Source organism: Trifolium pratense, linkage group LG1 (genome assembly GCF_020283565.1).
Source record: "Trifolium pratense cultivar HEN17-A07 linkage group LG1, ARS_RC_1.1, whole genome shotgun sequence".
NCBI lineage: Eukaryota > Viridiplantae > Streptophyta > Magnoliopsida > Fabales > Fabaceae > Trifolium > Trifolium pratense.
The window spans coordinates 35733484-35859685 of NC_060059.1; the positions used below are offsets into that span (position 1 = coordinate 35733484).

Here is a 126202-nt window from a genome sequence, read left to right on the forward strand (position 1 = left end):
TTTGATGTTGTTTTTGATATCGAAAAAATAATTTTCTAAAAATTTAGAACTGAAGATTTTATTGGCTGAGTTGTGTACTAGGTCGCTCTCTTTAAGACGTTTCGCGGTACTGCTCAAATTGTGCAAAACAGACAATCTAACTGCGTCGTCCCCAGGATAAAACAGCTCTGTTCAACACAGAACCGATCAAGTACTGCACTGTAATGATCGGAGAAGGAACACCTTCTTAAATGGTTCTACAAAATCACTCGAAAATTGATACAACTATATCAATCTCACTGATACAACAATATCAGTGCTGGTACAACAATACCAGTTCACAAAACCAATGAAACACAAAAGAAAGAATAATTTATTTTGATGAAAAAATTATGTGGAAGAGAAGAGAATTTTGTATATAGAACAAGGCTTCAAAAGAGAGTGATGTTTTGATTTTTTTATGAATTCTTGTTATTTGTGTATGTTGCTGAAACAAGAAGAATGAAATATATATATATATATATATATATATATATATATATATATATATATATATATATATATATATATATATATATATATATATATATATATATAGTGTTGCCTTATAAAGAAAGAATAATTCGTATATAGAAGAAAGCTTCAGCCAAATGAAGAGGAAATTGTAACGTTGGGGACCAATACTAATGCACTATAATGTGCACTATTATGTGTGGATTAATGCAATAATGGAAGAATCCGTTTTCAAACGGAATGAAATCAAGCTGGCTGCTATAATGAGTCAGCACTAAGTGGTTCCTTGGACCAGCTTAATAATTAACTAAAAAATTAGTTAATTTTGTGAATAAGAAATGTTAGCCACACTGTAAAAAAAAAAAAAATGTTAGCCACATTGGGATATATACACGCTATTAAAGAGAGTGTTCTAAGCAATGTGAGATTTTTTCCCACTTTTTTTTAATTCACACTACTTAGTTCCAAGTCCTACAAGACCAAAGTGTTCATCCCATTTTATTTCCAATCACAATGGATCAACTTTCACACATAAATGAACACTACTATGTTCATTTTCCAACATTTGAAATATGTTTATAAATAATGTCCTCCATTAGTTGATACTTGATATGTGCAATGAAATGACAATCCTAAACATGTTTATAGTGTGTGATAATCAACGTTATGTAGTATGTTTATGTAGTACGTTGCATCTATTTAGAAAGGAAAAAAAATTAAATTGAAATCGTTAGAATTTTACTCGGAGTATATTATATTAAATTGTATATTAAAAAGTTCTGCTTTACCAACAATATTAGCTATTTGTTGTCAAGAAAAATATTAGGCCTTGTTGCAACTAAACTCTAAAATGAAGTGATTAGTTTTTAAATTTAGACCGAAATGTATTTATATTTAATATTCAACAATCCTTCAAAAAGAAACAATATTCAAAAATATGATTATTTCAATATATGCAAGGAAGAACCCACCATGTCGTATGGGTCATGATCTACCCTTGTTATTAGAGTTGTTAAATAGATTGGTCCGGTCAAATTTGGTCAGGCGAGTCAGACTATATATATGGGCTAGTATGGCCCAGCCCAATTAGTATCGTGCTACACATTTATGAGTCTGGCCAGATCGTATGGGCTAATGGGCCTGCCCCACCCATTTTATTTCATTTTATTTTTTTTCCAATTTATTAGATTTTTTTTATATGACTTTGATGTATTAGTTTCTCATAATTATCAATTGGGTCATGTTAACTTGTGCTCTAAGGACACATGTTAAGCTATCTAAAAATAGAAATATAACATTTAATGATTCAAATAATTTAATGTTTTGAGAATTGAATACACCACAGGTTCAATAAATGTTTTCCACATTTATCTTCTTAACATGTGCCCTATGTGCCCTTAGGGCACATGTTAACATTCTCCTTATCAATTTTATTGAGATATAATTGTATGCAAGTGTACCAAGTTTTTCCTTTTTGTTTTTTCGTGTTGTCGTCGTTTAAGTGTGACGTTGTGTTGGTCGTTGGCTTGTGTGACGTTATTTAATTTCCCGTTGTTGCGGTGTTCGCTTATTAATTTTTACATCAGCACTAATAAATATCAATTAAACTCAAGTTCGATTCTTATAAAAGAAATTAAATCAAATTAATAAATTATAAACTTAATTTTTAAATTTTTTTAGGTAAATATGACCATTTTTATTATGCTTACACATTTAACTATATTTTTTATAATAACTTTTCAATTAGATGATAATTATTATGTTTTTAATTTATTAATATTATTTTTACAAAAATGACATAACTTTATCAATAATTGACCGGCCCGAAGCCCAATGGACTAGCCCGGTCCAGCCTAATTTTCATTTGGGCTACATGGACTTGGGCCTAAAAAACCCGATTTCATTTAGATATTTTCTCTTTAGGCCCCCATGGTTCTTTTTCACCCTCTGGATTTTACTTTTTTGCCCTTCAATAAAAACTTCGGTTTCTACGAACCGAATTTTTTTTGCCTTGAAAAAAAAATTCGATTTCTGTTAACCGAAATTTTTCTGAATTTGAACTAGAAAAAACCTCGGTTTTTGCGAACCGAAGTTTTTATTAAGGGCAAAATTGAAATATTTGGGGATATAAAAAATACACGGGGGGCCCGAAGAGAAAACATCTTTCATTGATGTTAGATTTGTTGAGACCCAATCCGTCCAAACCCGTGGACTAATAAGCTGGCCCATTAACCCAACTCATTTTTGACAGCTATGCTGCTATGCTTGTTATAAAAAATATTTCTTAGTAATAAGTAAATGATATGACAAAAAGCAAGAGATATGCCTTCATTATGTTTTGTTTTTCTTTTTTAAATAAGTGTTGTTATAATAGTCATAGTCATGTAATAAAATTACAAAACAAACTTAAATTATTTGTTATTTTTGGTCTTAATTTAAATATGATTCAGGTAACCAAATAATTAAGTTTAAGTGGTTAATGAATATTTTCACTAATCTTTTATGAAAATCTGAGTTCTATTTGTTGAAGGAATAATTATAGTTCAAACTTTACTTATAAAAAAAAGTCTTCAATTAGTCAATGATTTTACAAAATACTTTCTCCCATATCCATTATATATTAAAATTTATTTAATACGTGACTATTATATATGATCTATAATATATTATATAATATAAATCATATATATTTATTATTCAATCAACTTAGAGATGATGGTTTGTTAAAAAAAAAAAATTAGAGATGATTTTTTCTCAGTTTGTGAATGCCATTCAAAATCTGGACGTGACACGTATATCGTAGCAATCGAATCAAATTACTGTTTTGACTTTGTACTATTCTTTTCTCTATATGCAATGCTCGAAAAGATATCACGAATCTTTCTTGTTTGTACGTTGTAGTTATCATTTTCAATATCATATATATTATAATGAATTTTAATTTATTGTTATTTATTCTTTGAAGATATTTTACGTTGAACTTTATGATTGAGTACTTGGCAATTTATTTGGAACAATTATTTATGTAAATATCATAAATGATGATATTTATTTTGGTACAGTACATAGTATTCTGTCTCCAAAAATGATGAAGTATCGTGTTCGATAAGTATTCGATATCGATACTCATTCGATACTTTTCGATACACGTATCGGAGAAGTATTGACAATTAATATTAATTTTTTTAAAAAAATATAACCGATACGTGTCAGATACTTTTTCGATACGCGTATCGGAAAAATATCGGACAATTAGTGTTCTTTGATGATGAAAATGTAGGAGAGGAGACTGATACAATTCATATTTCCTCTTAAGTATTGAATGCTAGAGTATGCTGTTCTTTATCGTATCGGGAATTTTAAAAAAAAAATTTATATCGACGTATCGATATCGTACCATATCGATATTGTATCGTGTATCCGAATTTCATAGCTGTCTGGTGAAGGAGTACTTATTAATGACAACAAGTTGTAGCTTTGTAGAGTGGTAGTAGTCAGAGAGCTACACGTAACTATCCTGGGGCCATCTTCTTCAGTTTTCTGCTTCCCGCTCAAAGTTTCCATCAAAAGGACATACGTAACTGGCAATCGCTGTTTGCTTTTGCTTCTCTCATAGACAGGTGGCTCTAAATTACGTGTTGTCTGTACTTTGTGAAATAGTAGTATTATATTTTATTTTTTCCTTTTCCCTTCTTACTATAGTACTAGTAGTATTGTAATATATAACATAACATCTACTTATTAGATATATTAAAAATTCAGGTAAATTTTAATATGACCACTTCATTAAGTGGTCTATGGTGGATCAGTCACAAATAACATTATAACGAATACGAATTTTATAAAATCCACCGTTAGATTGAAAATTTAGATCATATAGATCATCCATAGAAAAATTTAGAAAAATTGAAAATCATTTGATATGTTATTGAGACACATCAAGATTAACGGTTTATTAAATAACGTAAATCTTGATGGGTCTCAATAACATATCAAATGATTTTCAAAAAATTTTAAAAAATTTATGGATGATCTATACGATATAAACTTTCAATCCAACAGTAAATTTCGTAAAATTCATATTCGGTAGATTACTTGTCCACGGTGAACCACTTATGAAGGTGGTCCACCATAACATTAACCTAAAAATTTAATGTATCTAACTTATATTATAGGTCAGATATATTAGATTCCTAATGTATCTGACAAATAGATCTTCTATTTCATTTAGGAACCAGTGGCGGCTCGCACACATGTGCGAGGCGTGCGACGGCATCGGGCCTCAAAATTTTGAGGGCCTCAGCTCAAAATTTCGAGGTCCTATAATATTACTTATATATTATTTATACCTATAAAATATCAAATGTATATTAATAGATACTTTTTTGGCCCTAAACTAATAGTTATATATTATTAATGTTCATATAATATCATACGAGTATCAATAGATTAGTTAGCTATACTCGTAAATATAGTTTTAGTCCATTTTTATCTTTGCATAAAATTTAACCTTAGATTAGGAGATTCTTTTTTAACGTTATATACAAAGATAATTATTTTGTATTTCTTATCTCATTTGATTTAATGCAATTGGTTTAATATTGATAATCTATATGTTTACAAAAATAAAAATGACTTTTTTATATTATACGTGATTTAAATCGACAATTTTTTTAAAAAAAAAAAAAATTATATTAAGGGGCCACTTTTATATTTTGCACAGAGCCTCCTAAAACCCGGAGACGCCCCTGTTAGGAACGGAGAGAATATTATATATTTATTCATCGAATAATTATTCATCAAATGAATGTCATGATTTAATGACAATGTCTTTGTTCTTTCTTAGCATTCTTTTCGTCGGAGTCCATCAATAACATTTTTTGTGTTAGTAATTGGAGACATTGTAACATTATTAAATTATCATTGTCATACTTTAATTCTTTGTCAATAATTTTTAAAATTGGATTAAAATCATCTGACGCGCTGAAACTTGATGTACAAAACTTCGTTGAAGTTTTTATGAAAGTTAAGGTTCTTTCAACAAGAAATAATAATAGGGAAAAAGGGGTCATGTCATTCGAAACTCAGTTGTACCCTTAAAAATTAAGGAAAATTTTGAATTTACCATTGAAAATGAGAACCATTGAGGATGCAATCTATTTTTCTAATATTTTTAGTGGGCCAGCTCGCAAGTTTAACGAGCCAGAACAGGTTGGCCCATGAAAAATATTGGCCCGATGGGCCGGGATTATAGAAAGATACAATCATTTTTTTGTAGAAAATTGCTTTTTTTCCCCATTGTTTCCTCCAAGACCCCCCAAAGTGACCATTTTGACCCTATAAATGCGTTTGGACTCTAGAATCCAAAATTTGTTTGTTATGGTCCATATAATCCGAAATCAGTTTAAACAAGCAATTGGCTGGTTATGCCTGCCTTGTATGTTTTACCCAGGAAAATCTGGGTTTGGACTGTACAATCCGAACGTCCTTATTTTTAACGGTTTTGGAGTATGAAAGTCGAAACTTGTTTGATATGGACCATACAATCCGAAACCAGTTTAAACAAGCCATTGACTGGCTATGCCTGACTTGTACATCGTTGATGATTTGCCCAGGAAAACTTGATTTTGGACTGTACAATCCGAAATGCTTTGATTTTTAAAATTTTGCATCAATTCGGATTCTACCAACCGGAAACGCTCATATTCGGTGTGTAGGATCCGAATTGAGTCTATATAGCCTATATTTCAGAAGTTGCACTTTCATAACCACTTGGACACTCAATTGGGAGCTTTGGAGCTAGGGCGATTTTTTTGGCGTATCAAAGACTTGAAAGCAACATTTTTTCACTCAAAGAGGGGCGCAATACTCAATTGGAGTCATACAAGAGGTAATAAGCACTTTAAACCGTTAATTTTTTCAATTTTCATGGTTTTATGATCGCAGTCGCGTTTGACTCATACAATCCGAACCTATTTCGGATCCCACATGCCAAACTGGACAACTTTTTAAAATTTTGAAATTTATTGTGATAGGTAGGGTTTGTGATGGCCGAACCTCCGTTTGAAATGAAACCGAACATCGATGAACCCGACATTGCACAACCTAATGTAGTTGAACCCGCAAAAGAGCAAATTCCGAACATGCATAATGTTGGCCTGTAAAACTGTAAAAAATTTCTGCAGAAAACTTGATTTTGGACTGTACACTCCAAACCTGTAATTTTAGTGACCATTTCGGTTCGCAGGATCCAAACCTGTGATTTTCGTGACTATTTCGGTTCGCAGGATCCAAAACTGTGATTTTCGTGACCATTTCGGTTCGCAGAATCCGAACATAATTGGTTTTGGATTGTAGACTCCAAACCAACGTATAAGCACAATTTTCGCCCCCCCCAAAACGTGTTCCCATCTATAATTGGCTTGTTTCGGATCCCACGAACCACACATAATATATTTCGGATCCTAGGATCCATAGCTTCCTAAAACCCCCAAATTCAAGGTTATTTTGGGATTTTTGGGGGGTTTAAGAGAAACATGGGGGGCGAAAAAAGCAATTTTCTTTTTTGTGTTTTTTTAGGCCCGGTCTATGTTAAAATATAGGGCTAATGGGTCGGCCCAGTAACTTGACTCATTTTGGCAACTCTAAGAGTAACTAAGACTTTGTTCTCAAAGCTAAGTTCATAAGATTGGCCTACATCGACTGTTCATCTAACAGATCTCAACAAACACAAGCAGAGAAAACTCGTAACGTTCGTCACTAGAGTTAATATCTTTTAATTTCAATAAATGCATTAAGAACACGACTTGATCAAGGATGTTCTTTTTGATATTTTTATGCATGCTGGAGTTTCTGTGAAGTAAGACGCGTCAATGAACTTCTTGATTGACCCACAAGAAGGGAGATTTACACTTTGCTCAACGGATGTTCTGGTGTATGGATGAGTAGGAATGAGACATATTTTATGTGGACTTAATTGACTGAAGTTTCCCCACTCTTGAGACTGATGATTTGAGATTTTACTCTAGGATAGACAACTCTTAAAGCTGCTTTAACAAAAATGACCAAACATGAGAAATCGTGCTCTGACAATCAACATGTTTTTATACCATTTGCATTTGACAATTTTAGTTTTCTAACAGCAAAGATTGTAAATCTTCCGAAAAGAATTCAAAAAATCATGCATAACAACGTTGTGTTCTCCTAAGTCCGTGTATGTAGTTTTTCAGAGAACTGGTTTTGTCATATAGAAAAGTTTAGCGGTGTAGCCCGTAGTCCGTCAATTCATATGCAATTATCTTGAGTATATATAATATGACCTTTTATCTCCTTGGAATTCAAACTGAATGATTGATAAAAAGACAATAATTAGTGATTGCATAAATTGCTCTATATATAGAGCCGAAAGGAATTAACAAACAAACTATTAACAAACTACTAACTAATTAACAAACTCTAACTAATTATTATACTCCAGTATGTATACCCTGAAAGAGGATAAGCTTCTGAAGTAATCAAAAGCATAGTAATAACAATGACAGAAGAATTACATATAAGATGATTAAGATGATGAGAGATAGTTAAAAAATTAATTTTTATTCAATGACAGGTTGCTTACATAACTTGAGAGTATGAGATGTAATTTTTAAAATTTTTATCCAATGAAAATTAATTTTTATTCAATGACAGGTTGCTTACATATATAGCTTGATAGTTAAAATGATTTCACATCTATGAAAATCAACATTGGCCATTTTAAAATTTTCATTGGTGCCATATGCGTCTATCATATGCATAATTTAGTTCCACACAAAAATGATTGTAATTTTTAACAAGATCAATAAAAGTACTTATCAAATATATATGAAATTAACATTCATAATCTTTAATACAATATACATATCTAACCTAGTCCATATTAACATGAATCATCACTCTCTATGAAGGTGCCTTCCAATTAAACTCGCATTCATTATAGCAGGATCAGCAGAAGCAAATGGATTTGGTGGCATACTTAACTTCTCTCCATCTCCTTCCAACATATGAACTACAACTTGCATAGAAGGACGATCGACCGGGTGCCATTGAATACACCAAAGTCCTGCAATCGCAAGTTTCTTCGCTATTTTCGCATATTTCTCAACCTCAATATGTTCGCTCAAATCATCCCCTTGTTCTATCAAATTATAAATCCATTCCGGAAAATACCCTAAACCACTTCTCTTTTCGACAACATCAGCATTTTGCCTTCCCCCAACCATCTCAAGCAACAACATTCCAAAACTATACACATCAGACTTATACGACACATTACCAAAGTTTCTAGAAAAGACTTCCGGTGCTATATAACCAATAGTCCCCCTAGCCGCAGTCATGGAAACCGCACTCTGATCTTTAGAACAAAGTTTAGCTAGACCAAAATCAGATATCTTGGGAGTGAAGTTATTGTCAAGTAAGATATTGTGCGGTTTTATATCGAAGTGAAGTATCCTTTGGTCACATCCTTGGTGAAGATACTCAATCCCTTTGGCTATTCCAAGCGCAATTTCTTGTAACTTCTCCCAACTCAAAAAATGGTTTTTAAAATCCGTTGTGGAAATGAATTTCTGCAACGAACCATTTGGTAAATACTCGTAAACCAGAGCTCGTGTGTGTCCATCGGCACAAAAGCCTACTAAGTGAACAACATTGACGTGGTGAATTTGACTCATTGTTCCTACTTCATTGATGAACTCAGGTCCGTTTCCTGTGGATGTTTTGAGAAGCTTGACTGCGACATATATGTCGCCAGATAGTTTACCTTTGTACACCGTTCCGTATGCTCCTTGTCCAAGTTCATTCTTGAAATTGTTTGTGATCCTTTTTATGTCAGAATAGGAATACCTTGTTGGTTTTAATGCTCTATAATCTTCTAAGAACTTCTCTATTCTTGCTTCATTCTCTTCTTTTTGAGTTCGATATCGAACATGATATAATATAGTGACTAGTAGTAAAATTCCAAGACATGATAGTATTGGTACTGCTCAAAACAGAGGAAAGAATTAATCCTTAAACCTACTAGATATGTTAATTAAGTTTTAATTTTGTTTAATATAAAAGTATTCAATTTTGGTTGCAATATCAAGATTTTTTTTATGTTTTTGGGAGTGTGGTTGAAATCACAAACACATTTGGTTGCATAAGAAACTACAAACAATTGAACAACTACAAAAAAGTTATAACTTGGGAGTAAGTGTTACCTAGAATCTGCTCTTTTTTCTTTCCACCTGTAAAAATGAAGGAAAAGTTGTATTAATAAATTTTAGACTACAATATCTTAATTGATCTATATAGATGCTCATATTTATAGATTAAAAGACTAATTTTTTTTATTTTATTTTAAAAAGTCTAGCGACAAAACTCATATACAATAAGTAATGGATATTTGGGATTCAGACATATCCCCCAACACATCAAATATCTCTGCAGTTTTTTACCATCCGAGTTGTATTTAATTATAGGAGAAGGCTAAAACAATTGTACCCTAGAATACCATTACATGTAACTATGTAAGTAATAATCAAAATCTATTGTGTATCTAAAATCACTTATACCAATTCAAATATGCACTTATTTAATATTTTTCTAAAGAAAAATATAAATTAGAAATAAGAAATTTATAAAAGAAAATACCGTTAGATTCGTTGACAATGTTGTAACAATCATGTTCTATTTTACTTCCATTGCTACAACTTGTATCCCATCCTAAAACAAGATCAACTCCATTGCTAAATACAACATCTTTTGGAACAAAAGACATATCATACAACTTGGTACAATATGTCAAAGTAACATCCTTAATTCTAAGTGTAGAATTCAATGCATAAACTTGGTATCCATGAGAAGAAAGACATTTAATGGAAGAATAATGAGATTGTAAAGCAGTGTTCATGGATGAACAATTGAAGAGGGTATAATTGGAATTTGAATAATCAAAAAAATGAAAAGGAGTAGAAGTTATATTTAGATTTGAAAGGAGTTTTGGAAGACATCCATTTGGGTTGGTCACATGAATCTTTTGTGACTTGTAATCAATTTTGTTGACAACAAAGTTTATTGAATTTGGCAATTCTAGTATGGTTTGGTGATTCTTATTGCATGAAATATCAAACCCAATTTTTCCACAATTTTGTGATTGAATATTTTGAAGTCTAAAAGGGTATTGAATAGTTGGACTTGGAGCATCTTTGTGATTACATCTTGTTTTCAAGCATTCACTATTAGCTGAAGCAAGGGTAGTGTAGTAATTTACACTCAAAAAGAAGCAAAAGAATGGAAAAACTAGTGTAGAGTAATATTTACACCACATTTTGAACTATAGTTAAGTTTTAGCTATGAATTCATTATGTAGACTAAACTTGTATATGAGATTCAATGGGGGTAGAATAGGATCTAATTGTTCTGTTTTTTATTTTATTTTATTTTACTGCAATGATAATAATATTATTAGTGAATTGTTTTTTCCTTTAAAAAACGATTGTTTTTTATTGTCAACCATCTGTTTAGGGTCTAATGTCAACCATTCTGTGCTAACAACATATGTCATAGAATGAAAACAACACTTCAATATTCATATAATATCATATAGGAAACGAAAGTCAAGGTGGTGAGGGAATTGCAAATATAAAATCATTCTCAACCAAATAAGAATTTATGTTTAGCTATGCACATTAGTTGAAAGTATCTTGTGAGGGATGGATCAAATTACATTGGTTGGAAGTGTTCTCGTGAGAGATGAATCAAACTTGTGACGGAACATATAAAAGTTCGATTAATCTTTTAGGGTGTGGCGGTTTCCTTCGGGATAGCAATGATACTTGTTTGAATAGCTATGTCTGCAAGATTGGTTCTTGCGACGCACTCCATGCTGAGATGTGGAGTATGTATATTGGGATGAATTTAGCTCGGAGACAGGGAATTACTCATCTTCAAATTGAAAGTGACTTGAAGGTTTTAAAAAACATGGTAATAAATATACATGGCGTGAATAAATGAGAATCTCAGATTCGAATAATAATTTTCACAAAACATCATCACAAATTCTTATGCAATAGATGAGTTTAAATAACTCAATCCAAACAAACTACGAAAATTGTAATTTACAGAAAATTAATAATCTGAAACATCATCATTTTTTTTTTAGTAACGTCATATTTGTAATGTCAACTTATTACTATTAAATGAATGATAAGAATCTCACTTCGATGTGTAGCTGACATTCAGATAAATCTTTCAAAATCTTTAAAAAAATAAAAATAAAAAAATTAACCATTGAATTTCAAATACAATACACTAATCCCACAAACACAATATAATCAAAGTCAACACTATTTGTTACACTTAAAAAAGTACAAAATCAAAAATAACAAGCCCCCAAGCATGGTTGCATACGTATGAATTTGATGTATAAGTTATGAAATTTTGAAATTAAGAAGCTTTAGCACCAATCAAAAATCAAAATTAAGATTCAAAGAATCCTTAGTGAAGCATATTCGCATACTAATGGCATCAATTTTTGTCAATGATGTTAAACAACACAACACCAATAGGATCCTCTTCTCATGTCTCAACTTTATGTTTATATCACATCTTCTCATAACTTATGGACATAATGAAAATTGCAATGTAAGTGTCATACTCACCAAAATCAAATTTACTAGTTGTTTTTTTCACTAATAGGAAAATATATTCAACATATATCAAAATATTAAGTATAGCTTAGTTTCAAACTTTTCTAAAGGGTTTCAAAATAAGGTCTGCGACCGCAATCTGGACCGCAGCATCAATGTTTTTGATGTTTCCGCAACCACAATTTGGACTACAACATCAATGTTTTTGATGTTTCCATGACCGTGATTGAGGTCATATCAACTGCACTTGACGAAAATTCTTCGTAGTATCAGGGATCACGACTCAAACTGCGACTAAAAAACCAAAAATTCCTTGGTTCCTCAATAAGTCCAAACTTGATCTTTTGATATCTCTCTCTTTCTCTCCCTCAATTATGTCTTGGAAAATGCTTGTTAATCTAATTCTAATTGCAATTATGATCCTCCTAAACCCTCTTCTTTGCCTAACCGAAACAAATCATCAATGCTCCCATTCATCTTGTGGCAATATAGAAAACATAACCTACCCTTTTCGTCTAAAAGGCGATCCCGAAAACTGTGGAGATCCAAATTATGAACTTTCATGTGAGAACAATCAAACAATACTAAATCTATACAATGGAAAATACATTGTAGAATCCATCAACTACAATAATTCCACAATAAGAGTAACAGATTCAGGTCTCAACAAAGAAAATTGCTCTTCAACACCTCTCTACACTTTAACAAATGAAAATTTCACAACTGAAAAACCATATAGCTTGTTAAATGATAATAACTTAGAAACCATAGCATTTATAAACTGTGCAGCTTCAATTAATTCTCCTCTTTACATTGATACTTCATCTTGTATCAAAGGATTAATCAACTCTTCCAATTATGCTGTGTTTGGTGAGTTGAAGTTATCTGAATTGGAAGATTCATGCAGCATACTAGTGATGGTTATGATGATGAATTCAAATTTGAACAAAGGTGACAATAAATTTTCATATATGAATATTCATCAGCAACTTGTTTATGGATTAGAGCTTTCTTGGCATGAGATATTCTGCAAAGAGTGTCAAGGTAGAGGGTACTGTAAGTTGAACAATAACAATGAAGTCATTGGTTGTTCAAGAACTAGACCTTGTAGTGATGACTATACATCCTCTTTTAAATGTAAGTAAAAATCTCTCTTTCCTTTGTAAAGTTTTCTCCTTTAACAACCTGATGAAATATATTTTGGACCGGTTCAGGTGCTTTAAGAGCGGTTACCGATACAATCCATGACTTGGTTGAAGGTGATGTTTCTATTCCTTGCTTGCTATTTTAAACAATAAGTTAACGCATACATCATCATAGACAAATTAGACATGAATCCAGAGAAATCATTGCTTTTTCTGGTATTAACCCTTAGGGCCCGTTTGGTGCATAAGATATGATAGTGACAAGATAGGATATAAAACAGAATAAGGACATGATAAGATATAAGCAGGATAACAATTATCATGTGTTTGGTGCACACTGCACATAGGATAACAAACATTACATGATTAAATCTCATTTCTGTTTTACAGGTCCTAACAAACTTGGAGCTATCATTGGTATGTAAAGTTGCAATTTTTTTGGAGCTTCTAATTATATGGGGATAACTCTTTTGACATTAATGTTTAGATAGATCTTCTTAACATAGTTGTTTTTGCTTTTTCAAATCAGGACTAATTCTTCTAATAAGAATCATAGGAGGAGTACTGTTTATTCCTATGTATATGATATATAAATGGAGAAGGAGGCATTTATCTGCATATGATTCAGTTGAAGAGTTTCTTAAAACTCACAACAATCTCATGCCAATAAGATACTCTTACTCAGACATTAAAAAAATGACAAAAGGATTCAAGGATAAACTTGGTGAAGGTGGTTATGGTTCTGTTTACAAAGGACAACTTCGCAACGGTGATCTCGTAGCAATCAAGATGCTAGGTGGAAAATCAAGAGCAAATGGACAAGAATTCATCAATGAAGTTGCTACAATTGGAACAATCCATCATGTTAATGTTGTTCGCCTTATTGGATTTTGTGTTGAGAAAACAAAAAGAGCACTTGTTTATGAGTTCATGCCTAATGGTTCACTAGACAAACATATTTTCTCTAGAGAAAGAATGAATATTCCTTTGAGTTGTGAAAAAATGTTTGATATAGCTCTTGGTGTAGCGCGCGGTATTGAATATCTACATAGAGGATGTGACATGAGGATTTTGCATTTTGACATTAAGCCTCATAATATTCTTCTTGATGTGAATTTCAGTCCAAAGGTTTCGGATTTTGGACTAGCAAAGTTATATCCAATTGATAATAGCATTGTGTCGCTTACTGCTGCAAGAGGAACGATGGGATACATGGCGCCGGAATTGTTCTATAAGAACATTGGAGGAGTATCTTACAAAGCTGATGTTTATAGTTTTGGAATGTTGTTAATGGAAATGGCAAGTAGGAGAAGGAACATGAATGAGGGTGAAGATCATAAGAGTCAAGCTTATTTCCCTTCTTGGGTTTATGATCAATTTAGCGAAGGGAAAGAGATAGAAATGGGGAATGGTACGGAGGAGGAAGAGAAGATATTGAAGAAGATGATAATAGTTGCATTGTGGTGTATACAGATGAAACCAAGTGATCGTCCTTCGATGAACAAAGTGGTTGAGTTACTTGAAGGAGATGTTGAGTCATTGGAAATGCCTCCTAAGCCATTTCAAACTCCAAAAGGAATGCCTGTACAAGGCATTGGACAATTCAGAAATCTACCTTGGTTACTACCTGGAGATTCTACAAATTCACTTACCATCGTTGTAAATCGACATTAAGCTATTTACAGCATGTTTGGAACTGAAGGAGAGGTGATTTAAGGCTTAGCTTCCAACCAAACATGCAGTGACACTGTAGTTTATTTTTTCAAACACATGTTTAGTAGTGCTAAATTTTTTATTTGTATGCCTTGTATTGACAGATGATTACAGAGGCATTATTTTAGGATGAAATGGGTTGTAATTAGTGTGCTAGTTGACTGATATCAATACCACATAATTGCTGCTGCATGTTCTCCATTAGAGAGACCAACCGGACAACTTTGAATATCTCGTAGTTCTCTCATGTGGTTCAAGTTTCCAATCATGTGGTTAGAACAACCTGCATCAATTATCGATGTATTTGATCATACTCACCTGTCATCTTGTCATTATAGTTTGTTTTCTGAGAATTTAGTAATCCTACCAGCGTTTGCAATTGTTCTGCAGTAATCCCAGCCTAGCCTGAACCATCTCCTTGAGAAACCCCAGTTTCTGAACTTGTCCCCCCTGTGTGTAATGCATTTGCACGCACAATTCCTCCTCTTCCTCGTCCGGTTCCCCATCGCTGTATTGACTTGCCTAGTTGCCCCGTCCACCATATTTCCATTCAGTTTTTGGTCTATGCTCAGAAAAGGGTGAGAATGATTGTTGAGTATACCCCATTTGTATGAACTGTTCTCACCCTTTCTTCTTGAATCATTGTTGAGTATACCCTTGGGCAATGGATCTGTTGCGAGGAGATTGGATTCAACAGTTCCGTAAATTGTGTCATCCAATCCCATGAGGAACTGATGAACTCTTCCTCTCGTCGTTTTTGTAATCCGCATGTCTTTAGGGAGACACAAGCACCTGAAAGCGCAACAGTTGAAAAGTGTGGAGCACAGGCTTGATGCGTGTGATCCACTTTTCTGATAACAACTACATTTTATTTTCTTGTGTAGCAAGTAATACTCTTTATAAGCCTTTTAAGACTCCTAGTTCAAACATTAGCAGAAGGACAAGAAAAATGAGGCGTTATAGCCTTATAGGCTCCACCTTTACCTTTCATGTCACAACCGACAACAACCGTGTTATCTAAACCACCCTCGTTTCTGAGCTGAAACAATCCTAATTCTTTTCTTGTGGTTTCCATTAAAAACAACAAATCAGGATTCTTAAGATAGATCAACTTCTTAAGAGCTCTAACTAGAAAAATGAGAGCTACATGACAGATATACATATTGGAAATATTATCAGGTTCCATATTCCTTTGGGAAATATATGTTTTGTTTGCATATTGCACATGCAATAATTACATTTTATTAACTAAAGTGACTAATTCATATTTCATATTTTACAAATAAAGCCAAATGTACACTGATATATATATTAGGCCATAAGACAAAAAAAAAAAATGCAAATATAATGCATATAATTCTTGCAATTATCAAGCTGAATAGTACTTCAATAAAGGATTAGTTGCAATTTCCTCCACATAACTGGTAGAGCCAACATCTGATATAGTTTCCTTTGAGTTGTTATCAAGATTCTCTTGAATTGTTTCACCTGGATATAGTAAAGGTTTTGGAGGCATTTCAATATTTTCAATATCTCCTTCGAGCATCTCGACTACTTTTTTCATTGAAGGACGATCAACGGGTTTCAACTGTATACACCAAAGTGCAACTAGGAACATTTTCTTCAAAACATCATTAATTTCTTCCATGATAACATCTTCCATTTCCCTCTCTCTATTTTTATACAATTGATCATAAATCCATAAGGGAAAGTAAAGTTGACTTGAATGTTCAGCACGTGGATTCAAATTTCTTCTCCTACTTGTCATTTCAATCAAAAGCATTCCAAAGCTATACACATCAGCCTTGTATGATATTCCTCCGATATTTTGGTAGAACAATTCAGGAGCCATGTACCCAATTGTTCCTCTAGCTACCGTCAAAGTGACGATGCTATTGTCAATAGGATAAAGCTTTGCAAGACCAAAGTCCGAAACTTTGGGGATGAAATTTTTGTCAAGAAGGATGTTATGAGGCTTAATATCAAAATGTAAAATTTGCATATCACAACCCTGATGAAGATAAGAAATTCCACGAGCCACTCCAAGAGATATCTCATATATTTGGTTGTAAGTTAAAAATACAACACCCTCTTTGTTGAAAATATATTTATCAAGAGAGCCATTAGGCATGTATTCATAAACAAGAGCACGTTTTGATCCTTCGACACAAAACCCGACAAGTCTTACCACATTTGAGTGGTATATTCTTCCTATGGTTGCAACTTCACTTATGAATTCTTGCCCATTAGCATTTGATTTTATCTTCAACATCTTTATGGCTACAAATGGTCCACTAATTAGATTTCCTCTATACACATCTCCATAACCTCCTTCACCCAATTTTACCGTAAAATTTTTAGCCATCTGCTTTATCTCTTTGTATGAATACCTTATTGGCATAAGAGTATTACCTTGCAAAAAATCTTCGATATTTTCATATATTGATGCATGTCTTCTTCGATACGTACTAATCAACAGCATAGTGAACAATATGATGCCCAACATAATTCTAATTGTAATATATGGCAGCAAATACGTTCCTGTAAACATTCCAACTTCCACAATCCTCAATCCTCAATCACGTGCGCCATGCCCACCAGCCGACGAAGTCCTACAATTCATATCAAAGAGTTGGCCATGATAAACATCTATTCCTAGTGGAAAAACATTAGGCCTCCAATAAGTTATATCCCCGTTTAAATAAGGAGAATGCTAAATAGTAAATAGTGTCCCCGAAATAATCTTTAAGTATCTTACGACAATACATGTCACTCCCTTAAATTTTTTTAACCCAAAGAGATAAACACAACACACACAAGTCTAGAGCTTTCCTTATTTCTCCTCTCTGTTCCTAGTCTCGTCTCCCTCACCTCTCATATATCCATTCTATCTTTCTTCATTTTCTTACAACCTTTCCCCCAAATTCTATCATATGTTCTGCTTGTTATGAACTCAAGCTTGGAAATAATATTGAGTGAGAAGTGAAAATACCCATTCATGGAGAGTTTGCTATTTGGTGTTCCTTGAGGTAAAAATCTATGATTTATGAAATTTAGAGATGATATTTAGCTAGACTGAGTATTGAAAAGTCGTATAGATAGTGTAAATCTTAAATTTCATGGACCCTTTTAAACCCTAAGTCTAACAAATTGGGGGTTTTGTCCAATTCTTGTATTTATCATTATTGTGGTCTCAAATAAGTTTCTTTAAGTGCTGAAATTCTTGTATGATATTCAGATTCGGTGGAAGTTGCTCCGGTGGCCGTTCCGGAAGGCGTTGCTAGGAACGGAGTTGTCTCTTCATAGTTGTGAGTAGATAATTTACCTTGTAACTAGTTTTCTAAGTTATTTTTATGGGAGAAACAACTTTTTAAGAAGAAAAGCTCATTTCAATAGTAATTTCACAAATGCATTTATTTTAAAGATTTGGTTTTAGTTTTGCAAAAATAGCAAAAGTCAGTGACTTTAAGCAAGTTGTTATAATACTATAAATTGATTTCTAGTACGGAAATTATTTTAAAGTTTATTTGGAAGCTTTATATGGGATACAAAGTTTGCCGTTCGCTGCAACGAAGAGAGAATGCAGCCTATGAACGAAATGTTCATAGTATATTTTAAGTGTGTATCTGTTCGCCACAACAAAGAGATAATGTGGTATATATATATTCGTTCGCCACAACGAAGAGATAATGTGATATATATTTCCGTTCGCCACAACGAAGAGATAATGTGGTATATCCGTTCTGTTTATGAGCGAGAAAGAAAAATATAATTTGAACTTTAAAATATTTTTAAGTTGCATTATGAGCTATTAGAAAGGAATTTTCATTATGTTATAAAAACTGGTTTTGTGCAACGTGAATTATTTCCTTTTTAAAATATTCGTGCGGTTATTGTTTCTCCTTCTTGTTCACTTGGTATCTTATGCTATCACTGAGTCTATGTGACTCATCCTTATTTCCTTTATTTTTTTTCAGATCCGCAAATGGCAGGATAGACCGTTATTGATATTTGTAGATTCCAGCAAGTACCCTCTTTTTTGTAGGCCCCTATCTTTAATGGAGGCTGGTATTTTGTGACTTCAGTATGATGCAGCTATATTTTGAGTAGAACTTGTTTAGAGATCTTTAAGTGTATGTAGTACTACAATTTTGTAACGTTGCTATATGTATATCCACTATCATGGTGGATATGTGAAATTTAGTATAATTAAGGACCTGCTGTTGGAAAAATGTTTTGATGTAAATAGATAATGTAGGGATAAAATGGATATTTTGGGATGGAAAATGCTAAACAGTGCTCCCGGGGCACTAGTTAAGGATATAAATATAGAAGTTTTATCTCGTAAATTGTGCATTCAATGTTTAAATGATGTGAAAAGTTGTTCTTTCTCATCATTAACTTTATCATTTGTTTCCTTTTTTAGTATGCTTAACTAGTGCCCCAGGGACACGCATGACCCTTTTGGGATTGTAAGAAAAACAAAGGAGACTTTGCCAAATTTTTGGTAGATTCTAGAGATGTGAATATAGGTGTATTTTATATTAGGCTTGTCAGACTTACTTATTTTCTGTAGCGATGGTTAGTCTGCGCGCCGGTCAGGGTCATGACAAAAACTATTCAATGAAGGCGGGCTACAATTTTCCGTCTTACATCTAACCTCCATGATGATGTGCGGGATGTTATGAAAAAATTGCGGGCACATTTAAATATAATTATCTTCTCATGGCAAACTAATGTTCAAGCATTTGCCTACGAGAATTAATTTACATCATAGAGGCGTGCTTGTTACAAACTCTGATTTTCACTGCGTATGGTGTCCGGATAAGCAAGAAATGGAGGTCCATTTATTCACTACTTGTCAAGTCGCGGTTGCTATTTGGCTAGAAGTTCATGGTTGGTGATCTAACCTGATGATCAGAAAAGGTTGATGGCTGGTCCGTTGAGCAAATCGTCCACCGGAGGGGGGTTTGTACCTGCAGGCACTCCGATCAAGAGAATGAGAGAGATACAAGAGAGAAGAGAGAGAAAGAAAAGTGTAGAATGGTTTAGAATACCTGGCTCTCCTGTCTAGGAGAGCTTATATAGTTGCCCCCAGCGCTGGGCCAAAGGTTGGTCTATTGGGCTGGAATAACCGGCCCAATAGACTCAACTGCCAAGATAGTCCCTGTATCGTAGGGGAGACGGTTATTCGCCTCTATCTTGGTTGAAGCCGTTTCGCTATTCGCGGGTAATGGATAGGCTCCTTGACGAAGGCGTGGTTGAACGGATCAACACGCGTGGATAGATGAGCACGTGTTTAACGTGCTGCTTATCCGTTATGTCGGGAGGACACGTCATTGGCTGACGTGTCGGGGAAACCTCCCCTTATTGGGCTGTGCCCCAAATGTCGGGCAGGAAGTGATTGAACCAGCTTTTGGCCAGTCCAGAACAGTTGGCTAGACATTTTTAGTTTTTTACGGTACTGTCGGGTGAGCTTTGCTGCTCTTAATTTTGACTCTTTCGCCTCTCTGTTAAAGTGCAAAGAAAGGAGTGGTTTGTACGTGATTTGGCAGGCAACAATATGGTTATTATGGAAAGCAAGGAATACACAAATTTTTGAAGGAAAACTAATGGCTGTATGTGATATTGTTGAGGCAATCAAACATACTACCAATGGAAGGGCAAATTATTCAGAAAAGAAAAAAAACGATGAATTTCTGTAAAAAAACAACGATGAATGGATGATATATGAAATCCATACCTTGATAAATGCCAAAGATATAATCTGCAGTAGAATAAGAAGAAAAAAAATTCAGTGTTTTTCTTTGGTTACAAAATTATACAGTGTAGTTTAGAAATCCATAAACCGTTAATTTTGATGGGTCTCAATAACATATCAAATAATTTTTAATTTCTTAAAAAAAATGAATGATCTATATGGTATAAACGTTAAATACAACAATAAATTTTGTAAAATTCGTATTCATTATAATAGTATTCACGATTTGTACACCGTAAAAGACTTGATATGCAATATCTATTACTAATATATTAAAGTCGATTATTACCAAAGTTATTAATTTATCCTTATTATTTTTAACCATGTTGCAAGTTTTATATACTCATTGTAATTTCACTAAAAAAAATTAAAGAAAATATAGAAAGATGATATGCTTAAATATAGGAACAAAACAGATTATAGATAAGAACAAAAATAGAACAATCTATAAATAAAAATAGGAAAAAAATAATAAAAGAATTATAAAAAGTTTAATCAATAAAAAAATTATAGAAAGAATAAGAAAAAATAAGAAGAAACCGCATAAAAATAGAAAAAAAACAAAAAAAAAATACTCTATAAAAAAAAACATAAACAATATTTTTCATTAAAAAAACAAACAATTTTTTATTTTATAAACGAAAGATAAACAATATGAATTTAATTTATATACACTGTCAGTGTAAAATTATTTTACATTTGCATTGAATAATATACCACCACATCATGTATTGTTTTTAAAAACATATAATGTGTCACATTCATTAAATGATGTGTCAACACATCATTGGATAAATAAGTTTACACTGACAGTGCACAACCATTAAACTCAAACAATATTACTACAAAGTTTAATGAATTATCCTAAATATTCATAATAAAATTTCTAATTTTTTATTAAAAATATACACGGCACCATTATTTATCACTTAAACGTAAAAATTGAATAAATAAATTTACAAGAAATAATTAACACAATAATTTCACTTTCCGTCAAAAATAATTTCACTTATATTTTAACAATATTATATAACAACTATTTAATTTTAAATAAATTTTTTACATTAATAAAAGTCAAATAGACTGACAAACTCATATATCGAATAAAAGTCAATAGACCCGTGCGAATGCACGGGTCTTTAAACTAGTGTTTATTATAGTTGTAAAAATAAGAAAATATTATTCCCTCTGTTTTTTTTGGAATTGTAACCTCAAATTAGCGAATTTTATTTTTGCATATTTTCTTCCTATTATATCTTAATTTTAATCCACCAATGAATTCTTATTTTATACCCTCCACAAATCTGTTTTTTAAAAAAAACTTTAGTTTTCTAAATATATAACATTAATTAGTTTTATTGAGAGTAATTAACAAATGATATAATTAACAAATTGAACCCTTAAAATATCAAAACAACAGTTAAATAGAAACATTAAATTCACGGTCAAAAGACTATTAAAAAGAAACGGAGAGAGGAAATCAAATAAGAGATTCTTACACTCCAGAAGGTAGAGCATGGTGGAAAATATCTCTGACCAATATCCTGAAAATTGCAATAAAGAAGAAATTATTTTGTCTATTTTAAATTAAAATAAGATAAAAATATTTTTTTTTTACATGAATTGACGCTGAAAAATGTGGATAAAGTGGATGCATGCGAGTCTCCAATGTTTTTTTTTTAAAAAATTTCTTTTGGCACCTTTCTGTTTTATCATACACCCTGCTAATTTATCAAAATATTTATATTCGTTATTTAAGTAGTAGATATAATCTATTTTTTATGTAGTGGATGAGAAAACAAATTTCGCTATTTAAGTAGTAGATGATAGCCGATAGCTGTATATATAAACAATGACCTTCGATCACAAATATTTTCTTCTTTACCAACTTTTTTCAAACTCTTCAAAAAAACAAAAAAAAACTTTATTTCCACGAAAATCGTGTTTCCAAAACACAACCATAGCATCAAGGAACTCTAAAAACATCTCACTGAGCTAAATACAAAGGTAATGTGTATCTAAAACTTGCCACATTCAATTTCGTTTGAATCACGTCAAGCTCATTATACATTGGTCAGGTTCGCAACTTAAGTAGCGGATCACTTTGTTACTGAATCTGAACTAGAACTGAATGTGTGTTTTTTTTAATTGTTTTAGTTATGGATAAACCAAACACTTCTAAGATTGATGTGAAGCCGTCTAAGATTAGGATAATAAGGGAATCGAACAAAAAACACGAAGGTTGTGGAGCCCGTGATTGATTTTTGCATACAATTCACGACGGATAGAAAGTTTACTACATGACAATAGATGCAACAATGGCTTTGTGGTGAAGCGGAGAAGTTAGGGTTTATTGCAGTGGTTGCGAAGCCCGACAATGGAGGTAACAATAGAAAAGCTTATGTTGTGATTAGTTGTCAAAGAGGTGGCGATCATAGGGCCTACGTTACAAGAAATGAGAAGCCACGACAACATCAAAACGTAATTGCCATTTAGGCTTATGAGTTATTTGTTGAGTATGAAGATTCAAGAAACACAAGAAAGAGAGTTTGAATTGGGTTTCTAAATAATTTTAATTTTTTTCGAAACTCCCAAAATAATGTAAACAAAGACTCTTGATAACAAGACTCTAAGAAAAACAATCAAGACTCTTAAACAACAAAGAAATATAACAAGGCAAGGGAGAGCGAATGACACGTTTTATGGATTTATATATTAATTTTTGAAATTTAGATATATAATCTATTTTTCATCCACTATACATCATTTTATATGGATTTATATATTATTAAAGTGATTACTTATTTCATTAGTAAAAGGGAGTAACATATTAAATTAATTAATTTTAAATTAATAGTAGTTAATTGGTTGTTAAATTAGCCGTAGTTAGTCGTTGCTATAGTGGTCGTTGAACTGTCGTTTGTCGTGTTGCTATGGTGGCCGTTGAGCTTGATAACACCGAAAAATGCACTATTTATTTAATAAAATTAGCTTAGTATTTTACTATTTCTTTGCATTTTTCGTAGTATTATTACTATTATTTTTATGTATTTCAGGAATGTCCGGAAGCTACCAAATAATTTATAAATTGCAAAATAAATGCTAATAAAGAATTGGATCGGATCAGGAAGCAAAAAGGGGGGTGAATACCAAAACAAACAAGTGCCAATTGGGTCACAAAGCCCCAAAGTAGCAAGCCCAATTGATCTCAGGCCCAGTGGCCACGCCACACACAAAGAAAAAATGCACAAGAAAATTGCATGTGGCACTAGCCACATGGTGTGGCACCCGCCACCCCTTCCTTTCTAATAGGGCACATGCAAAATATAAGTCCAGTGAACAATATCTTTTTCAGCCTATAAATAGAGGTTCGATCATTCATTATTTCATTAGAAAAAGACAATTTTTTAGAGAACAGATAGCAGTTATTATTAGTTTAAGCATTTTATTTTGTAAAAGCTTTCGATTTCCAGCAAAGTTCCAGTGTACTTCGAGATTTCGAATTTTAATTCCAGTTTAATTTATTTTTCAGGTTCTTATCTTTTGTTTTATTTATTTATTTATCTGCTTTAGTTTGTTCACTTTTGTTTAATTCCAGTTACTGTTTACTTTTGTTATTCATATTCCAATAATTATTTTCCAGTATCGTTGCATTTATTTATGTTGATGGTTGTTTATTTAATTATGATGTACTTATTTATAATCACGTCTAGCTAATTTCGTAAGACTGAGATGTGAAATAGGAAGCAGATTTGGATTCAGTAGTTAATTTGTATACTCAATTTTAAACTAGTTTTCTGTATCAGTTTTTATACTTAGATTAAATTAATAATTTTGCACGAGAGTGAAAATTAACTAAGCTATAAATCAATAGCGTGACAGTGAGATTTATACCAGATAGTAAAAACTGAACATTAACTAAGGTATAAATTAACTAAGGTATAAATTATATTGATTTTCAAAAAGTATTTTATAAACAATGAGTGAGCGACAGTAAATAATTAGTTTTATATAGTACAATACAAGTCAACAGCGCGACAGTGTGAGACTTGTGTTCTTAAATCAATGTAGTTTTGTGAAAACTGAATCTTTTATTAATGCAAATTAATTATTGAATTCATTGAAGCAACTAAAATTCACATCCCGGTTATTAAGTCATATTATCTTAAATACAGTCTAATTAATTATTTAAACCCCCTTTTTAATTAATATCTAGCCTTAACCTTACAACACATTAAAAAACATAAGCGAAACATTGAAAAATAGTCTCTGTGTGATCGATAATCTTTTATAACTACACGATATACCTGTGCACTTGCAGTAAAATATCGCGATCAGAGCCGCCGTTTGTCGTGTTGCCATTGTTGTTTCTTTTAAGCCATTGGGTATAATATTTTTTAATTAATGATGTTGAGATAAAAATGAAGTCGTGATAAATGATGCCGAGATAAAAATGATGCCGTGATTAAAATGATGCCGAGAAATTACGTTGGGAAATTACATTGAGAAATGATGTTGGGAATTATGTTGAGATAACATTTTTAATGACGTTAGGAAGCCATGAATTTGAATGTTGAGTCTTGTGTTTTTAACGAGTTATTTGCTAATTGACGTGCTTGTGTATTTAGTCGGTGTCCTCATATATGCTAAATTGTGTTTTGGTTCCGGAGTGTCTTAACTCCTTTATGTGTTTATGTTTCATTATTCCCTATTCTTGTTGTGTTAATACACCGTTGTCATGTGTGAATATATTCTCACCCCTTTGTTGTTTGTGTTGTGTGGCTTGGTCCTGCGATTGTGAAATCGCAGTATCTACAGGTTGTCGAGTTTTCGAGTTCGAGAAGTCCGCTCTGATAGTTATGCTACTTTATAAAGATAAAAATTTAGTCATACTTATTAAGGAAAAAAAGTAATTTTTTTAGTTATTTGATTGTTAAAAATTCAGGCTGTTTTGGGAACGATGGTGATGAGACGAGTTCTTGGTCTTTATGGGGGAAACATTACATATAACGAACCACTAGCACTCCAACGCTCAAGTTAGTATTTGAAAGAGATAAAATGGAGTGAGTAATTGGAGGCGGAGCTAGGGATTGATGTATGAATGCTTATATATAGGAGAATATTAGGGTTTTTGTGAGAGAATTTCCAAAATATACTTCAAAGGATGTAATGATTAGTTTGAAATAATGTGTCTATTGATTTAGTCTTGGAACCTTTTGAGAACAAGAGTGAATCATAACATTGTTTCATATAACGTTGCATGATATCTTTCAAGGATTGTTTCCCTTCATCAAACGATATGAGTTTCTTTATAAATATAGAGATACTCACGAGGCAGAAAAAGACATCCAAACACATCCAATCATGTTCACATGAGTCTAAACTCTGTCTAAAATATTTCTAAGTCATTTCTACAATTCTCTAGTGCACAAGAGTCATCGCGGTTAGTGCTATCATCTTGTGTCTCGGAGTCAACGTGTTGAGAGAAGTTGCAAAGGAAACCAACGCTGCGGCTATGTGGGCTAAGTTTGATTCATTGTATATGACCAAGTCGGAGGCACATAAGCAGTTTCTGAAATAAAAACTCTTCTTTTACCGAATGGTGTAGGCGAAATCCATGAAGGAACAACTGGCAGAATTTAATAAGATTATTGATGAGTTAACCAACATTGAGGTGAACCTAGAAGATGAAGATAAAGCCCTACATCTACTGGTTACGTTACCTAAGTCATTTCAAGAGGGATTGTCCGGAGTTGAAGGACAATAATTCTGCTCATGTTATTGAAGGCTCATCAGAGTATGAAGGTTATGAGCATGGAGAGGCACTAGTGGTGTAAAGTAGGGAACCAAAGGAGAGTGAGACTTAGAATTCTGGTGATGCTCATGACGGTGGAGAGTTAGGGGATTTCAGGTTGGTTGTTTCAGAAGAGTTGGGAGGTCTTGCGTGTTACAAGTTGAAGATCATGGTGGGTATACTTTGGTGAAAACTCAGTTTGGGGTGGAGTCTTCCAATAGTGGTAGACAGTCAACATTAACTCTTGGCTATATAACGGAGATATGGAGGAGAGTGGTATTGTTGAACCAAAGTGAGATGGCCATGGAGACATTGTGGGATATGTTTCAATTGTAGCTGAAGAAGTGCAAGACCTTGAGAGGATCTTCAGGGAGGCAATTGAAAACAACGGTAATCAAACTAGGGAACTTGTGGGACTGTTGGAGGTAGTTAGATGCAAGGGGAGTTTGATGTTGCAGCTTGTGGAACCGCCTAAAATTTCAGGGTTGGTTCGGAGCCAGGAAATACTTAGAGAGGATGGAAGGCATTATGGGGGTCGAACGGTGGTGAAGCTTGTTGGGCTATCTAAAATGCCGATAATAGTGGAGAATAAGCGTTTCTTCAGGAGGACGGACTTAGCTACTCTAGGGGCTGAAGAGGGTGCGGTGAATCTTGTGGGTGCTACCAAACATCCTATGGTAGTGGGAGGCAAGATCTTCATGAATGCGGAAGGCATTCAAGGCATTCCGAGGGATGAAGGGGAGGTACAACTTGTGGGAAGCACGTGGAGGATGATGCTGTAACAGCCCCCGGGCCCCATCTTGGCGATCCCGGTGCTTTACCTCACGACCTTCTCCACCCCCTCTCTAGTGGAGTTTTTGCCTTTCGTGGGAATCGAACCATGTACACTGGGGTTCAAGTACATGATCAATCCATTCCCACTACCAATTACCCTTGGGTTCAAGTACATGTTCAATCCATTCCCACTACCAATTGGGCTACGTAGCCCAATTGGTAGTGGGAATGGATTGAACACGTATTTGAACCCCAGGGTACGTGGTTCGATTCCCACGGAAGGCAAAAATTCTACTAGTGAGGGGGGTAGAGAAGATCGTGAGGTGGCAGCTCCGGGATCGCCATGATGGGGCCCGGGGGCTGTTACAAAAAAAGGCGCCTTTTTTTGTAACAGCCCAGGCCCCACCACCTTAGGTGGTCCCGGCACTGCCACCTCATGATCTTCTCTACCCCTCTCACTAGTAGAGTTTTTGCCTTCCGTGGGAATCGAACCACGTACCCTGGGGTTCAAATACGTGTTCAATTGGTAGTGGAGAAGATCGTGAGGTGGCAGTGCCGGGACCACCTAAGGTGGCGGGACCTGGGCTGTTACAGATGCCTAGGTTAAGGTCCAAGTGAGACTTGGACTTGGCCAGTGATCTTGAATAAAGGTTCAAGATGGAGAGAGCAGCAGGGTGGTTAATGTGATCACCATCGATTTAAAGGCAAAGTGGAGAATTGTTGAGTATGCCTTGAAATCTTGATCACACAAAGTCAGAAAACAGGTTCAGGACCTGTGGCCTGCGCTAGGCACAAATGTTTTGCAAAATTGGGGAGTTCGTTCTGGCTGCTGCGCTAGGCGTAGGTTCGCTGCCAGCAGGATAATTTTTGCTGATTTTGTGGAAATATTAGTTTCTTTTTACTCAGATTTGATTTATTTTAAATAATATTTGTTTAAATAAAAGGGCATATATTTTTCTATAAATAGGGATTACTTTATTCATAGAAAAATAAGAGTGAAAGGAACAATAAGGATTTGCCAACAACAAAGGCTAGGGTTTTAGAGAGAGAACAAAGGGGGTTTTTCTTTTGGTATAATTCTAGGACAAAGGGTTATTGTTTGTTCTTCACCTTGAGTAAACTAGGTCAAATTGAGTCTCTTGGTCACAGGAAGAGATTCGGGTTTTGGGTAGAATTATGATTAATTCTTGTAACCCAATTGAGAATTTCTTATAAGATGACTTTTTGATTATAGTGGAACGGAGGGGCTGTTCTCTCTTCCAGACTAGGTTATTTTGACCGAACTGGATAAAAAAATATTTGTGTCTCTTCTTTTTTATTTGTTTACTTGCTTTTGGATTATTTATTATCATCATCATCTCTATCTACTTCATATATTGGTTGCTTGATTCAATTGCTCCACATATCAAGTTTCGTATTGGTGTGATTTATTAACGAATTCATAACATTCATCTTATTCAAGAATTTGCAGCAAACCCCCAACAAAAGTTCTCAAAGTTTTACAGTATAGTGAAGTCCCCATGTGTAGAGGATTAGCCACATATAACACATGGATTGTCCTTTGCATGGGAGCACGTTGGACGTTATGGGCGTTTGACCTCTATCCGTTCTCGTAGTTTAAGCTCCGTGGTTGTTGCGCCACGTGATTGCTCTTATCTCATTTTGATGGGCCTTCACGTGTGTTGGGCTTTCAGCTGATTCAGAACATACTATACGTAAGCAAGTAATCTCTTCTCTACATCTGAAGAGAATTCAAGGCATTACGATACCGGTTGAGGAAGAACCACACAAGCCACCAAACCTTTGTGTTTTAGGATTATTGCCAAAAGACTTATCTCCATGGATCCAGGAGTACTACACACCATGGTTAGTTCATATTCGTCTATTCAGGTCATTCTTTGAAAAATCAACCTGTGGTAAATCATATTTTATATTCATGCTCGTATGCTTATTAGGTTTCCGCACTAAAGTGAGTTGATATGTTTAATCTTTATTGTTGAGTATGATAATATTAAATTAATTCCACATAATATTCAAAATAATCTTTCTCATTTAAAATCTGTAACAACGGACTACCAGTCTTACCGATGGTGTAGTCACACTGAATCTCACCGGCAGGCTCCATGAGATGGCATTGATCCAGAAGATCACCACAAGAACAATAGGCTTGCAGCCACGAAATTTCAAATCCATAGTCTAGGGCCTTGTGAATATCAATATACGAAACATTACCTATAAAAAGTGTTATTTAGAAACAACATATAAACTAAAAATTAAAAATACATCTAAAATATTGATTTGATCTAGATTGTTTCATTTTTAGAAGAAAGTTTTTTTTATGGTTTTTTATTTATTATGAATTTTAAACTTTAGGGATTTGGTGAAGATACAAAGAATACGGGTAATATTTTCACAAGGGCATTTAGATTCATCCACAGTTAAATTAAATGAGATTTTTTTTTTCTTTGGAAGGAAAATGAGTTACTGTTAGGAATATTGGGTCTGTTTGTTTGAGAAATTTTTAAAGAAAATCTATCTAATCATTTTAAGAGTGTTTGTTATAGTTTTCTAAGAAAATTATTTTGTAAAAAAAATATTTTTAACTTTAAAACGATAAGTTATTCCTGATAGCTTTTCTAGAATCAATTTTTTTTTGGTGTAAATCGGGTATCTCTGCACGCAACCGCAGAGACTAATCCCTCGAGCCTTGTGAGACCAAAATTGGTGGCAAACCCTCCCTAAGAGTTTTAACACTGCTGCATGCCCAAGCCAGTGATTGAACCTGTACCGGGCCATGGACCAGGGGTGATTTGGTAAGGCCCAATACGAAAAAGCCCAATCAATTATGGTCCATAAGGTTGACACCAAAATATCTCATGTTTCTCACCATGATGATGACACGTAAAGATCACCACCACTGAAGGTGTGAAAACACAAGAAGGGGGGGGTTGAATTGTGTTTTAGCTAAGTTAAACTTTTTCAAGTTCTAAACTCAACTACGTTCGCAGCGGATAAATAACACAAATAATAACAAGAGAGAGAGAGAAAAACACACAAGCAGTTTATACTGGTTCCTCTCACAAAACGAGAGTAGTCCAGTCCCCTTGCACTTCCAAGGGAGTTCACTATAATCACACAAGATTACACCTGCTCAAGCACACAAGCAAGAGACTTCACAACTATGCTCAAGCACACAAGCTTAAGACTTCACACTTAAACACACAAGTTTAAGTTACACACTTAAGCACACAAGCTTAAGTTTCCTCAAGTAATGGTAAAGTATATAAAAAATATACAAATGCTCTTAGATGAACCTAAGTAGAGCAAATACAAATATTACAGAGTATTTGGCTAAAGTGCAAAAACACTTGAGAAAGGTTCAGAGCTTGTATATCACAGAGTTCAGAGTTTGTTCAGCGCACGTTCAATTCTTGATAATTGTATGTTATTAGTTGCAGCTGATCCTTCTAGTATATATACCACTAGAAAAGAGTCGTTGCAAAAGGAGCCGTTGGAGTTGATAACCTTTTGTCTTCAAGCAGTCTGTCTTGATGCAGTTTGGTTGTATCCAAAACTAAGAAAGAGTTTCAGTTACTTTGACTACTGCAGAGTGGACTTTCCTTATTCAGCTAACAAAACTGAAGACCCACGTTCTCAGGTTAGGACAGACAAAACAGAGGTAGCTGAGCTGATCAGACTTGAAAGGTCCTTTTCTCCATTGGTAAAAGAGTTGACTAGCAAAGGGAATCTTCACAGCTTTCAAAGAGATCTTCAGAGTTTGATCAGACTTTACTGAAGTCTTCATCCTCTGAACGTAGTAACCTCTGAAGTCAAACATCTTCTGAGCGCTTGTGAACTTCTGAGTTCACATCCTCTGAACTTCACTCAGAGCTTATATGATGCTTATATCTGCGCACTTAAAATAAATTTTTAGTCCTTCCAATTGTTTATTAATATTTTGTTATCATCAAAACCTTTACAGATTTAGGGGCAAACATTTTTTAAATCAATTTTGTTCCAACAATCTCCCCCTTTTTGATGATGACAAACATAAGTATTAATTGACAATTGTTGTTAAATTAACTTATCATGTTTCTCTTAGGTTTATGAGGTTTGCAAGCTCCCCCTAAGATTGATACTCCATAAAGTCTGAACTTTATGTTTTATCCATGATATTTTAATTTAGTATAAGATTAAGATGTTTTGAAATAAAACAAATTCCATATCTTTCTTCAGAGTGAGAGGTTTGCAAGCTCTCCCCCTAAGTCTCATAAGGCTAGGTTAAAATTGCACTCTTAACTTATCCTTACTTATGAAATTTATTTCAGTTTCAACTAACTTAGTCTCCTCCTTGAAATACGTAAAACAACTTAAAAGTAACAACTTTTAATATAACAGATAAAAGCGAGATAAAAGGCGTGGTTTCAGTTTTGGAACATATCAATTAATGCGTAACTACTCCCCCTTTTGTCATTATCAAAAAGTAAAACAAGGTTATATAACCAAGACAGTCAAAGAGAAAGGAGAGTGGTTGTTACAAAGGTGAATTAATTTCAACAGCGAAAACCAACACGCTCAAGGGTTTATAAAACGTGAACGAGTTAACATGCCTTCTTCACATAAAAACAAGAGTAAACAAGTGAAGCAAGAGAAAGTAGGAATAATGAAAAGATTTAGTTTACGCATCGCAGAGTTTAAGAGAAGGAAAAACGAAGAGAAACGCGAAGATGAAGAGAAGGATAAAAAAGACAACAAGAAACCACACGATGCTGAGATAATAATCATCTCATCAGACTCTGAAGCTGAAGAGAATGAAGATGATGCTGATTATGTTGAGTTCTTGGCTAGCTATGTTCCAGAAGAGGAACAAGAAGAAGAAGAACAAGAGCAAAACCCAGATCCCATTGAAATTTCATCAGAGGATGCTGAGGAGAAATCAGAGATTTCTTCTGAGTTTTATCCATCTGATTAGGATTAGGTTGTCTTTTTCTTTTTCTTGTTACCAATGTACTCTACATTATCAGATCATTAATAAAAATTTTCGTTTTTAAAAGCATCTTGTGTTCTTGTGTTCTTATTTATCAAGAAAATATAGATATCAAGTGGACTTAAAATAAGTAATCAATCAAAACATAAACAAAATCTTGAAATAGATAAACCAGAAAAAGTGTTCAGAAGGTAAACAAGGAAATAAACATGACAAAATAAGTAAGCAAAACATAAAAATATGAAGAAAATGTGCATAGAATCCTAGGGTTTCTTAAGAAAGGCTAAGAGTTGGTCAAATTTATCATTCAAGGATCCCACATTGGAAACTAAACCATCCACCTTGGTTTCCAATGTCTCATGAGCAGCTCTTTGACGTTCTAGACCTTCTTGCTGTTCCCTCAGGGCCTCTTGAAAAATCTGCAACTGATTAGCCATCACAGGGGCTTGATCTTCAATCACAGGTGCTTGTTCTTCTACCAAAGGCGCCTTGCCTTTATCAGAGGGTTCACCTTCCTCTGGATAGTCTGTCATCAGCACATCCTCTTGATTCTGAGAAGCAAGCACATCTTCTTGGTGTACCTCATTTGCCAACTGGGCAACTCTTGCAGCAGCTTCTTCTAACCTTTCAGATTCAGATCTCTGAGCTTCAAGACTCTGAAAAAGCTTGGAGTCTATCCAGATGACTCCAGACTCTGAACTCTTGAAAGCATTCAGACGGTGTTCAACTGCAGCAATTTCTTCCAGCTTAGCAAGTTCAAATCCAGCATGAGTAAACATGGTTAACCTTTTCAATTCAGCCCTAGCCAGACTTGTCTTTAAGAAGTCTATCAGATCCAAATCCCTTTTACCAATAACAGCCTTAACCTTTGCAGCAGCAACATCCAAAGCATTGCAAATCCTTGCCTTAATGCTTGATACTTCCAAGTCCACATCAGAAGGACAAACTAAGAACCTGTCCTTTATTGTAGATAATCTAAGCAAGTCTTCATGAAATTGAGTGGATAGATTTCTAAAAGTGTTGGATGATGATGGTGAAGGATTGGGAATGGTAGAGAGAGTAGGTATTTCAGGAGTAGGGTTGTCAATAATCACAACTTCTACCTCTGAAGGCTTGGGAGCACAAGTGTGAATACGCTCAGGAGAAGCATGTTCAGCACTTGGGTTAGGATGGGGTTCAGGGGTTGGTTCAGATGATGAGATGTCAGAAGTGGATTCAGGGTGAATATGTTCAGGGGATGGTTCAGGAGATTTATGTTCAGGAGTTGGTTTAGGAGGTGGAGAGGATTGTTTTGTGGAAGAGGTTGGTTTAGTGACAGGAATATCTGGTTGAGGTTCAGATTGTGGAATGTCAGGTTGAGGTTCAGGTTGAGGTGATGTAGATTTTGGAGGTGAGCTAGATTTGTGTTGAGTTTCATGAGAAAAAGGGTGATTATTAAGAGGGTCAGGGCTCAAATGTTTTTCCAATTCAGATAGGGAGTTATCAGAGGTTGAAATATCAGAGGTTGGTAAGATGGTTTTGAGAGGTTTGGTGTAACCTAATCCAATCTCATTTTCATTAAAGACATACGTAGAAGATTTACCTTTATCTTTAGGAGTAGGAGCAGGTCTTTTCCTCAAACTAGCAGCAATAGTCTCCTTATCAGAGTCAGTCTCATCTTCTGATGTAGATCCTTCAGATGAACTGTCATCCTCAACAACAATAGGCTTTTTAGAAGCTCCTTCAGCAGCCTTGTTTGTAGTTTCTTCATGCTTCCTCTTAGTTCTTTGCTCAGCCATAGATTGCTCAACTTTAACTTTCTTCTGAGCCAGAAGATCTGGCTTTGGTAGATCATCTTGAGCTTCAGCCTTTCTTTTTGGTTTCCTCTTAGGATTATACTGACTTACAGGAGCAGGAGGAACCATACTTCTATCAACAACAAATCCTTCTTGTCTGAGCACCTCCAAATAGTCCTGAATAATGTGCTCAGCATCAGCTTCAGATATAAGTGGATATCCATCCACATACAGACGATCCTCAAGCCTAACAGTGAACTCTTGTGGGGGAGCAACAGGCTTAGATGCAATCAAACGCATCTTGGACAGAAAGTTAGCATTCAGAATTTCTGGATAGAACCTCTTCTCAACCAATTCAGGGTGGAATTTCCTCAAGTTCTGAACAACATGACCTTGATGCAGAAGGTCAGACAACAGCCTAGGATAAACTATAGTAGTTTTCCTCTGAGATTTACTTGCAAAGATGGCTTCACAAATCCTTTCAAAGAAGTAATCTCCAAGATTTACCTTCTTGTCTGTCAGAAGGAAGTACAGCAGATGACGATGCGTCCAGGAGATTGTATCAGTCCCACCAACCCTTGGACTGATAGCTGCTATGATGATCTTGAAAAGAACTCGACATTCATCAGTCAAACCCTTTACTTTCCCTTTTAAGGAGAAGTCTGTGCATAGGAGATGCAGAAGATCATCTCTGAATCTTGTATCCTTTTCAAACACATCTAACTCTATCCCAGAGTTAGGTAGACCAAGAAGAGCATTGAAATGAATAGGCAAGATTGCCATGTTCATCCCACAGATATTTGACCTAATCTGTACACCTGTATACTCCAGCAAACCCATTTCCTTCCTAGTTTTACCCTTCAGACTAGGATTCCTTTCTATTGCTGCAAGCTCTTCCTTCTTAGCTTCATGCTTATCAAATACTTTTGCTTTCATCCAGAATTTCTTCAACAAATCAGGGTAGATAGGACCGTTAAGCATGTCGAAGTACTTATCCCAACCTTGAGTGATAAAGTACGGCTTAACGTCGAAACCATTAGCTTTCAAACCGTCGAAATCAACTATCTTTTCTGACAGAAATGTGAGTTCAGACTCTGGGAATTCCATCTCGTTCCCAACAATCTGAAGATTCTTGAAAATGAACGGTGGAATCCTTTTTGATGAAGAAGATGAAGTACCAGCCATTGTTGGAGATTAGGGTAAGGTTTGGAAGACTAACGAGAGAGAAAGAAAGTTTGTTGGAGGTTTAGAGAGAATATGAAAGTGTAGGTTGTGAAAGTGAATAGTGTGCAAGTGTATTGTGTAAGTTTTATTTAAATGCACACAGTTAACACGAAAATAGCAAATTTGGGAAGTTACGCTAATTGACAAAAAGTTGAATACCAAAAATCATCATTAACCACCCACTACCTGACACACGTAGACCACGTGCAGAAATTTACTCGGTAACTGCTATTTTAATGGACAACTGTTCAGCAGTGAATACTAAACGTTTCCCACTTAAATAGTTCAGAGCCTCTGAGTTATTTAAAATTCTCTATCAGAGTTAAGTACTTCAGAGCTTGTGTTTCAGATGTTCTGAATCATAAGTTCTGATATACCTAACCTCTTACACTTTAATTGCCAAAAACAATTTTTCATTCAGAGATTGAAAACATGTTCAGATGTTTCTTTATAAAATCAAATCTTTCAACAGATAAGGCTTTAGTAAATATGTCAGCCCATTGATTTTCAGTATCAACAAACTTAATATCTATAATGCCTCTCTGAACATAATCTCTGATAAAATGGTGTTTAATTTCAATATGTTTGGCTCTAGAGTGTAGGATAGGATTTTTAGATAGATGAATGGCTGCAGTATTATCACAATATAAAGGAATATTGTTACTGCTTACCTGGTAATCTTCTAACTGATATTTTAACCAGAGTAGTTGTGTGCAACACTTAGCTGCTGAAATGTATTCTGCTTCTGCTGTAGACAAAGCTATAGTAGTTTGTCTCTTACTAGCCCAGGAGATAAGGTTTTCACCAACAAATTGACAATTGCCACTTGTGGATTTTCTTTCAATTTTATCTCCAGCATAGTCAGCATCACAGAATCCATTTAGCACATAATCATTGGATTTCTTATAGAGAAGTCCAAGATTAGTTGTTCCTTTCAGATACCTAAAGATTCTCTTTACAGCTGTAAGATGAGATTCTCTAGGATCTGACTGGAATCTTGCACATAAGCAAACACTGAATAAAATATCTGGTCTAGAGGCTGTCAGATAGAGTAAAGAACCAATCATACCTCTGTAGATCTTTTGATCTACCTTTCCTTCATCATCTGACTTGCCCATGTTGGTAGTTGGATGCATAGGAGTATTCATTATCTTGCAGTCATCTAAATTGAATTTCTTCAGAAGTTCTTTAGTGTATTTTGATTGATGAACATAAGTTCCTTCCTTCTTCTGATTGATTTGAATTCCAAGAAAGAACTTCAACTCTCCCATCATGCTCATTTCAAATTCATCCTGCATTATCTTAGAAAAACTCTTGCACAAAGCAGCATTAGTTGAACCAAAAATAATATCATCAACATAAATTTGAATGATTAAGATGTCTTCTTTGGTTGTCTTTCTAAAGAGTGTGCAGTCAACCTTTCCTTTCTCAAAACCTTTTTTCAAGAAGGAAATTACTGAGTCTGTCATACCAAGCTCTTGGAGCTTGTTTCAGACCATACAGTGATTTCTTCAGTTTAAAAACATGTTCAGGGTTTGAGACATCTTCAAAACCAGGAGGTTGCTTAACATACACTTCTTCAGAAATAAAACCATTTAAGAAGGCACTTTTAACATCCATTTGATATAAGGTTATTCCATGATTAACAGCATAAGATAGAAGTAACCTGATTGCTTCAAGTCTAGCAACTGGAGCAAAGGTTTCAGTATAGTCAATCCCCTCTTGTTGACTATAACCTTGTGCAACCAATCTAGCCTTGTTCCTTACCACTTCACCTTGTTCATTCAGCTTGTTTCTGAATACCCATTTTGTTCCAATAATGTTCTTATGTGAAGGCTTAGGCACTAGAGTCCACACATCATTCCTTTGAAATTGATTCAGCTCTTCTTGCATTGCTACAATCCAAGCATCATCTTTCAGAGCTTCATCAATCTTTGAAGGTTCCATCATTGAGATAAGACCAACTAATGATTCCTCATTTCTCAGTTGAGATCTTGTCTTTCTTGGACTATCCTTGTTGCCTAAGATCAGTTCCTCTGGATGTGATGATTTGTATTTGAAAGTATTTCTTGGGGGCTCATCATCTTCAGACTCATCAACATCAGGTTCAGCAGATGCTTCAGTTCTTGGTTGTTCAGAGTCTGTAGGAACTATTGTGTTCAGAGGTACTTCAGAGAATGGATGTTCTGAGTAGTTAGGAATATCTGAATATTGATCCTCTGATACCTGAAATCTAGACAAACCTTCCACAAGCTCTGACACTTGGTCAGGCTCTTTGTCATCAAATTTGACATGCATACTTTCTTCCACAGTATGTGTTTCAGAAATATACAGTCTGTATGCTTTTGAGCGTTCAGAGTATCCTATAAAGATACCCTTATAACCTCTAGCATCAAATTTCTTTAGATGAACTTTGTTATTTAAGATGTAACACGTACATCCAAACTGATGAAAATAAGAAATATCAGGTTTTCTTCCTTTGAACAATTCATAAGCAGTTTTGTTCAACTTAGATCTGATATAGATTCTATTTTGAACATAACATGCTGTGTTTACAGCTTCTGCCCATAAAAACTTTGCTACATTTGTTTCATGCATCATGGTTCTGGCCATTTCTTGCAGAGTTCTATTCTTCCTTTCTACAACCCCATTTTGTTGAGGTGTTCTAGGAGAAGAGAATTCATGCAGAATGCCATATTTTTCACAAAAGTTTTCAAAAGGTTCATTTTCAAATTCTCCACCATGATCACTTCTGACTTTTAAAATAGTGTAGCCTTTTTCATTTTGAATTTGTTTGCAGAAGATGCTAAACTCATCATAAGCTTCATCTTTTGTTCTTAGAAATTTTACCCAAGTCCATCTACTGTAATCATCAACAATCACTAATCCATATTTCTTTCCATTGATTGAAGCAGTGTTAACTGGTCCAAAAAGATCAATGTGAAGAAGTTCCAATGGTCTTGAGGTAGAGACAATGTTCTTAGGTTTAAAAGAAGATTTTGTAATCTTTCCTTTTTGACATGAACCACAAAGTGTATTTGAGTGATATTTGATTTTAGGTAAACCTCTGACAAGGTCAAGCTTGCTAAGCTTAGAGATTAACCTCCAGTTAGCATGGCCTAACCTCTTATGCCAGATCCATTTTTCTTCACTCAAGGTCAAAAGACACATCACTTTTTGTTCATTCAAATCAGAAAGATTAATTTTATAAACATTGTTCTTTCTCAGACCTTTGAATATCATGGAGTTATCAGATTGTTTAGACACAGTACATGATTCCTTATTAAAGACAACTACATAACCATTGTCGCAAAATTGACTTATGCTCAATAGGTTATGCTTAAGTCCATCAACTAACCAAACATCATTAATAGATAGGGAGGAATTACCTACTGTACCTGTACCTATAATCTTTCCTTTCTGATTTCCTCCAAAACCAACAGAACCTCCTTCTTTCATAGTCAGCTTAGAAAATAGTTGTTTATCACCAGTCATGTGCCTTGAACACCCACTATCCAGATACCATGAATGATTCATGATACTTCTTTGAGTGACAGGCTGTATGAGAAACAACTTTAATCACTACGGTGGAACTCTTTATCACAGTTAATGATAAGATCATCCCAATATTCTTCCTCTTCATTTATCAAGTTCTGATTGTTATCTTGAGAACTTGTCAGCCATTGGTCAAGGACATAAGCCCTTCTTCCTTTGCATAGAACTTGTTTCCAAACTTTAGGTAGGACATATCCTTTCCTAGTTGGTAAATCTGAATGATACATGATTTCAGCTTTTGGTACCCATCTTCTGGGTCCACGCTTGTTAGTCCAAACATGCTTATTATGTTGTCTAGTGTTAGAGAAAGACCTTGGTTTGGAATAATAACCTTTTTGAAATCTTTTCTTTGTTTGAAATCTATTATTGTTCCAAGATTTGGATTGTTTATGATTCCAGGGTTTGTATCTATTATCAATCCCATTTTCTGATTGATTATATCTACTGACTCTAGAATCATAAATAGTCTGAGTCTTGTACTTCATCTGAGATTTAGAATTTTTCTTTTTAAAAACTTCTGATGTTTTAGGTTGACTTGCTTCAGGTACTGAAGTTCCTTTGAATCCAGAATTTGAAGTCTCAGATGTTGAAGCTTTCAGAACTTCTGAACTAATGTTCTCAGGTTCTGAACAACTTCTATCTTCTGAACTTTTCTTTCCAGATCCTGAGGGACTAGGTTCCTCTGAGCTATCAGCTTCTAAATCACTCAGATCATCATTGTCATTTTCACAAATGCCAGGATTCTTTCCCTCTTCACTTGGTGGAACAACATAATAAACCCAAGATTTTCCAACCTTTTTGGCAAAGGTCTTCAGCTTTGAATATGTTCTACCATATTCATAGCCAAGTCCTTCTCCTCTATGTCTCAAGACATTATAAATTCTATTAGCAGCTTTGCTCTTCCCAAGGTTGAGATGCACAAACTGTTGAAGAGCTATTTCTTGCTCATCAATAGGTTTGTGACAAACAGCACAACCCTTTTCAAAGTCATCTACTCTATTCAGAGTTTCTTGATATAGACCTTGAAAATGTTCTGCTTGCTCAGTCAGAGTGTTAAGTTTTTCTTGTAAAACTTTTTGTTTACTCAACACTCTGAGATGTTTCTCAATGACCTTGTTAAGTGCAGTTATAAGTTGAGATTTAGAGCAGTCAGAAAATACCTCATCAGTTACTTCTGAATCTGATTCTGATTCATCATCTGAGTCTACATCTGAGTCAGCTGAAGCCATCAGGGCTAGATTTGCCTCTTCTTCTTCCTCAACTTCTTCCTCAGATGATAGCTCTTCAAAAGTAGCCATCAGACTCTTTTTCAATTTGCTCTTGAATTGTTGCTTCTTTGAGCTGTATCTTTTGCTTTTGTCTTTAGCAGACATTTCTGGACAATCAGCAATAAAGTGTCCTGGCTTCTTACAGTTGAAGCAGTTCTTCTGATCATCCTTTTTGCTGACAAAATTTCTGGAGCTGTTACCTCCTCTGAAATTTCTTTTGTTAAATCTGTTCCATTGCTGAAACTTGGTGAATAAAGCAAACTCATCCTCATTCATCTCATCCTCTTGACCATCAGCAGAAGATTCTTCTTCAATATCAAGAAGCTGAGTCTTAAGAGCCTTAGAAGTAGTCTTAGTTGACTGTAAAGCCACTGACTTAGACTTCTTCTTAGTTTCTGAGTCAGCATCCAGAACCATCTCATGGCTTCTGAGATTGCTTATCAGAGCTTCAAGACTCAGAGTCTTGAGATTTTGAGCTTCCTCTATTGCAGTGACCTTAGGTCTCCAAGCAATAGGAAGACTTCTCAGAATCTTCTGAACATGGTCATAGGTTGAATAACTTCTCTTAAGAGCTTTCAGCCCAGATACAAGAATTTGAAACCTTGTAAACATAGTCTCAATGTTTTCATCTTGTTGCATAGTGAAAAGTTCATATTGTCTTATCAAAAGACTAGCTTTAGCCTCTTGAACCTTTTCATTACCATCATAGGTAGCACACATAGAATCAAAGATGGATTTAGCAGTAGATTTGTTCTCTATTCTGACATAATCCTCATGTCTAATAGCACCAACAACAATATCCTTTACTCTATGATGTTTTGTGTAGATTTTTAGGTTAGCTGGTGTGAGTAACTTTCTATTCTCCATGGACAACCTACCATGTTCATTCAAGTTTTCAAAAGTTACTCCCAACTCAACCAAATCCCACAACTCATGATCAATAGCAGTAATATTGCTATACAGTCTCTCTTTCCACCACTCAAATAATGAAGCATCACCATTGAATATAGGGGCTTTTCTGTTGCCACTATGTTCATGTGATTCATTACTTAAGTAGTCATAACCAAAAGCATTTCTAGGACCACCACCAGCACCACTGGCCTCACCTTCACCAGTAGTTCTAGTACTACTATCATCTCCTCCAGACATAGTGTTCTCACAAGATCTTTACTGTCTCACTGTTAAGTGAAAGTAACAGACCAGGTGCTCTGATGCCAATTGAAGGTGTGAAAACACAAGAAGGGGGGGGTTGAATTGTGTTTTAGCTAAGTTAAACTTTTTCAAGTTCTAAACTCAACTACGTTCGCAGCGGATAAATAACACAAATAATAACAAGAGAGAGAGAGAAAAACACACAAGCAGTTTATACTGGTTCCTCTCACAAAACGAGAGTAGTCCAGTCCCCTTGCACTTCCAAGGGAGTTCACTATAATCACACAAGATTACACCTGCTCAAGCACACAAGCAAGAGACTTCACAACTATGCTCAAGCACACAAGCTTAAGACTTCACACTTAAACACACAAGTTTAAGTTACACACTTAAGCACACAAGCTTAAGTTTCCTCAAGTAATGGTAAAGTATATAAAAAATATACAAATGCTCTTAGATGAACCTAAGTAGAGCAAATACAAATATTACAGAGTATTTGGCTAAAGTGCAAAAACACTTGAGAAAGGTTCAGAGCTTGTATATCACAGAGTTCAGAGTTTGTTCAGCGCACGTTCAATTCTTGATAATTGTATGTTATTAGTTGCAGCTGATCCTTCTAGTATATATACCACTAGAAAAGAGTCGTTGCAAAAGGAGCCGTTGGAGTTGATAACCTTTTGTCTTCAAGCAGTCTGTCTTGATGCAGTTTGGTTGTATCCAAAACTAAGAAAGAGTTTCAGTTACTTTGACTACTGCAGAGTGGACTTTCCTTATTCAGCTAACAAAACTGAAGACCCACGTTCTCAGGTTAGGACAGACAAAACAGAGGTAGCTGAGCTGATCAGACTTGAAAGGTCCTTTTCTCCATTGGTAAAAGAGTTGACTAGCAAAGGGAATCTTCACAGCTTTCAAAGAGATCTTCAGAGTTTGATCAGACTTTACTGAAGTCTTCATCCTCTGAACGTAGTAACCTCTGAAGTCAAACATCTTCTGAGCGCTTGTGAACTTCTGAGTTCACATCCTCTGAACTTCACTCAGAGCTTATATGATGCTTATATCTGCGCACTTAAAATAAATTTTTAGTCCTTCCAATTGTTTATTAATACTTTGTTATCATCAAAACCTTTACAGATTTAGGGGCAAACATTTTTTAAATCAATTTTGTTCCAACAACCACCTCCATGATCCACCATAGCTTGGAGAAGAAGGAAAAGAAGCTTGGAGAAGAAGGAGAAGAAACCGCCCACTACCCATGAATTCCTCCACAAGCAAGGCGGTTATCAAGCAACAAGAAGGAGATGTTTTGCCTATAAATAGGATCTTCTTCAAGAGAACAGAGGACTCTCTCATTCTGATAAACCACCATATTTTCATTCTTGTAAAGAGACAACTCTTTAATTCTTGTAAAGTCAATCAATTTTTTCTCTGATCATACTTGTATCAATTATCAATCTTGAATAATACAAACCCCCTATGTTCTTCACCAGAACAAGATCACATTCTGACTTATAAAACTCCCAGGGTTGTTGGGATTGGACCAAGTTGTAATCACATCATTTAATCAATAATACAACCTTAGAGTTTTTACCAGAACATTTTGACGCCCACCGTGGGGCCCGGTAAAACGATTCCCAGGCCTCAAAGTTTCATCTTGTTCATCAACTCAACAACATCTTATCATAGATTGGTTTGGAACTCGTTCAAGGTTCCAACGGAGCATATATCCAGACTAGTGTTGTGTTACAACCGAAGCTTTAGTCCATAGCTTCATGTATTATTATCTACAACCCTTCATGTAAACGGTCAGTTTCACCATCACCACCGTTACCAAGGAACAACTGGGTTAACTATAACAATAACAAGTGATGCGAATTCATTCGACTCATTCGAGATCCAAAAATTTCCCTTTCCGGGTATGTTGCAAATCGTAATCGACAACAGAGAATTTCTCAACTGCGACACAACCGTCGCCCTACGCTCTGTATACCAGAGAAATAGTACAATGGCGATGATGGAATGTTATTAGCCGAGTAAATAGTGGAGCGCGACAACCACGAATGGATACGAAGAAAGCAGCGTCATCGGCGGCTCTGGTGGTCATGGTATCGGCGGCGGAGCGTGGAAAGAGATGAGGAGTAAATGGGTTGTTAAGATGTCGGCGTCCAGAGCTGCGGTAGAACTTTTCCCGGCCACACCGAAACCTGGTCGGCTACCGATCTGTGACACGAAAGTAGTCGCCAAAGCACTCCTTGCCGCTGGTAATAGGACTCCTCGAAGAGTCATCAGATTCAGTACAGTAGCACAAACCCAGGTGATATCATTCTAAATCTCCTTGATTGAAATTTATCAATTTATCCGTTTCCTTTCAATAATCAATGCTAAGCACCACAAACTGGTTATCCATGAAATCCAAAACGTAAAAAAATGCTAGAGTATTTCGTTGAGATTGGACGTAAAAGCATCCATCCCACTTGATGGAAATTGGCAAAGTATTTTTTAGGCATAAAAGAAGAAATTAATATGTATAGCCATAGAAACCTTGTATACGTTAAAAGTGAATATAAAGAAAACATTAGTTACGGCAGGGGTGTGATCCCGTAGAGATAGCAGAGTCCAACTGACACCATATGGCGAGGTAAATACGTAAATGATAATTGTTGTTATTATCAGTGTTTACACCCGTGTATATATATACAGGTTTAATAAACTTAATTTGGAGTGAAACAAGGTAACAAATCCCTTAGTGATTCTCCACTAATCAAGCTATTGACTTTTGAGTGTATAATTAGTAAATAACAGATTTACAAATATGAATAATTAAAGGAATTAAAACTCTAATTATTCTCAAAGAAACACTATTTGCTGATACAAATTTTGAAACCAGCTTTATGGCTTCGTATAAGCTATAAATATTAGGAAGTACTGAAACTTTTTAATTGCGTCAGTTATGACATATTGGTTAAAACTTAAAATTCTTTTATTAGCATGATAATTACTTGCATTCATAATACAGTATTATATTTTGTGAAGAATTAGTCACATATTCAGCCACAAGTCATCACTTATAACAAATTAGTTATATTCTGCTATTCAGCCACAAGAACGACACCTATATCGGTGATTTATATTACTTAAAATTGGTAGTAAGACATGATAACAAACATTTATTTTAAACTGGGCTAAAATAAGGTTGAAGTGAAGCTCATAGAACTATGAATTTTGGCTATTCTGGTTGTATAGTTTTGTTCTGCTATGGTGTATCTCTGTAGTCTGTATTTAATTAACTAAAGGATGAAATGCATGATTTTGTGTCACTTGTGATGATTTGAAAACTGATCTATTTTATATTTGATATGTGTGAAAGACATTAATAATTTGCGCACGGCTGCTAATATGCTATGCTAAGTCAGAAATTTACATTTTCAATTTACTATCTCTGATTTAGATTTGTCTTTAAAGGGTTGGTCCCAACTGAATCAATCTTTCTATTCATGCGAACACCTTATTGTTAGTATTCACGTTGGCACTCTGTTGTTACTTCTTTATCTCAAGTCTCAACTGGTCTATAATTTTGGCAAATAGTTGTTAAATGTGCTACTATTACTCCTTAATTCTCCATCATGTATTATTATTATTATTATTATTATTATTATTATTATTATTATTATTATTATTATTATTATTATTATTATTATTATTAATTCCCCATCAATGTAAAAGTCTTGGTCCTACAGGAAGTTGATGATTCATTGCCCCAACGGAGGTGATCACAAAATACAAGCAATTGGTCATTGATGCCATTCGGCGAGATAGAAGCCGCCAATTAATATTTCAGGTTGAAGCATATTCCGCAATGACTACCGCAAAGGAACTCAGTCTCGCCACGCCAAAACATAATTGGTTTTCTTGCTAGGCGAGGAGCGCCGCAACAAACCGCCCATGACGGTATCATTTTCGTTTGTTTTATTTTTCATATATTATTATTATTGAACTTTTAATGTATCAAAGCTTATTTGCAGCAATCATGATTAAGTTGCGGGCGCTGAACCATAAAAAAAGAAAAATGGTTATCTCGAAGTTAAGCTCTGAATCTTTATTAAAGATCAACTCAGATGTGAGCGCTGAACCATAAAAAAAGAAAAATGGTTATCTCGAAGTTGAGCTCTGAATCTTTATTAAAGATCAACTCAGATGTGAGCGCTGAACCATAAAAAAAAAGAAAAATGGTTATCTCGAAGTTGAGCTCTGAATCTTTATTAAAGATCAACTCAGATGTGAGCTCTGAACCATAAATTATTAAAGGCGAGGAGGACAAAGCCAGATCTTTTGCAACGCCAGCAGAAAAATTCTACATGCAGCAAAATAAGGCGACTTATCATAACGCCAAATCATTTGCAACCGCCAAAAGGCAACAAATATAAAGTTATTCATAAATGATATATAATTATATTTAAAGAGCTAAAGACATTGCAGGTGCAAAGTTAAAAATTTTCAAAGGCGAGATTATTTTCAACACCAGACACAAAGTATAGTGGAAGGGCGACTCCGAGCAGCGCCAATTCTTTTTAAATCGCCAAGAAGTTACAAAATAAGGCGTGCAAGCCTGGCAGTACGAAAATCAACTACAACAAAGAAGTGGCGAGACAGATTACGCCAGAATATTTACAATCCTCAAATATAGAGTGTCAAAGAAAATAAGAAACTCATGTTGAGTAGAAGAAGCAGAAGTACAGACCAACAAAGTTACTAGCCTCAAAGTTTCAATTTGATTTCAAGAAGACAAGGAGGGACGAATCGCGAAAGATGAAGAGGCGAGATTGGTGACAACGCTAGCTTGAAAATGCAAATACAATGAAAAAAGAGGAAGGGCGACTCGCCAACTTGCTCAAAGTCGCCAAGAAACAATGACAACAATATTCAAAGCCACAAATGGCGTACATCAAGATATTCAAAAGTCATAGAAGGGCGTACAAATTAGCTAAGAAATATCAACAACAAAAGGAAGGAAAAGGCGACAAGCAAACGAAGAATATAAGTCAGCAACAAATAGGCGACATAGAACAACGCCGAGGCATAATAATCGCCAAGTGATTTCAATCAAAAGCACTTCGCCTTCCTGAAGCCTCGTGCTTGGGGGGATGTGTACCGGGCCATGGACCAGGGGGTGATTTGGTAAGGCCCAATACGAAAAAGCCCAATCAATTATGGTCCATAAGGTTGACACCAAAATATCTCATGTTTCTCACCATGATGATGACACGTAAAGATCACCACCACCTCCATGATCCACCATAGCTTGGAGAAGAAGGAAAAGAAGCTTGGAGAAGAAGGAGAAGAAACCGCCCACTACCCATGAATTCCTCCACAAGCAAGGCAGTTATCAAGCAACAAGAAGTTGATGTTTTGCCTATAAATAGGATCTTCTTCAAGAGAACAGAGGACTCTCTCATTCTGATAAACCACTATACTTTCATTCTTGTAAAGAGACAACTCTTTAATTCTTGTAAAGTCAATCAATTTTTTCTCTGATCATACTTGTATCAATTATCAATCTTGAATAATACAAACCCCCTATGTTCTTCACCAGAACAAGATCACATTCTGACTTATAAAATTCTCAGGGTTGTTGGGATTGGACCAAGTTGTAATCACATCATTTAATCAATAATACAACCCCCTTAGAGTTTTTACCAGAACAGAACCCAAAACCTTGGTTAAGCTTGAAGAGACCTGAACCATCTCATCTAAGTACTCTTGGGTTAGAATCTATTATTTTGTTAACCAAGGAACCTAATTGTAGGAGTTTGACATTTAAAAAATAATAATTTTATAATAGTAAACAAACGAAAAATAACTTTAAATTGTTTTAAAAATTTCTAGAAAAGAATTTCCAAACTTTTCAAAACAAAATTATTATTTTTAAAGTTTTAATAAACGCACCCATTATTAATGAGTCAATGATTAGTAATGATGAGACTATGATAAGTAATTATGAGCCATGCAATACAAATGTGAATGGCCATATGCAGCAAGAATGCCTCAAAGTGTGGAAATGAGGAGGAGAATATAGTGGAAGTTTCAGTTTGGTCCAGTTTTTTTAGAACTTATGCAAACAGTTTATGCAATTTTTATATATTAATATAAGTTTTTCAAGGTAATTTATGATAAAATAGCTTATAAAAATATAATTTTTACTAGTGTAAACTTATAAAAAAACATAAAATCTAATGGGGGCTGCTAACTTAGACCCAGTTGGGTCTAAGTTAGCAAGGTGCACCTTTTGAGTTGGACAAAAATACCCATTTTTTTAATTTTTGAAAGAATAGAGCAACAGGGGCATTTCTGTAATTTTCTGCAATTTTACGCGCGCCCCCCACTTCTTTTTCCCCCCCAGGACACGTGTCACGCTGTTATTTGCCAAAACCAAAGCGCGTGTACCACACGCGCCGACAGGCGCGAGTGGGTGAAGCCCAATCGCGGAGAGAGAAACCTTTTTAAAAAGGCAGGCCACGTGTCAGAAGCTGATTGGCTGCGTTAATTTTTTTTCATTTAATACTTTAAACTCGATTATTTCGTCGTAAATTAATTTTTTATTTTTTAATTTTTATACCAAAATTCATAATTTTTTTTTCTCTACAAATAGAGACTTGGTTTGTTTGATTTGGACACCGAAAAAAAAACGCAATTTTTCACTACTTTAAACTCGATTATTTCGTCGTAAATTAATTTTTTATTTTTTATTTTTTATACCAAAATTCATAATTTTTTTTTCTCTACAAATAGAGACTTGGTTCGTTTGATTTGGACACAGAAAAAAAAAACCCAATTTTTCACTACCTTAATCTCATCAAATAACTAATAATCAACTTACTGAAACCATTCTACCAGCAAAATGGTTTCAGATTACAACTCTCTGAAACCATTCTACCAGATAAATGGTTTCAGAAGCAAACACAATTAATAAATTACTCACTGAAACCATTCTACCAGTAAAATGGTTTCAGAATACAACTATGTGCAACCATTCTACAAGCTAAATGGTTTCAGAAGCAAATAACTAATAATCAACTTACTGAAACCATTCTACCAGCAAAATGGTTTCAGATTACAACTCTCTGAAACCATTGTACCAGATAAATGGTTTCAGAATACAACTATGTGCAATCATTCTACAAGCTAAATGGTTTCAGAAGCAAATAACTAATAATCAACTTACTGAAACCATTCTACCAGCAAAATGGTTTCAGATTACAACTCTCTGAAACCATTCTACCAGATAAATGGTTTCAGAAGCAAACACAATTAATAAATTACTCACTGAAACCATTCTACCAGTAAAATGGTTTCAGAATACAACTATGTGCAACCATTCTACAAGCTAAATGGTTTCAGAAGCAAATAACTAATAATCAACTTACTGAAACCATTCTACCAGCAAAATGGTTTCAGATTACAACTCTCTGAAACCATTCTACCAGATAAATGGTTTCAGAAGCAAACACAATTAATAAATTACTCACTGAAACCATTCTACCAGTAAAATGGTTTCAGAATACAACTATGTGCAACCATTCTACAAGCTAAATGGTTTCAGAAGCAAATAACTAATAATCAACTTACTGAAACCATTCTACCAGCAAAATGGTTTCAGATTACAACTCTCTGAAACCATTCTACCATATAAATGGTTTCAGAAGGATTTCGGTGTCCAAATCAAACGAACCAAGTCTCTATTTGTAGGAAAAAAAAATTATGAATTTTGGTATAAAAAATAAAAAATAAAAAATTAATTTACGACGAAATAATCGAGTTTAAAGTAGTGAAAAATTGCGTTTTTTTTTCGGTGTCCAAATCAAACGAACCAAGTCTCTATTTGTAGAGAAAAAAAAATTATGAATTTTGGTATAAAAAATAAAAAATAAAAAATTAATTTACGACGAAATAATCGAGTTTAAAGTATAAAATGAAAAAAATCACGCAGACCCATTCATATGCTGACACGTGGTTGCCTTTTTCAAAAGCAAAATTTTCTCTCTCCAGCTTATATTCTAGTGTGGCGCAGACAGGATGATCTGATAGATCAGGATGATCTGGGCTGTCTGATTGATCAGACAGTCTTAATGAGATCACATCTTGGCTGTCTGATGGAAATCAACGGTCTGTAACCATGGTCCTTCCGTACGCGCGCGACACTGGATCCACGTCTATTAATTGTTTAAGAAGGTGGGGCGCGTGTTGTTATTTTTTTTTTTTTATGTAAAATTACAGAAATGCCCCTGTTGCTCTATTCTTTTAAAAATTAAAAGAATGGGTATTTTGGTCCAACTCAAAAGGTGCACCTTGCTAACTTAGACCTAACTAGGGTCTAAGTTAGAAAACCCCAAATCTAATTTATATTGTATAAGCTGTTTGCTTAAGCTCTAAAAAAAACTGGGCCAAACAATCCCATAGAATGTGTCAAGTTCTCTCTCCCTCTTTGGATCTTTCTTGTAAAACTACTTTTTCGTAATTTTGGATATTTATCTATCAAAAATAAATATAAGTTATATACATGTCAAATAAAAATTAGCTATAAAATATTTGTAGATATCATATGTAAATCTACTTGTATAACTTGTTCTCATCATAAATACCCCATAACTTATGAGGGGTATAGTAGACCTCACCGATTTTATATTTTATTTTATACCGTATGTTTTCCATCTTTTAGATTGGGTCTTCAGATTGGGGGTGATCCGCGGCGTTTGGTATTTTGGGAACCGGTGTTGTCTCGCATAAAGAATAGATTGTCTGGGTGGAAAAATCGCTTCTTGTCGTTTAGTGGTCGTTTGGTTCTGTTAAAGTCTGTCTTGACTTCTTTACCTGTCTATGCTCTTTCTTTCTTCAAAGTTCCCTCAGGTATCATTTCCTCTTTTGAATCTCTTTTCATTAATTTTTTTTTTTTTTTTGGGGGGGGGGGGGGGGGGGGGGGTGTGAGGAAAATCTCTTGGGTTAGTTGGAAAACCATTTGTTCGCGTAAGGAGTTTGGAGGTTAGACAGTTGCGTGAGTTCAACCTAGCGTTGTTGGGTAAGTGGTGTTGGAGGATGCTGGTGGACAGAGAGGGCCTATGGTTTAGAGTTTTGGCAGCTCGGTATGGGTTTGAGGATGGACGACTTTGCGAGGGAGGTCAGCGAGGTTCGGTGTGGTGGAGGGAGATAGTGCGTATTAGAGAGGGTGACGGCGAGTTAGGTGGTAGGTGGTTTAGGGAGCATATTGTGAGGAGGGTGGGGGATGGTTCAGATAGTCTTTTTTGGACCGATCATTGGCTGAATGGGATCTCGTTGAGGGAGAGGTTTGGTCGCCTTTTTGAGTTGGCTGAGACCAAATCGCGCTCAGTCGCAGAGATGTTTGCTTTAGGGTGGGGGGCAGATGGAGAGGCGTGGGTGTGGCGGAGGCGGTTGAGGGCGTGGGAGGAGGAGTTGTTGAGGGAGTGTTAGTTTTTACTTCTTGACATTTCTTTGCAGGATCAGATTTTGGACAGGTGGCAGTGGATCCCAGATTCTGACGCAGGTTATACTATTGCGGGAGGTTATCAGATTTTGACTCATCAGGCTTCAGTTGCTTTACATGATGCGGAAAACCTTATATGACACCCTCAGGTTCCGTTGAAGGTCTCAATTTTTGCGTGGCGCTTATTGCGGGATAGGCTGCCCACGAGATCCAACCTGGTCACTCGTGGTGTTTTGTCTTTTACAACTGATTCTTGTGTATTTGGTTGTGGAGCGACTGAGTCGGCCCATCACTTATTTTATCTTGTAGCATAGCTGACTCTCTCTGGGACTTAGTTCGTGCGTGGGTTGACATATTACCGATGGATTTTATTACTCTGCGTGATCATTTTGTCCAGTTTACAGCTTCGGCAGATGTATCTCGAGCGCGACGGTCTTTTCTGCAGCTTCTTTGGCTAGTTTGTGTTTGGGTGATATGGACAGAGAGAAATCATCGGTTGTTCAAAGGCTCAACAGGCACACCTCATCTCTTGTTGGATAAGATCAAGCTTTTCTCTTTTAGGTGGTTGAAGTCGACGAGTATTACGTTAACTTCGAACTACCATAGCTGGTGGTCTAGTCCATTGTTGTGTTTGGGTCTTGTATGATTTGATTGTGATTCTATCTCGGTACGGCTTGTGCTGGGAAGACTGTTTGTGTTAATATATTCCATTTTGGCTTCTTCAAAAAAAAAATGTTTTCCATCTTTCATGCAACAAACTTATATAGTTTGTTGAGTGATTTTTATCATTTCCTACATTTTAGTGTACTTAGATCGAGCTACATACATCTCAATCTGTATTGCAATAAAATTCGTCCTTCCTTCCCTAATTTCTCCGTTCATAAAATTATCAACGCTAAAACTTAGTCAGCTAACATGTCATAACAAAAATGTGGCACTTTAACAAAAAAAAAAAGCCAAATTAAAAATGATTAAAAATTGTAGAATTAATTAATTAAAAATTGGGTAAAGGGTTGTTTATCCTTTGTAAAATTAGCGATATTTGATTTATCTCTCTGTAATTTTTTTCTTCTCATTTTTCCCTCTAGGTGGACAACTGTACTTTTGACTGTGCATTTTCGATGACATGACATGCACACATGTGCATCCGACTGTCCAGTTGTTCATCGAGGGGGCAAATTGAGAGAATCATCATATTGCAGGGGAATAAACAGGATTATTTTTTTTTGCAGCGATAAATCAAATTTCGCTAACTTTAGAAGGGATAAATAGTCATTTACCCTAAAAAAATTGATTTGATAGAGATTAAAATTCAAATACTCTATTTACGATTTTTCGTAATTCAAATGACTCTATTTACAGTCTTTCATAATTGTTATTTGTCAACTCATTAAAACAACGGGACCACATTATGCCATGTCAGGATTCTGTATATTTTTTTTTTTGATAAACTCAGGATTTTGTATATCAAACTAACGACATGACTAATTTTCATAACGGAAAAAATGTAGGACTTTTTTTAAGCATAAAAAAAGTATAGACTATTATTGATCACAGTGAAAAATGTAGGGACTAATAACATATTTAACCCTAATAATATAATAATAATAATAATAATAAAAAATGATATCTTTGTACCTATAGTATTGTTGGAGGTAGTTGACGGATCCCTGGAGGTAGTTGTCGGACCCCAGAAGGATGTGAGGGTAATACGCTTAACACGGCATTGAGGCTCCAAAATTCCAAATGGTGGGTCACCAACAATAACGTATGTGTATTGATCCACGCATGAAGCAGTATCCGCATAATATCTATCCACAACCTTACTAGGTGGACTTGTACACTTCATGTATATTACAGGCTTAGATAAATCAGAGTTCTCGTAATCAGCAGCATTCATGGAATTCAATCGAACCTTGTACATGTAATTGACATCGTATGAATGATAATGAGTGAAATTGTAGGGGGATAAAATGAAGCGAGGGAGAGAGGAGCAATTGTTGGGTTGAATGTTAGGGTCAACAACTCGGATGGTGTAATTGTTGTAATTGATTGATTCTACAAAATATTCGCCACCAAACAACTTCAATACTGTAACGTTGTTCACACAATCCAACTCGTATCTACTATCGCCACAGTGATCTGGGTCGGCTTTTAGTCGGAATGGATGAGTAATATTGGAAATTTTCCCGCAGGAAGAAGAAAAACAAGGTTGAGGTTGGTATTGGGAATAGGTTTTGTGTGGAAGTAGAAACAAGTATAGAAACATTATCCCATATCTGACTTTTCCTCCAAAAATAGAGGCCGAAACCATTTTCACTCACTGCGCTAGTTTTGGTGCTGAAGTACAGTTTTAAAGGAAATGAATTTAGATATGAAACATGAAATAGTGAACACATTTTTTATTTATTTTATCTTGAAGATAATTACACATGTTTGTTTTTCTGTGATACGCTAGTCTTACATCAAAGAAAAATGTTATTCAAACATATTTTTGGAATTGTATTCTATAAATCATGAAGTATAACTTTCCTAGGCATTTCCTAATACCATCCTCAATGGGGAATTGGATTACATGCATTCAGGAGTAAGCATCCACCCATTTGGGATATAAGTGATCATTTGATTTTAATTGGACGGTTCAGAAAATGAAGATATTTAATTTAAATTTTAAAATACCGATCTTGAATTTAGACGATTTTGATCAAACAACAATCAATGGTCTCAATTGTGTAAATGTGTCTTATTCTATTGCAAGCATATCGAATAAACAACTACTCCTTCTGTCTCATTTTATAAGATCTATTTTGACTAAATATACTATTTATGTCTTATTTTGACCGTATTTTTTTAAAAGTATATAAATGTAAATATTATCATATACGATTGTGTTTAATTTGTTTCGATGAATATTTTGAAAATATCAAATTCTTATTATTTTTATTAATAGATAATTAAAAATATTCGTAATCAAAATTATGTATTTACATACGTGCAATGGTGTCTTGTAGGGCTGAGTTGTGTTGACACTAAAATTATAAAATTAATGGTATTGAAAAGGTCTTGGTGTTAGAATTTGAAAAGAAGAAAAAAACTCATTTCGACGGTTTATGTGAATTTTAATTAGAGTAGATTTACCAATTTATTTGGAAATGAAGAAACTGGTCGAAGATGCAACCTATATTTTTGGTCTCAACTTTGATGTATGTTGGTCCGAATTATCTTGATTGGCTTGGATTAAAAAAGGTTAATATATAATACTCCCTCCGGTCCCTTTTATAAGGAACACTTAGGGCAAAAAATTTGGTCCTTTTTATAAGAAACTTTGACCAATTTTCAAATGTTTTAAATGTTCAATTTCACTTATGCCCTTATTTATTATGAGAGAGAATTTAAAAATAAGTAAGTTAGTTGAATAAGAGTATTAAATGAAAATAACTATGTTAAATGTGCTTCATTGGTCTGTGTGATTTTTTCAAAGTGTTACTTATAATAAGGACCGGAGGGAGTATCAATTATCAACATGAGGACAAGCAGTATTGGAGCATTAACGTGAAGCAACACATCAAGCTATGTAAATTGGAAGTTATTTTGTTTGTCTTGTATCTAGTGGTAGTTTTTCCTGCAAGGTTAACAATTTTGAACTGTTGTCTAAAAGCGTAAATATTGTAGTGAATTATGCATGAGAACGAATCACAATATAGATAGATAGATAGATAGATAGATAGATAGATAGATAGATAGATAGATAGAGATGAGAATGAACATGGTGATTATGTTGAACAGGTCACGTGGCGATGGAATTGTCACGTGGCGATGGAATTGTCGGAGGCATACCTATATGATTTTTTGTGAGACCCATTTATAATGATGTAAAGTTATTGGTTATGTTGCATGGGTACTCCATTTTGGACAGACCGACGCCGTACCTAGCTTTTTTTTTTTGTTTTTTTGCAATGGGTACGCGTGTGGTACACCTGTGGTACGCGCGTGGTACATCAATCCAAAAAAAAACACAATTTTTTTTCTTCTCCTTTTTTTCTTTTATTAGTATTTTTTATAGGAAGATTTAAGTTTTTTATTTGTTTATAATATTAAAGTAGTAACTACTACTAAAAAAACAATAACAAAGTATCAACTATCTAGTTTTTATTCATAGCAATCTTCGTCTTCTCTAGAGAAAGAAAAATAGTAATACTTATAATGAAAGTGCAACAAAAATGTGGGATATTCGTAGAGATGCATGAAATTTATTTAATATATAGTTGATATTCTTGAAATTGCTAGTCTTTCTCGCGTTGAACCTAACTTGAGGTCGCTCTTTTTAGTGATGATAAAGAGGGAAATCATTAACTCTTTTTGAGCTAATTGCTTTTTAATTTCATATTTTGATGTTTCGAACAATTTAAATTACTTTTAAAGTGTGATGTCATATTTTTATGTTTAATTATTTGTTTTAACGATATAATTCTATTATTTAATATATATAATTATATTTTAAAAAAATTATAAGGACGTACCCGTAATTTAGTTTTTCAAAAATGACGTACCTCGTACCGGTACCCGTACCGGATACCAGTACCGTACCCGCACACGGGCAACATAGTGTTATTGGCGGGACTGTTGGAACAAAATTGATTTAAAAATGTTTGCCCCTAAAATCTATAAAGGTTTTGATGATAACAAAGTATTAATAAACAATTGGAAGGACTAAAAATTTATTTTAAGTGCGCAGATATAAGCATCAGATAAGCTCTGAGTAAAGCTCAGAGGATGTGAATTCAGAAGTTCACAAGCGCTCAGAAGATGTTGGACTTCAGAAGTTACAACCTTCAGAGGATGAAGTCTTCAGAACTTCTTGAGTGACTAAAGTCTCATCAACCTCTGAAGATCTTTTTGATATCTGTGAAGATTCCCTTTGCAAGTCAACTCTTCTACCAATGAAGAAAAGGACCTTTCAAGCCTGATCAGTTCAGCTACTCTCGTTTTGTCTGTCCTAACTTGAGAACGTGGGTCTTCAGACTTGTTAGCTGAATAAGGAAAGTCCACTCTGCAGTAGTCAAAGTATCTGAAACTCTTACTCAGTTTAGATACAAACAAACTGCATCAAGACAGACTGCTTGAAGACAAAAGATTATTAACTCCAACGGTTCTTTTTGCAACGACTCTTTTCTGGTGGTATATATACTAGAAGGATCAGCTGCATTATTAACAACAATTAGTAAGGAATTAACGTGCGCTGAACAAACTCTGAATTCTGTGTATACAAGCTCTGAACCTCTTATCAAGTGTTTTTGCACTTTAGTCAAATACTCTGTACTATTTGTATTTGCTCTCTTTAGGTTCATCTAAGAGCATTTTGTATATTTTCATATACTTTACTATTACTTGAGGAAACTTAAGCTTGTGTGCTTAAGTGTGAAGTCTTAAGCTTGTGTGCTTGAGCATTGTTGAGAAGTCTCTTGCTTGTGTGCTTGAGCAGGTGTAATCTTGTGTGATTATAGTGAAATCCCTTGGAAGTGCAAGGGGACTGGACTACTCTCGTTTTGTAAGAGGAACCAGTATAAATTGCTTGTGTGATCTCTCTCTCTCTCTTAACTTGTTTTTTGTGTTATTTATCCGCTGCCGTTGTAGTTAAGTTAAGAACTTGAAAAAGTTTTAAACTTGACTAAAACACAATTCAACCCCCCCTTCTTGTGTTTTCACACCTTCAATTGGTATCTAGAGCTCTGGTCTGTTACTTTCACTTAACAGTGAGACAGTAAAGATCTTGTGAGAACACTATGTCTGGAGGAGACGATAGTAGCACTAGAACAACCGGTGAAGCCGGTGAGGCCAGTGGTGCTGGTGGTGGTCCTAGAAATGCTTTTGGTTTTGACTACTTAAGTAATGAATCACATGAACATAGTGGCAATAGGAAAGCCCCTATATTCAATGGTGATGCATCATTATTTGAGTGGTGGAAGGAAAGACTGTATAGCAATATTACTGCTATTGATCATGAGTTGTGGGATTTGGTTGAGCTGGGAGTAACTTTTGAAAACTTAAATGAACATGGAAGGTTGTCCATTGAGCATAGAAAGTTACTCACACCAGCTAACTTAAAAACCTACACTAAGCATCATAGAGTAAAGGACATTGTTGTTGGTGCTATTAGACATGAGGATTATGTCAGAATAGAGAACAAGTCTACTGCTAAATCTATCTTTGATTCTATGTGTGCTACCTATGATGGTAATGAAAAGGTTCAAGAGGCTAAAGCTAGTCTTTTGATAAGGCAATATGAACTATTCACTATGCAACAAGATGAAAACATTGAGACTATGTTTACAAGGTTTCAAATCCTTGTATCTGGTCTTAAAGCTCTTAAGAGAAGTTATTCCACCTATGACCATGTTCAGAAAATTCTGAGAAGTCTTCCTATTGCTTGGAGACCCAAGGTCACTGCAATAGAGGAAGCTCAAAATCTCAAGACTCTGAGTCTTGAAGCTCTGATAAGCAATCTCAGAAGCCATGAGATGGTTCTGGATGCTGACTCAGAAACTAAGAAGAAGTCCAAGTCAGTGGCTTTACAGTCAACTAGGACTACTTCTAAGGCTCTTAAGACTCAGCTTCTTGATATTGAAGAAGAATCTTCTGCTGATGGTCAAGAGGATGAGATGAATGAGGATGAGTTTGCTTTATTCACCAAGTTTCAGCAATGGAACAGATTTAACAAAAGAAATTTCAGAGGTAACAGCTCCAGAAATTTTGTCAGCAAAAAGGATGATCAGAAGAACTGCTTCAACTGTAAGAAGCCAGGACACTTTATTGCTGATTGTCCAGAAATGTCTGCTAAAGACAAAAGCAAAAGATACAGCTCAAAGAAGCAACAATTCAAGAGTAAATTGAGAAAGAGTCTGATGGCTACCTTTGAAGAGCTATCATCTGATGAAGAAGTTGAGGAAGAAGAAGAGGCAAATCTAGCCCTGATGGCTTCAACTGACTCAGATGCAGACTCAGACGATGAATCAGAATCAGATTCAGAAGTAACTGATGAGGTATTTTCTGACTGCTCTAAATCTCAACTTATAACTGCACTTAACAAGGTCATTGAGAAACATCTCAGAGTGTTAAGTAAACAAAAAGTTTTACAAGAAAAGCTTAACACTCTGACTGAACAAGCAGAACATTTTCAAGGTCTATATCAAGAAACTCTGAATAGAGTAAATGACTTTGAAAAGGGTTGTGCTGTTTGTCACAAACCTATTGATGAGCAGGAAATAGCTCTTCAACAGTTTGTGCATCTCAACCTTGGGAAGAGCAAAGCTGCTAATAGAATTTATAATGTTTTGAGACATAGAGGAGAAGGACTCGGCTATGAATATGGTAGAACATATTCAAAGCTGAAGACCTTTGCCAAAAAGGTTGGAAAATCTTGGGTTTATTATGTTGTTCCACCAAGTGAAGAGGGAAAGAATCCTGGTATTGTTGAAAATAACAATGATGATCTGAGTGATTTAGAAGCTGGCAGCTCAGAGGAACCTAGTTCCTCAGGATCTGGAAAGAAAAGTTTAGAAGATAGAAGTTGTTCAGAACCTGAGAACATCAGTTCAGAAGTTCTGAAAGCTTCAACATCTGAGACTTCAAATTCTGGATCCAAAGGAACTTCAGTACCTGAAGCTAGTCAATCTAAAAGATCAGAAGTTTTTAAAAGAAAAAATTCAAACTTCAAATCTCAGATGAAGTACAAGACTCAGATTATTTATGATTCTAGAGTCAGTAGATATAATCAATCAGAACATGGGATTGATGATAAATACAAACCCTGTAATCATAAACAATCCAAATCTTGGAACAATAACAGATTTCAAACAAAGACAAGATTTCAAAAAGGTTATTATTCCAAACCAAGATCTTTCTCTAACACTAAACAACATAGTAAGCATTTGTGGACTAACAAGCGTGGACCCAGAAGATGGGTACCAAAAGCTGAAATAATGTATCATTCAGATTTACCAACTAGGAAAGGATATGTCCTACCTAAAGTATGGAAACAAGTCCTATGCAAAGGAAGAAGGGCTTATGTCCTAGACAAATGGTTGACAAGTTCTCAAGTTAACAATCAGAACTTGAAAAATGAAGAGGAAGAATACTGGGATGACTTTATCATTAACCTTGATGAAGAGTTCTATCGCAATGATTAAAGTTGTTTCTCATACAGCCTGCCACTCAAAGAAGTATCATGAAACACTCATGGTATCTGGATAGTGGATGTTCAAGGCATATGACTGGTGACAAACAACTATTTTCTAAGCTGACTATGAAAGAAGGAGGATCTGTTGGCTTTGGAGGCAATCAAAAAGGAAAGATAATAGGTACAGGTACAGTAGGTAATTCTTCCCTATCTATTAATGATGTTTGAAGGCGTTGCCATTGAAAGAAAAAACCGTTGCGAAAGGCTAAGAGAACCCCTCGGTATAGAACGCCACAAAACCGTTCTTGTAGCCTATGGCAACGGTTTTTTAACATTACAGAACGCTTTTTTGGCGTTCTTGTAGAATGAAAATGTTGTAGTGTAAACTAATTTCAGGATTTGAGACATAGAAAAGATGAATTTAAAAGTAAAAGAGATAAAATCTTGAAATCTTATAAGGTATTCCCATGCCCATGAACAGTAAAAGTTTGTGTTTCTTTGATAAGAAGAACTAACAGTAAAATTAGAACAAGGGGTTAGCCTTAGAATCAGGGGCGGAGCCAGGAATTAAAACTTGGGGGGACCAAGTCCAACAAGTTTAATTCCGAAGAGAAAAAATAAATTTTAAGTGTTCAATATATACAAATAATTTTAGAATTTATAAGTAAATGAAATAAGTGAATTATTTTTTACCTAACCATCTTTAAACTTAATTTTTTCAATTACATTTAGAATATAGTAGTGCGAAGAAATATATCATGTGAAAAGACAAAAAAACACTTAAAAAGAGATTATAAAAATTATAGTAAAAAAAATTCATTTTGATACAATATTTTTCCAGTAAACGTATGTCTTTTAGAAAGATATTATTAATGATGAGTATTTTTTTAATAAGGTGAATACTTTGGTACTTCGGAATTTAGTTGAATACTCTCATAGATAAAATTGAATGTCATGTCATATTTTATATTAATTATATTAAAATATCATTTTAAATGCATTTTGTCTACGAGATATTGATACCTAACTAAATATCACGGTAAAAAAAATCATATTTTAATAATTCAACATTTATGATTAATGTTGGTGTAAGAATTATTTTATCTATTCATAAATACAAATTAAATCTATGATAAAATGAGAGTAATAATCTTTCATATATGTCTATTTTAATATTCTTTTATGTGATCAAGGATATGGCTTTTTATCAGCAAAAAGAAAATATGTATATAGGCAAATAAAAAATGTACATAAGCCTAATTTAATAGTATATCAATATAGTGTAAAAAAAAGTTGGAAATATTGGGGGGGACTGTGGCCACCCCTTGCCCCTACTGTGGCTCCGCCACTGCTTAGAATTAAGAGTTGGGTCTAACTCAATCCTGCAAAACCGACTTATAAGGTGAGGATTGCCCTCACTTTATAAACACTTATGCAGGTCATCTCTCAACCCTACAAAACAAGCTTGTAAGGTGAGAATTGTCCTCACTTTATAAACATTTATTCAGGTCATCTCTCAACCGATATGAGACTTCTTAACGGTCAGGGGTGTGGTTGTGTTGGTTCTTTGAGAGAGAAAAAATCAAGTGTGTGAAAGAACATGTGCAAGATCACAATCCAACGGTTCTCATGGTTTATAGCACCCAATATCCCAACCCACCTTGAGAGATATGATTGGGTTGCTCACCCTAGAATCTGTTTGTTTACCATACTTACAAGTTACAACGGTATAGAAAAAGTTTAGGAAAATAAAAAGGTATCGGAACCTAACAATCTCTAAGATCGAATAGGCAAATACAATTACAAAGAAACAATGAGACACACCACCATCGAATTAGAGCTTCTCAAAGTCACCACTATGTCTATATCAAAGTCTTTGTAGCTTCTCAAATGTTTCATTTTCATATTTTTGCTGTAATTAAAACAAATGGGCCATTGTGACAGAAACAACGTCCAAATTCATTGTCTTAGAATTATTCCACCACTAAATTGTCGCATATTGTGCGGAAAAAGACACATTATAAGGGATATATTTCGTCAACATATATCCTATTTTTCTTGTAGCGTACAGATACCGGCAAATACTTAGAAGGATCTTGTATATCTTGTACTTAGAATTATTCAAATTATAGTTAGCTTATTGTCGACATGCGGCGAGTACACCCAATGAGAGGCAGCAGAGCTAATTCTAGGGGTGTACGCGGGCCGGATTGGGTTGAGTTTAGCTAAAACCAAAACCCAAACCACATATGGTACTTTGGGTTGGGTTTAGTAAAATAACCACCCGTTATAACATTGGGCCGGGTTGGGTAAATCCATTAATTTCCGGGTTGGGTTATGGGTTACCCAAATTATTTTTCTATTTTTTTATTAAATATCTAAATGTTGAATCATCATATTTTCTCATAAAAAATAACTCAATCAATGTATCTTTTTGAAAAATAAGATAACTTTTTTTCACTATAAAAAATAATCACTCATTTTTTGTGTAAATATACTAATTTACGGGTTGGATAGCGTGTTATCCAAATGATTTTTTTGCTTTTTTTAATATTAAATGACTAAACCTTGAATCACTATATTTGTTTATGAAAATTATTCAATTTTTTAAAATTTTAAAAAAATAATGCGAAAAATTATCATATTTATTTATAAAAATTATTCAATCTTTTTTATTTTCGTAAAAAATAGTATAACTCATTTTCAATATAAAAATATTTAATAATCAAATGAAAAAATCTTTAGTATTTTCATAAAAAAATTTCAAAAAACATAGCACTAGTGGGTTAGTGGATTTTTTGGGTTGGGTCCGGTTTTACCCGAAACCCGATTTTTTTAATGGGTTTTTCATTTTTGAAATTCATATCCACTCACTTGCCTAACTCAACCCACTTTTTTTGGTTGGGTTGGGTGGGTTTGACCGAGTCAACCGGATTTGCCCAACCCATATACACCCCCAGCTAATTCACCCTCAAGAAAAATATGTGTCGGACTTTGATTTTTCAATTATTTACGTGGGTTAATTTATGGAGTCAACGTAGCTATTTCACAACCAAATGTACTATCAATTTTCTCTTCTTATCATCATATAATAATCAAAGAAATTATAGTCAATGGCTGTATGTGCATAGTCTAGTAATAAATTTTCTATGAAAGCGATAAGAAAGGATGATTGATTTGCTACTAAATTTATATTTTTGCTTTTAATTCATTGATTTTTTTAATAGTTGTATATATAATTCAGGCAAGTTCTACCATGCACCATGGTGCACAAGTCATCGATTTAGTACATATTAATGGTGGATTTTGTAAAATTCGTATTCGTTATAATAAAATTGATGACTTGTGCATCATGCACCATATGGTGCACTTTTGCATGTTAACAAAGCCTATAATTCATATTTTTTCAGCTATCCTATCCTCTTATATAAAAAAATCAGGAAAAGAAGAATTTAGAAATTTGTGTAGCATGAGAGTCGAACGTGCATCCCTTTACTTAGCAATAAAACCTTTCATCCACTAGATTCTTGAGAAAATTTTCACAACATTTTTTTCCATGTTTTTTTCATTCTTTTTATGTTGACGATTTTGCTATTTTTTTCCATGTTTTTTTCATTCTTTTTATGTTGACGATTTTGCTACTAATTCATATATTCTCCACTACTTTTTTTATTTTATTTTAATCAAAGCATTGTTAAATTGTTATGCTAAATAAAAACACCGATCATAACTCTAATATATTTGTATGAATGCTCATATTTATTTTATTATTTTTTCCAAATCATTATTTTTGAAAAATATCACTTCAAATGTAGTTTATAAAAAATATTCGAAATTTGTTGGATTGTTTATACTTTCAAGTTTACATAAGTCGGTGGAAATGAATTAGACAATGTCAATAATATAAAAGCTTAAATACTTTTGATTTGTACTCGTATGAATTACTTTATTTATTAGCATAAAGTGATATACTATAATTGATGTACAATTATTAACCGTGCGAGCGCATGGACATGGTAACTAGTTGATTATTAATATATGTATAAAAACCTGATTAATTAATAATATATTTATTTGTTCAAAAATAAAAAATGTTTGCGGTCATTAAATTTAATTAAGAGTTGATATATTAAGAAGAGACTAGTTTAATAAGACTTTGTCAAACTTTGATTGCTCAATTATTCACATGGGTTGATTTTGGACTAAAAATAGTTACTTCACAAACCACATGTACCACTCTATTCCGTTATCTTCTTATCATATTTTTTTTTAATGGCAAATATACAATATATAAATATAGAAATAAAAACAGCACAAAAGGAAAATAAAGAGTTGCCCGAAATCTTCTTATCATCCTATAATGACTATGATCCAAGAAGACTAAGTAAGTGGATATGAGTACCTAGTGAAGTTTCTATGAAACAGAAAAGAAAGGGAGATTGATTGGCTCCAAATTACGCATGTTATCATTTGCATAGAAAATGGTTGCATTTGAAAGTCCAGGAGGAAGTTTACTCTAAAACAAACGAAGGGACATATATATATATATATATATATATATATATATATATATATATATATATATATATATATATATATAAATGACACCAACTAGTTTCAAATGCTACATCTCTCAATGACATTTTAATCTATATAAATTTTATAAAATCCACCGTTAGATAGAAAGTTTATATCATATAAATCATTTGTGTAAAATTTCAGACAAATCCAAAATCATTTGATATATTATTGAGATACATCAAAATTAACGGTTTGCGCCTTTTTTTATATGTCGTTAATCTTTATGAAATCAGTGGATAATGATGAATTACAAAAATCGTGCACAAATTTTAAGATTGCTTTTTCTCATAAGGATTTGTCAGATGTTGATGCAGATGATTTTCTCTCTAAATTGAAAGTGTTGCAACTATGTTTGTCAAATGTGTTGATGTCAGCCATTGAAATTCTTGAGATTGTCAAAGTCACAGATTGTTATCCAAATATTGTAATTGTTTATCGAATTCTCTTAACTATGCTGGTGACTGTTGCATCGGCAGAAAGAAGTTTTTCGAAGTTAAAATTATTGAAAAACTACTTGAGATCGTCAATGTCACAAGAAATGTTGAATGGTCTAACCATTTTATGTATTGAGAAATATATGATAGAACATATTGATATAGAAACAATTATTAATGAATTTGCATCTAAAAATGCTCGTAGGAATTGTTTTGTATGAGTAATTCAATTTTTTTTATACCGTTTAATAGACCCAAATTTTAAAGTCGCTCATAGGCCACCAAAATCTTAGAAACGGCGCTAGTCATTAGTGATCAATAAAATACTCTCTTCTCCTTCATCTTCTCAAATTTTCATTCTTCCATAAATTTTAATAATGTCACATTATTAATGTGTGTGTATTAGGCGCGCCTCCAGCCAAAGCACAGTGTGTGCAAGTGTGATCATTGTGTGATTATGTTCCAACATCTACCACCTAATCCAACCAATTATAACAAATCACGTATCTTTAGTCAGACACAAACATCTCCAAGCAATATACTTGGAAAATGTACCTCGTCGCATGGGATTTACTAATCTCGCTTAGTGAGGTCAAATTCACTCAAAGAATTCATCTGATCAAAACTCAATTTTCTATTCTTGCGTAGCAAGTAACACTCTTTCTAAGCATTCAAGAAGACTCCTGATTTTCTTCAACCCCAATACAGAAATATCTCCAAATCACACACGATATATACAAGTGCTAGTTGAAACATTAGCACACAAGACAGGGATAAATGGGGCATTACAAACTCTACCTATACTTTCCATGTTACAACTAACAACAACCATGTTAATTATTATCTAAACAATTATGATTCTTTTATCTTGATTTCCATAAAAAAACACCATACCATATGCAGGCACCATACCATATGCAGGGTGTGCAAGGTGTGCGACGGCATCGGGCCTCAAAATTTTGAGGGTCTCAGCTCAAAATTTTGAGGTCCTATAATATTACTTATATATTATTTATACCTATAAAATATCAGATATTTATTAATAGATTAATTTTTAAGCCCTAAACTAATAGTTATATATTGTTAATGTTCATATAATATCATATGAGTATCAATAGATTAATTATCTATACTCGTAAATATAGTTTTAGTCCATTTTAATATTTCCATAAAATTTAAACTTAGATTATGAGGTTCCTTTTTGACGTTATATACAAAGATAATTATTTTGTATTTCTTATCCCATTTGATTTGATGCAATTGGTTTAATATTGATAATCTATATGTTTACAAAAATAAAAATGATTTTTTTATATTATACGCAATTTAAATCGACAGTTTTTTTTAAAAAAATTAAATTAAATTTTTTATATTAAGGGACCACTTTTATATTTTGCACAGGGTCTCCTAAAATCCGGAGACGCACCTGACCATATGATTCTAAAGATGAATTAACTTTTAAAATGTATTGTTTTTACATATTGTGCAGATGCAATACTTATATTTCAATAACTAAAGTAACAATTTCATATTTCATATTTCATATTTTACAAATAAAACATTACACTGAATTATATTATTAGGTTATAAGACAACGTAACAATAGAAATGTAAGGTATAATTTACTTGCAATTATTAAGCTGAATACTTCAATAAAGGATTGGTTGGAATTTCCTCCACATAACTGGTAGAGCCAGTATCTGATACAGTTTCATCTGAGTTGATATTAAAATTCTCTTGAATTGTTTCATGTGGATATAGTAAAGGCTTTGGAGGCATTTCAATATTTCCGATATCTCCTTCAAGCATCTCCACTACTTTGTTCATTGAAGGACGATCAATGGGTTTCAACTGTATACACCAAAGTGCAACTAGGAACATTTTCTTCAAAACATCATTAATTTCTTCCATGATAACATCTTCCATTTCCCTCTCTCTATTTTTATACAATTGATCATAAATCCAAAAGGGAAAGTAAAGTTCACTTGAATGTTCAGCTTGTGGATTCAAATTTCTTCTCCTACTTGCCATTTCAATCAAAAGCATTCCAAAGCTATACACATCAGCCTTATATGATATCCCTCCGATATTATAGTAGAACAATTCAGGAGCCATGTATCCAATTGTTCCTCTGGCTGCTGTCAAAGTGACAATGCTATTGTCAATAGGATAAAGCTTTGCAAGACCAAAGTCCGAAACTTTAGGGACGAAATTTTCATCAAGAAGGATATTATGAGGCTTAATATCAAAATGTAATATTTGCATATCACAGCCCTGATGCAGATAAGAAATTCCACGCGCTACTCCAAGAGATATCTCGTATATTTGGTTGTAAGTTAAAGATATAGCTCCCTCTTTGTTGAAAATATATTTGTCAAGTGAGCCATTGGGCATGTACTCATAGACAAGAGCGCGTTTTGATCCTTCGACACAAAACCCAATAAGTCTTACGACATTTGAATGGTATATTCTTCCTATGGTTGCAACTTCACTTATGAATTCTTGCCCAGTAGCATTTGATTTTATCTTCAACATCTTTATGGCTACAAATGGTCCACTTATTAGATTTCCTCTATACACATCTCCATAACCTCCTTCACCCAATTTTACCTTGAAACCTTTTGTCATCTGCTTTATCTCTTTGTATGAATACCTTATTGGCATAAGAGTATTACCTTGCAGAAAATCTTCGATGTTTTCATATATTGATGCATGTCTTCTTCGGTATGTATAGATCAACAACACAGAGAAAAGTATGATGCCCAATATAACTTTAGCTGCAAGGTATGGCAAAACATATCTTCCTGTAACTATTCCTGCTTTGTATATGTCAATACTTGACTTATATACTCCCTCCGTCCTAAAATAAATGACATAATTAATATTAACTTTGTGTATTATTCATACGATCTATTTTGACTTCTACTAATATATACATGCAAATATTAGCATATGAGATATTGTTTGATTTGTTTTGCTGACTTAAACAAATCATTTATTTAAGGATAGAGGGAATATTAACCTATCGTCTAGCAGATGCAGAAGTCCTACCTTATCCATGCCTGTCAGCTCCCGAAGTCCTACACATATATCATATAATTAATTTGTCACCATAAACACTACATATATTTCTAGGCATATATCCATGCCTGTCGGTAATTTTGATCTATGTTATTTAGACCATTTCCAACTGTGGTACTTATATTTTTAAATACTAGTCCTAATAGGTACTTCCATTGGAGCAAAAGCAAAATTGTATTTAGGCTCTGTTTGGTAACACAAATAAGCTAGCTTATAGCTTATTATATGAGCTTATAAGCTTGTTTCAAAAAATTAGAGGTGTTTGGTAACAAGCTTTTTGTACTAGCTTATAGCTTTTTTTCAGATGCTATTTCAAGTAGCATTTGAGCTTATAGCTTATAGCTTTTTACACTTTATTCCATTTTTACCCTTTAATTTAATAACTACCCACTCTAAAAAATAAACTACCCACTATCAATTATGTAATTTTATATTTAATAACCACTTTAAAAGCTAATTTTACCAAACACTTTAATTTCAATAAGCTAGCTTTTCAGCTATCAGCTAGCTTATCAGCTATCAGCTAGCTTATAGCTTATTTTTACCAAACGGACCCTTAATAGGTACTAGTTCTACAATAAGACATAGTACCTAAAATAATTTTTGTGTACCTAATAGGTACTAGTTCTACAATAAGACATAGTACCTAAAATAATTTTTGTGAGACTCATTTAAAATGATGTTGAGTTATTGCATAGATGTGCTACTAGTGGGACCAATTTAGAACTTTTGAAGAGGTTTTGGGTTGGAGGGATTGAGTACTTATTATATACTATTATTAAAAAAAATTATAAATGAATGATATGTACATGTGGGGCACATGCTCTTACACTACATCTTTTTATAGTTCGATCCCTTTTTCAATTCAATCAAGTGTATATCTGACAACAATGTATAGATGAAATGGAAGTCATAGTATGACTGTCATACTCATACCGTCGTAAATTCCACCAACATAATCTGCAAAAAAAAAGAAAATTACAGTGAAGTTTTGTATTTTGGTAAATAATTATATGCAGTTAATTAACTGGAAATGAATATAAAATGCTAAACTCTTCGGGGATTAGGCAAACACATAATCGGTTGGCAATTCTCTAAACATATCACCGAAACATATGTTGGCCTACTCTATCCTTTCATAGGGCATATACCCATCAACCAATAAAACAAGCCACATAGTAGATTTACATGTGGTCCCCACAAGAAACTTGTAACAAACTTTTGAATTTGCACATGTGGACTTGTATATAGCTTGTTCTCATTGGTTGATGGGTATATACCCTCAACTTATGAGAGGGTAGATTAGAAAAAACCATCTTTAATTACACTAAACATATCACCAAAGTATTTGATACTCATTTACTATTTTGGTGCTTGTTAATAAATTGTTGCAAATTAAATTTTTTTTAAAAAAAAACAATAAAAACAATAAAAACTGCTGAATATCAAATAGAGATAACTGTGGCACAAGTTTGATTTAACTGTGTCTTAATTTTGCAACGCCTAGATAGGCCACACTCAAGATTTACGTGGCAATAAGATAACACCTTTTAAATTTTTGTAGAATAACACAAAAAAAATTGAAATTAAGCAAGAGAATCTTACCATACAGAAGGCGGAACTTGGTTGCCCAATATCCTGAAAAGTGAAAATCACAATTGAAAAATAAATCATTTTATATTATATATATATATATATATATATGTTCAAATTATTAAATGAAAATAAGATAAAATAAACAGTACTTACATGAATATGAGAAATATACACAGCACAATCCATTTTCAAAATTTTCTTTTGCCGTGGGTATTTCAATTCATTTATTGTTAAACAGAGCATAAATAAATCCTAGGGTCAAAATCATTTGTGGATGAATTGGCCTTACCACAAGAGTCAAAAGGACAATAGGGTATGCCACACTGAAGCTCGCCGATGGTATTATTGAGATAGCATTCATCACAATGACAGGAGACTTGCATCCATGAAATTTCAAATCCATAGCTTAACCCCTTGTGAATATCAATGTATGAAAGATTACCTATATAAATGTGTATAATATCAATGTATGCAAAAATACACTTCGTTAAATTGGTGTTACTATTCTTAAAAGACGCTTAAAAAAATGAAGCGAGTCATATAATATGCTTGTCTAAAAGAATTTAGTGAAAAAAACTTGACAAAAAAAAAAAAAAAAAAAATCTTTCTGCGTAAAAATAACAGTTAACCTATAATATTGTTGCGGTAGTAGTGGTTCGAATTCGAACCTCCCCATAAGGATGTGAGAGTAACAAGTTTGACACGGCATTGAGGCTCCAAAATTCCAAATGGTGGGTCACCAACAATAACGTATGTGTATTGATCCACGCATGAAGCAGTATCCGCATAATATCTATCCACAACCTTACTAGGTGGACTTGTACACTTCATGTATATTACAGGCATAGATAAATCAATTATATAATAACTAGGCATGGTATCCGATACATTTAAGGTGTACTGGTATGAATTATTTTTATAGTCAAAGTACTCGGTGTATGGATACGTTTTATAATAAGTGAAATTGCGGCGGTATAAGAAGAAGCGGGGGAGAGGGGAGCAATTTTTGGGTTGAATGTTATGATCAACAATTCGGATTGTGTAATTGTTGTAATTGATTGATTCTACAAAATATTCACCATCAAATAACTTCAATACCGTAACGTTGTTCACACAATCCAACTCGTACTTATGGTTGCCACAGTGGTCGGGGTCGTGTTTTAGTCGGAATGGATAGGTTATGTTGGAAATTTTCCCACAGGAAGAAGAAACACAAGGCTGGGATTTGGGATAAGTTTTGTGTGGAAGTAGAAAAAAGAAAAGAAACATTATCATCACATATCTAGCTCTTCCTCCAAAAATAGAGAATGAATCCATATTATCGCTCATGGTCCCTAATTTTGATGCTGGACTATATAGTTTTAAAGAAAATTAAAGGAACTTACATGGAAATATGTGTTCTTAAATTGTGATGTAAATTTCCTCCGCTATTTCCTATACACCTTCAACGAGGAATTAATTGGTCTAGCTAAGGTCTAAGCTACATTCAACAAAAAGACATGAAGTCAAACATTCAGGATTTTTGTCTGATTTTGTTATCAGGTCTAAAAACATTTAGATTTTATTTTTATTTTTTTTACAAGAGGGGGAAAGCTCCAAAAGCAAAAGAAATTAATACTCCGAAGCATGCAAGTGTCGGACAAATCATCAAAAATGAGACTTTGTAATGCTTGAGGAGTCTCAAAAATATGCAAATCATAAGAATTCAAGGTTAGACTGAAGTTCGCTAACCAATCGGCAGGTCTGTTTCCTTCTCTTCTCGCCAAGTATGGTTAATCTAGACTTGACAATTCAAGTTCTTGAGAGCGCGAATGCGCCTGATTAGCGTCAGAATCCTTCCGTTGACCTTGCAATTCCCCATGACCATGTCAACTGGCATCTTTGAATCACTTTCCACTTGAAGATGAGTAATTTCCCGTCTTCGTCGCGCTAAATCCATTCCAATGTAAATTCCCTACATCTTAGCATGGAGCGTAACACAGAGCAATTTTGCGGGAAAAGTTACTCACACAGATACCATTGTTGTTGCGGAGGAGTCCGACTCATCCTGAAAGATGAATTGAACTTTTATGAGCGCCATCACATTTATGCTTGAACCTTAGGTGCCACTACGCAAGGTTATACACCATTGATAACTACTGAAAGTATTAATCACTTAGACTAGTGATTTGGGAAAGTGGGAGGTGTCTCATATCTATGGGAGTAGACTCTTGGGTAGAAGGTGCACTAGGATTAAGAAAACGCATAAACAACAATCGGTTTTGTTGTTCGTTGTAAGAGTAAGTATTAATTCAGGGTAGTGGTCTTCCTTTACTGGATTGGTATCCCCTAGAGTAGGTGTAGTTTCACTGAACTGAGTAAACAATTATTTGTGTTGTTTACTGCTTTCCTTTACAAAAGTTCACTATTTATTCCTGCATCACGCTGTCTTACAAGTTGTCCCAGACATCTTACAAAATATACATTTGTCCCAAACATCGTGTAAGACATTTGTCCTCTAAAGAACAAAATTTTAAAACAAAATATAAAAAAATGTTTAGGCATAACGATCACACAAATCTTCGGAGAGATCAACAGTTTCGGGAATGATGTTTTCTTCAATATCCACAACTATCTTTTGAGGGTGTCGTAATCTTCAATTATAGTGATACCACGAGAACAATTGAGATTGTTTTAGTTAGACATCTGATGGATGTATCTATCGGGAAATTTTGTAGGAGGTAACGAACAGTCTATAGCTATGAATCACCAGGAAGTGATTACCATTCACCCATCCTAGACACACGAGTCTCTCTTTTGATGTAGGATCACCTTCTAACGGGAAATACATTTTAGAGAACCCTTTGTTGCCCGCAAGTAGTACTACAACATGCTTATACTTTTGAGCCAAAAGAAAACCTATGTCATGCATCATCATGCACTTGTCCTCATGTGCAACGTCGGTTCCAGCAGGCTTCAGAGCGTTCTTAATGACATCGTTTCTTTGTTGACTACCGAATATATCAAGATGCTGAGCCCTGTTTTTGTTCAACTCAATAGTAAATTCAAGACAAATAATGTTGTGACCATTAGGAGATTTGCCAAGTAGGCGAGAAACAACACGAAATCCATAGTGCCTGTCGCCAACAACATCTATGATGTCTACAAAATATTCTTGTATAAAATGAGGCAACCAGTTGACTGCAACAGGACAACTACGTTTTGGTAGAGCATGCTTAGGAGACATATTTGTTTTTCATGCACTTTTCTGAGTTGATGATTGTGACAGAGGTGTGTCAGGATGCAAGGAAGGTGAACGCTTAACAGAGGCGTGACTTCATTTTTGCACCTTTAACGTTGACCTCGCTTTGAGGTGGCTGCATAGACGTTGTTTCAGGATATTATGCAAATTTAACTGAAGAAATAGTTCTTTCATTTGCAGTTGCATGCTATAGTCAGCATCTTTAAATCTAGCCTGTTTCAAATAAATAAAGACGTGTGTTAGAAAAAAAGAGTACTTTAATAGCAAAATATAAATTTTATAAAAATAACATTTTATACTGGAATAACGTCCCACTCGAGAAGGACGGCTTTCCTTAATGACATCAGCATCATCAAAACACGGGCACGTACTTCCAATGAGTGTGAATTTCATCCGGACAAATTAAATTTACCCTCTTTAATAGTCTTGGCAAGTGAACACGCACGGGTTAACCCAAATGGTGTCTTATTCAAACAACCACACTTTGATTTATCTGTACCAACATCTTCCACCTGAGCCACCTCAGCCACAAGACATTTCACCGCCTTCCTAGAAACATTTTGTAGCCTGTTGGAAAACAAAATATTTCCTTTGAGTTGTTTTCCTGAATCAATAATGCTTTTCTCGAACGACCTATTTATCTCGATTATCTACAACGTGTTGAAGTGCAAAAGTAAGTATATTTGCTATCGTCTCCACAGGGACTGGTGCGATATCGATTAAATTATCGGCGAGTATCCATTAAATTATCCGCCTCATGCCTCTTGAGATTTTGAGTAATTCATGTTGTTGAGTCAGTTACTTGTTCTGCAAGTAACAGAAATACAGAATAGTTTGTTACAAACTGTTGCTTAGGTGTCAAGTAATGGATAAGTTTGTTTTTTTTTTTTTTTTTTTTTTTTGAAAACTGAAAATATTATTGAAAAGCAAATTATGATACACACCCCAAGTCTTTTTGGACCTGGTTCATAATAGACACAGGAAAGTTATTGGGCCAGTATCTATTTGGCTCAATTAAAGCCCAACGTGCCATAACATGTGCAGCGCTATTGCCTTCCCTCTTCACCCACGAAATAGAGAATGAATCGTTGTTGTCGAGAACCCTAGCGCAATGCTTCACAATCTGACCCCATTGAGTTCGCGCATAGTGTTAGTTAGGGAGTTAATAAAAATTTTAGAGTTTGTTAGAGTGTTAGTTAGAAGTTAGTCTCTATCTAGTTGTGTTTCTTGTGTCTTACGAAATTTGTGTAAATACTTCAATGCATTTTCATTAGTGATTGTACTTTCAATTTTTGGCCCATTATAGTAGAAGAATAAAATTCCTCTCTCTCTCTCTCTCTCTCTCCCTAAACAATTCTAATCTTTGTTAAGCCAATTTAAATTGTTCTTCATTCTTCTTCTCCTTTCTCCTTGCTTCTGCAAATCAAAACCAATTTGTGTAAAGTGTGTGTGTGTGTGAAGCGCGTTCCGCGCCTATTGTGCGGAGTGTGTGTGCTTGTGTTTGATCAATTGCTGCGCTAAGAATGCCCATGGCAGATTTGTATCTCTTCTTAGTCTGTTTTTTTCTTTTGAGCATTCTCCAAAAATATTAAGATGAGATCGAGTTAATTCATAATTTCCCCTTGCCAAACACTATAAACTCATTTATTATATGTTAGTTTATCAACTATCGGTTTTTTTTTATCAGAGTCATAATGGTTTCATTGGATAAACATAGCCGGCAGTAATTGGTTGCAGGGCATTTTCCTTAGATGTTTTTTCTGTCCAATAGATATAGAACAACATTTACTATTGAAGTGCATCCAGATTAACATTAAACATGAATACTTATAAGACATCAACCTTCGCACACCTGACATTTATTTTTTTTCTTTTTGGAACGGAAAATATTATTAACAATAAATAGATCTCCGCACAAGACGAACATTGACCTGTAAAGGACCAGACATTTTTCTAATTAATGTACCTTATCTCATTCATGTATAGCTTCCAACTCTAAGGTTGAAAATTTTGTTTGGGTTTCAACAACTCTAGAAATTGTTGAGTTAAAAGGGTTTGGTGGCACAATCAACTTCTCTTCTTCTAGAGCCTCTAACATTTGCAGCACAACTTTTATAGATGGACGATTTATTGGGTGCCACTGAATGCACCATAGTCCTACAATTGCAAGTTTCTTTAAAATTTTATCATCTTCTTCTCCTTCAATAGTCATTTGCATATCTTGTCCTTCAAGTAGATTATGAATCCATTCGGGATACAAAATTTGAAAATTTTCTTCAGATAGTTGACCGATATTCTTTCTTCCTCCAATCATTTCAAGTAATAACATCCCGTAACTATATATGTCAGCTTTATACGATACATTTCCAAAGTTTCTCGAAAATACTTCAGGTGCAATGTAACCCAAAGTCCCTCTAGCAGCAGTTACTGACACTACACTTTGATTTTTAGGACACAATTTAGCCAAACCAAAATCTGTAATTTTTGGAACAAACTTGTCGTCTAATAATACATTATGGGGATTAATATCGAAGTGAAGAATTCGTTGATCACAACTCATATGAAGATACTCAATACCTTTGGCTATGCCGAGAGCAATTTGTTGTAGCTTCTCCCAACCGAGAAAGCGATCAATGTCATCAGGTTTGGTTATGAAGTTTTGTAATGAACCATTCGGAAAGAAATTATAAACAAGAGCACGATAGCATCCATCAGCACAAAATCCAACCAAGCGAACCACATTGATGTGATGAACTTTTCCCATTGCTTTCACTTCGTTAATGAACTCTTTTCCATCGCCCTCTGCGTTGTTTAGCATCTTCACAGCCACAAGTATTTCATTAGATAATTTACCTTTGAAAACTGCTCCGTGAGCTCCTTCACCTAACTTTTCCCTAAAACTATTTGTAATCCTTTTTATATCAGTATATGAGAATCTCGCAGGGTTGAGCGTCCTATAATCCTCTAAGAACTTTTCAATTCTAGTCTCATCTTCACCTTTCAGTTTAAAATAGGTATAGAAATGCAAACATGCTGTAAGAATCAATGTCACCAAAACTAAACCCACGAACCCAACTGCACAAAACAACACTACATTTAGTTTACATTTTTTTCTTCATCTCTCTATGATCAATAATCAATAGTATTTTTACAACTTTCCGTGAAACTTATTTTTAGAAAAAAACACAAAAAGTCGTATTTCAAATTATTATTTTTACTTAAAATTTTGAATGGAGAGAGTTACCTGTGACATATAGAAGTATCTTCTTAGTTGGTTTGTGATGACGATCAAAACATTCTATCTCACCATCTTCAGTTCCGTTGTTTTTAAGTTTACACATCTTACCTTCTTCTTCACACTTGCTACAATTGGGTTTTGACCATGTCAAAACCAACTGATTATCATTTACCATCCAGTATAACGCTGAAGAAGTAAAATCTGAAGTTTTAGTGCAGTCAATTGGGTCCAAACCAGAATTTAAGAGTGTATCACTAGAATCAACAACAATAACCGGGCAGAGTGATGAACTACAATGGAGGATGGTGAAGTTATACCTGAATCCGGGACTCTCAGAGAAATGAAAAGGAGAAATTGGTGAACGAAGGAGCTTTACAAACTGTCTAGGAAGACAATTTTCAGGGTCAGTTACGTATAGATGGTGGTCCGGACAATTTTCACATGTTCTTCCTTCATCACGTGAAAAATATGAGAACAAGGAAGTCCACGAGAATCAAACAACTGGCACGAACATTGGAATGTATCACCATCGTAAACAACTGTTCTTTCATACACATCCCAACAATATTTAGTCAATGTATAAAACTTTGTATCTCCAATTACCTTTTTATGCTTAACAATCAATTCACCGGCCTTCATAATTTCTTCTTTCACTTCTTTGAAAATCTCCGTTGTATAGATTTTAGCGGCATTGCTCTCGATCAAACGTAGTTGATTTGTCAACACAGGTTCTGAAAACTTTGACTTAAAATCTTCAACAAGTTCATTGTTTCTGAAGCCTCTCAGAGCCTACTCAAAATTTTGCATAAATTCAAAGATGCATCCTTTCTTTCTGACATAACTCTTTATTATTGCATTGATTGCTTCGCATTGAGACGTAGTTCTTATACGTCCAAAAAACTTATCCCGCAGGTATGCAGTTGCCCATAGTAACTTGTTCTCGTAGGTTTTAATAACCCAAGGATGTCCTTTAACTCCATTTTCTTTAATCATCTCTGCCAATACTCTTCAAAATCATCCTTTGAAAAATTTGAGAACATGGATTTTTTAAAACCCTTCAAAAAACCTGAATTCTTCACATTCTCACCTGCATTCTTATTCAAATGTCAGGCACATAACCGATGGGTCGAATCGGGGAAACCTCTTTTATAGCCTCCCTCATAGCCCCATCTCCATCTGTCACCACAGCTTTTGGGTGTTTATTTTCCATACACTCCAAAAAACAATTCAACACCCACTTATACGTCTCCGTGGTTTCATCCGATACCAACGCAGCGCCAAAAATTATTGTTTGGGAATGGTGGTTACAACCTGAAAATATAACCAATGGGAGGTTGTATTTGTTCTTCTTGTATGTTGTGTCAAATGCAACCACATCTCCAAAACAGAAGTAGTCAGATCTACTGGTCCCATCAGCCCAAAAAAGAGACTTCATCCGTCCATTACTACTGTTAGCAGCATATTCAGCATAGAGAATGGGATCAGTAGCTGACTTTGCATTAAGATAATGTAGCGATGCGGCAACATCACCATCTTTAACAATATCACGCATTTTTTTATCAAAATAATTGTAAAGATCTTTCTTCGTAAACCCAACACCACCATATCCACCCTTCTGAGCAACCATGTACCCCATAATATGACAAGTTCTAATTCCACGTGACTGCATACCATCAACCTGAACTCTATCTGCTTCACTAATTTTACGATAAATCGGGTGTAAGTGCACAAACCTAGCTGATGTTAATTCATGGTTATGAGTCTCTTCAAACACAGACACTACAAATCTACCCTTATCGGCTTTGTCTATCACACGAAACCTAGCCGTGCATTTCGTACGTGTCAAACGTCGGTGCTCTCTTTTCCTATCTAACCTAGATATGTGTCAAACATCGGCTTTGTTATTATTTTACTTATCACCACTTTTCCTAACGGAAAAACCTTTACATTTACTGTATTGATAATAAAATTCATAAGCTTCGTCAGAACTACCAAAATCCATACCACGAATTTCATCAGCAGTCATAGAATTAATATGTACAGCTCTTTCACCTATAGATGCTTCATCATCAAAATCATGGTCATTGCCATCATCATCACCATCATCATCATCATGGTGGTCACCAGTATCATCGCCATCATCTGACCTATCATGCCCACTGGATACCGAATAGTTGGAATCCTTATCATCAGATGTATGACTATCAGTTGAACTAACTTCATTCGAATCAACATCTAGAGATTCATCATATTCTACCATTGTTGTGAACCTGAAACACAACAATTATCACCATCAATAACAATACCTCCAAAATTCATAAACAAAATGAAAGGTAACTAACACAACTGAAAATCAAATTTATACACACACAACTAATTTTATACAGAAAACAAATTAAAGCTAATTCCCAGATTAAAAATCAAATTAATTCTTAATAACTAATTACAAATAAAACTGCAATTCAATTTCAGCATGAACCCTAACTCCTAAATGAAATCAAATTGATTTTCTGCATAAACCCTAATTCCCAAATTGAAATCAAATTAATTCTTATGCACACACAAACTATTTCTGTTTCGTATTTACCTTATGCACACGCACACGCAAACTTCTTTCACAAACTCGCCGTCGAATGGAGTTCCGTTCAAACTCAGAAGAAGGAAAACGATGAGCTAGCAAGTTCGTCCAACAATGGCGAGCGTATTGGAGGTTAATGTTGTTGTTTACACTTTGTTGGTGATGAACACAAACTCAAACTCAGAAGACAATGATGTTGTGTCTTTGCTGGTGATGAACACAACCTCAGAAGAAGGAAAACGATGTTTGATTCAAAAAAAATACAAAATTTATTTTGTCATGTTTTTGTTTTTTTATTTAATTTTAGTTTTAATTGATTTACAATCATAATTAAAATTAACAAAATATAAATATTGGGGTAATTGTGTAAGTTTTAATATGTAAGGGACTTAGTTGAAATATTAGAAGATGCTAAGATACATGGTAAGTACCATACATGAGAGTTGTACCATATCATTCAAAGTTGGTCAACATTGCATTCTTATTGGCCAGTTTTGGAATGTACCAAAACATTCCAATTAAGGAATGTACCATAGAATTTTCCAAAAAATAAGGGTCATGTTAACATGTGCACTAATGGCACATGTTAAGGTATCTAAAAATAGAAATTTTACATTTAATAAAATAAAAGAATTTAATGTTTAAAAAGTATAACGCACAAGTTACAAAATAATATTATTACATTTGTATTCTTAACATGTGTCATTGGGCATTTTCCGTAAAAAAAAAGTGTCATTGGGCATTTCGATCCTCGGCAGTGGTGATGCCTGCTGCAGTTTGTGCACCGTTGGATTATGGCATGCTCCATCTTTTCCTTCAATAGCGCATCTAGCCGTAGGTTGTGCTAGTGTGTTTTTTTTTTCTTTTTAAGTTATTTTAGGTAGTGTACAACATGTTTAATATTATATTTTTATATTAATTATAAATTCATTTTTAGTATCTCATTTGATAGTAATTTTTTGGACTAAATTAACAAAGTGTATTTTTGCACATTATCTTTCTAGTATACCCTAATTTTAATCCACCAATAAATTCTTATTTTTATGCATACACTTTTTCTTTCAAATAAATTTAATATATCATGTAAAAAAAATAAAATTAATATGTTATGTACCAAAAAAAAAATTAAAAAAAAAATATAATTTTCCAAATATATAAAATTAACTAGTTTTATTGAAAAAAAAAAGAGTAATTGATAATGGCTATAATCGACAAATCATACTCTTAAAATATCAAAATGACAATTAAATAGAAACGATAAATTCGACGTAAAATGACACTTAAAGAAAAACGGAGGGAGTAAATTTTTAGGGACCAAAATGGTGGTTTATCTTTTGTTAGTCAATTATTTTTTAAAATAAATAATAATATTAAACATGTTGTATAGAAGAAATAATTTCTTTTGGGTCTTAGTATAGTAAACGCTGCATAACAGCCAAACAAATGTTATTCCAATTAGCTTGATGCCAATGTTTCATTTTCATATATTTGTTGTAACTAAAAAAAATGTACCACTATGACAGAACCAACCAAATCCATTGTTTGTCCACACTTCCTACACCCGAATTTATAGATACCACATAATTCTTTATTAATAAATAGGGAGATTTGAATGTACCGGTACATCAGATCGGTAAATTGATAAATTAGCGATTATTTTTATGAACTAAAAAACTATTAGCCGATTATTGTATTTTAGAAATAATAACATCACAAGAAAAAACACAATTTTATTGTTTATAAGCATTATACGAATTTTTCTAATATTTTTTTTAAAAAAATTCAATATTGGCTATTATGATGAATAAAAATTAAAAAATATTGAATTTTATATTTTTGACAGTTTTGATGAATAATATATAGTTGCTATAATTATTTTAATGATAAGAAAATTAATTTACTTTAAAAAATATTCATTTACCTTGTTCTGGTAAAAAACAAGGGGGTTTGTATTATTGATCAAATGGTGTGATTACACTCAGTTCAATCCCAACAACCCTGGGAGTTTAATAAGTCAGAAAAAATCCCCCTTTACAAATGAGAGTATGGAGCTATTTATAGAGCTTCTAGTCTTCTTCTCCAAGCAAGGGTTCCTAAAAATCCGGTCCTTAGCATCTTCTTCGGTGGTATGGCGTGAAAATAGGGATGAGAACCTTGGTCTCCAAGTTATGGCGGTTGCGAGAAGTTTATTTCTTCCTTCTTAAGTTAGCGGTTGATACAAGGAAGGAGAAGATATTTTCAGTAACACAGAATCCACCCTTTTTTTGGCGTCGCCTTAGAGTTGCAGGTCACGCCCTAGCTTCTAATCGCCTATTGGGTATTTTTGGGTTTACTTGATTTGGGCTTATAATCCTTTTTTACTCTAATTGGGCTTACTGGATATTTTCTTAAGCCCATTGCCCAGTCCACAGCCCCCCAAGCACGAGGTCCAAAGGAATGAAGTGCTTGAGTAGGGTTCGAATTTTCCCTCTAAAACCTGTAGCGCGGGAAGAGTTTCATCACGTTCCTCCCCACTTTCTGGCGCACGTTCTTGTACTCCTGGACCATGTTTGTCAACCGCTTCTCCATTCACTGATACCACGATGGGATATTTTCTCTATAAAATGGAGTGTTTGATAGAATCAACTCGTCACATTCTCACCTGCTCTCTTGAAAGCTTTTCTTATGCAGTATGTCTCCTAAAAGCCTTCCCTTTGAATGTGGTCAGTCTCCTGCTTCCCCCGTCATTAAACGACTCCGCCGTACGCTGAACCTGAGTACGGAGGACTTAATGGACGATTTTGGTGAATTCTCGGAGTTTGTCAAAGAACTTAATGATTATTGCTGGAGGTTGACCAAGGAAGAGAAACGTTTTCTTGACAGTGTGCTGCGTCTGGAGAAGGAACTGAAGGATAGTGCATCCTTTGTGATCGCTGTGGAAAATGTGAAGGAGTGCCACGCCGAAGTCACTGAAGCTGTTGACAGCCAGATAGAGATTACAAAAGAGACTATGGGTGTGCAAGAGGAGATCTTGGGGATATATATGCTTCAATGAGGAGCGCAGAGTGGATGATCGTCTGGCGATGCTGAATAAGGAGATGAAGCCGCTGGTGAAGAGGAAGAGGGCTCTTCAAGGCGAGATTAGGGATGACATTGCTAAGTTGATTACCCGGCGCCATTCTTTGGTGGACCTTCTGGACAAACAAAGCGAACTAAGAGAGGATCTGAAGCCTATTGACGAGAATATGGTGAAGGCGAAGAGGGTGAAACGGGCATTGGAGGAAATGCACCGTATCGCCGTTGCCGATGCTGGTGAATTGGGGAGTTCTACCATGCCATGAAGTCTTTTGTTTGCTCATCTTTCCGTTTTGTGCTTTTCTTTCTAGTATTTGTAATTTGCTTCCGGATTTTGGGATCTTTGTTATTTTTATTCTGTTTCTTTGCTTCCGTTGTATTTCTTTTGTACGAATTAAGCAATTTCCTTTACTTATGTGTTGCTCTTCTGTCCTTTTTAGTACCGCCTTCCTTTGCAGTCTTTAATAACTAAAATGGGTCAAATTTTGACTTCTTGGAAACGTAAAAGTGACATTTTTCGAGATGGTCAAAACTCGGTGGTTGCAACCGTTCAAGCATTTATTACTACCGTTAATAACGATGTTAAGGTTAAATATTGACTATAAATATCACCTGCTCAAAACTCGAATTTTTATCATCTTGTTTTGAATCTTTAAGTACCTGCTCAAAACTCGAATATGGAAAATAATAATGCGAAAAAACCTGTTGCTAGAAGTACTCCGCCTCAGCGGAGGAAGAAAAGAGTTGAGGTTTCAACCTCTAACTCCGCTCGCTCCCGGAGGTCTAAGGATGTCAAAAAGGTGGAGGTTATCGTTCTTTCCTCGGATACCTCCGCTTCTGGTAGTGGTGATGAGGATTATGTTTCGTTTCTGGAGACCTATGTTCCTCCTGAGCTTCGTGCTTCCTCGTCCAGTGAAGAAGAGGGGTCCCGGGTCACCGTGGAATCCAAGATGACTTTCCCTGGGCCTGTGCAAAAGGATTCGGAGTCTGATTGATAGGATTTTAGGATTTCTCCATGTAGCCTTGGTTTCTCTTCGTTGTACTTTCCATTTTCTGCTAATAATAAAGATTTTTCTTTCTTGCCTTGAGTAGAATGCATTACTTTATGTCTTGTCTTTCCTTGATTTTTGGCTTTTTCTCGTTTGGCGTTGTTATGGATATCTTTGTTGCGCCCCAAAGGTGAATCAATCTTTTTATCCGGCGGGATAATTAGTCCTTTTTGATCGTTTTATTAAGGGCGCCACTCTACCCGCCTGTAGGCGTCGTATTTAGTTATCTGACGATAAATCTTCTAAGGTTTATTCTCGAGATACGCGCTTTGACACGTACGTGATCTGACGATGAACCTTACAGCTTCAAATTAACTGTTCGGAATAAAGTCTTTAAAATAGGGGTTTTACTCTTTCTTTTCCCTTTACTTCTTCTGCAAAATCTTCTACTCCCATTCCGATCCAGTTTACGCTCTCTTCTTCACTCTCTTGATAAAGGTTTTCAACGGTCTCCATTTTAAGACGACTTTTATCTCCCTGCTTCGAAGTCTTCCTCCGTTTCATAAGGTATTTCACTTTATACCTTTCTTCTTTTCGTTAATTAGGACTGTTCTGAGTAGGAACCCTAATTTTTCTAATTAGGTTTAGGACTAATGGTTATTTTGAGGGAGCTAGATGAGGATGAGGGGAGAGTTCCTATTTCTTCTCCTAGTTATCTCGAGTGGGCGCAACAAGTTCGTGCCCACTATACTAGGGCTAACGGCGTTCTTAATAGCCGGGGGTTTTATTCGGAATTGTGGGGTTTTGATGTTGGGAGTAGTAGTAGTGATAGTGATAGCAGTAGTGATAGTAGTAATGACAGTGATTGCGTCATAATCTCCCCTTCCTCTTTCACAGGAAAGCGGAAGAACCCCTGCCGAGATCTGGTCGTTGCTGACTACACTCCAGTCACCATGGAAGTTTCTTCAAAGTATACTAGTGTGGAAATGGTGAGGAGCTTTAGGAAAGCTGTCAAACTCTCTGATTCCCTTCCTCGTGAAGATTTGATTATAACCGAGCCCGTCAAGGAGGGCGAGTTCGTGTTTTTCCAGAATGTTACCCCGCCAGATTATTTCTATCTTTATACTGGCGTGATCCAGCCCCTCAATATTTGGCTGCCTTTCACTTCTTTCCAGGCGGAGATGTTGAGGGTTCTTAATGTCGCCCCCACCCAACTCCATCCTAATAGTTGGGCCTTTATAAAAGCTTTTGAGGTAATGTGTTCAGGTTTTAACCTGGATCCCTCTGTTGGTGTTTTCTTCTCTTTTTACCAGATAAAGAACCTAAAACCTCAATCTCTAGTTTCCCTTAGTAGTCAACCCAACCGTCGTCTCCTAAGCCTATATGCCTCCAATTTCAAAAACTTCAAAGACTCTTTCTTTCGGGTTCGCAATGATGAGAGATTTCCTGATCTGATGTATGATGAGGTTGAGGATCCTTTATTTCCTTTCTATTGGACCAAAAACCCTAGGCTTATCAAGGGAGCCATCTTTGAGGCTTTGAGTGATTTTGAGCAAGATACCGTCAACTTCCTTGATTCCTATGCCCTTATGGATACCGCTGACGTTCTTAGGTGTGAGGGTAATAGTGGCGCCTTGGAAGAATATTTGCGTAAGTGGTAAATTTGTATCTTTCTTTATTTGTTTAATGTTGATCTCGCCTCGTTACTAACTTGTATTTCTTTGCCTTCCTTGTTTTTGTAGAGAGAATGAGAACTATCTCGAATGAGGAAAGGTTGGCGTTTCTGGCAAAGGCTCGCCAACAGAAGGCGAGACCTGTTGCTACTGTAATTGATCCGTTGAAGCAGCTGCAAGTGGAGGAAGCTGCTGCGAAGGAAGGGCGAAGCAAGAAGAAGCATGAAGGGCGGATCCGTGTTGAGATCCCTGGGAAAACGGCTGCTGAAGCGGAGGGAAACGAGGGTGTTGCTCCTCCTCCTCCCAAAAAACAAAAATTAGAGAAAACTACTCAAAATGCTGGGGGTGCCGACAAGGGCAAAGGTGCGGCTTCCAGTTCTTCTCAGCCTCCTTCTCAAGACGCTGAAGCCGCTGCGTCCCTTTCCTGGAGCTCCTTCGATCCTCTGGAGTTTATTGAGAGAGGAGTAACCATGGTGGGTGACATGACTCGCTTCACCAACACTTCGACGGAAGACCTGAGGAAGAAAGCCTTAGAGTATGAAGTCAAGGGTACTCTCCTTAATTATCTGTTGACAAACCGCCAGGAGCAAGAGGTTATGGAGGCGAGACAGAAAGTGAAGATGGTTGATGATAACCTCGCTGATATTGAGAAGAGGTATTCTGAAACTAAGGCGAAGCTGGAGGATGACATCAAAAAGTTGAAGGAAGAAAGGGAGGGCGAGGCGGAGAGGCTGAGGAAAGAGTATGAGGAGAAGCTGGCCAAGATTAAAGAAAGCTATGCCGCTTCTGAGACCAAGCTTAAAGAGAATGCTGCTGCTCAGGACGAGAAACTTTCTAAGCTTTCCAAGGAGAAGGATGAGGCGGTACTGTCTGTTGGGACCTTAGCTGATGAGAAGGTCAGGTTGGAGAACGACATCAACGAGCTTCAACTCTGTGCAGCCAACCAATATGATGAAGGCTTCGCCTTTGCGATCGAGCAGGTCAAGTTGCTCTTTCCTGATTTGGATGCTGAGCGCCTGGGCGAGGCCGATGCAATGAAGCAGATAGTTGACGGAAAGCTCGTCCCTTATGTTCCTCCTCAGTGAATGACTTTTTTTTTTTTTTGTTGTAATAGATTAAATTTTGCCCTTATGTGGCTTTTGTAACTATTCTGTATGCCCCTTTGTGGCCTGAACAATTTACCCTTTATTGGGTTTCTATTAATCCCTTTATTTACAATGATCTTCTTTCTTCATAATTTTGCGGATGAATTTTGCATTACGTTGTGAGGTGATGCCTTCTGTCATTCTCACCTTGGAAACTTTGTCCCTACACCGGTTATATCTTCGACATTCTATAATAATTGTGAATCGTTAAAAATACTTTATACCTGTTGTCATTTGGCGTTATAATGAATCGCCTTGCTTTGGTTGTGTGTAAGCTTCTTCTGGCGGTGTTGACAATTTCGCCTTTCTTTGCTGTATCTTTTTCTGACGTACCCAACTCGTAAGACTTACAGGTAACGCCAAGGCTTTGCAACCTTTTTAATTTTTCTTTTTCTGACGTACCCAACTCGTAAGACTTACAGGTAACGCCAAGGCTTTGCAACCTTTTTAATTTTTCTTTTTCTGACGTACCCAACTCGTAAGACTTACAGGTAACGCCAAGGCTTTGCAACCTTTTTAATTTTTCTTTTTCTGACGTACCCAACTCGTAAGACTTACAGGTAACGCCAAGGCTTTGCAACCTTTTTAATTTTTCTTTTTCTGACGTACCCAACTCGTAAGACTTACAGGTAACGCCAAGGCTTTGCAACCTTTTTAATTTTTCTTTTTCTGACGTACCCAACTCGTAAGATTTACAGGTAACGCCAAGGCTTTGCAACCTTTTTAATTTTTCTTTTTCTGACGTACCCAACTCGTAAGACTTACAGGTAACGCCAAGGCTTTGCAACCTTTTTAATTTTTCTTTTTCTGACGTACCCAACTCGTAAGACTTACAGGTAACGCCAAGGCTTTGCAACCTTTTTAATTTTTCTTTTTCTGACGTACCCAACTCGTAAGACTTACAGGTAACGCCAAGGCTTTGCAACCTTTTTAATTTTTCTTTTTCTGACGTACCCAACTCGTAAGACTTACAGGTAACGCCAAGGCTTTGCAACCTTTTTAATTTTTCTTTTTCTGACGTACCCAACTCGTAAGACTTACAGGTAACGCCAAGGCTTTGCAACCTTTTTAATTTTTCTTTTTCTGACGTACCCAACTCGTAAGACTTACAGGTAACGCCAAGGCTTTGCAACCTTTTTAATTTTTCTTTTTCTGACGTACCCAACTCGTAAGACTTACAGGTAACGCCAAGGCTTTGCAACCTTTTTAATTTTTCTTTTTCTGACGTACCCAACTCGTAAGACTTACAGGTAACGCCAAGGCTTTGCAACCTTTTTAATTTTTCTTTTTCTGACGTACCCAACTCGTAAGACTTACAGGTAACGCCAAGGCTTTGCAACCTTGTTTTTGGTTCAGCGCTCACATCTGAGTTGATCTTTAATAAAGATTCAGAGCTCAAGTTTGAGATAACCATTTTTATTGATTCAGAGCCCGTAACTTAATCAGGTTGACGCAAATATTTTGACATGTGCAAGAAGATATAAACCACTAGAATTTTGAAATTCAATGAGCCTCGATAAAAACCCCAGTTAAAACAGGGGAAAAGAGTGTCTCATTGTCTTTTTATTCATTTATGAAAACGGTTCTTATACATCATTAAAAATAAAGCTAAAAGAAGAGAATGGTTTTACTTATTCTTCCATCAGTAACATGATGCCCTGCGATTAGCTGTAGTAGAACTTTAAGTTTGCTACGTTCCACGTCCTGGGGAGGATTCTTCCTTCCATGGTCTCTAGACGATATGCTCCTCCTTCGAAAGCTTCTTGGACCCGAAAGGGGCCTTCCCAGTTTGCTGCGAACTTTCCTCCTTTATCCTTTCCCATAGGTCTTTTCAACACTAAATCGCCCTCTTGAAAGCTTCTTTGTTTGACTCTCGTATTGTAACGCCTAGCGGCCCTTTGCTTAATGGCGAATTCTCTGAAATGCGCTTTTTCTCTTCTTTCTTCGATCATGTCTAGGTTTTCTTCCAAAGCTCTGTCGTTCTCTTCCTGCGTCGTGGTTTCTCTGCGCCAACTAGGAGGATTTATTTCCACCGGGATCATCGCGTCTGAACCATAGACCATTGTAAATGGCGCTTCTCCTGTCGAGGATTGGGGAGTGGTGTGATACGACCAGAGGATGGGTGAGATGTGGGCTACCCAAGCTTCGCCTTTGCTATCTAGCCTTCTTTTTAAGGCTCTTAGTATCACCTTATTTGCTGACTCTGCTTGTCCGTTAGCTTGTGGATGTTCCACTGATATGAAGGTGTTTTTGATTCCTTTGCTTCGACAGAATTCAACGACCTTTTCGCTGGCGAACTGTGTACCGTTGTCGGATACGATGTATTTGGGCAATCCAAATCTGCAGATGATTTTCTTCCAATAAAAGATTTTTACCTGTTCCGCCGAGATGCTGGATACCGGTTCTGCTTCAATCCATTTTGTAAAGTAGTCCACGGCGACGATGATCCATCGCGCTTGTTTATAGCCAACTGGGAACGGACCCACGATATCTACACCCCACATGAAAAAGGGCCAGGGGGATAACACTGACTTTAGTGGCTCCCCCGGAACGTGATGCAGGTTGGCGTGTCTTTGACACTTGTCACAGTTTCTTACATACATGGCGGTATCATCATGTATATCTGGCCAATAAAATCCTGCTCTTAATATCTTTCCTGCCAATGCTCTTGAACCGATATGACTGCCACACGATCCTTCGTGTACTTCAGTCATGATGCGTTTGGCTTCTTCGGTACTGACGCATAAAAGGAGGGGGGATGCAAATCCCCTTTTGTATAGTTTATCCCCTATCATTGAATACCATGCCGCCATTTTCTTCAATTTAAAAGCCTTTTCCCTTTCTTTAGGGAGCTCATCCTTTTGGAGGTACCGGATAATGGGCGATCTCCAGTCTTCTTCTTCTATTACCATCATTACCTCTTCCCCGTTGATGCTGGGAGTTTTTATGGTCTCTTGGATAACGGTTCTATGGCTTCCTGGTTTTTTGGTGCTCGCCAGCTTTGACAATAGATCTGCTCTCATGTTTTGTTCGCGGGGAACATAAACTAATTCGAACGAATCGAAATGCTTAGCTAGGTTTTGCACCTTCTCCACGTATTTGATTAACTGCGGCTCCTTCGTTTGAAACTTCCCTGATACTTGGTTGGTTACCAGTTGGGAATCACTCATGGCTCTTAGCTCCTTTACCTCCATATCGCTTGCTAACTTCATTCCTGCTATCAAAGCCTCGTATTCTGCTTGGTTGTTGCTAGCTTTGAAGGCGAAACGTAGTGATTGTTCTATCATAACGCCATCCGGTCCTTCCAGTACTATTTCGGCTCCACTTCCTCGCACATTGGAGGCCCCGTCAACTGAGAGTGTCCAAAACGCCGCTTTCTCTGTTGTTGGCGGAGTAGACATTTCCAATACAAAATCAGCTAGTCTTTGTGACTTAATGGCCCCTCTAGGCGAGAAGGTGATGTCAAATTCTGATAATTCCACGGACCACGCTACCATCCTTCCTGCCAAGTCTGGCTTTCGGAGGACGTTCTTGATAGGGTAATCTGTTCTAACAACTACTTGGTGGCTTTGAAAGTACTGCCTTAACTTTCTGGCTGTGACAACTACCGCGAGGGATAACCTCTCTATTCTTTGGTACCTTGTTTCTGCTCCCCTTAAGGTTCTACTTACAAAATATATAGGTTTTTCTTCGCCCTCTATTTCTTGAACTAGAGCTGAACTCAAAGATCTATCCGAAACTGCGAGATATAGGTAAAGGGTGTTACCTGGTAATGGGCGTGTCAAGATGGGCGGTGATGCCAAGAACTCTTTTAATTGTTTGAAGGCTTCTTCACATTCTGATGTCCAGGAGAATCTCTCATTTTTCCTAAGAGATGCGAAGAAGTGGAAACCCTTTTCGCCCGCACATGATAGGAATCTGGATAGTGCCGCTATTCTGCCTGTCAAGGTTTGTACTTCTTTCACGGATGTAGGGCTCCTCATGTTTATGATGGCTTGGCATTTCTCGGGGTTAGCCTCTATTCCTCTGCTGGTGAGCATAAATCCTAAGAATTTTCCGGCTTGCACTCCAAAGGAACACTTCGCTGGGTTTAGTCTCATGTTGTACTTTCTTACTGATCCCATGATGTCCAACAGATCATCATCATGGCGACTTCCCTTGGAAGTTTTTACTACCATGTCGTCGATATATACTTCTAGATTCTTCCCTATTTGCTCAGCAAAGACCCTGTCCATCAACCTTTGGTATGTTGCTCCCGCATTCTTTAATCCAAAAGGCATGACGTTGTAAAAATAGTTGCAGGTATTCGACATAAAGGCTGTATGGCAGGCGTCGGAGGGGTTCATCTTTATTTGATTGTATCCGGAGTAGGCGTCCATAAAACTCAGCCTCTTGCACCCCGAGGCGCCATCAATTAACCTGTCAATGTTGGGGAGAGGATATGGATCTTTGGGACATGCCTTGTTTAAATCTGTGAAGTCCACGCACATTCTCCACTTTCCGTTGTCCTTTTTCACCATGACGACGTTTGCCAACCATGAGGGGTATTTTATTTCTTCGATGAATCCAGCCTCCTTTAGCTTTTCTACCTCTTCCGCTATGGCGACTCGTCTTTCTTCTCCTACCTTTCTCTTTCTTTGGGAGACTGGTTTTGTGTTGGGTGATATTGAAAGCTTATGTGTTATCACCCCTTCGTCAATCCCTGGCATATCTGAAGGCTTCCATGCGAATAGGTCAGCGTTATCCTTCAAGATTTTGATGATTCGTCTCCTCTCCTCGCTGGGCAACGCTGTTCCCAAGCTGGTTGTCTGGTGGGGGTGATCGCCAATTTGAACTTGCTCCAGGTCTTCTATAGGGCTTACCCTTCGATCTTGAAATTCCTCCCTCGGATCCATGTCTGCGCTCTCTATGATGTTTATGCCGCCTGGAATTGCGGCTTGTCTTCTTTCGAATTTCCCGCTTGCGCTGGAATTTCGGTGTCGTATCTTTAAGCTAGACTCGTAGCATTTCTTGGCGAGAATCTGATCGCCCCTTACCGTCCCTACTCCCCCATTATCAAGGGGGTATTTTATTGCTAGGTATAAAGTGGACATGGCCGCCCCCAATGCGTTAAAGGCGGGCCTTCCTATAATAATATTATAGGAGGTAAAAGGAGTTTTAACTACCAGGTATCGCACCTTGATAGTTTTGGCGTTGCTGCCTTCCCCAAACGTGGTAAGAAGGGAGGCGTAACCCATTACGTCCACTTGTTCGCCAGAGAACCCAACCAGGGTTCCGGAGTAGGGTTGCAATTGCTCTTCTGCTAATTGCATGGCCTTGAAAGCTTCCCAGTACATAATGTCCGCTGAACTCCCTGAATCTATCAATACTCTTTTTACATCACAGTTCAAAATTTGGACTTGTATCACTAATGGATCATCGTCATGGGGTGCTACCTCCAAACCATCCTTTGCCGTGAATGCCAAATCTGGTACGTTTAATGGCTGAGGTTGACTTACGAGGTATATTTCCGAGATAGCTCGGCGTACATACCTTTTCCTTGCTGAGCTTGATTCGCCCCCGCCTGAGAATCCTCCTGCTATTGTATTCACGGAGATTCTCCCCTTGGGAGGCTCTCTGTTTGGCCCAGGAGGATCTCGTGGCTCCTGCCGGGGGACTTTTGGCACGACAACCCGCCCTTGGGCGGCGTCGTCAATGAATTTGCGAAGGTGTCCGCTTTTTATCAGTTCTTCGATTAAATCCCTTAAGCGGAAGCATTTTTCTGTGGAGTGACCTCTACACCTGTGATATGCGCACCAGGCGTTATCGTCCAGCCCCATGGGGATGTTACTGGTTCTTCTTGGGGGGAGGTTTGCCAAACCAGTGGCCAGAATCTCATTTAAGACGTAAACCTTTGAGGCGTTTAATGGCGTGAGGTCTTCATTGGCGGGATGACTCCTGAATTCTCTTCTGGGCGGTTGGCGGTAGGGCTTCCCATGATGCCTCTGCCATGGGTCTCCTAGGTGGCCTCCCGATTTTGGTCGTGGGTGTTCGGGCGCTCTAGTGGCACGGCCCACGTATTCCTTCTCCTTAACGTCTCGTTGCCTTTTCTCGGCGTTACTTTCTTCGCCCTTTATATAACACTCCGCCCTCTTGTTCACCTCTTGCATTGACGAGGCTGGCTTTTGGGCTAAGGACTCATTGAAATGTCCCGCCCTTAGCCCATTGTGGAAGGCTGCCACAAACATCTCCTGATTTGGATTTGAGACTTTGATGGTGGCTTCGCTAAATCTGGCGAGGAAGTTACGCAATGACTCGCCATGGTTTTGGCGGATGGAGAAAAGACTGGTTGATGTGACTTTCACGTGTTTCGATCCAGCGAACTGGTGAATAAATTTTTTATGAAAGTCAGCATAACTCTCAATTGAGTTTCTTGGAAGGTTCATGTACCAACGCAAGGCGACGTCCTTGAAGGTGCCGGCTAGTAATTTACACTTTAGATGTTCCGGAGCATTGATTATGGCGGTTTGTGTCCCAATTGCCATCAGGTGCTCCCTTGGATCCGTCTTTCCGTCGAAGGTAGGAAGGTGAGGAACCTTGATTGTTTCCACCACTTGGGCATCCCACAAGTGTTGTGCTAAGGGTTGTACGTCCATGACGCCCTCTCCCTCCTCCTCCTCCAAAATCAATTTCGCTTTCTCTTTCTCATTAGTTCTCTCGGCTTCGATGGCCGCAATCTGAGTTTGTAAGCGCCGTATTTCTACAACGGCGGCTTGCAAGGTGTTAACGCTAGAGCTATCGTTGTTTCCATGTTCTCCAGCCATGTGAAGATGTTTGATTTTTCGTCTAGTTGCTGTGATAGGCTGGGATCAAATGATTTTACCGCAGCCCCACGGTGGGCGCCAAAATGTTCTGGTAAAAAACAAGGGGGTTTGTATTATTGATCAAATGGTGTGATTACACTCAGTTCAATCCCAACAACCCTGGGAGTTTAATAAGTCAGAAAAAATCCCCCTTTACAAATGAGAGTATGGAGCTATTTATAGAGCTTCTAGTCTTCTTCTCCAAGCAAGGGTTCCTAAAAATCCGGTCCTTAGCATCTTCTTCGGTGGTATGGCGTGAAAATAGGGATGAGAACCTTGGTCTCCAAGTTATGGCGGTTGCGAGAAGTTTATTTCTTCCTTCTTAAGTTAGCGGTTGATACAAGGAAGGAGAAGATATTTTCAGTAACACAGAATCCACCCTTTTTTTGGCGTCGCCTTAGAGTTGCAGGTCACGCCCTAGCTTCTAATCGCCTATTGGGTATTTTTGGGTTTACTTGATTTGGGCTTATAATCCTTTTTTACTCTAATTGGGCTTACTGGATATTTTCTTAAGCCCATTGCCCAGTCCATACCTATTAATTTAATTATCCAATGTAGCAGTACATTAGAAATTAGCATATGTACCATAGAATTTGCCTAATAAAAATACATTTATTTTAAAATTACACCTTTGTAAGTTGATCCTCTTATTAAAATAATATTTATATCTGTATGTAAATACCGGCAAATACCCGTTTCGTTGGAAGGAAAGAAAAACATGAAAACCGATCAATGAACTTGGACTAAGATTCAGTTAAGTTCATTCATCAATTTTTGTATTTTTCTTGCTTCCCATTTTCTTTCCTTCTAACCAAACAGATGATAAAAATGTGCTATGAAAACCTAATTTATTTTATTATACCGGCTAATTCACCCTCAAAAAGACTATGTCGGACATTGATTTTTCAATTATTTACATGGGTTGATTTATGGAGTCAACATAGCTATTTCATAACCACATGCATGTACTATCAATTTTCTCTTCTTATCATCATATAATAATCCAAGAAACAAGTGTCGATGGCCGTAAGTGCATACGAGTCTAGTAATAAAGTTTTCTATGAAAGAGATAAGAAAAGAAGATTGATGTGCTAATTATCCACATGGTTGATTTATGGACTCAAAGTAATAACTTCACAACCACATGTACCACCAATCCGTTATCTTCTTATCATCATATAATGACCAATGACCAATGACCAATGGAAGTGAAGTTTCTATGAAAGAGAGAAGAAAGGGAGATTGATATGCTCTAAATTATGTTATCAAATATGAGGACAAAATGTCTTCTAATTTCAGCAATTGCATAGAAAATGGTTGCATTTGAAGTCCAGGAGGAAGTTTACTTTAAAATGATCCAAGAAGGGACATATTCAATATTAGAGAGAGGAACAAGATAAGAAATATTAGGGATAATTATACTTTTCATCTTTGTAATTTACACAAACAAACATTCATTTTAGTTTATTTTAAAACAATTATTTGAATTATTTATCTTTACCACGATATTAGTATTATTTGAAGAGACAAAATTTAAGTTATGTTTTTATATCATGTATTATAATTTGTGAAAAAACATTAAATTATTTTTAATTTGTATTTAAGATTGATTATCATATGAACAAATAATATCAGGATTATTATATGAACAAAAAAAAACGATAAACTAATATTAGGATTTGAGACATAGAATAGATGAATTTAAAAGTAAAAGAGATAAAATCTTGAAATCTTATAAGGTATTCCCATGCCCATGAACAGTAAAAGTTTGTGTTTCTTTGATGTAGAAGAACTAACGGTAAAATTAGAACAAGGGGTTAGCCTTAGAATTAAGAGTTTGGTCTAACTCAACCCTGCAAAACCAGCTTATAAGGTGAGGATTGCCCTCGTTTTACAAACACTTATGCAGGTCATCTCTCAACCCTACAAAACAAGCTTGTAAGGTGATGATTGCGCTCACTTTATAAACACTTATTCAGGTCATCTTTCAACCGATGTGTTGGTTCTTTGAGAGAGAGAAAATCAAGTGTGTGAAAGAACATGTGCAAGATCACAATCCAACGGTTCTCATGATTTATAGCACCCAATGTCCCAACCCACCGTGAGAGATATGATTGGGTTGCTCACCCTAGAATTCGTCTGTTTACCATACTTACAAGTTACAACAGTATAGAAAAAGTTTAGGAATAGATCTATTCCGCCACTAAATTGTCACATATTGTGCGGAAAAAGACACATTATAAGGGATATATTTCGCTAACATATCCTATTTTTCTTGTAGCGTACAGATACCGGCAAATACTTAGAAGGATCTTGTATATTGTACTCTTTCCCCAAGAATTATTCAAATTATAGTTAGCTTATTGTCGACATGCGGCGAGTACACCCAATGAGAGGCAGCAGGGCTAATTCACCCTCAAGAAAAATATGTGTCGGACTTTGATTTTTCAATTATTTACGTGGGTCGATTTATGGACTCAATATAGCTATTTTACAACCACATGTACTATCAATTTTCTCTTCTTATCATCATATAATAATCAAAGAAATTAGAGTCAACGGCTGTATGTGCATAGTCCAGTAATAAAGTTTCTATGAAAGCGATAAGAAAGGAAGATTGATTTGCTACTAAATTTATATTTTTGCTTTTAATTCATTGATTTTTTGAATAGTTGTATATATAATTCAGGCAAGTTCAACCATGGTGCATGGTGCACAAGTCACCGATTTCATTGTAACGTAGGAATACGAATTTTATAAAATCCACTGTAGGATTGAAAGTTTATATCATCTATAATTGTTTTTTGAAAAAATTGAAGGACATATTTGATTGTCTTATTCATCCACCTAAGTTCAATCTTCCCATGAAATTTAATCTGGATAAATTTAATGTTCCATCATATTTTCCTGATCATCTGTCAGAATCAACTGACCACCCATCGTTTTCCTAATTCATTGATTTTTTGAATAGTTGTATATATAATTCAGGCAAGTTCTACCATGCACCATATGGTGCATGGTGCACAAGTCATTGATTTCATTGAAATGTACGAATACGAATTTTATAAAATTCACCATTGGATTGAAAGTTTATATCATATAGACCATCTATAATTTTTTTTTGAAAAAATTGAAAATTATTTGATATGTTATAGAGACCCGTTAAAATTAACCAGGATCATCTAAATAATGCATATTAAAATGTTAAAAAAATACCCACTAAGATTTGAACCAATGAGCTTTTAGTTATAATTCTTTATAGCCTTACCACCAAGTCATATCAATTATGTTGAAATAATTTTGTAACCAACAAGTAATCAACATCATTTAAATATAATGCACACTTTTAAAACTTAACACGTTTTATTTTTCTTTCTACAAACAAAAACCATTTTTTTTTTCATCTACAAAATCAAATATGATACTGCGTTTTTTTAACCTTTTTTATACAAAACCCCTTTTTTATTTTTCTTTCATACATATTCATTTTTTTATTAAATAAAAATCATTAATTAAAAGCACATCAATATATAGTCTTATATTATCTACCTTTTATCTATATATAGATGAATTTTCACGTGTTTTATGTTTTCATTGACAATATGGATCATCAAAATAGAGAAACTCAACTTGCGTTACGTTGTTTAAAAGGTTTTAATGCCTTCATCTCTCTTTTATATGTTCTAACTAATCATTCTCGTCTCATTTTATATTTATTGATGTTTTTTTTTGTTATTAAACACATAGCACTATATATTGGATCCAAATCCAATCACTGAGTTAGAGAAGTACGTTAATCATTGTAGGATAAAGTATCAAACTTATTATGTTGAATTTCATCTTGATGAAGTAAGTTGATGAAAGTACAAAAGCAAGTATTTTCAGTATATCGTATCCACAGGGACTAGTGCGATATTAAATGTTGATTCACAATATCCATGATTTTAAGTGCGGGTTTTGTATGATTTTTGTTTCGGAACATAAAGAGTGCGAGATATTAAAATGATTAGGATTTCAGAGAAAAGAAATTGTCGGGATTAGATTCATTACCTCATTAACATGTATCATTCAACCATTAGCATATATATTTCATTCACCAATAATTATTACCACATATCACTCGTCGAACGTATCCGTGTCCGGATTACGCCGTGAAATCTATTATAAGTATACCTATCATATCATATGATTGTATGTGTTGCAATAAGTCAGTTAATATTGATAAAAATTTAACACAATTTTATTGTTTTTATTTTAGGGCGTCGTCATGTTGCCAAATATGTTTTCATCGGATTTTGGTGAAACCGTGAATCGTTATGCTACACTAAATGATCCAAAAGGAAATCAATTTTATGTTTTAGTTGAAAAAATTAATGGCAATATATATTTAACACATGGATGACATGTGTTGCGTGATTTTTATAATATCCAGTTTGGTGCTTGGGTGATTTTGTTATACACTCGGATGAGTCAGTTTGGACTGATTTTGAAGGACATATTTGATTGTCTTATTCATCCACCTAATTAAGTTCACTCTTCCCATGAAATTTAATCTGGATAAATTTAATGTTCCATCATATTTTCCTGATCATCTGCCAGAATCAACTGACCACCCATCGTTTTCGCACAACAGCTCAAATTTTGCGTTAAAATTTCAAAATTAATTGACCGATTATTATGTGAAAACCGAATTTTTGGTGAGATTTTTTGTTGATAATTTTGGTTTTTTATATATTACTAACTATTTTATTCTTATTTGTAGATGGTAGAATATAATGGTTTTGGTCAATTAGCATTTGATAAAAATACTACTTCTTTGATGTTAGTTGATGATAACGGTTTGAAAATAGACACGGACGAAATTGGAAATGTGATTTACAAAGAAGTTTTCCATAAAGTTTAATAGTTAATTTGTAAACTATTTATCTATATCTATCGTTGTACTAAATATTATTATTTTTATTATCACTATATTTTGAGTTGTTTTTATTTATTATTTTTGAAATTATTATTATTATTTTTTTAATAATATCATATATGCCGTTGTACAAAACTCGTGTGATAGCACGGGTCAGTGACTAGTTTTTATTTAATATCGTTAATCTTTATGAGACTCAATAACATATCGAATGAATTTTAATTTTTTAAAATTTTTTTATGGATGATCTATTAAATATAAACTTTCAATCCAACGGTGAATTTTGTAAAATTCGTATTCGTTATAATAAAATCGATAACTTGTGCACCATGCACCATTTGGTGCACTTGTGGATGTTAGCAAAGCCTATAATTCATATAGAGATACGAGGTAATTTTTTGCAATTTATACGGGTTGTCCATTTTTTGTTTCACTTTTACGGTCTTTCTTACTCATGCATTATGTTATATTAATAAATAATAATAAATAATACGTTGCTACTTGACAAAATAAATAAATAAATAAATAATATGTTTAAAGGTCTAAATAAAATCTAACCAATAAATGTCCCCATGAGCTTAGCTCAATTGGTTGGGACATCAGCATTTTATATGCAGGAGCCAGGGTTCGAACCCTGGACACTCCACTTATCCATCTTTAAAAGGTGGAATTTCAAGCCACTAGGCTACCTGACCAAAAAAAAAAAAAAAAAAAAAAAAAAAAAATCTAACCAATAAATAAGATGTTTAAAGGTCTAAATAAAAATCACACTCTATTAATACTAAATAATATGTTTGAAGGTCTAAATAAAAGTCTCACAAGCATTCTAACAAAAAATATTGTATTTTTAAGATCTACAACCTCCCTATAAATTTTTTTGTCAAATAGAAGAAGAAAAAAAAACTTCCATAGACATTTATTTATTTTATGAACGAAAAATTCTACTCCCTTCGGACACAAATATAAGCAAAAAAACACTTCAAATTTTGGTCACTATTATAAGTAAAAGTTAACTATTTTTAAACTATAATTAATATTACTATTCCTAATATACCCTTATTTAATTTGATTTTTTTTAGGCATTTATTTCACTTTTACACTTTTCAAAATTGGTAATATAATAAACTTAACTCATGTTTTTTTTTGCTTATATTTGTGTTCGGATGAAGTAAATTTGAAACTTTTTTTTTGTACAAAATTGAATAAGCTATTAAATATAAGAATAATTGAATGAACTTATATATTATATTGTCTAATTAACTACCAAAAAAAATCAAAATTTTTATTAATAACATATAATTATTTCTGATATATTTATGATGGATGGAGCATCCAAATTTTTATACACTGAATGAAAGTTTTCTAGGTTATAGTAGTGGCTTGAGTAAAAAATAAGAGGTTATAGTAGTGGCTAGACACTATTAGAGAAATGGAGAATCTAGGATTTGAAGTTCAGTCCTTCTAATAATGTCAAAATTTACCAACTGAGCTATATTTATATACCATGGGGATGAAACTTTTATAAGTATATGAATGAATGTTTAATATATATTGCTTATAAGATTTAAAAATAAAATTTCAAGATTTGATCATTGGCCAGGGTGTATAGAAATTAATATAGACGTTCAGTTTTTTTTCTCATAGGAACTGGAAGATTAACACACACAAAAATATTATATACACTTTAAAAAATAAGGTAACCAAATATACATTTAAATTTATTATTAAAAAAAAATACATTTTAATCTAATTATTACTAGAATACTATAAAAAATTGATATCATAATATAAAATAATTTATATTTTTAAGTAAAAACCAACCCGTACATTGCACGGGTAATTTATTCTAGTTTAATAAATAATTTAGATTTTATTACTAAAGTAGAAAGTAGAACTGATTATAAGACCATCTCCAATGGTGGTACTTATATTTTTAAGTACTAGTACCTAATAGGTACTCTCATTGGAGCAAAAACAAAATTGTACCTAATAGGTACTAGTTCTACAATAAGACATAGTACCTAAATAATTTTTGTGGGACCCATTTAAAATGATGTTGAGTTATTGGATAGATGTGCTACTAGTGGGACCAATTTAGAACTTTTGAAGAGGTTTTGGGTTGGAGAGAATAAGTACTTATTATGTATTATTATTAAAAAATTATAAATGAATGATGTGTACATGTGGGGCCACTTAAGTACTTAAAAATGAGTAGCTCCATTGTGAATGCTCTAAGTTTTTATTATCTATATTTAGTTTATTATCTATTAGTATTACTCTAAGACACTATAATAATAAGGTAACCAAAATCAATAAAAATGTTTAATTTTATTTATCTTAGTTTATCTTTCTTTTAGCTTTCTTTATATTTTCCTTAAAATAGTTGCTGCAGAAAAAAGGCATTAGGGATGTTTGTGATTTGTGAATAATGGATGACTTTTTAAGCAGAATCTCTTCATTTTTTTTTTCCCTCATATTCCTAAATTTTTTTAATTCTCACAATTCACATTTTCCTTCTTTTCCTCTTCTCTCCACATAAATCAATAGTTAAAAAAAAATTACCTAAATTAACATTCTCTCCTTTTTGAGGGAATAATCAACACTTAGCCATTGGATTAAATGCATCATTCATTTTCTGACTTTTTAAAACTCTCTCTCTCTCTCTTGTATGAGTACTCTCTTTCTCTCACATCTTAACCGTACATTTTAGTATCATTTATTTTTTATCTTCCTCTTTTCGTAAAATACTCTAAAATACATATTGAAGTTGTAGGCTATGTATTTCCCTCCCTGAAGTTACTTAATCTCATTTAGAACATTTATGGATTTTAATCGTCTCTAGTTCATTCTCTCATGTTGTCTATGATACACTAACCTCATCATTCATCTTCTTTTTTTTTTCTAGACTGTATTTTTTCTTTGTAGTATATCAACTTTGAATTATGAAAATGAGAAATGATCCATTGTCACATTTGATAGGGTGGTGTACTGCTAGCATTTGAACTCGTAGTTTTTCACTTCTTAATAATTAGAAGACAGCCGATTAAGGTTTAAGACTACCAAAACCCTCGTTTTAGGCATCCAAAAAAGTCCTTAGTTAAGCAAAAAGATCAATATGCAGACCAAAAAGATATCATATACTACAATAAATTATGTGGTCACTTACTTAACAATTATTGGGCATACCTGACATTAACATGAATACTTATAAAATTTGTAAAATTTAAAAAATATAAAATTATTTACTATTGAAGTGCATGCAGATTAACATTAACATGAATACTTATAAGACATCAACCTTGGCACACCTGACATTTTTCTAATTAATGTACCTTATCTCATTCATGTATAGCTTCCAACTCTAAGGTTGAAAATTTTGTTTGGGTTTCAACAACTCTAGAAATTGTTGAGTTAAAAGGGTTTGGTGGCACAATCAACTTCTCTTCTTCTAGAGCCTCTAACATTTGCAGCACAACTTTTATAGATGGACGATTTATCGGGTGCCATTGAATGCACCATAGTCCTACAATTGCAAGTTTCTTTAAAATTTTATCATCTTCTTCTCCTTCAATAGTCATTTGCATATCTTGTCCTTCAAGTAGATTATGAATCCATTCGGGATACAAAATTTGAAAATTTTCTTCAGATAGTTGACCGATATTCTTTCTTCCTCCAATCATTTCAAGTAGTAACATCCCGTAACTATATATGTCAGCTTTATACGATACATTTCCAAAGTTTCTCGAAAATACTTCAGGTGCAATGTAACCCAAAGTCCCTCTAGCAGCAGTTACTGACACTACACTTTGATTTTTAGGACACAATTTAGCCAAACCAAAATCTGTAATTTTTGGAACAAACTTGTCGTCTAATAATACATTATGGGGATTAATATCGAAGTGAAGAATTCGTTGATCACAACTCATATGAAGATACTCAATACCTTTGGCTATGCCGAGAGCAATTTGTTGTAGCTTCTCCCAACCGAGAAAGCGATCAATGTCATCAGGTTTGGTTATGAAGTTTTGTAATGAACCATTCGGAAAGAAATTATAAACAAGAGCACGATAGCATCCATCAGCACAAAATCCAACCAAGCGAACCACATTGATGTGATGAACTTTTCCCATTGCTTTCACTTCGTTAATGAACTCTTTTCCATCGCCCTCTGCGTTGTTTAGCATCTTCACAGCCACAAGTATTTCATTAGATAATTTACCTTTGAAAACTGCTCCATGAGCTCCTTCACCTAACTTTTCCCTAAAACTATTTGTAATCCTTTTTATATCAGTATATGAGAATCTCGCAGGGTTGAGCGTCCTATAATCCTCTAAGAACTTTTCAATTCTAGTCTCATCTTCACCTTTCAGTTTAAAATAGGTATAGAAATGCAAACATGCTGTAAGAATCAATGTCACCAAAACTAAACCCACGAACCCAACTGCACAAAACAACACTACATTTAGTTTACATTTTTTCTTCATCTCTCTATGATCAATAATCAATAGTATTTTTACAACTTTCCGTGAAACTTATTTTTAGAAAAAAACACAAAAAGTCGTATTTCAAATTATTATTTTTACTTAAAATTTTGAATGGAGAGAGTTACCTGTGACATATAGAAGTATCTTCTTAGTTGGTTTGTGATGACGATCAAAACATTCTATCTCACCATCTTCAGTTCCGTTGTTTTTAAGTTTACACATCTTACCTTCTTTTTCACACTTGCTACAATTGGGTTTTGACCATGTCAAAACCAACAGATTATTATTTACCCCCCAGTATAACGCTGAAGAAGTAAAATCTGAAGTTTTAGTGCAGTCAATTGGGTCCAAAACAGAATTTAAGAGTGTATCACTAGAATCAACAACAATAACCGGGCAGAGTGATGAACTACAATGGAGGATGGTGAGGTTATACTTATACCTGACTCCGGGACTCTCATAGAATGGAAAAGGAGAAATTGGTGATCGAAGGAGCTTTAGAAACTGTCTAGGAAGACAATTTTCAGGGTCAGTTAAGTATAGAAGGTTGTGTGGATAAATTATTTTCATGACTTCGAGTATAATTGGACCAGAATGTGAAGGGAGTTCAATTTGAGTTTTGTTTGTGTCTGAACAAGTAAGATCAAAGCCATTATAACCGCAACTTTGTTCGGTTTCTTTGTCTTTAAGTCGGAAGGGAAATCGGATTGGTGGACCATCAGGTCCACATCTGAAATCCCTTCCGCTACAGCCATTAACTAGCCATATCCCTGTGTTGAAATTGGAAACCAAGATGAGAATCGTGACCACCAAAATATTGGAACAGGTTACCATTTTAGTAGCTAGTGTTATTGATTGATAATCAAACGCGCTAATTTTTTTTAATTACTATGCCTTGAGAATTGAATACAAAAAATTAGATGAGATAATTTATGAATGATGATAGCATTAGAGAGATAATAGTTTGGATAACATATGTTTGGAGGAGAACGTACAAGAATTAATCGGTATCCAATTTCCGGTGGAAAAGAATAGTACTTATCTCATTTTGTTGAATTATTTATTCATGACGTGAACCATACGGTTTTAAAAGTCTACCAGTTCAAGGTCCACCTGTTCACACTGCTGCAGCGGAAAGAAACTATCAACATTTGATATATGTTGGGGCTCAACTAAATTCTCCACGGATCTGGATAGTCTCTAGCTCATCCTCTCATGATATTTGTGTTGTCACCATCTCAACCGTCTATTTATATATTTTCTCTCTTTAAAATCGTTTCTTTTATTATCAGTTATTGGAACCCTTAGAGCATTCACAATGGAGCTCCCCATTTTTTGGTACTTAATAGGGTTCAACGTATACACATCACTCATTTATAATTTTGTAATAGTAGTACCTAATAAGTATTTAATCCCTCCAACCCAACAATTCTTAAAAAGTTTTAAATAGGTCCCTGAAGGTGTGAAAACACAAGAAGAGGGGGTTGAATTGTGTTTTAGTCAAGTTTAAAACTTTTTCAAGTTCTTAACTTAACTACAACGGCAGCGGATAAATAACACAAAAAACAAGTTAAGAGAGAGAGAGAGATCACACAAGCAATTTATACTGGTTCCTCTTACAAAACGAGAGTAGTCCAGTCCCCTTGCACTTCCAAGGGATTTCACTATAATCACACAAGATTACACCTGCTCAAGCACACAAGCAAGAGACTTCTCAACAATGCTCAAGCACACAAGCTTAAGACTTCACACTTAAGCACACAAGCTTAAGTTTCCTCAAGTAATAGTAAAGTATATGAAAATATACAAAATGCTCTTAGATGAACCTAAAGAGAGCAAATACAAATAGTACAGAGTATTTGACTAAAGTGCAAAAACACTTGATAAGAGGTTCAGAGCTTGTATACACAGAATTCAGAGTTTGTTCAGCGCACGTTAATTCCTTAATAATTGTTGTTAATAATGCAGCTGATCCTTCTAGTATATATACCACCAGAAAAGAGTCGTTGCAAAAAGAACCGTTGGAGTTAATAATCTTTTGTCTTCAAGCAGTCTGTCTTGATGCAGTTTGTTTGTATCTAAACTGAGTAAGAGTTTCAGATACTTTGACTACTGCAGAGTGGACTTTCCTTATTCAGCTAACAAGTCTGAAGACCCACGTTCTCAAGTTAGGACAGACAAAACGAGAGTAGCTGAACTGATCAGGCTTGAAAGGTCCTTTTCTTCATTGGTAGAAGAGTTGACTTGCAAAGGGAATCTTCACAGATATCAAAAAGATCTTCAGAGGTTGATGAGACTTTAGTCACTCAAGAAGTTCTGAAGACTTCATCCTCTGAAGGTTGTAACTTTTGAAGTCCAACATCTTCTGAGCGCTTGTGAACTTCTGAATTCACATCCTCTGAGCTTTACTCAGAGCTTATCTGATGCTTATATCTGCGCACTTAAAATAAATTTTTAGTCCTTCCAATTGTTTATTAATACTTTGTTATCATCAAAACCTTTATAGATTTTAGGGGCAAACATTTTTAAATCAATTTTGTTCCAACAATCTCCCCCTTTTTGATGATGACAAACATAAGTATTAATTGACAATTGTTGTTAAATTAACTTATCATGTTTCTCTTAGGTTTGTGAGGTTTGCAAGCTCCTCCTAAGATTGATACTCCTTAAAGCCAAGGCTTTAAGTTTTATCCATGATATTTTAATTTAGTATAAGATTAAGATAATTTGAAATAAAACAAATTTCATATCTTTCTTCAGAGTGAGAGGTTTGCAAGCTCTCCCCCTAAGTCTCATAAGGCTAAGTTAAAATTGCACTCTTAACTTATCCTTATTTATGAAATTTATTTCAGTTTCAACTAACTTAGTCTCCGCATTGAAATACGTAAAACAACTTAAAAGTAACAACTTATAACTTAACGGATAATAGCGAGATAAAAGGCGTGGTTTCAGTTTTGAAACTTATCACTTATCAATTAATGCGTAAAACTAAGAATAAACGAGTAAAGCAAGAGAGATTAGGAAGAATGAGAAGGTTTAGTTCACGCATTGCAGAGTTTCGGAGAAAGAAAGAAGACGAAAAACGCGAAGAAGATGAGAAAAATAAAGAAGACAACAAGAAACCACAAGAAGCTGAGATTATAATTATCTCATCAGATTCTGAAGCTGAAGAGAATGAAGATGATGCTGACTATGTGGAGTTCTTGGCTAGCTATGTTCCAGAAGAAGAACAAGAAGAAGAAGAAGAACAGAACCCAGATCCCATAGAAATTTCATCAGAGGATGCTGAGGAGAAATCTGAGATTTCTTCTGAGTATTATCCATCTGATTAGGATTAGGTTGTCTTTTTCTTTTTCTTTTTACCAATGTACTCTACATGGTTAGATCATTAATAAAAATTTTCGTTTTAAAAGCATCTTGTGTTCTTATGGTCTTATTTATCAAAGAAAGTGTGCACAAACAAAAATAATAACAAATCACATAACTAAGTGAAAATCCAAAAAGAAATTGTTTAGACAAAAAATATGAATAACAAGTTCAGAAAAAAATAATCAAGCAAAACATAAACAAAACATAAAGAAAATGTGCATAGAATCCTAGGGTTTCTTAAGGAAAGCTAAGAGTTGGTCAAATTTGTCATTCAGCGATCCCACATTGGAAACTAGACCATCCACTTTGGATTCCAGGTTGAGGTGAGCTGTCCTTTGCCTTTCTAAACCTTCTTGTTGCTCCCTCAGAGCTTCTTGAAAAATCTGCAACTGATCAACAACCACAGGGGCTTGATCTTCAATCAAAGGTTCTTGTTCTTCAACCAAAGGTGCCTTGCCTTTATCAGATGATTCACCTTCCTCTGGATAATCGATCATCAGAACATCATCCTGATTCAGTACATCCAGTACATCCTCTTCTGGGGCATCCTCTTGATGTGGCTCATTTGCCAACTGGGCAACTCTAGCAGCAGCTTCTTCCAGACGTTCCTTCTCAACCCGGTGAGCTTCAAGACTCTGAAAGAGCTTGGAATCAATCCAGCAAACCTTGAAAGCAGATAAATGCTGTTCAGCAGCAGTAAGGGCTTCAAGCTTAGCACGCTCAGATTCTTCATGATTGAAAGACGTTAACCTCTTCAACTCAGCCCTAGCCAAACTGACCTTCATGAAGCTTATAACATCCAGATCTCTTCTTCCAACGACAGCCTTAATCTCTTCAGCAACATCATCCAAAGCATTGCAAATCCTTGCCTTAATGCTTGACACTTCTAGGTCCATATCAGAAGGACATACTAAAAACCTGTCCTTTAACAGAGATAATCTAACCAAGTCATCATGAAACTGAGTGGATAGATTACTAAAAGGGTTAGATGATGAGGGTGAAGGATTGGGAATGGTAGAGAGGTTTGGTGTTTCAGTAGCAGGGTTGTCAATAATAACAACTTCTGCCTCTGAAGGCTTGGGGGCACAAGTATGAATACGCTCAGGAGAAGCATGTTCAGCACTTGGGTTAGGATTGGGTTCAGGGGTTGATTCAGATGATGAGATGTCAGAGGTTGATTCAGGATAAATGTGTTCAGGGGATGGTTCAGGAGATTTGTGGTCAGCTGTTGGTTCAGGAAATTGATGTGGAGAGGGTTGTTTTGTGGGAGAGGTTAGTTCAGTGATTGGAATATGTGATTTTGGTTCAGATGATGGAATGGCAGGTGTTTCTTTTTGTGATTGGGGTTGAGGTGAAAGTGGTTTAGGGGGTGATGAAGATTTCTGGGTGAAGGTTTGATTATTTAGAGGATCTGGACTAAGATGTTTCTCTAGTTCAGACAAAGGGTTGTCAGAGGTTGGAATATCAGAGGTTGGAAGTACAGTTCTGAGTGGTTTGGTGTAACCTATTCCAATCTCAGTTTCATTAAAGATGTACTTAGAAGACTTACCTTTACCTTTAGGAACAGGAACAGGTCTTCTACGAAGTCTTTCAGCCAGTGTCTCTTCATCAGACTCAGTCTCATCTTCAGATTCAGACTCTTCAGATGAACTGTCAACTTCAACAACTGTAGGCTTTTTGGAAGCTCCTTCAGCAACCTTGGTTGCAGTTTCTTCATGCTTCTTCTTGGTTCTCTTTTCAGCATCAGCTTGCTCCACCTTAATCCTTTTCTGAGCCAAGAGATCTGGCTTAGGTTGATCATCTTGAGAAACAGCCTTTCTCTTAGGTCTCCTTGTAGGATTATACAAATTTGCAGGAGCAGGAGGAATCATACTTCTATCAACAATGAATCCTTCTTTTCTGAGCACTTCCAAATAGTCCTGAATGATGTGCTCAGCATCAGCTTCTGAAATAATCGGATATCCATCCACATATAAACGATCTTCAAGACGAGCAGATAATTCTTGTGGAGGTGGAACTAGCTTTGTAGAAATAAGACGCATCTTGGTAAGGAAACTGGCATGTAGAATTTCAGGCGAGAACTTCTTCTCCACAAGTTCTGGATGAAATTTCTTTAAGTTCTGAACAACATGACCTTGATGCAGAAGGTCTGATAGCAGCCTAGGATAAACAATAGTTGTTTTCCTCTGAGATTTGCTAGCAAAGATTGCTTCACATATCCTTTCAAAAAAGTAGTCTCCAAGATTCACCTTCTTTCCCGTCAGAAGGAAATACAACAGATGACGATGAGTCCAGGAGATTGTATCAGTCCCTCCAACTCTTGGACTGATAGCAGCTAAGATGATTTTGAAGAGAACTCTACATTCATCAGTCAATCCTTTTACTTTCCCTTTCAAGGAGAAGTCTGTGCAGATGAGATGCAGAAGATCATCTCTGTATCTTGTATCCTTTTCAAAAACATCTAACTCTATCCCAGAGTTAGGCAGACCAAGCAGAGCATTAAAATGAATAGGCGAGAATGTCATGTTCATCCCACAGATATTAGACCTAATCTGTACACCTGTATATTCCAGCAGACCCATTTCCTTCCTAGTTTTACCCTTCAGACTAGGATTCCTTTCTATTGCAGCAAGCTCTTCCTTCTTAGCTTCATGCTTATCAAACACCTTAGCTTTCATCCAGAATTTCTTCAGCAAATCTGGATAAATAGGACCATTAAGCATGTCGAAGTACTTATCCCATCCCTGAGTGATAAAGTACTTTTTAACGTCGAAACCATTAGCTTGTAGACCGTCGAAATCAACCATCTTTTCTGACAGAAACGTGAGTTCAGATTCTGGAAATTCCATCTCGTTCCCAACAATCTGAAGGTTCTTGAACATAAATGGTGGAATCTTAGTTGACGAAGAAGACGAAGGTCCGGCCATTGTTGGAGATTAGGGTAGGGTTTGGAAACTAATGAGAGAGAAAGAAAGTTTGTTGGAGGTTTAGAGAGAAAATGAAAGTGTAGGTTGTGAGAGTGAGAAGTGTGCAAGTGTATTGTGTAAGTTTTATTTAAATGCACACAGTTAACACGAAAATAGCAAATTTGGGAAGTTACGCTAATTGACAGAAAGTTGAATACCAAAAATCATCATTAACCACCCACTACCTGACACACGTAGACCACGTGCAGAAATTTACTCGGTAACTGCTATTTTAATGGACAACTGTTCAGTAGTGAATACTAAACGTTTCCCACTTAAATAGTTCAGAGCCTCTGAGATATTTAAAATTCTCTATCAGAGTTAGGTACTTCAGAGCTTGTGTTTCAGATGATCTGAATCATAAGTTCTGATATACATAACCTCTTACACTTTAAAAGCCAAAAAAAAAAAAAAAAAATTTCATTCAGAGATTGAAAACATGCTCAGATGTTTCTTTATAAAATCAAATCTTTCAACAGGTAAGGCTTTAGTAAATATGTCAGCCCATTGATTTTCAGTATCAACAAACTTAATATCTATAATGCCTCTCTGAACATAATCTCTGATAAAATGGTGTTTAATTTCAATATGTTTGGCTCTAGAGTGTAGGATAGGATTTTTAGATAAATGAATGGCTGCAGTATTGTCACAATATAAAGGAATATTGTTACTGCTTACCTGATAATCTTCTAACTGATATTTTAACCAGAGTAGTTGTGTACAACACTTAGCTGCTGAAATGTATTCTGCTTCTGCTGTAGACAAAGCTATAGTAGTTTGTCTCTTACTAGCCCAAGAGATAAGGTTTTCACCAACAAATTGACAATTGCCACTTGTGGATTTTCTTTCAATTTTATCTCCAGCATAGTCAGCATCACAGAATCCATTTAGCACATAATCATTGGATTTCTTATAGAGAAGTCCAAGATTAGTTGTTCCTTTCAGATACCTAAAGATTCTCTTTACAGCAGTAAGATGAGATTCTCTAGGATCTGACTGGAATCTTGCACATAAGCATACACTGAATAAAATATCTGGTCTAGAGGCTGTCAGATAGAGTAAGGAACCAATCATACCTCGGTAGACCTTTTGATCTACTTTTCCTTCATCATCTGACTTGCTCATGTTGGTAGTTGAATGCATAGGAGTGTTCATTATCTTGCAGTCATCTAGATTGAACTTCTTCAGAAGTTCCTTGGTATATTTTGATTGATGAACATAAGTTCCTTCCTTCTTCTGATTGATTTGAATTCCAAGAAAGAATTTCAATTCTCCCATCATGCTCATTTCAAATTCATCCTGCATTATCTTAGAAAAATTCTTGCACAAGGAAGCATTAGTTGAACCAAAGATAATATCATCAACATAAATTTGAATGATTAAAATGTCTTCTTTGGTTGTTTTTCTAAAGAGTGTGCAGTCAACCTTTCCTTTCTCAAATCCCTTTTCAAGAAGGAAATTACTGAGTCTATCGTACCAAGCTCTTGGAGCTTGTTTCAGACCATACAGTGATTTCTTCAATTTAAAAACATGTTCTGGGTTTGAGACATCTTCAAAACCAGGAGGTTGCTTAACATACACTTCTTCAGAAATAAAACCATTTAAGAAGGCACTTTTAACATCCATCTGATACAAGGTTATTCCATGATTAACAGCATAAGATAGAAGTAACCTGATTGCTTCAAGTCTAGCAACTGGTGCAAAGGTTTCAGTATAGTCAATCCCCTCTTGTTGACTATAACCTTGTGCAACCAATCTAGCCTTGTTTCTTACCACTTCACCTTGTTCATTCAGCTTGTTTCTGAATACCCATTTTGTTCCAATAATGTTCTTGTGTGAAGGTTTGGGCACTAGAGTCCATACATCATTTCTTTGAAATTGATTCAGCTCTTCTTGCATTGCTACAATCCAAGCATCATCTTTCAGAGCTTCATCAATCTTTGAAGGTTCCATCATTGAGATAAGACCAACTAAAGATTCCTCATTTCTCAGTTGAGATCTTGTCTTTCTTGGACTATCCTTGTTGCCTAAGATCAGTTCCTCTGGTTGTGATGATTTGTATTTGAAGGTATTTCTTGGGGGCTCATCATCTTCAGACTCATCAACAGCAGGTTCAGCAGTTGCTTCAGTTCTTTATTGTTCAGAGTCTGTAGGAACTGTTATGTTTAGAGGTTCTTCAGAAAATGGATGTTCTGAGTAGTTTGGAATATCTGAATATTGATCCTCTGATACCTGAAATCTAGATAAACCTTCCACAAGCTCTGACACTTGGTCAGGCTCTTTGTCATCAAATTTGACATGCATAGTTTCTTCCACAGTATGTGTTTCAGAAATATACAGTCTGTATGCTTTTGAGCGTTCAGAGTATCCTATAAAAATACCCTTATAACCTCTAGCATCAAATTTCTTTAGATGGACTTTGTTATTTAAGATGTAACACGTACATCCAAACTGATGAAAATAAGAAATATCAGGTTTTCTTCCTTTGAACAATTCATAAGCAGTTTTGTTCAACTTAGATCTGATATAGATTCTATTTTGAACATAACATGCTGTGTTTACAGCTTCTGCCCATAAAAACTTTGCTACATTTGTTTCATGCATCATGGTTCTGGCCATTTCTTGCAGAGTTCTATTCTTCCTTTCTACAACCCCATTTTGTTGAGGAGTTCTAGGAGAAGAGAATTCATGCAAGATGCCATATTTTTCACAAAAGTTTTCAAAAGGTTCATTTTCAAATTCTCCACCATGATCACTTCTAACTTTTAGAATAGTGTAGCCTTTTTCATTTTGAATTTGTTTGCAGAAGATGCTAAACTCATCATAAGCTTCATCTTTTGTTCTTAAGAATTTTACCCAAGTCCATCTACTGTAATCATCAACAATTACTAATCCATACTTCTTTCCATTGATAGAGGCAGTGTGAACTGGCCCAAAAAGATCAATGTGAAGAAGTTCCAATGGTCTTGAGGTAGAAACAATGTTTTTAGGTTTAAAAGAAGATTTTGTAATTTTTCCTTTTTGACAAGAACCACAAAGTGTGTTTGAGTGATATTTGATTTTTGGTAAACCTCTGACAAGGTCAAGCTTACTAAGCTTAGAGATTAACCTCCAGTTAGCATGGCCTAACCTCTTATGCCAGATCCATTTTTCTTCACTCAAGGTCAAAAGACACAACACTTTTTGTTCATTCAAATCAGAAAGATTAATTTTATAAACATTGTTCTTTCTCAGACCTTTGAATATAATGGAGTTATCAGATTGTTTAGATACAGTACATGATTCCTTATTAAAGACAACTACATAACTATTGTCGCAAAATTGACTTATGCTCAATAAGTTATGTTTGAGTCCATCTACTAACCAAACATCATTAATAGATAGGGAAGAATTACCTACTGTACCTGTACCTATTATCTTTCCTTTTTGATTGCCTCCAAAGCCAACAGATCCTCCTTCTTTCATAGTCAGCTTAGAAAATAGTTGTTTGTCACCAGTCATATGCCTTGAACATCCACTATCCAGATACCATGAGTGTTTCATGATACTTCTTTGAGTGGCAGGCTGTATGAGAAACAACTTTAATCATTGCGATAGAACTCTTCATCAAGGTTAATGATAAAGTCATCCCAGTATTCTTCCTCTTCATTTTTCAAGTTCTGATTGTTAACTTGAGAACTTGTCAACCATTTGTCTAGGACATAAGCCCTTCTTCCTTTGCATAGGACTTGTTTCCATACTTTAGGTAGGACATATCCTTTCCTAGTTGGTAAATCTGAATGATACATTATTTCAGCTTTTGGTACCCATCTTCTGGGTCCACGCTTGTTAGTCCACAAATGCTTACTATGTTGTTTAGTGTTAGAGAAAGATCTTGGTTTGGAATAATAACCTTTTTGAAATCTTTTCTTTGTTTGAAATCTGTTATTGTTCCAAGATTTGGATTGTTTATGATTCCAGGGTTTGTATTTATCATCAATCCCATGTTCTGATTGATTATATCTACTGACTCTAGAATCATAAATAATCTGAGTCTTGTACTTCATCTGAGATTTGAAGTTTGAATTTTTTCTTTTAAAAACTTCTGATCTTTTAGATTGACTAGCTTCAGGTACTGAAGTTCCTTTGGATCCAGAATTTGAAGTCTCAGATGTTGAAGCTTTCAGAACTTCTGAACTGATGTTCTCAGGTTCTGAACAACTTCTATCTTCTGAACTTTTCTTTCCAGATCCTGAGGAACTAGGTTCCTCTGAGCTGCCAGCTTCTAAATCACTCAGATCATCATTGTTATTTTCAACAATACCAGGATTCTTTCCCTCTTCACTTGGTGGAACAACATAATAAACCCAAGATTTTCCAACCTTTTTGGCAAAGGTCTTCAGCTTTGAATATGTTCTACCATATTCATAGCCGAGTCCTTCTCCTCTATGTCTCAAAACATTATAAATTCTATTAGCAGCTTTGCTCTTCCCAAGGTTGAGATGCACAAACTGTTGAAGAGCTATTTCCTGCTCATCAATAGGTTTGTGACAAACAGCACAACCCTTTTCAAAGTCATTTACTCTATTCAGAGTTTCTTGATATAGACCTTGAAAATGTTCTGCTTGTTCAGTCAGAGTGTTAAGCTTTTCTTGTAAAACTTTTTGTTTACTTAACACTCTGAGATGTTTCTCAATGACCTTGTTAAGTGCAGTTATAAGTTGAGATTTAGAGCAGTCAGAAAATACCTCATCAGTTACTTCTGAATCTGATTCTGATTCATCGTCTGAGTCTGCATCTGAGTCAGTTGAAGCCATCAGGGCTAGATTTGCCTCTTCTTCTTCCTCAACTTCTTCATCAGATGATAGCTCTTCAAAGGTAGCCATCAGACTCTTTCTCAATTTACTCTTGAATTGTTGCTTCTTTGAGCTGTATCTTTTGCTTTTGTCTTTAGCAGACATTTCTGGACAATCAGCAATAAAGTGTCCTGGCTTCTTACAGTTGAAGCAGTTCTTCTGATCATCCTTTTTGCTGACAAAATTTCTGGAGCTGTTACCTCTGAAATTTCTTTTGTTAAATCTGTTCCATTGCTGAAACTTGGTGAATAAAGCAAACTCATCCTCATTCATCTCATCCTCTTGACCATCAGCAGAAGATTCTTCTTCAATATCAAGAAGCTGAGTCTTAAGAGCCTTAGAAGTAGTCCTAGTTGACTGTAAAGCCACTGACTTGGACTTCTTCTTAGTTTCTGAGTCAGCATCCAGAACCATCTCATGGCTTCTGAGATTGCTTATCAGAGCTTCAAGACTCAGAGTCTTGAGATTTTGAGCTTCCTCTATTGCAGTGACCTTGGGTCTCCAAGCAATAGGAAGACTTCTCAGAATTTTCTGAACATGGTCATAGGTGGAATAACTTCTCTTAAGAGCTTTAAGACCAGATACAAGGATTTGAAACCTTGTAAACATAGTCTCAATGTTTTCATCTTGTTGCATAGTGAATAGTTCATATTGCCTTATCAAAAGACTAGCTTTAGCCTCTTGAACCTTTTCATTACCATCATAGGTAGCACACATAGAATCAAAGATAGATTTAGCAGTAGACTTGTTCTCTATTCTGACATAATCCTCATGTCTAATAGCACCAACAACAATGTCCTTTACTCTATGATGCTTAGTGTAGGTTTTTAAGTTAGCTGGTGTGAGTAACTTTCTATGCTCAATGGACAACCTTCCATGTTCATTTAAGTTTTCAAAAGTTACTCCCAGCTCAACCAAATCCCACAACTCATGATCAATAGCAGTAATATTGCTATACAGTCTTTCCTTCCACCACTCAAATAATGATGCATCACCATTGAATATAGGGGCTTTCCTATTGCCACTATGTTCATGTGATTCATTACTTAAGTAGTCAAAACCAAAAGCATTTCTAGGACCACCACCAGCACCACTGGCCTCACCGGCTTCACCGGTTGTTCTAGTGCTACTATCGTCTCCTCCAGACATAGTGTTCTCACAAGATCTTTACTGTCTCACTGTTAAGTGAAAGTAACAGACCAGAGCTCTAGATACCAATTGAAGGTGTGAAAACACAAGAAGGGGGGGTTGAATTGTGTTTTAGTCAAGTTTAAAACTTTTTCAAGTTCTTAACTTAACTACAACGGCAGCGGATAAATAACACAAAAAACAAGTTAAGAGAGAGAGAGAGATCACACAAGCAATTTATATTGGTTCCTCTTACAAAACGAGAGTAGTCCAGTCCCCTTGCACTTCCAAGGGATTTCACTATAATCACACAAGATTACACCTGCTCAAGCACACAAGCAAGAGACTTCTCAACAATGCTCAAGCACACAAGCTTAAGACTTCACACTTAAGCACACAAGCTTAAGTTTCCTCAAGTAATAGTAAAGTATATGAAAATATACAAAATGCTCTTAGATGAACCTAAAGAGAGCAAATACAAATAGTACAGAGTATTTGACTAAAGTGCAAAAACACTTGATAAGAGGTTCAGAGCTTGTATACACAGAATTCAGAGTTTGTTCAGCGCACGTTAATTCCTTAATAATTGTTGTTAATAATGCAGCTGATCCTTCTAGTATATATACCACCAGAAAAGAGTCGTTGCAAAAAGAACCGTTGGAGTTAATAATCTTTTGTCTTCAAGCAGTCTGTCTTGATGCAGTTTGTTTGTATCTAAACTGAGTAAGAGTTTCAGATACTTTGACTACTGCAGAGTGGACTTTCCTTATTCAGCTAACAAGTCTGAAGACCCACGTTCTCAAGTTAGGACAGACAAAACGAGAGTAGCTGAACTGATCAGGCTTGAAAGGTCCTTTTCTTCATTGGTAGAAGAGTTGACTTGCAAAGGGAATCTTCACAGATATCAAAAAGATCTTCAGAGGTTGATGAGACTTTAGTCACTCAAGAAGTTCTGAAGACTTCATCCTCTGAAGGTTGTAACTTCTGAAGTCCAACATCTTCTGAGCGCTTGTGAACTTCTGAATTCACATCCTCTGAGCTTTACTCAGAGCTTATCTGATGCTTATATCTGCGCACTTAAAATAAATTTTTAGTCCTTCCAATTGTTTATTAATACTTTGTTATCATCAAAACCTTTATAGATTTTAGGGGCAAACATTTTTAAATCAATTTTGTTCCAACAGTCCCGCCAATAACACTATGTTGCCCGTGTGCGGGTACGGTACTGGTATCCGGTACGGGTACCGGTACGAGGTACGTCATTTTTGAAAAACTAAATTACGGGTACGTCCTTATAATTTTTTTAAAATATAATTATATATATTAAATAATAGAATTATATCGTTAAAACAAATAATTAAACATAAAAATATGACATCACACTTTAAAAGTAATTTAAATTGTTCGAAACATCAAAATATGAAATTAAAAAGCAATTAGCTCAAAAAGAGTTAATGATTTCCCTCTTTATCATCACTAAAAAGAGCGACCTCAAGTTAGGTTCAACGCGAGAAAGACTAGCAATTTCAAGAATATCAACTATATATTAAATAAATTTCATGCATCTCTACGAATATCCCACATTTTTGTTGCACTTTCATTATAAGTATTACTATTTTTCTTTCTCTAGAGAAGACGAAGATTGCTATGAATAAAAACTAGATAGTTGATACTTTGTTATTGTTTTTTTAGTAGTAGTTACTACTTTAATATTATAAACAAATAAAAAACTTAAATCTTCCTATAAAAAATACTAATAAAAGAAAAAAAGGAGAAGAAAAAAAATTGTGTTTTTTTTTGGATTGATGTACCACGCGCGTACCACAGGTGTACCACACGCGTACCCATTGCAAAAAAACAAAAAAAAAGCTAGGTACGACGTCGGTCTGTCCAAAATGGAGTACCCATGCAACATAACCAATAACTTTACATCATTATAAATGGGTCTCACAAAAAATCATATAGGTATGCCTCCGACAATTCCATCGCCACGTGACAATTCCATCGCCACGTGACCTGTTCAACATAATCACCATGTTCATTCTCATCTCTATCTATCTATCTATCTATCTATCTATCTATCTATCTATATTGTGATTCGTTCTCATGCATAATTCACTACAATATTTACGCTTTTAGACAACAGTTCAAAATTGTTAACCTTGCAGGAAAAACTACCACTAGATACAAGACAAACAAAATAACTTCCAATTTACATAGCTTGATGTGTTGCTTCACGTTAATGCTCCAATACTGCTTGTCCTCATGTTGATAATTGATACTCCCTCCGGTCCTTATTATAAGTAACACTTTGAAAAAATCACACAGACCAATGAAGCACATTTAACATAGTTATTTTCATTTAATACTCTTATAAATTTTAATTTATTCCATGTATACCCTTATTTAATTACTCTTTATTCAACTAACTTACTTATTTTTAAATTCTCTCTCATAATAAATAAGGGCATAAGTGAAATTGAACATTTAAAACATTTGAAAATTGGTCAAAGTTTCTTATAAAAAGGACCAAATTTTTTGCCCTAAGTGTTCCTTATAAAAGGGACCGGAGGGAGTATTATATATTAACCTTTTTTAATCCAAGCCAATCAAGATAATTCGGACCAACATACATCAAAGTTGAGACCAAAAATATAGGTTGCATCTTCGACCAGTTTCTTCATTTCCAAATAAATTGGTAAATCTACTCTAATTAAAATTCACATAAACCGTCGAAATGAGTTTTTTTCTTCTTTTCAAATTCTAACACCAAGACCTTTTCAATACCATTAATTTTATAATTTTAGTGTCAACACAACTCAGCCCTACAAGACACCATTGCACGTATGTAAATACATAATTTTGATTACGAATATTTTTAATTATCTATTAATAAAAATAATAAGAATTTGATATTTTCAAAATATTCATCGAAACAAATTAAACACAATCGTATATGATAATATTTACATTTATATACTTTTAAAAAAATACGGTCAAAATAAGACATAAATAGTATATTTAGTCAAAATAGATCTTATAAAATGAGACAGAAGGAGTAGTTGTTTATTCGATATGCTTGCAATAGAATAAGACACATTTACACAATTGAGACCATTGATTGTTGTTTGATCAAAATCGTCTAAATTCAAGATCGGTATTTTAAAATTTAAATTAAATATCTTCATTTTCTGAACCGTCCAATTAAAATCAAATGATCACTTATATCCCAAATGGGTGGATGCTTACTCCTGAATGCATGTAATCCAATTCCCCATTGAGGATGGTATTAGGAAATGCCTAGGAAAGTTATACTTCATGATTTATAGAATACAATTCCAAAAATATGTTTGAATAACATTTTTCTTTGATGTAAGACTAGCGTATCACAGAAAAACAAACATGTGTAATTATCTTCAAGATAAAATAAATAAAAAATGTGTTCACTATTTCATGTTTCATATCTAAATTCATTTCCTTTAAAACTGTACTTCAGCACCAAAACTAGCGCAGTGAGTGAAAATGGTTTCGGCCTCTATTTTTGGAGGAAAAGTCAGATATGGGATAATGTTTCTATACTTGTTTCTACTTCCACACAAAACCTATTCCCAATACCAACCTCAACCTTGTTTTTCTTCTTCCTGCGGGAAAATTTCCAATATTACTCATCCATTCCGACTAAAAGCCGACCCAGATCACTGTGGCGATAGTAGATACGAGTTGGATTGTGTGAACAACGTTACAGTATTGAAGTTGTTTGGTGGCGAATATTTTGTAGAATCAATCAATTACAACAATTACACCATCCGAGTTGTTGACCCTAACATTCAACCCAACAATTGCTCCTCTCTCCCTCGCTTCATTTTATCCCCCTACAATTTCACTCATTATCATTCATACGATGTCAATTACATGTACAAGGTTCGATTGAATTCCATGAATGCTGCTGATTACGAGAACTCTGATTTATCTAAGCCTGTAATATACATGAAGTGTACAAGTCCACCTAGTAAGGTTGTGGATAGATATTATGCGGATACTGCTTCATGCGTGGATCAATACACATACGTTATTGTTGGTGACCCACCATTTGGAATTTTGGAGCCTCAATGCCGTGTTAAGCGTATTACCCTCACATCCTTCTGGGGTCCGACAACTACCTCCAGGGATCCGTCAACTACCTCCAACAATACTATAGGTACAAAGATATCATTTTTTATTATTATTATTATTATTATATTATTAGGGTTAAATATGTTATTAGTCTCTGCATTTTTCACTGTGATCAATAATAGTCTATACTTTTTTTATGCTTAAAAAAAGTCCTACATTTTTTCCGTTATGAAAATTAGTCATGTCGTTAGTTTGATATACAGAATCCTGAGTTTATCAAAAAAAAAAAATATACAGAATCCTGACATGGCATAATGTGGTCCCGTTGTTTTAATGAGTTGACAAATAACAATTATGAAAGACTGTAAATAGAGTCATTTGAATTACGAAAAATCGTAAATAGAGTATTTGAATTTTAATCTCTATCACTACAAGAAAATATCAGATTAGCTACGCCAATTTCGCTACAAACTGTATCTGTGGTTAATTTCAAGTTACAAAAGCCACTTTTTGCTACAAATAGAACTTTTGAACAGTTATTACTATTTATTTATACTATTACTAATTGATCAGAAACATTTTTTTCCAACAAAAAATATTAAAGAAAAGAAAGAAATAGAAACAAAAGCACTCTCTCGAGAAACTCTCCAACCTAACGGTTTCAGAATCTCTCTCACTTCACTTCACACAATTTTTACTACTCGATCCAAATCCCTTCCTCCATGAACAATCCTCTCCATGAACAAAGAGAGAAATTCCACCGCCGCAGATCGGAAATGTCTCCGCCGGAATCACAACTCGATCCAAATCCCTTCCTCCATGAACAATCCTGACACCGCTTATCACTACTCCATTTCGTCGCGATTCTCCTCTCTCCGTTAACAGTAACAGACTCCTAACTCCTTCCGCTACAGCAGTTTTCGCCATCGCTAGGTTTTTCGTCGATTTTGTCAATTACTGATACACGAATTTTCTGTTTAATTTAACTGTTTAATTATTTATTTATCTATTTTGATTTTGTGTGTGTTTTGCCGGTTGTTGATTTGAGATTTTGGTGATAACATGTGGAAGCCATTCGAAAAGACTTGCAATTGGTGATAAAGTTCTGGAAAATTTCGTCAAGGTATTGGTATTTATTAACTGTTTCTAGGTTAATCATTTTGTATTGAATCACACTGTTTTGGTGTTAAATTGAATGTTTATGAACTTGATTCTGTTCTAGGTTTTTTTTCTTCCAAGTTTTATATTGTGTTTAGTTGAATATTTTGTATATTATTATGTCATTATGTGAATAGAATCATAGGAATTTGTTGCTGATTTTGAATGTTAATGAACTTGATTGATATATGACATTGATAGTGACTGTGTGTTATACACTGCAGAATTACACTGTTATGGTGTTACTTTGAATGTTTATGAACTTGATTTCGCTTTTTTATAATTTTTATAATGTGTTTAGTCGCCCGGCCCGCAGGCTCAGTGTTTCATTGAATATTTTGTGCATTATGCACACAGGATCATATGAATTTGGTGTTGATTTTGATATGTAAGACTAACAGTGACAATAAAGTTCACTTGATTTAGTGTGATTATCATTTGCATGAGTTGCAAAACAGGTTAATAAACTTGATTGGCTTGTGTATGTGGTACTACATTTGGATATGTAAGACCAACAGTGACTCTAACGTTCTTTGTCTCTGATCGATTTTGACTTAGAGTTAGTTAATATATGAACTTTTCTTTTTGTCCCAAAATCTACGCTACAACAGAGTAGTATATTACATTGATGATATGGTTATATGGTATAAGGCATTGTTTATCCAATATATAAGCTCAAATTTGTTGAACTATGCTTTAAGAGTCGGGTTAGTGTGGCCTCTTCCACATTTGGTTGGCGTTCTTATTTATGTTTCATGTTAGTATTAATTTGTTTCCATACTTTTAGTTTACCCTTATGTGACTAGTGGCAGTGTGGCCTCTAGGCTCTATTAGGCAAGATCATCAGGCAATGGTATTTGTTCGTTCACGAAAAGACACTGCAAAGACTGCTCAGAAACTGGTTTGTCATTTAAGAAGTTTTATATAGTCACATTATTTGATCTGAAATTTTTTCTCCTTATATTGCAGGTTTGCTGTAACCATTATTTTGTATTATACACTTGGTCTATATGAACAGATTGTACTAGTTACTGCCCCATGCCTTGCTTTCAGTATCATTATTTTTATGTCATGTTCAACAGGCTGAACTTGCACGAATGGAAGAAGACTTGGAACTCTTCAATAATGACTTGGAACTTTTTAGTTTAACACTTCTACATGCTAGATACTATGATGTGTAGATGCTGTTACTGTCAATTCTTAGACAAGAAAACAGGTACGTTGCTACATGCCTGCACGGTGTGCCAAAATGGAACTCCACATATTCCTCAATGGTGATGGCCCATCTAAAGAATTCAATGATTTTTGCACAAAACTTGCTGGGTTGACTTGGTAAGTGTTATTACTTACTTATTGCTGTTTCATTATGAATTAGCATTTTTTGTTTATTAACGATTTTTTGTTCTGACTGGAGTTTCACTTTAAATTTGATACATTTTCCTCGAGTTTTCCGAAAAGAGACATACTTTGTACTTGCTTTGAATTAGATATGGTAAATCTTCTATCACGTCTCAAGTTACAATATCTGGTAACGAAAATAGAGGGGATGAGTGATTACAGAGGAGATCTTGTCATTTGAGAGAATTGGAATTTAAGGTTTTCTTGACTTGTACAATGACATTGTGTTTGGAAAGGCTTAACAAGTATAGCTTAACTCAGGTAGTTTTTTGTTTGTGTGTAGGATCAATGGTTCATATATTAAGCACTGGTTGACATCAAAAAGAGTTTGATTGATCCCATGGACAAACTGATGAGGAACTAGAATTAGGGTGGATCAATGTGCAGCAAACTAGAATTAGTTTTCTGTTTTGAACCAAAGTATATGTATCAGAAGGATAAATGGTAATGTTATACCAGGCTAATATATCTTCATTGTTTTTTGCTTGAAGGGATTTCATGTGGAACAATCTGACAAGCACAATACCAAAAGAGATTTGCAATATTACATCATTGAAACTCTTGTAAGAAGGTGACCAAAGAAGTCGAATTATTAGTTTTGATTCTCATCAAGTTTTTGTATTAAGGTGGTTCTATTTCATATATATTATTGATGCATTACAGGACACGTCTAGTTGTTTACGTATGTAATAGTTGATGAATTTTTGTTGCTTTATTTCTTCTTTGATCATCAATCTTAGTAACCTCTTCCACTTTTAAATTACCCTTATGTGACTAGTGGCAGTGTGGCCTTCTGTTTTTACGATTCCATGAATATTTTTTAGTTTGAGTGGCTTTTGGTTTTCTATTGAATGAAGTGAATGGTGTCCTTATTGTACGCCTCCTTATGGTTATCTAACTAAGACATATCTTCACAATTTGGCATAACTGCAGTACATGCAGCAACCAAAACAGAGGGTGAGACTCTTGTCATGGAAGACAAGACAACTTTTGGAGGTGAGACAACTTTTTCTAAGCTTTGTTCAAATTTATCAGGATTTTATTTGGCATTTTGATTTTTGAATACTTCTCTTGATGTGAACTGTTAACATATTTAACTTGAGTATCCAAAAACTGTGAAATGTCTGAAAGCATAGGAGGTGCCTTTGTTCTTATTTGATGTTTTTCTAACTCATTTGTGCAGTAAAGATGAATATGTGTAGCTGTTTACTGTGTTTAATGATTAATATCTAAGTTTTACTTTTCTTTCGTTACTGGTATATATGTTAAAAATAATTGTTGTATTACTTATATAAAGTAAAGCACTTGTTTAGTTCTAAAGTTTTAATTTTAATGAGTGATACATGGTTATGTAAATCAAAATCTGAACTATGTTATTGACTTTGGAATAGCCCCCACCCCCTCATTCAAAATCTGATTTAGTTCATTCAAAATCCGATTCGACATTTCTTTTTTTCCTTGCTGTTTACATAATATTTTTCATAATTATTATGTAGGTTCGGCTGATACGTTACAATCTGGGTTATTTTAATGTGTCTATTTTGTGGTATGAGAGCAAGGACTTGGGTAGTGTCTATTATCAGATGGTTGAAGGTATGCGCATAATCTGTTAGCAAAATCGTATAATTTGCTGAGATAGCATTTTTCGAAATTTATGGTATTGATGAATTATTCAAAATTTATTTGAGCTTTAATTGTGATCAGGGCAAGATGGATCTTGGGTTAGTCTTGTGGAGGATTGTATCTGACATTACTAAGGATAGGAAGGTCCTTAAGAAGATCTTAAAGGAAGGAGACGGATATGAAAGACCAAATGATGGAGCTATGGTTCTAGGTACAGTTTTGCTAATAAAAGCTTTTAAAGATTTTTGTACTTTGATTTCATTTGTAAAGGTGAGAATATTATGTCTTCATTTTCATTAGGTTTTTTAGTTTTGACAAAGTTAGAAGATATACTTGATTACCTATATAATGCTAACATGTGTTTAGTTACTTTGTTATGCGTAAAATTTAGTCTTGTAGTTGTATGTAGTTGTAAATCATGTTGATTTAATTAGGCTTATTTCTATTTTTTAATAGATGATAAATAATTTATAATTAGCTTGAATTTTGGGCATGAATTCATAATCAGCATTTTATAATTATATATTTTTTTTAAAAGCTTGGATTTGGCTGCGAAATCGCTAGGAATGTGTAGCTAGAGATTTATTGCAAAATCGTTGTGAAATATCCTAGCAATTTAGTTAGGAAACATAAACGTTTGAACATTATTTAACTAGGCATTAATTGGGAACTAGCTAGGATATTCTATATATTAGTTGCAAATTAGCTAGGAAATGTTTTGATAGGTGATTTGCCACCCAATCCATGCTACGCCCTTTACGGTTGCTAATTCACAACAAATCTGTAGCTAACTCTGTTTTACTAGAGATTAGCTACGAGTTGGCTACAAAGACTGTCGTAGCAAATTTCGTATTTTCTTGTAGTGTATCAAATCAATTTTTTTAGGGTAAATGACTATTTATCCCTTCTAAAGTTAGCGAAATTTGATTTATCGCTGCAAAAAAAAATAATCCTGTTTATTCCCCTGCAATATGATGATTCTCTCAATTTGCCCCCTCGATGAACAACTGGACAGTCGGATGCACATGTGTGCATGTCATGTCATCGAAAATGCACAGTCAAAAGTACAGTTGTCCACCTAGAGGGAAAAATGAGAAGAAAAAAATTACAGAGAGATAAATCAAATATCGCTAATTTTACAAAGGATAAACAACCCTTTACCCAATTTTTAATTAATTAATTCTACAATTTTTAATCATTTTTAATTTGGCTTTTTTTTTTTGTTAAAGTGCCACATTTTTGTTATGACATGTTAGCTGACTAAGTTTTAGCGTTGATAATTTTATGAACGGAGAAATTAGGGAAGGAAGGACGAATTTTATTGCAATACAGATTGAGATGTATGTAGCTCGATCTAAGTACACTAAAATGTAGGAAATGATAAAAATCACTCAACAAACTATATAAGTTTGTTGCATGAAAGATGGAAAACATTTTTTTTTTGAAGAAGCCAAAATGGAATATATTAACACAAACAGTCTTCCCAGCACAAGCCGTACCGAGATAGAATCACAATCAAATCATACAAGACCCAAACACAACAATGGACTAGACCACCAGCTATGGTAGTTCGAAGTTAACGTAATACTCGTCGACTTCAACCACCTAAAAGAGAAAAGCTTGATCTTATCCAACAAGAGATGAGGTGTGCCTGTTGAGCCTTTGAACAACCGATGATTTCTCTCTGTCCATATCACCCAAACACAAACTAGCCAAAGAAGCTGCAGAAAAGACCGTCGCGCTCGAGATACATCTGCCGAAGCTGTAAACTGGACAAAATGATCACGCAGAGTAATAAAATCCATCGGTAATATGTCAACCCACGCACGAACTAAGTCCCAGAGAGAGTCAGCTATGCTACAAGATAAAATAAGTGATGGGCCGACTCAGTCGCTCCACAACCAAATACACAAGAATCAGTTGTAAAAGACAAAACACCACGAGTGACCAGGTTGGATCTCGTGGGCAGCCTATCCCGCAATAAGCGCCACGCAAAAATTGAGACCTTCAACGGAACCTGAGGGTGTCATATAAGGTTTTCCGCATCATGTAAAGCAACTGAAGCCTGATGAGTCAAAATCTGATAACCTCCCGCAATAGTATAACCTGCGTCAGAATCTGGGATCCACTGCCACCTGTCCAAAATCTGATCCTGCAAAGAAATGTCAAGAAGTAAAAACTAACACTCCCTCAACAACTCCTCCTCCCACGCCCTCAACCGCCTCCGCCACACCCACGCCTCTCCATCTGCCCCCCACCCTAAAGCAAACATCTCTGCGACTGAGCGCGATTTGGTCTCAGCCAACTCAAAAAGGCGACCAAACCTCTCCCTCAACGAGATCCCATTCAGCCAATGATCGGTCCAAAAAAGACTATCTGAACCATCCCCCACCCTCCTCACAATATGCTCCCTAAACCACCTACCACCTAACTCGCCGTCACCCTCTCTAATACGCACTATCTCCCTCCACCACACCGAACCTCGCTGACCTCCCTCGCAAAGTCGTCCATCCTCAAACCCATACCGAGCTGCCAAAACTCTAAACCATAGGCCCTCTCTGTCCACCAGCATCCTCCAACACCACTTACCCAACAACGCTAGGTTGAACTCACGCAACTGTCTAACCTCCAAACTCCTTACGCGAACAAATGGTTTTCCAACTAACCCAAGAGATTTTCCTCACACCCCCCACCCCCCAAAAAAAAAAAATTTAATGAAAAGAGATTCAAAAGAGGAAATGATACCTGAGGGAACTTTGAAGAAAGAAAGAGCATAGACAGGTAAAGAAGTCAAGACAGACTTTAACAGAACCAAACGACCACTAAACGACAAGAAGCGATTTTTCCACCCAGACAATCTATTCTTTATGCGAGACAACACCGGTTCCCAAAATACCAAACGCCGCGGATCACCCCCAATCTGAAGACCCAATCTAAAAGATGGAAAACATACGGTATAAAATAAAATATAAAATCGGTGAGGTCTACTATACCCCTCATAAGTTATGGGGTATTTATGATGAGAACAAGTTATACAAGTAGATTTACATATGATATCTACAAATATTTTATAGCTAATTTTTATTTGACATGTATATAACTTATATTTATTTTTGATAGATAAATATCCAAAATTACGAAAAAGTAGTTTTACAAGAAAGATCCAAAGAGGGAGAGAGAACTTGACACATTCTATGGGATTGTTTGGCCCAGTTTTTTTTAGAGCTTAAGCAAACAGCTTATACAATATAAATTAGATTTTATGTTATTTTATAAGTTCACACTAGTAAAAATTATATTTTTATAAGCTATTTTATCATAAATTACCTTGAAAAACTTATATTAATATATAAAAATTGCATAAACTGTTTGCATAAGTTCTAAAAAAACTGGACCAAACTGAAACTTCCACTATATTCTCCTCCTCATTTCCACACTTTGAGGCATTCTTGCTGCATATGGCCATTCACATTTGTATTGCATGGCTCATAATTACTTATCATAGTCTCATCATTACTAATCATTGACTCATTAATAATGGGTGCGTTTATTAAAACTTTAAAAATAATAATTTTGTTTTGAAAAGTTTGGAAATTCTTTTCTAGAAATTTTTAAAACAATTTAAAGTTATTTTTCGTTTGTTTACTATTATAAAATTATTATTTTTTAAATGTCAAACTCCTACAATTAGGTTCCTTGGTTAACAAAATAATAGATTCTAACCCAAGAGTACTTAGATGAGATGGTTCAGGTCTCTTCAAGCTTAACCAAGGTTTTGGGTTCTGTTCTGGTAAAAACTCTAAGGGGGTTGTATTATTGATTAAATGATGTGATTACAACTTGGTCCAATCCCAACAACCCTGAGAATTTTATAAGTCAGAATGTGATCTTGTTCTGGTGAAGAACATAGGGGGTTTGTATTATTCAAGATTGATAATTGATACAAGTATGATCAGAGAAAAAATTGATTGACTTTACAAGAATTAAAGAGTTGTCTCTTTACAAGAATGAAAGTATAGTGGTTTATCAGAATGAGAGAGTCCTCTGTTCTCTTGAAGAAGATCCTATTTATAGGCAAAACATCAACTTCTTGTTGCTTGATAACTGCCTTGCTTGTGGAGGAATTCATGGGTAGTGGGCGGTTTCTTCTCCTTCTTCTCCAAGCTTCTTTTCCTTCTTCTCCAAGCTATGGTGGATCATGGAGGTGGTGGTGATCTTTACGTGTCATCATCATGGTGAGAAACATGAGATATTTTGGTGTCAACCTTATGGACCATAATTGATTGGGCTTTTTCGTATTGGGCCTTACCAAATCACCCCCTGGTCCATGGCCCGGTACACATCCCCCCAAGCACGAGGCTTCAGGAAGGCGAAGTGCTTTTGATTGAAATCACTTGGCGATTATTATGCCTCGGCGTTGTTCTATGTCGCCTATTTGTTGCTGACTTATATTCTTCGTTTGCTTGTCGCCTTTTCCTTCCTTTTGTTGTTGATATTTCTTAGCTAATTTGTACGCCCTTCTATGAATTTTGAATATCTTGATGTACGCCATTTGTGGCTTTGAATATTGTTGTCATTGTTTCTTGGCGACTTTGAGCAAGTTGGCGAGTCGCCCTTCCTCTTTTTTCATTGTATTTGCATTTTCAAGCTAGCGTTGTCACCAATCTCGCCTCTTCATCTTTCGCGATTCGTCCCTCCTTGTCTTCCTGAAATCAAATTGAAACTTTGAGGCTAGTAACTTTGTTGGTCTGTACTTCTGCTTCTTCTACTCAACATGAGTTTC

The 126202-nt window shown here is 35.1% G+C and overlaps 10 protein-coding genes and 1 long non-coding RNA gene across 13 annotated transcripts; 2 read left to right on the forward strand and 9 right to left on the reverse strand.

Annotated features, from left to right (window-relative positions):
* Positions 1-8329: 8329 nt before the first annotated feature.
* Positions 8330-10844, reverse strand: LOC123883318 (rust resistance kinase Lr10-like). The gene is made up of 3 exons (XM_045932079.1): positions 10165-10844; positions 9732-9758; positions 8330-9511 (listed from the first exon to the last, which is right to left on the reverse strand). Exons 1-3 carry the CDS (start codon positions 10838-10840, stop codon positions 8424-8426), a joined length of 1791 nt encoding a protein of 596 aa, XP_045788035.1. The 5' UTR covers positions 10841-10844; the 3' UTR covers positions 8330-8423.
* A 1148-nt stretch (positions 10845-11992) lies between these two features.
* On the forward strand, positions 11993-16356 carry LOC123912881 (rust resistance kinase Lr10-like). Its single transcript, XM_045963466.1, has 4 exons — positions 11993-13298; positions 13376-13420; positions 13697-13723; positions 13836-16356. The coding sequence occupies exons 1-4, from the start codon at positions 12536-12538 to the stop codon at positions 14978-14980; spliced, it is 1980 nt and encodes a 659-aa protein (XP_045819422.1). The 5' UTR covers positions 11993-12535; the 3' UTR covers positions 14981-16356.
* LOC123912890 (rust resistance kinase Lr10-like) lies at positions 16177-17609 on the reverse strand. Its single transcript, XM_045963476.1, has one exon. It carries the CDS (start codon positions 17568-17570, stop codon positions 16389-16391), a length of 1182 nt encoding a protein of 393 aa, XP_045819432.1. The 5' UTR covers positions 17571-17609; the 3' UTR covers positions 16177-16388.
* A 10338-nt stretch (positions 17610-27947) lies between these two features.
* On the reverse strand, positions 27948-53250 carry LOC123912899. The gene is made up of 2 exons (XM_045963489.1): positions 52438-53250; positions 27948-29580 (listed from the first exon to the last, which is right to left on the reverse strand). The coding sequence occupies exons 1-2, from the start codon at positions 53111-53113 to the stop codon at positions 29360-29362; spliced, it is 897 nt and encodes a 298-aa protein (XP_045819445.1). The 5' UTR covers positions 53114-53250; the 3' UTR covers positions 27948-29359.
* A 12301-nt stretch (positions 53251-65551) lies between these two features.
* On the reverse strand, positions 65552-70209 carry LOC123908559 (LEAF RUST 10 DISEASE-RESISTANCE LOCUS RECEPTOR-LIKE PROTEIN KINASE-like 2.4). Of its 2 annotated transcripts, none has more exons than XM_045959235.1 (6): positions 69297-70209; positions 68957-69109; positions 68677-68709; positions 68008-68031; positions 67013-67070; positions 65552-66850 (listed from the first exon to the last, which is right to left on the reverse strand). In XM_045959235.1, exons 1-6 carry the CDS (start codon positions 69994-69996, stop codon positions 65626-65628), a joined length of 2193 nt encoding a protein of 730 aa, XP_045815191.1. In that variant the 5' UTR covers positions 69997-70209; the 3' UTR covers positions 65552-65625. The 2 variants fall into 2 exon arrangements, with proteins under 2 accessions (XP_045815191.1, XP_045815196.1); XM_045959240.1 differs by having other exon boundaries at positions 69336-70208.
* Positions 70210-71203: 994 nt separating this feature from the next.
* LOC123893192 lies at positions 71204-71893 on the reverse strand. Its single transcript, XM_045943126.1, has 2 exons — positions 71397-71893; positions 71204-71300 (listed from the first exon to the last, which is right to left on the reverse strand). The coding sequence occupies exons 1-2, from the start codon at positions 71891-71893 to the stop codon at positions 71204-71206; spliced, it is 594 nt and encodes a 197-aa protein (XP_045799082.1).
* Positions 71894-73666: 1773 nt separating this feature from the next.
* LOC123908543 (rust resistance kinase Lr10-like) lies at positions 73667-102024 on the reverse strand. Of its 2 annotated transcripts, XM_045959224.1 has the most exons (3): positions 100955-101969; positions 99654-100786; positions 73667-73850 (listed from the first exon to the last, which is right to left on the reverse strand). In XM_045959224.1, the coding sequence occupies exons 1-2, from the start codon at positions 101661-101663 to the stop codon at positions 99684-99686; spliced, it is 1812 nt and encodes a 603-aa protein (XP_045815180.1). In that variant the 5' UTR covers positions 101664-101969; the 3' UTR covers positions 73667-73850; positions 99654-99683. The 2 variants fall into 2 exon arrangements, with proteins under 2 accessions (XP_045815180.1, XP_045815173.1); XM_045959217.1 differs by lacking the exon at positions 73667-73850 and having other exon boundaries at positions 99568-100786; positions 100955-102024.
* LOC123908574 (rust resistance kinase Lr10-like) lies at positions 73849-75571 on the reverse strand. Its single transcript, XM_045959252.1, has 2 exons — positions 75153-75571; positions 73849-74983 (listed from the first exon to the last, which is right to left on the reverse strand). The coding sequence occupies exons 1-2, from the start codon at positions 75319-75321 to the stop codon at positions 73881-73883; spliced, it is 1272 nt and encodes a 423-aa protein (XP_045815208.1). The 5' UTR covers positions 75322-75571; the 3' UTR covers positions 73849-73880.
* LOC123893202 (protein FAR1-RELATED SEQUENCE 5-like) lies at positions 76246-77406 on the reverse strand. Its single transcript, XM_045943136.1, has 2 exons — positions 77060-77406; positions 76246-76966 (listed from the first exon to the last, which is right to left on the reverse strand). Exons 1-2 carry the CDS (start codon positions 77404-77406, stop codon positions 76246-76248), a joined length of 1068 nt encoding a protein of 355 aa, XP_045799092.1.
* LOC123893211 lies at positions 84729-90404 on the reverse strand. The gene is made up of 2 exons (XM_045943148.1): positions 89448-90404; positions 84729-84773 (listed from the first exon to the last, which is right to left on the reverse strand). The coding sequence occupies exons 1-2, from the start codon at positions 90402-90404 to the stop codon at positions 84729-84731; spliced, it is 1002 nt and encodes a 333-aa protein (XP_045799104.1).
* Positions 102025-120450: 18426 nt separating the features above from the next.
* On the forward strand, positions 120451-121630 carry LOC123910422. Its single transcript, XR_006810213.1, has 3 exons — positions 120451-120792; positions 121293-121389; positions 121501-121630. It is a non-coding gene; the product is annotated as an uncharacterized LOC123910422 (long non-coding RNA).
* Positions 121631-126202: the final 4572 nt, after the last annotated feature.

Excerpts from the sequence above, each read along its gene's own strand:
- LOC123908543 (XM_045959224.1), bottom strand. The coding sequence starts at position 101,663 with ATGGTAACCTGTTCCAATATTTTGGTGGTCACGATTCTCATCTTGGTT. Across the intron at positions 100,787-100,954 it reads GATACTTCTATATGTCACAG|TTGGGTTCGTGGGTTTAGTT; the intron begins GTAACTCTCTCC and ends TGTTTTGTGCAG.
- LOC123908574 (XM_045959252.1), bottom strand. The coding sequence starts at position 75,321 with ATGGTAAATGATAATCAGTTGGTTTTGACATGGTCAAAACCCAATTGT. Across the intron at positions 74,984-75,152 it reads GATACTTCTATATGTCACAG|TTGGGTTCGTGGGTTTAGTT; the intron begins GTAACTCTCTCC and ends TGTTTTGTGCAG.
- LOC123912881 (XM_045963466.1), top strand. The coding sequence starts at position 12,536 with ATGTCTTGGAAAATGCTTGTTAATCTAATTCTAATTGCAATTATGATC. Across the intron at positions 13,299-13,375 it reads CTATACATCCTCTTTTAAAT|GTGCTTTAAGAGCGGTTACC; the intron begins GTAAGTAAAAAT and ends GGACCGGTTCAG. Across the intron at positions 13,421-13,696 it reads AATCCATGACTTGGTTGAAG|GTCCTAACAAACTTGGAGCT; the intron begins GTGATGTTTCTA and ends TCTGTTTTACAG.
- LOC123912899 (XM_045963489.1), bottom strand. The coding sequence starts at position 53,113 with ATGGTTTCGGCCTCTATTTTTGGAGGAAAAGTCAGATATGGGATAATG. Across the intron at positions 29,581-52,437 it reads TACCTCCAACAATACTATAG|GTAATGTTTCGTATATTGAT; the intron begins GTACAAAGATAT and ends CACTTTTTATAG.
- LOC123893192 (XM_045943126.1), bottom strand. The coding sequence starts at position 71,893 with ATGTCTCCTAAGCATGCTCTACCAAAACGTAGTTGTCCTGTTGCAGTC. Across the intron at positions 71,301-71,396 it reads GTGATTCATAGCTATAGACT|ATTACGACACCCTCAAAAGA; the intron begins GTTCGTTACCTC and ends CTATAATTGAAG.
- LOC123893211 (XM_045943148.1), bottom strand. The coding sequence starts at position 90,404 with ATGGGGCTGGACGATAACGCCTGGTGCGCATATCACAGGTGTAGAGGT. Across the intron at positions 84,774-89,447 it reads AGGAATTTCAAGATCGAAGG|AATGTCGAAGATATAACCGG; the intron begins GTAAGCCCTATA and ends CAATTATTATAG.
- LOC123912890 (XM_045963476.1), bottom strand. The coding sequence starts at position 17,570 with ATGTTTACAGGAACGTATTTGCTGCCATATATTACAATTAGAATTATG.
- LOC123883318 (XM_045932079.1), bottom strand. The coding sequence starts at position 10,840 with ATGTGGTGTAAATATTACTCTACACTAGTTTTTCCATTCTTTTGCTTC. Across the intron at positions 9,759-10,164 it reads CATTGTCAACGAATCTAACG|GTGGAAAGAAAAAAGAGCAG; the intron begins GTATTTTCTTTT and ends TCATTTTTACAG. Across the intron at positions 9,512-9,731 it reads GAAAAAAGAGCAGATTCTAG|TACCAATACTATCATGTCTT; the intron begins GTAACACTTACT and ends TGTTTTGAGCAG.
- LOC123893202 (XM_045943136.1), bottom strand. The coding sequence starts at position 77,406 with ATGGTAGAATATGATGAATCTCTAGATGTTGATTCGAATGAAGTTAGT. Across the intron at positions 76,967-77,059 it reads GTTAGGAAAAGTGGTGATAA|GTTTCGTGTGATAGACAAAG; the intron begins GTAAAATAATAA and ends ATGCACGGCTAG.
- LOC123908559 (XM_045959235.1), bottom strand. The coding sequence starts at position 69,996 with ATGAGCGATAATATGGATTCATTCTCTATTTTTGGAGGAAGAGCTAGA. Across the intron at positions 68,710-68,956 it reads TTGTCCTTTTGACTCTTGTG|GATATTGGGCAACCAAGTTC; the intron begins GTAAGGCCAATT and ends TTCACTTTTCAG. Across the intron at positions 67,071-68,007 it reads TGTTGGTGGAATTTACGACG|GACTTCGGGAGCTGACAGGC; the intron begins GTATGAGTATGA and ends ATATATGTGTAG.